This window comes from Lytechinus pictus, chromosome 2 (assembly GCF_037042905.1).
Source record: "Lytechinus pictus isolate F3 Inbred chromosome 2, Lp3.0, whole genome shotgun sequence".
Lineage (NCBI taxonomy): Eukaryota > Metazoa > Echinodermata > Echinoidea > Temnopleuroida > Toxopneustidae > Lytechinus > Lytechinus pictus.
Genome location: NC_087246.1, coordinates 39672999 through 39781778, shown reverse-complemented (window position 1 = coordinate 39781778; position 108780 = coordinate 39672999). Strand labels below are relative to the sequence as shown.

The following is a 108780-nucleotide window of genomic DNA, read 5'->3' as shown; positions in this document are numbered from 1 at the left end:
GATGTCGGTCAAGATGTTCTGAACCAACAGACAACGCCAGACATGATACCTCAACAGTTACGTTCCCGACGGAATCGAGTGAGGTAACAACGGCCCTGTCCTATCAGGGTTAGGGACGGAAACTGGCTAAGAGTGTCTAAGTCCTCGCTTGACGAAACAAGCGGAGGAGAAAGGCGACTTGAGGAAAATAACCACCAATATTTCACTCAGTCTGCGATGAGAACCAGTTGTTTACGAAAACAGCCACAAGGCCTGGTTTCTCTGGTGAACGCAAGGGCAAGCACCGCCGGCGCCGGTTGCAACAGCATGGAACAGTCCGATATCGGTAAGATAAGGAGTTCCGAGAAGCTGCGGGGGGCGGCAAAAATAACGCCCTAAGCAGCGGGGGATGAGAATCTAAGCTTCTAAAAAGAAGAACTCCAGTGAAGTAAATCACTTTCATGGAGGGACTCATCCACAGTCGGCCCGAGAGAAAGCGGGTCGTGGTGATCGTGGTTAGACAGGCATAAGTATGCATACACACACGTATACATTTTATACATAAATGTATATCCACCACGATTACATCATCCTCGGTCACGCAGTGAACATGGTCACATACATAGCATGGAAGGAGGATGAAAGCAGCCTGCGAGGCGACCCAAGTGTGCCGAGTGAAAAAGCTTCTAAAAAAGAAGACAACTCGACACACGGGCACGGTAAATGCATCGACCGTAACCCACTCCACACGAGGAAGCGGCGGAGACGCCCGCAAGCCTGACCCACATAGATGGCAGTCTATCAGATAGACTGTTTGAGCTCGACCGATGGCCTGGTGGCGGACAGTTTGGTGTGAACTCGCCGACCCGGCACGGTGGGTGCGCCCAGGAAGTAGGCATAAAAATGCAGACAGAAAAAACCTGGGGCTTGAAACAAGCCTGAACGCACGTACACAGCCGACAATCTAAAGAGATATATGGCTGTTTCTTTCCACCGAGATGATGCTTACCCAACCGGGAAAGACTCGGGGAACAAGTTGTGAATGTCAGCAGGAGGGGTATCTGGCATATAAATAGCCGATTCCCTCCGGGCGTTCGGTGCGGGTGCTGCCGGCGGGGTCCGGGGGGACGACCGATGATGGCAGCTCGGGCAGGGCTCGCACGAGCCACCCGAATACGAGACAAATAGGTTACAAAATAACCATAATGCACCGGGTGGTGAAGGCATAGCAATTATTAAGTATAGGAGAACTATTAATCGCCGTGACATTCAGATCCGATATATATGCTCATAAGCTCGGCAGAGCTACGAGATAGTGAGACATACCGCTGAGCGGTGATGGTGCTAATATCGGAGTCGCCCTCACTACAGCGGCGATCGCTGGAGGACGGGTGTCTGTACTAGCCCTGACTCTAACCTTACAAGGAAGAGAAGGAGTTAAAAGTAAAGACAGGGCACCCTTACTTTCGTATAGAAAGTGAGGTTCAGGCCAAAAGCTGACGGTCCCGTCGCCTGGGCGGATGGTCCGCGGGCGTGATAGGTTGCCCTCTCAAAAACAGCCAAACATTCTCATGAGAGAAGGAAGGCATGCGGTATGTTAGAAATTCTTACCTCCAATCTACAGGCCCGCCTAGGGGGTAGAATGGAGAGAGTTACCGCTGAAAAAGCCGTTGCCGTAAGCGATGCCCGGTCAAACTGTGAGGCTTGACGTAGAGGGCGAATTCGGGAGTACCTGCATATTAATGGGGGGTACCCATGCAGGTGAACTCGCCGACGGCTCCCCGGAGTGCGGGCTGGCGGGAGAAACTCAATCCGCTCAATGCCCGACACCGGCAATAAGACCGACAGAAAGCAGCCAAGCGGCTGCAGCGTCCAACCAGCGACATACGGGGGCTTGCCGACTTGCTGGGTGAGACCCATACGTCAGCAGCACCTGTGCATATCGTGAAAACACCCGTGCGGGTGAAAGGGCCGGCAATTTCAAAGAAAAGGGCCGGTGGCTGGTGCGAGGCTGTTGATAAGCCCAGCCGTCGCGTAGCGGCGGTCTATAATGACGGAGAACACGAGGGTAAGAACCCGTAATGCTCGGGACGTGTTGATGCAACCTGTAAGGATGCAACGTCCAGCCGTCGGTCACCGAGAGCTTGCCGACATGTTGGCTTGAAAACCGCATGTTGGAAGCAACAGCGTTTCAATAAAAGCCCGGCGTGAGAGGGCAGGTGACTGCTTGAACCGCACGGTGCTTAGCACGGCGGCTGAAGCTGACATGAAGCATGGGGGAATTTACCCGCACAGCTCGTGGGCGTGTGAAGCAACATGAGAGTTGCGACGCCTGTCCCACAATTATCGGGAGTCTGGTGACATAATGGGGGGCGATGCCCGTATGTCGATAACACCTGTGTGTTAGCGGGAATTTCCCTTGCAGGTGCGTGAGCCGGCAAATCATGAAATTACCGGTGACTCTCCGAGGTGTGAGATGGCGAATGTCTGCTTGACACGGCGGCTGAAGCTGACATGAAGCGTGGGGGAATTTACCCGCACTGCTCGTGGGCGTGTGAAGCAACATGAGAGTTGCGACGCCTGACCCACAAATTATCGGGAGTCTGAGCCGGCGAATCATGAAATTGCCGGTGACTCTCCGAGGTGTGAGATGGCGAATGTCTGCTTGACCTGCCCGGTGTTTGACACGGCGGTTTTAGCTGACAGAGAGCATGAGGATAAAATTCCGTGATGCTCGAGGGCGTTCTGTTGTAACAAGAAGTTACGACGCCTGGCCATCGGCACAAGAATTAGAAAGAAAGGGTCTGCCCGCAAAGCGGGGTTAGCAACCTAGAATTTCTTCTTCTTCCTCTTCTATGCGGCCCCCGCCGGGGGGCAGAAGAGGGCACAAGAGACAGGGGGGACGTGATATCTCGCATGAGAAAAGTCACCCAAATCTGATCAAGCCGTTTAGGCACATGAACGCTAATTCCACGGTTCCACCTTTAAGGGCACGTGGACGCGATTCCACGGTTCCACCCTGATCAGATAATCGTGAGATTGACGGAGTCGAGCTCACGTGTCTCTAGCGACTAGGGGCTGGTAGCCCTTTGCTAATGCTCCCTGAAGGAGACTGACAAAGCATCGAGCCTAGTCTGTGCCGGGAAAAGAGTCCCATGCTCTTAACCCGGACTTGTTGGACCCGATAGCCGGTGGGTATAGCAGCCCTGGAGGAGTGAAGTTTTCTATACTAGTACAACACTCCCCAAAATAGGTTCAGGTCCCGTCGAGGGAGCCTTGGCTATCACCTTTCAGGCACGTGGCCGCTGCGCCACGGTTCCACCCTAAAACGCTCGGGCATGTGGGCGCGGTTCCACCCTCTTGGGCACGTGGACGCAACTCCACGGTTCCACCCTCCTTTTTCCAAGGCACGTGGACGCAACTCCACGGTTCCACCCTTTATAGAGCCCATCGCAAAGGGTCTCACTCTCTTGCCCTCATAATCACCGCCGCTGATCACCGGAACAATAATACCATGTCTGGTTTTCTCCCAGCGGCAGGTTTGGAGTCAACAGGAGATGAGTCAAAAGAGCTCATCTACCTGGTAAGTTCTTAGCCTGAAAGAACAAAAGGAGGGTTGAAAACAGAGAGGGGGCGGAGGGGTGGGTGGACAAGAAAGTTGACAAAGCAAGATCCTTTTCAGAAATATTAATAATAAAATTAATAACTTCAGAAAGAACAGGACCGACTTCTTAAACATGAGATCAAACAAAGTTAAGAAGCTGAAGTGAGAAAAAAAAACTAAAGTTTTTTTTTTTTTTTTTTTTTTTTTTTAATCAATTACACGTATACATGACGTTAATTAATTACAAACAGAAACGTCTAAGTCCAAGGACGAAGAGCAGGATCAGCTAAGAAAAAAAAAACAATGTTTTTTTTTTGACAAGGGTAAAAAGAAATAAGTAAAGGAGCTGATCTGAAAGGAAGAAGTAAAAACTTACTTCCCTTAAACTGGAAGCCGAAAACTCATTAGCGAAAACTTTTTTAAAGGACGCTAATAGATAACAGGGGGGCTTCCCAAAAATTTTAAGAGAAATTTTTTTTAAGACAATAAGTCTAAAAAAAAATTTTCAATACAAAAATAATTATTTTAATTAATTAATAATTAAACAATTAACCAATTGGTTAATTAAACAATTAATTAATTCATTAATTAATCAATTAATCAAACAAGAACAAAAGATTGATTGAGACAATCAACCGACTCACAAAGGAACAAGTTGAAAACAAGTTTGAGAACAAACAAGGACGACGCTCCTACCTGTCCCATAGCCTAAGCTGTGGGGAGGAAATAAAATCAATTCAATTCAAGACGAGGCAAAGGTGCAAGTCAAGAATAAAAAAGAATTAAAAAGGATTATAAAGAAAGGGGGCGTCGTATCAATGCCTGCGGCACGCAGGAAGAGTCCGCGGAGCTACGGGTAAGGGAAGCGGAGGCAACCCGTCTGTGAGAAAACGAAACTGACGATTAGGAACTCACAAGTTTATTTAAAGAAAAACGTGAATAATAACACGAAGGCTCCATGCACTAGGATATAAATGAAATCAATCTAAAGCCGAAAGGCAAAGGATTGAAATAGGCTGTAAATACATAGATAAATATGTAAACAACGGACACTTTTAAGATGTAAAGTGGGAGTGTACTTAGCTAACGTCTGATCACGGCAGCAGGCGAAAGTAAAAGAGGAAATGGACGCCAAATTGCGCGATGATCTTGGGATAGTGCGTTCATAGGGAGATGCAGCGCGCGCGCAGGAAAATTGTGTACTGTATATTCGGCGTGCTGGTTCATCGTAATGAACAAGCAAATCAAATGAGTATATCCCAGTTATTGATAGTAAATTTTAAATTTTATCTGAGAGATAAAATGTCATCTCAGAATACCAATTTAATTTTAAGAGATAAAATGACCTCAGAATACCGCCCCTGGGCCTCATTACATAAAGTCTGTTCCTCTGAATGGTCAAAAGTGGGGTCATTTATTTGAGCATGCCCCAAAACAATAAACTCAGGTGGTTACCATTGGCAACAGGCGTTCACAAGATTTATGCCGTTGCCCCCTGACCCACCCCTTAACAACAGGCATAGTTAAATTTGGCTGAGATCCCCATTTGAATGCATGCAAAATGTTGCTTTTTGCGGTGATTGCGGATACCATAGATATGAGCATGATTTAATCAATAATTTTAGACAACTTGTGCATTTACGCGCTTATTACACACGTAACACATTTAGATGGAATGATACAGATTCTCAGCTTCTGCAAGTTCTATCCCCAACATTTGATTGAGTTTTCTTAAAAAGGGGACATTAATATGACTAAAGTTAGAGAAAATCTAAAGATCTAAAGATGTAAAGTTAGGCCTAACTTATTTTAGATCTAACATTATTTTGGAGAAGTTAAGAGTTATTATCAATATCAATTATCATAAAATATGTACCGTATGGACTGCTTTGATTTTCAAACCTAACTTAGGGCCTACATGTAGATCAGAGCTGCCAACAATGGGATGATAGAATCCAGTAGATTTTGCGGAGGTATGATTTTGTGAGGGAGCGGCGGAACGTTGTCCCACGGATGGGATTTTTGGGTAGCAAAACACATTAAGAAACAACATTTGATAGTAACTGACAGCTGTCTAAACCATCAAAACTTTTTGCAGATAGATTAAATGCACATTAGAAAGATTTCACGAATTGTCATTGACTAAAAATATACTTCAGGCAATACAGTAACCCAGGAGAAAAATAAATTATGCACTTACCTCGATTATTTGGATGAAGGTTTATCATGACACAGAATCCTGACATCAAGCACAAACTGGACCCTCAAAAAAGGAAAAGTTAGACCTCTTACATGTATGTCGCGTTCGTTCTCAGTATCGATCGACCATTTTGTTTTCAATTTTGAAAGAAGGAGAACGAACGAGACAGAACTTTTCCTTTTTTTGAGGGTCCAGTTTGTGCCTCGATGTCAGGATTCTGTGTCACCATAGACCTTCATCCATATAATCGAGGTAAGTGCATAATTTATGGCCTTATCCTGAAATAAGTCACCTCTCTTCTCGTGTGTGTGTGCGCTCGTTGTCTACAAAGTCAATGGGAGAGGAAAGAAGTCACCGCCGCTGACAAAATGAACAGCAGTGAATGGAGTGGTGACTTAAACCAGGATAGTGCCTAATTTATTTTTCCCCTTTTATTTGGGGTGCTATTGTGACCTTATTCTACCCCATTTTGGAAAGTATCCTCTACCAAATATTACACGGACGAGTCCTAGGCTCCATAAAGCGCACACAAGCTTACAAAAAATGCCTCGCAGTGCTCATGGACTTCCCTTCTCATAGCCTCCTGGTGCGGCCCGGCCGGCTGGAGACCAGGCAGGGCCGCGCCGGCGCGCATCGGTGGCATGTGCATGGAGTGCCGCTGAAGTGTTTCCATCACACACATTGCAGAACCAGGAAAAAAATGGCTTGTTAGACTAATTCACCAGTCATTAAGTAAAATTATCTTCATTTACATTGGAAATCAATGTACGATTATGCAAAACCTGGTAAAAGTTATTGGGTAAAATGAAAATGTGATAAGGAGGTTCCACATGGGTGTAAGGGAGTTGAACATGCTAGACTCGTAAAACAGTCATTTGTATGAATTTTATAATTTAACAGCTAAAAATCCTGATTATCCGGGAGATTTTGGCATGGGGTCGGGAGAACGGGAGATTGGATCGCAATCCAGTATTCTCCAGCAGGATCCGGGAGACTTGGAAGCTCTGCTAATTTAAAAACATTAGACAGTAGATCTGGATGTCGACTATTTTGAAGAAGTTAGACTTATCATAAATTTGGTTCATAAAAAAGATATGGATTGCTTTGATATTCGAGACATGGTTGTTTCTTTTGTTTCTTCTTTTTACCGCACCGGGCCAGACCATGGCCTCGGGCATAGTCCTGTCGCGGTCCCCTTGAGCCTCGAGAAACAACCATGCATCTACACTATTATGGTAACTATGCCATCCAATGGTTACTACCATGGTAACGCTGATAAACAACCTAATCAAAATCAAGGATTCCATGCTGTTACTATAACGGTAAGTTTTATGCAAAGGGGCTCTGGGGCCCCATACATGTATATCAAAGCTTACCAATGATCATAGAGTTTTTAATAAATATGAAGATTTATTACATTGACTATAATGTCCAATCATTCATGAAACTCAAGCGTGATAGGGCAGACTTTATCTGGGCCCTCTAATACATAGCTTCATAATATTTGCAGACATACTTGTATGATGAACTGCATTGGCCACAATGTAGGCCTACAATCATTCATAAAAATCATGCGTAATAGGGCTAAAGGCCACTGCACTCCTTACGATTGGTCTGCGACCCGATTTTGGAATAATATGTAGTTAAATTTGATGCTAATTTTGAGACATGGAATATTGTAATGTTCTAATTCATTACACGAATACCTATGCTCAAATGTGCGACTATGCTATCATCCTTATTAGAATACAAGCGGATTTGATATCTAGTCGTAATGACGTCATAGCAATTGTATGATTGGCTACTATTTAAAACTAATTTGGCCTTTACCTAAAAATAAAGGCTTCAATCATCCAAATTTGTTATGATAATATTCCTACAGTTAATTTGAACCTCAAATAAAAATACATTTTTAATTCACATTTTTAGAAGATGAGCAAAATGCGATTCGTTCCCAAATCTGATCGTGGACCAGCTGTAAGGTGTGTGGAAGACGATCAGAGCCATGTGACGCAATGCTTAAACAATGATAATATATTTCATGATCAATTGTGACCTACTACCCCAAAACCATCCATAAGTCGCCAGATAAGGTTCTCTGTAAATAGCCAAAATAGTCATTTAGTCTCTCCAAAAACCAAAAATAAAAAAATAGCTTATCTGAAAGAGCAATTCTTCTTCATACTGTAAAAATTTTAAGTCGTGAAGTTGAATAAAAGAAATAATAAAAGAGTTTCTGGGGCACTACTTATTCGGAGTGCTTGGAAGTTTAACTGAGATTTACACAGTATGCATTCTCATGCTTGAGTGTACCCCAAACTTCAAAGCTTGTTTTCTCCTAATTTTTTTAAACTCTTGCTGAATTTCCTCTGCATTCAATCAAGTACTTGTAATGGTTATTGTTGGTCAATTTAACATATCATATATCATTTCAAAGCTTAGGAAATGAATTTTCAAGCTCAATAAAAATCTCAATATTCATTTTGGTCGACATATTGTTGGTTTTGGGGTGGCAGGTCACAATTGTATTGACTACAATGCACAATCATTCATGAAAATGAAGTGTATTATGAATTATAAAGCTTTGAGACCCAGGATATGTAATAAAATGGAACGTGAACTTACTGATGTGATGAGTTCAGTTCCTCTTGACTTTAGGATAGTGTTGAGTACTACACAAGCACCACTGGAACAATGAGATTGAATATCAAGGAGTCCTTCTATTAGTAGAAATACAAAACCTTCTAGTTGCTCACTGGGTATTCTCCTGGCAAGGGCCTAGGTTGGGTAAATTTGAATGAGATAGGTGGTGAAAGATTAAAGGGAGAACAAAATGGGAGGGAGACCATTAAGCAATATCAATGATTTAGATTAAAAAAACTATCATTTCATAAATTTCATTTTTTTAAGTCATAAATTGCATTCTATGAACAATTTTTTTAATAATAATGCTTGCTTGTAGTTATGTAACCCTTAATACTTATTGCGTCAGAAGTCCCTAATAATGGAGTATCGTTACCCTCTCTTTCATCAAGGCAGCTGTTACGCTCTTTGCATTTCTGGGAACAATCACTTTTTTAATAATATAAATATTAGTTTTTAGCATCTAAATTACGAAATAACTTGTATTGTGTGTATGATGATCCTGCTAGATTAGATAACTGTTTGAAAATACCTTTGATAGATCACTTATGATACTAAATAGAGCCTGAGCATCAGTGGTTGTACTCCTACCCCGAAGGACGGAAAGGGCTTCTACCATCTTGTCTTCATAATCTCTTGCTCTCCCTTTTGAAGCAACAGGCAAATATGACAAAAAATCATTTAAATTCCTAATTTAAACTCATAGTACATGTATTTACTAAGAAATTCTCTTCTAATCAAATTTCTTTTTCCCACAATAAATCTTATGGCACAAAATGTACTTGAAATCAAGTGCTTAAAGCACACACACTCACTGATAAAATGAAAACAACATTATAGAATACACAAAAATAATTTCCTAAATCTACATAGAGCATAAAATGGTTAGAACAAACAAAATGACACAACACAAAGGGAAATAACATTTATAAGACAACTGATAACAATCCATTAAAAAAAAAACGGAGAGTAAAAACCCTGAGTCTTATAAAATCTTAAACCTGCATATATATCTACACAATGAATGTAGGGGAGAGTGGGGTAAATAAGGCCGCCTGTTAGTTTTTAGCTCACTGCTCAAGAATGGTAGGGTCAAATGGATTACTGTTTGTGTAGAACAATCGAATGATTCGATTGTTCGTCGAAATCATGTCTTTTAAGTCACAATAGTTGACCTACTTAGGACTCCTAATGCAGAAATTCTCCGGCAGTCCAAAGTACAATTACGTCTAAGTAAACAACTCATTCATGAAGTACATGTACGATATTCTTTGAGACAGACATGCAGGTGTGCCTTTCACTTCTTGAAAAATTTCATCTCGGGCCCACACCATGCCCCCACCCCCACTTGTGGCACTGTACTGCCCATGATGCTACACACTGTACATTGGTGTATCTAACAAATTATTTTGCAAAATATTTTTCATTTGAAATATATTTCAAAATTACAAATTTTTATCATTTGAACCTAGAAACTGGGTCTATTTTGGGAGACTAGTCGAGAGCTTGTGCTTAGGTGACTGTGCGTGTTGGAATGTTTAAGGGGCCGGGAAGCTTTGTTTTGAAACATGAAAGGAAAGTCTCGTGGCTCCAATCCCACCCCCTATCTCTCTCTCTCACACAAACACACACCGAGATGGGGAAGGGTCAATTGTTTCTGAAGTCATGACCTTTCCTGATAATGGGAACGCACGTGGCTTATTATTCTTTGTCTCCCCAAAAGTTTCATTGGCCGTCAAAGTTCCAATCACATATCACTCAGCTCAAGTGAGCTACTTGTGTGTGTACTTTCTGTTTTAAGCATGCAGACAACATACATTGTGTATCAAAGGCAAGGCCGGGTGGGATTAAATTTTCGGAGCTCTTTCAGGTTTGTGTTTAACTATGAATGTGATACAATCATTGACAAATTACCTCAATAACATCATTTTTACACCTGTATCAAGTATTTAAAAACAATTATTATCATTGCTATCTTGTCATTCTGTTACTACATGTATTACTTGAGTATTCGAGTGATCCCAAGTGTCTAATTGGGATCTTCCGAACATTCGAACAGTGTAAATTTTACTAATCGAATAGCGATAGGCGGCAAGCCATTCGAACCATTCAATCAGTCGATGTTTACTCCCAGGCCTACACATCTTATCATGATTTTTACTGCTTTATATTAAAAAGATATAATTGGAATTATAAAAAAGGTGGCCTTATTTACCCACTCTCCCCTACTTGTTACCAAATAAATAATACTAACAAAAATATTGAAAATAAATTGAATATCTAGCAATAATTAAGGTCTCTATTTGAAAGAAATTTCATTCTTGATGACTGCTAAAAAAATCTGTATCAAAATGTAAGATCTCACATATCAAACATATGTCAGAAAAACTGTTGCTTTTTCATTATCACATTTCAAATACCCTAGCCACACTAATTATGTACAAAGAGCTCATTAGCCTACTTTGAACATGTGTGCATTCCTGCTTGTTTACCAAAAGTTAAGTACATTTCATTGTTCATTAGACACCATGCAAATACCAACCTTGCATATTTCATGAGTATAAATTTCCTTCCTGTGTAATAGACATCCAGTACAATATCAATCATATTCCTGTCAAAGTCACTTTCAAGGGAAATACAGTGGTAGCAGTATTTTCAAGAGTATTTTTCCCTTTCCCAACCCAATTCTGTTCTCATATACTAATTTTCCTCACTAATGAAACAAAATTATGCAGATTGTATCTTCTTTCTTCCCAGCCCTTCAAAAGTGATATCAATGTGATTGCTGTTTATATTTATCCAGCCATTAAAAAAACTGATGTTGTACTCTGAATCCAAGTAAGGGCTAACTGGAGAAAAGCCTCAGGCCAATTTGAAATAGGCCAGACAGAAATTCTTGAAAATGGGTCAGGCAACTGATTTGAAAAAAGAGCACCTTCTCTTCCTCCTAAATTCATTTTTTCCCCTCTCATTTTTGGCCTTAGAAAATATTAATGCATGATGAGCAAAAACTAGAAAATGAAAAGACATTAAATCTTATGGATAATAAAAATAGAACATTTAACCTGACCTTCATATAGTAGAGCAATCTTAAGTGTGAGTTGAATGCCTTCTATAGCTTGACCACGGACGTCAGTGCATGGATCTGAACACCTTGGGACAAGGTAGGCTAAGATTTCACCCATACAGGTAAAGGCAGAGGGCCCCTACAGAGAAAAAGGAACAATGACAAGTTAGTATGATAATGGGTGGTAGTGGGTTTATCTCATCAAAACACTGCACCATCAAATCTCAGAGAAGTCCAGTTTATTGACACCGATGTCATAGAATTCTTGGTAATTTCTTGGGTTGAAATTAGTTCAATTATCAAATGAATTATCATAAACAACATCTTCATTGTCATAATCATCATCATCTTCATCATTATCATCATTGCCTTCAAAACCATCATATAATCATCAGCATCAACATTGATATTATCATCATTGCTACCATCATCATCATATCATCATAACCACCATCATCTTCACCATATTATCATAACCATCATCACCGTCGTCGACGTTATTGTCGTCGTGGCCACCGTCATCATCTTCATCATCATCATCATAACTTTCACCATTATCATCATAATCATTGCATATTCACATCTGTCCATTTAAGATCACACTCTCCATCCTTCCTTACCCCTGTGACATCTTCTACATGTTCCAGATAGAATGATAGAAGGACCATGGTAGTCTCTACTGCTCTCTGTCTCTCATGACCCTCACCAGATAACAACCATGGATATAAGTGCTATGTAAAAAAAAAAAAAATCATGGATTCCTCATTAAATGACAGCATACTGGAAAGGTCATCACTAATTAAACCCTGTTCCACTATGCCGATGTTGCTACGATTTGACAAACCTTCAGATTGGGCAGGATCGTGGAAAAATCAGCCAATTTACTGGGAGTCAGCGAAAAATAATTTGCAGTATTAAAAATTGTTGAAAGGAATAGGGGATTATTACCCCAATGGTTCGCTGTCAGTACGTCAGGAAAGACCTGATTATGCTCATCCCACGACTGCATGCCATGTCGTTTACACTTTTCCCACTTCCCACACGATTCAAACTGGGCGTTTTCTGATTGGGAAGATTGGCATGAAAGTTTGAATATGTTCAAAATTTTATCTGATCAAGCCGATCTGAATAAAAGGCCTGCTGTTACCCCATTGTCACAACATTGTTATTACGCTACTCCCGATTTCAACCAATTTCTGTCCCGACCTCCGCCAATCTAATGATCAGGATGGATCGGGTTTCAAATTGTGATAGTGGAATGGCCCCTGAAGATAATTTATGAGTTTAATGCATTCATTTTTAGAACTTTAGAAATATTGCATAGAACAGTAACAAAATGTTAACTATCTGTCTCTCCTGTTTATCCTTCTTTACTACACAGCTCTCCTGATTTTCAAATTTACAACATATTTAATACCGGTCTCTCCAGATATTTCTCTCTTGAGGAAAACTGGCTCTAATTATACTCTGAACATTCAACTATTCACCTGCAAATGGCACTCACAAAACAAGAAAAATAAAGCTGGTTATGATTCCCCCATAGCAAGGAAGATAATCTGCAAACCCACTTTGGAATCAATCTGATAAAAGTACAGTTATCTCGGTACATACTCAAAAAGGCAACTTGTCAAAAGACGGCATTACATTTTTTTTAACCAGGAATCCTGCTATGTGCCCTCTCACAACAGGTTTTCTGCATTCCTATTACATGTATATTGTCTATGATGTTATGTGAAGATTGGTAAAAATAAAATAGGGATTCCTGTAGGAAAGATATGGCTTGGACTTTGGACAAGGTGCCTAGGCTCTTATGAAAAAAATGCTAATATAGAAAAATCAGGTCTATTTTTCAATGTTGATCTAATTACAGCTAATAAGCTAAAGGCTAAGAAAAATGCAGGTGGCAAGGTAAGTATAAGCCCCACATGCTCAGCTTCAGGCTACAATTTGGAGAGTAGTTCATCTGTAGAGGTGATGATTACAAAATTTTAACCACGGCCAAAGATGTCTCTCAAAGCACAATGAGCAGTCATGAATTAGGATTACACTAAACATCAATTTCTTCCTATACTTATCGCTTTGAAAATTGGGAACTCAGAAATTTAATAAAAAACAAGTTTGCTATGTAGTAAGAGCTGAAGTAAAACTTCACTTTAAATATTCCCATTCATATCATATCAATAGATTATTTCAAGTGTCATTCCTTCTAAAATCATATACACAGATAATAACAACCAAGTTAATTCAAGAAGTGTAAATGGTAATAAATCCATTTGAATACCTTGAATATATTATGGAAGCCTATTGGTGTGATATCTTTCCTCAGAAGCTCTTTAAGCATCTCATGAAGACCATCCAATGATGATTCTATCAGCACATCATACTCTGCCATACAGGGATAGACAGAGAAATATTTCAATCATGAAATCTAAATTTCTTGAGATATAAATAATACTGATATTTAATGAGATACATAAAATGAGAATAGATAGAATGAGAAAACAAAAGAAAATGTGATGATATGCAAGGAGAAAAAAAAAGTTACAAATACAAATATTTCAGCACCAGAGTAACAAGCGTGAAATAAAAACACAAGAACACAATGGAATTCAAATTAAATTAGTTTAAGTGAGCTTCCATACACATTTACATATCACAATTACAGTTGAATAATAAGCGATCTTGTCATAATTTCAAATTTTGGGAATATTGTAAAGTAACTCATAATTATATTCATAATTGACTTTAAAAAGTAATTTTTTAGCAAAATATTGCCCACTTTATAGAAAAGATAAGTTTTGAATTCAATACATGTTTTTTTTAATTTCTCACTGTTCATTTATCAATGAATCATCACCTAACCTTTGATTTCATCTTCTCGAAGTTCTTCCTTTCCCTTAGAGGTCATGAGCGGGCAGTCAGGGAGCTTAAAGAGACAAGTCACACCAGTATTGATAAGTGTAAACGCATCAGCCTCAGTGAGAAGAGGATCAAGTTTACTGAATAACACCTTGTCAAGGAAAAAAAACACTTCATGGTACTATGAACGTGAAAAACATTTGGTAATTTGAACGAACTTCCTTCATGAGAGCCAAAATATTTCAAAATACAAAATATTTTGAATCTTACAAAACATTATAGCTTGTATACCCAGTTGTTGTGTGTCCGGACAGGTTGTGTGTCCGGACGATCAATTTTAGAAAGTCATTTGGAAAAATTTACAAGGAAAGTTTTATCAATTTTTAGTACAAAATGTCAGGAAATATTATAGAGAACAAAATAGAAGATGATTACAACTATTAATTTCGTATTTGTAGTGTAATCCAATGACAAAAAAGAAGGCTTCAAAAATATAATGTGTCCGGACACCCGATCCCCCATCCTACTGCTTATTTTTTCATACATTTATGCATATTATAAAAAATTGGCTTTTAATTACATTTAGTTTGAAGAATGTATAACAAATGTAACATACGATTCAACAGAATTCTATTGTGAAACATATTAAGTAATGGCATTTATACGAGACATCAAAACATCAATCAAAACACACAGATATATAATATATACACATGTAACAAGTTATAATACAATGTACAATAAGATATCATCTTGATCACTACTACTGGACAAGCTGTTATTTTCGCGAATTGCCGATCGGCCGCGAATTTAAAAAAGGCGCGAAGATATTGACACATTTATTAACCAGTACCAATGTCCCAAACAGCAAAGCTTTGCTATTGCAAACATGCTGTGTGGTGAAAGAGTTGAGATATGCACCTATATACGTACAAAAAAATAAGGTTGAAAGGTACAGTTAGTAATTCAAAAAGTTAGATAGAATTTCACTTGTTTATTCAGAGCTTCAATTATTTCCTAGCATATTTTTATCAATATCTATTCACTCACTGTAATATTACAATGTATTTTCTATGAAGTAATTTGATTTAATTGTCATCTGATTGACTCTATAACCAAGGTACATAGCAGCTATTTGCATATTCATTGTGACTGCCACAAAATCCAACGTAACATACGGTTAATGTAGATTTATTCCATCAGAGCGGTAAAAAACTCATTGAGTGGACAACATAACTTTAGGGAGTCAAAAAGTAGACAATTAATAATGAAAAAATTGACGGAGACCAAAGGAGTCTCCTTCTCAAAATCAAATCTATGCAAAAGTGACAAAAATCAAAATGAAATAGTAATTTTTTGTTGCTATGGTTGCAAGTAGCTCATGCAAGAATGCAATCAAAAGGGTGCGGCAAGGGGCGTGGCCAGGGGCGGACCCAGCCGAAACCATGCCAGGGGCAGCCACATTCATAAGTCGCATGACCAGAGGTTTTAGAGGTGTAAGATTCTGTTTTAAAAAATCTACATTTTTGCACTAAAACCAAGTTTTCAAAAAAATGAATCAAACAAAACACATCTTCCAAATATTGCTTCTACAGATCAAACTGACATGATGAATTTTCAGATCTAAACGTACAAAAGTGAAATTTAAGCCACTTTTTTCACACTTTCTAACTGTTCTTTACAGGTACATGCTTATGTACAAACTACACGTCAGCATGGGTGCTTTGAGGAGAATATTTTTGCACATGTTTTGCACTATTTTTGCTTCTCTTTGGTACATCTCTTGATCGCGAATTCAACAACCAGTTAAAAATGTCGGGACCCCCATGATTCATGAAAAGTTATGTATGCAAAAATAACAGCTTATACAGTATTCTAAATGAATGTAACTTGAAAAGATACACTAATGCTGCACATGCTTGAAGTGCTAAAGCTCTTGTATCTGTGGTAATCTCCTTGGTACTCTCTGCTTGCATGTATGACCTCATGTGAGCGAGTAAGTCAGTCTTCTTAGCAAACGAGTGCCTGGTTTTGAGATGGTCTGGATGCAAGGCCTTGCCAATCAGGTCTACAGCTCGGATTATGTTCTGTTTTACAGCAGCATCCTGAAGAAGGAGATGCCAAATATTGTTTTTCAAGTACATGCAGTCAATTATTCTTGATACTAATTTTACTTGATACCCAAGATTCATACTTCTCTTGTCACTGTCCCCTCTCCTCCTTTTCTCTTCCACTCCTTTCAGTCCTTTGCCCCGTTCTTCTTTTCCCCCTTCTCCTCCTCTTTGCTCCTATTCCTCCCTAATCCCCTCCACCTCCCTTTCCTCCCCTTCAGGGGCGGATCCAAGACGTTCAAAAAGGGAGTCACATTTTTCCGATGAAAATTTGAGAAGCAAAAAAAAAGGTTTTTACCTAAAATTCAAAGTAATTTCATCCACGGAAAATTTGAAAAGCAAAAAAAAAGTCCTCACTTTCAAAAGGGGAGCGGCACACTTTGGTAAAAGCGGTATATTAACATTACAAATTTTGATTACGGCTCTCAAAAGGGAGGGAGGCATGGGCCGGCTGTACCCTCCCCCCCTGGATCCACCAGTGCTCCCCTTCTTCCTTCACCTTCTCTTCCCGTCATCTTTTTTTCCTATTCCTTCCCTCTTTTCCTTCCTCACTCTCATCCTTCCTACCCTCCTCCTCATAACTCCATAACAATTGGAGTGCCTCTGGCAGTCCTGCCTGCATTACGCGATTCAATACAGCAGCAGTGCTGACTTTGAAAACGACTCCAGAATAATCATTCACAGAAACACTATTCATATGATAATAAAATACTACATTTTCATCGACCCTAAATGACATTTGACCTTGATCGTGTGACCGAAGACTTGTGCAAGACGATCAGTGATACCTGACTACCCTTATATCCACATTTCATAACTTTCAAAGTTATGATGGCAATTCAACAAATACCCCCAACACGGCCAAAGTTCATTGACCTTGGTCATGTGACCTAAAACTTACAAAGGATGTTCACTGATGCTTGATTACACTTATGTCCAATTTTCATTAACTAGATCTGTATACTTTTAAAGTTATGACATTTCAAATACTTAACCTTGGTTAAAAATTTGTTTTGAATCTCCCAACATGATATAAGTTCGTTGACCCTAAATGACATTTGAACAAGGTCATGTGACTTGAAACTCAGATGACGTTCCATGATACTTCATTACTCTTATTTCCAAGTTTCAAGCACCAGGGCCATGAAATTTCAAAGTTATGATGGAAATCAACAAATACCCCCAACATGACCAAAGTTCATTGACCCTAAATGACATCTGACCTTGGTCATGTATCCTAAAACTCAGGCAGGATGTTCAGTAATACTTGATTAACCTTATGTCCAAGCTTCATGAACTAGGTCCATATACTTTCTAATTTATGATGATATTTCAAAAACTTAACCTTAGGTTAAGATTTGATGTTGACGACGCCGCCGCCGTCAGAAAGGCGCCGCCTATAGTCTTGCTCTGCTATGCAGGCGAGAGAAAAATCCAATCACTATTTATCAATATTCTCACCATTAATATATTCAATAGTTTCAAACTGAGCAGTCAAAGTGAAATGAATCATAGATATCACATTGCTATTCATACCACTCTAAAGCTTTATGTTTGATATAACTTCTATCTTATCTCGAGTTTCAAAAATCTGTATCTCTAGTTTCAAATACATGTATCTATATTCATTTCCAACATACATGTAATACGAAAAATAACACATTAAAGGGGAATGAAACTTTGGAACAAGTGGGCTTGTGTGAAAATAGAAAAATCAAAGAATAAGATCGAAGAAAGTTTGAGAAAAATCAGACAAAATAATGAGAAAGTTATGAGCATTTGAATATTGCGATCACTAATGCTATGGAGATCCTCCCATTGGCAATGCGACAAAGATGTGTGATGCCACATGTGAACAACTTTCCCTTTGATGGACTATAAAATGCCCCCAAAATGTCTCTTTTTGCTCTTTCTTATGGTTATACAAGCTCTTTATCCACAATGTTTTCTTCGAAAATCTGTATTACATGCCTTCGTATAGAAAGAATACATGATCTACTGATAGATGTGGTAAAAGGGGCAGTTTAACTGCAATATATACTAAAGTAATGGCAAAGTTGTTCACATGTGACATCACACATCTCTGTCACATTGCCAATGAGAGGATCTACATTACAATACTGATCTAAACCTCAAATGCTCATAACTTTATTATTTATTTAATTTTTCTCCAACTTGCATTGATCTGCTTCTTTGATTTTTCTGTTTTTGCACAAGCTATCTTATTCCAAAAGTTTAATTTTCCTTTAAAAAAACAAAGACATGAACAAAATTTCCTTAATCTATTTTAGGAATAACGATTATTCAAAAAAACCGGTGTTCCACAGCTTTAATTTGATCGAACATCGAATTGATCGAATAAATTTTGAAAGTGGGAAAATCAAGTCAATTTTTTTGCTACGTCACGCATGCACTACTACCACTGCGCCAATATGCGCTGACAGGTAAGCGTTGCATAAACAGATGACAGAGCAAATATCGTTTGTATTTTCCATGATCACAAAACATGATCTAAAACAATGACATTTGCAGATGGCAACATATAAGTTTGAAAGAAAATAATGAGAAAGATTCGAACGATTCTCGGTCAACTCACATACACAATAGCCCCATACACTCACTCTCCCGAATCGACAGGCATGCTTGCTGACCAACAAGTGCTACACTAGCGGAGAGCACATAACTTGCCAAAGATGTAGTTGGATCCAAAATGAGATTCATATCCATGGGAATAAATACCATACATAATTTTCTCTGGATGGTCATTTGAACTGGTATTCTTTGCTTATATAACGATTGTGAGGAAAGTTTGTGGAATATGAATTAATGCGATGTTCGAGAATTAATAATGACATGATAATCCATTTTAGACATAAGTACAGAGCAGTCGATCAAGATAATATGTCTCAAATCGAGCACTAAATATATATGAATGATAATTGGATACAAATTAACGTACTACAATTTAATGAACTTCTATGGCAAAAGTAAAAATATTGGTAATGTCAGCAAAGTTGATATGGGAGTAATATTGTCTCTATTTTTCTTTTTATTCCATCTGTATCCGAGAACCAACTAAAGAAGCATGATGCGCATGCACAAATGATGACATATTTTCAATTCATGATTTCAGTGCTCTACATAAAACCCGACGGAGTTGGGCACAAAAGATGAGCTTCAAAATGATGGGAATAAATATCAAACATAATTTTCTCTGCTTGTCATGTAAAATGGCATTCTATGGTGATATTACAATTGTGAGAAGAGTTTCTGCAATAACAATGTTGGAGAATCAATCCTGACATGATATATATTTTTTTAGACAAGTGCAGCTCATCACCCGATCAAATTTGTGATGTCCGTCATTAAAAGTGAAAACATTATTGTTCATTTTGATGATTGTGTGTACCAAACAAAAAGGCCGTATTTTTTTTTTTCAATGCACCAATTTTGCAAAATCTGACATCGATAGAACACCGAATTTAAATTTGATTAGACTCAGGCTTAATCTAATTCATGGAATATTTTTTTGTACTCAGAAAAAAAGTGTTTGGAGCTATGTGGTCTGATGGTTTTGACTCTTGTCTGTAAAAACAAAAGGTTATGAGTTTGAATCTCAGACATTGCATAATTTGCTTTAGCAATAAATTGATCAACAATGTGCCACACTCAACCCAGGTGAGGTAAATGTATACCAGCAGGAAGTATTTCCTTAAAAAGCTGTGGGCACCGGAATTGGTAGCCTAGCTTAGCCATGGTAATATAGGATAATATACAAGCATCTTGAGCATCCAAAAAAGAGGATATGTGCCTAAAATAAATATCCTATATTTTTATTATCATTATTATCAAAAAAGTCTTACCTTGACATTTTTGAAGTGCGGATTGATATTCTTAAGGATATTTGTTTCAACCCTCGATGCGATGATGTCTGTAGGAGCATAGAGTGTTAGATATCCATAGCAAAGCATCACTGTACTCTTGATCTTACCAGTGTCATCATTTCCCTTATCCTATACAATACAAGAAATGAGAAAAAATCACTTTATTAAAAACAGTTTAGAGTTATTATTTTCCTTCTTTGTTTTTTGTATGACCCATGTCCCTCCATTCACATCTATATCACTAACCAAATACTTTAAATTAATCCTAGACAGTGCAATACTCTTCTCATCTCAATCTAAATCTCACCTGAAACTTCACATTGATGCCCACAATCATAAAAGTTGATTATTATGGCAAGCTGAATAAGGAAGGTCAGTAAAAAAGACACCTGTCCTGCAATGTCTCAATCCAAAGATCTAATATCATCTCCTTTTATCTTACTTTTTTTTTTCATTTGACTTTTTTTTTTTGTTGTTGATTTTTTGCCTGTTGCCACTAATTGCTAACTCTCGACACAAATGTGTCAAGAGTTGTCGCCATCACAGCATCCTCTCGGAGTCGGTTCCAGTCCTTTATGGTGCGTGGCAGATACGATGACTCCCTGTACTGTGTTCTGCAGTTGATGAGCTGGAGTTGCCTGCAGTGAAAATATCTTGAGCGAGATGGAAGTGGATTGAGTTTCGACTTTAAAGTGGGACAGTGAGCTAGGCTATTGTCGATCTTATACAGCATTGACAGACGTGATATTTTCCTTTGTTGCTTCAAGGACTGCCAACTTAAGTTGTTAATCATTTGGCTTACATTTGACGTGTGATAGTACTTGTTTAGCACAAAACAAGCAGCCCGTCTCTGTATGGACTCTATCTTATCAATATGCTATTGGGTAAAGGGATCCCAGACACAGGAGGCATATTTGAGTACAGGCAATGACAATTTTGGCACGCATTTCAATTTCGTACACTATTTGTGAACTATGCGCAACCAATTCGTACCACTGCGCGCCACTGTGTGGGGTCGAAATAGAAATTTTGTGGGGCAAAAAATAGTAGGCACACCCCCGGGGTAGTGGCACACTGTTCACGACTAGTTCACGACAGGGTCGCGCATAGGCTAAGCATACTTCACGCATAGTTCACGAATGATATGCGCAAAATTGTGAGTGCAGACCACGTGATCAGTGCAAGTAGTCCTAATCAAACACGTAGTGAACGTCAACACCATAACGTTGGAATATTTTAATTTGCGCTAGATACGTCACAGAATAGGGTCACTTTAGGGTGTCGAGAATATTTGCTGAAAGCACGTCGGGACAGTGCGTGAACACTGCACGAACTATGCGCAAGCAATGCGGAAACATGTCGCAAATTTGTCGTGAAGGTGTCGGGACAATGCGTGAACTGATCCAGAAAAGTTGTGCCATAAAGTGTCCCACAATGGCACGCATCAGTACAGGGCATTGCGGGCACCACCATGCGTGCAAGTGTCAACCGGGCATAATGCAAATATACCAGGACTGTTTAACAGACAGTTAGAATACATCAGGAAAGAATTATTGAAGGGAAAACATAGATCTTTTACATTTCTTACCTTCACAAATCCAAAGAAACCAGATGATTTCCTGGTCATTTCTCCCTTAGTTACCGTTTCAAGTTTGGTGAGTGCTAGATCCAGATGGGATGAAGCACAGAAACCAACTCCAATCGCACAACCCTGCATAATAAACCAAAGTCATATATTAAAAAAAGGCAGGAAGAGCTCCTCATTTCCAAGTAAAGTTCTTTCTTTTTATCACTTCTAATAAAAAATATATCATTGTTTTTTTTTCCTTCCAACTAGATTTTGGGCTGCTTCTCCCTTTTTCTCTCTGTCTCAATTCCTCTCTCTCTCTCTCTCTCCATATATCTATTGTTCTTTCTTTCTCTCTCTCCTTCTCTGCCTTTTTTTACACCATCAATATATTTTGCATATAATCACAGATCATTTTCTATCACAGGTATAATCTTTGTAGAAGTCAAGAATATTTAGTCTTCATCAGTTTGTGTATTATGTATGTATCCAATCAATGCATACTCCCTCATTTCTTCATGTTGATCCACAGGTAATTGTCTTATTTTTACCTCTCTTTCAGTCTGGTTATTATGTCTAACCACAGCAAACATGATATCAAGGTGCTTCTGGATAAACTGCTTGTTCGTCACTTTCCTCATCACCACTCCAAGACATTTATACAAGAAATTCTGAATGGGAAATCAAAGAATTTGAAATTATTAATAAATGGCTGGAAATGTGTATCATTCTCTCAACTCTAATCAGAAATGCAGCTTCAACATTATTTTATCTAATATGAATGAACCAACAACCTATTCAAACATTATTAACAACTCTCTCAATATTTTTACTAATCAAAATATATTTCATGTAATCATTCAATATATTCTACATTTACAATTCCACTATAACCTTAACTAGATTGCAACTCGTGTTCTACATTGCAAATTAGGAGCATGATTGTCTAATCATCATGTTTCAAATATCTGAACACTCATTATTCATTATCCAATATATGATAATTATTCATTCATACTTTACCTTTTCTTCTGGCATGTTTTGATACAAAGCAGTATGTTCTCCAAAACATGTTCCTAATGCAGCAACCCAGTCTTCATCCTGTGCATCATCTAATGTCTTGGACAATAACTAATGAATACAATAAAAATATTTTTTAACAATATAGAGTACCAAAGTGATAATGTAAAAAAAAAAAGGATCTTAGATATGACCTCATGAATACATAATTAGCCCCATTGAAGTCAATGTATTATTGACCTGGGGGGGCGTTTCATGAAAGGACTTGTCGGACATTTTATCCGACAAGTACCAGTTTATCCGACAGTTACCATAGGAACAATGCCTCTCAGCCAATCAGAATCAAGGAAAGATGTCAGATCTGACAACTTGTCGGATGAAAATATTGATGAAACACTCCCCAGGTTCCTAAAATATAAAACCAGGCCAATAATACCTGTACATTGATTTCAACGGGGCTAATCATGTATTCGTGATGTCATATCTAAGGCCTACCAAAATATGGTATCAAAAAAGTTGACATGCAAAAAGGAAAAATTGATGACGTCACACTTCGGTACTATATATTCCATTTAGATATGCTATATTCCAAGAGTAATCTTCATTTATTTATGCCAGTTTATACAGACAGATAAATAAATAAATGATTATTGAGTCGGAACAAAGTATACAAACTGTATGCATGATTTGTTTATGTCAATGTAAAAAAATCTCAGATTCAAGCAGAAATACTGTAGCACAACATAACGTAAATACCTCAGAATATCTTTAATGTTTAATTACAATTTATAAGCAAGTGTGAAATTCAGATTTACCAATTTATTGATTGTTGATAGTTGGCGACTTGTTGCGCATTACACAATTAAGTCACGAGCACCCTCTTTAGTATGAAAAGTTTTTATTGAAGGCAAACTTGAAAGATTTACAGCAGCATAAAATGAATAAAAACTTTTTTCTCGCAAAATCAAGTTCTGGAAGTAGGAATGTAGCAGATTTTGCAGAAATGAATTGAAAAGTACAAACTGAATCTCAGTTAACACAACGTATAGGCAGATTAGTTTTAATTGTATTTACTTTTATCTTTTCTGCACCTTTCGTCCTTTACTTTTTCTCATTTTTTTTACCTTTCCCTTTTTTGCACCCCTTATATATATATATATATGCCGATGGTAGAATAGGATCCATTTCCAAGGGGAAATTTCTTTTAAAACATAATGATTCATGAAAGGAATAAAAAGAGAAAGGTGTCAGAAGGCATCTCAGGAAATGTACCAAAATATGCTTTCAACAATCTAATGATGTAAATCATAAATAAAAAAAACAGTACAAAGAACAATTGAAACATTACAGGAATTATTTAACTGATAGGAGAGCATCAATGATTACCTTCAAGAGAAGATCCTCCCAAGCTTTCTGGGACCACTTGTCAGGATTATCAAGATTATCTAACAAGAAAAAAAAAGGATATCAATGTCTGTTTGGGATGGAAAGTACATACAAGATCAACTTGTCAAGCTCTCGTACTAAAAGTTCATAGTATGAGGTCACAGGAATCTTGGTACATTGGGTTAGGGTTAGGATTTACAAATAACAATCATTGGTGAGACAAATTTACATCAGAAGCACACTTTTCCTTTTTGAAACGTCACATCTACAATTTCACATCCCCCCTCCATACCTGAAGAAAAGTGAAATCCAAAGCATTTAGTCTTTTTCTATCTACCCATAAATGAAAAATGGGCTTAATATGGCATGTCTGCTATACAGTGCGTCCCACAAAAAACGAAACCGAGATTTATCATAACTTAATCGCAAATACAATAGACAAATGACCTACCATTTTAAAGCTTAGAAACTCCTCTTTCATCTGAAATTACTTAGATTATTTCTCATTCACGCATGAGTGAGCAAAAACAATTTGAAAAGGGGATACCAAAAAGTCACTTGGCGGGCCGTATCTGGGTTTTAAAAAGAAAACCACATTTTAAAAAAGTTCAATATCTGCTCTTTAATTTGATACCTCAATCACAGAAAATGGTCAAGAAATAACAAAGTTCTGGTTATTTGAAATAAGGCTTGAATTTCAATAATTTCTTAAAATGAAGAGGTTTTACAGGCTAGCGTTCAAACTCACTCGACACTCCGTTTTGTTGACGATCAGCCATGCATTAAGTCTTTTGTTACCGTGCGATAGCTTCAGTGGGAAACCAGGGAAAACACGTTTATTTAATGAAATTATGGAAATACAAGCATTGTTTTGAGGGATCATAACTTTTTTACTACTTTACCATTTTCTGTGATTTAGGTATCAAAGAAAAGAGAATATATTGAACTTTTTAGTCATGTGATTTTCTTTTTGAAATTCAGATACCCCCCGCCAAATGAGTTTTTGGCATCCTTTCTTCGAATTATTTTTGCTCCATCATGCGTGAATGAGGAATAATCTAAGTAATACCAGATGAAAGAGGAGATTCTAAGCTTTACATTGGTAGGTCATTTGTCTATTTTATTTATGATTAAGTTATGATAAATCATCGCTAAATCTCGGTTTCGTTTTTTCTGGGACGCACTGTACAGTGCATCCCAGAAAAAAAAAACCAAGATTGATCGCATGATTTGTAAATATGGCTTATTCTTCATCAAAATTCATAAATAACCCATCATTTTAAAGCTTAGAGTTTCTTCTTTCATTTGCAGAAATCGGCATGACCCATATTTAGTGCATGACTAAGTAAAAACAATTTTAAGAGAGGAAACCAAAAAGGTAGTTTGTCAGGTGGTATCTGAACTTCTCTTTATAGTCTACATCTTTCAAAAGTTCATTTCCTGCCCTTTCATATGACACTACAATCAATAACAAGGTGGTTCATGAACCAAAGGTCTCGTCTGATTTCGTGAAAATATGCAATATTATCTTTTGACCCTGTTACGATATTAAACAAATTGATATGCAACAGTCATGTCAGAATTTCTTTGTTCCAGAATCCCCCGGTGTTGCGGCGGTCGGAATCCGGTATCACGATAAATGAATTCACGAACGGGGAAGTGCAAATAAGTCACAGATTATAAACAATGTTGATCAAATCAATATTGTATAATCTGTGACTACTTTATACTTCCACGTTCATGAATAAACATTTATTAAGAAAAAACAAGAAAAATATGAGAAGACGGGGGAAAAAACTTGCCGATGTTTACGTGGCCATCTTGTTTTCTTTCGTTGGTAGCTAAGCTATGAGACGCATATAGAGTCTGCCGCCTTCTATATGCATCTTGTAGCTTAGCTACTAACAAAGAGAACAAGATGGCCACGTAAACATCGGCAAGTTTTTTCTCTGTCTTCTCATCATATTTTTCTCGGTGGTCACCTGAAATGTAACAAAGAAACCTGGGTTATGATTGGTAAGACTGAATAAAACATACTCGATAATTATGTTAAGATATTCAGGAGAAGAAAATGTTAAACTATTTGTTATGTATTACAATGTTATACCGGAATACCAGAACAGAAAAAACAAAACTGGAACCCGCACACATTGGATGGATTCCATTATTCCGTCCGCTCCGACCCAGGCCTAGTAATCATCCACACGCAAATCTTTTTTTTTTACCTTTGTCTCTTGCTAGGACATGCAACACTCAAAACAAATTTATTGAATTAAATTATTGATATAAAAGTACTATTTCACATGATCATAATTTTCTTATTTTTGAAGCATTTTTATTGGTTTCCATGTCATGTGAAAGGGCAGGAAATAAACTTTTGAAATATTTGGATTTAAAGATAATTTCAGATAATGCCCACCAAACAACTTTATGGTTTCCTCTCTTCAAATTGTTTTGCCCCATTCATGTGTGAAATATTGGTAATATTGATTTTATCAAATAAAAGAGGAGATTCTAAGCTTTAAAATGATGGGTCATTTATGAATTTTGATTATTAAAGAATAAGTTATAGTAAATCATCAATCAATCTCTGTTCCGTTTCAAATATAGTACCCTCCATGATGTATCCCCAAACCTCAACCTGGCCAAGCAGACTGCATTGTAATACTCACCCTCTAAATACTGTATGAGCTTGGGAATGACTGCATCCCACATGTCTGCTATTGATTCATTCAGGTTTGGAGATAACCCTAGCATCAACTTGAGAACATACACACCTCTCTGACGACCGTTATCTGGTCTACCGGCCATTACCTGAAAAAAAAAGAGGTGGTGGATTGTTATCATTTTAAACAGAGCTTTGTGGTTATCAAACAATGGATAAATATGGGGTATGAGTACAATGCAGGGGCCGGGGAACGGTTTTCAAAGTGGGGGGGCTGAGCCAAAAGTAGGGGGCTGACCATGCAAAAAATCACAATCCTATGGTCATTTTTACGTTTTTGTACACGGTTTTGGAAAAACCAGCCCCCCCCCTCGCTTCCACGGCCCCTGCAATGTTCCCCTGAGTTGATTAAAATCTTTAACAATGGCATTCAAGAAATTTCAGGCTAATAAACCTCTAAGTACATTTGATAGAAATCAGTATAGATCATGAATATGTCCCCCACCCCCCGACCAACAATGACCAAAGCAATGACTGATAAACATATTTCGTCCCTGTTATGTCAACATTTACACAGGCATACTGTTTCTTATTGTTGTTGCATACTACCTCCCTAAGTCTATTCTACAACTACATACACACATTTCATCCTCAACCTCAATGATGATAATATTCGGTATTTATACAGTGATAAATTTACTAAAGATGGTTCAATTATTTATAGATAAATCATGACCCCCAATCATAGGATTCGGGCACAATACCACCATAAAATAGAAGCACATTATACATTCCCTGAGGAAGATTTCTGAGATGCAGCTATTAGCGGTATCTTGACTCACCATGAGCCTGGCAATGATAGAGCATGGTCTGGGAACATTAACCAGCGTCTCAAAGTCTATCATATAATCCTCATCTTGGGCTTCTCGCTTCTTAGATGCTATGTAGGCCAGGTTACGACAAAATGGCATCATGGCGTCTGTGTACTGAGGTAAAGCTAGGAACTCCAACAGGAATGGCCATAAAACCTGAGAGAGGAGAATTACAAAACAAGTTAAGACCGTCACACCAATAACATCATCCCGGATAACTTTGGGGCTGCTTAATGATATCATTCTTCAAGGTTTCAAGGAGCTAGTTCATACAGTTTGACACACAATGACACAGACAAGGGCCTTTTGGTAACTTCATCATCCAATAGTAACTTCCATGGTAATACAACCAATTAGGCCTGGGAGTAAACATCGATTGATCGAATGGTTCAAATGGCTTGCCGCCGATCGCTAATCGATTAGCAAAATTTACACTGTTCGAATGTTCAGCAGATCCTGATTAGACACTTGGGATAACTCAAATACTCAAGTAATAGTAACAAAATGACAAGATAACAATGATAACAATTGTTTTTAAATACTTGATACAGGTTTAAAAAGGATGTTCCCGATGTAGTTTGTCAAAAATGAACAATGATTGTATCACATTCACAGTTAAACACCAACCTAAAAGAGGTCCGAAAATGTTAATCCCACCCGGCTTTGCCCTCGATACACCATGTATGTTGTATGCATAGGTGTACCCGGTATATAACTCTATGGTTGCATGTCTGTGTGCTTAAAACAGAAAGTACACACACACAACTAGCTGACTTGAGCCGATATGTGATTGGACATTCGATGGCAAATGAAACTTTTGGGAGACAAAATTATTAAAAAACTGTAATTTTGAGAGGTACTTCAAATGAAAAATATTTTGCAAAATATTTTTAACATCGTGGGCAGTGCCACAGGTGGGGGTTGGGGCATGGTGTGGGCACTGGATGAAATTTTTCAATAAGTAAAAGACACCACATGTGTCTCAAAGAATACTTCATGAATGAGTTGTTTACAGAGACGTAAATTGGACCCCAGAATGTAGGCAGATTCATTCATATGCAGGGGTGTTGCACTTGGAGGGATGCGTAATACAAGCCTTGATTTAGGAAAGATTTTTCATTGGAACAATAAAGAGAAAGTTTTAACCTCATTTCATATAGTTTCTTTTGAAATAGCAATCAAAGAGAAGGGGGGAAAAAAGGCTTACTTTCATTTATGAGGAAGAGACAATACTCTACCTAGATGTTCAATAATTGAAAACCCTATTTGGGAGGTCTTCGAAGTAGGTCAACTATTGGCTTAGAAGGCGTGATCCCCGACGCACAATCAAATGCTTCGATTATTTTCAGGATATAATCGAATGGTAAAATTGACATTCTTCCCAGGCCTACAGCCAATCAAAATCAAGGATTTCATGGGAGTTACAATCAAAAGGCAAATTTACCAAAATAGAAACTTTCATGCAGCAGCAGGCCTGAGAGTGGCCCTTTTAAAAAATATCTGTTTTTTGTGAACTAAGTGACCAGAGTCTCGCACCCAACGGCCGAGGGTCCAGGGGCAACGCCCCAGAGGGGGTCGAGGGGGCGAAGCCCCCCAAAGCTCATGGATTTGGGGGTTTTCAGAGGATTTAGAAGGCATCTCCTCAACACCATGAAGTGCCTGGTATTTGCTGTATAAAAGGGAAAGAATTGTGTTACTGAGGCACAAAGTGCTAAAATTCACCAGGAAATATACTTATTACACCACGTACAGTAAGCTTTACCTGGTTCCTCAATTTTCCGTATGCACTCACTTGCCACCCTTCCATCCACTGATTTTTCAACCCACTTCCAAGTCCATTTCTCACGAACTGAAGCGTCGATCCCTTTCACCCTCGCCTCTTCACCTCGATCAAGGAATTTCCGTTGAAAAGCCATAATTTTTCACAAACTTTTCTTGTTATTTCGCTCGCACGAAAGAACTCCCGTATTGACAAATCACCGTAATCACGCCTAGCGCTAACCCAGGGAGCTCCTGCCCGCTTCGCAGGCCGGAGTTCCCTGGGTTATCCTAGCGCCTGCATGCATGAATTGAATGCAGCCATCGTGCGCACCGAGTGCACGCTGTTTCCTCCACTGCAACGCGCGAACGGTCTGGTGTGTAATACAAAATGGCAGCGCCCATGATCAATACCGACCGTGTGCGATAAAATTAAAATAGCCGTCGAAGAATCAAGTTTTCGAATGCATGACGGCAATTTTAATAAAAAGTAACGACAGCAAGTTGCCAGAACTTATAACTTTGTGTGAATTTGGGCGCAATGTGCCCTTCATTTTCTAGCAATTTTTGCGAATAAGGCATTGAAAATAGACACCTATAACCCCCCTTAATTTTATACCCGATTTACATCGATCTCAGAGACCACCTATATTGATTAAAAAAATATCGGGAGACTATCAGGCCTGTGCAGCAGTGACCAGGTTCAGGCTAATGAGGGAGGTTTATAAAATGAGTCACAAAAAAAAAGAATACCAAATGGAGAATTGTTGAAAATCATAATATCATCGGCAGTGTTACAAATCACAGGCAAATCTGATAAAATAAAAAGTTTTACCTCTTCCATGCTACCTATAGTTGTAGTAATGAGATGAAGCACATTCTCACTCATAGATCTTAAAGCTTCATTGCTCACAAACTCTGGATCAGGATTCCTTTTACCAGTCTGAAACAAAACAGAAAAATAAATGCAGTTAATGAAATTAATGGCAATGTCTACTACACTGTTGTGATAACAGTAAGAATGATATGCATATATAGTTATCTATTGACATATTTCTGAGTACTAGATCATCACAGGTAAAGTAAATGGGAACCTGGCAAGAATTAATTCCTTGAAATGCAGAGCACATATCAACTGCTCTACTAAAGTTACAATAAATGCATTATTGTACTGTACTTTTAAAAACTCATGATAAAGTTAGTGATAAGCGCTTTTAATGCAATTATTACAGAGGTTTAGCATAGCTACAATGATAATAGCAATTTCAAATTATTTGACCAAATAGTAGAACAGGATTCTTGATCCACATAACTTTATACAGAATTCATAAAACATCTTCACAACAAAAACTGTATTTTCCGGAAAATAAACCACAGCCGTAAATAAACAGCATCCCCAATTTTTTAATCTTGAAAAAAAAATGAGGAAATTAATTTCAGCCAGAAATAATGAAATCTGTGTCATATTCTATGTATTTGAAGCAATATTTTCATGTTTTCTCTGAAACTGAAGCAATAAAAGTATAAGTCATTATTTTAGCGTTGCAAGTGTTTGACTATGATCTCGCTCATGCAACGCACAGCAATAATCATAAGGCCTGTGCTTGGTGCTGAACATACGGGCAGCTGTCCCGAGAAGCTCATCGCGTTCATGGTGATTATTCTTACATTTGGATGAATCTTTGGTATAGATTCACGACGATATCAATTCTATGAATTTTGTATAAATACAAGCAAAACAGACCTATTACCTGTTAATGACGAAGAGGAATTGTATTTAGATAACTTAACACCATTACATAGTCAAATAATTTGAGAACAGGCTCAGAGATAAAATTGGTTCGCTAATATTGTTAATAACGATCGTCACGTTAGCTGTCTGAGCGTGCAAAATAAAAGGGTATGCGCTATCGCTAGCGAGAGAGAGAGATTCTATAAGGGGGGGTCGAAGATCTAGCGTCGCATCCCGATATGAATTAAAGGAAAAGGGCATGAAACCAGAATGAATGAGAATGCTTGATATACAAAAGCTTTTTCATTTATCGAAGAGAGAAAATGAGAGGATAAAGTTTAGAAATAGAAAAAGTGAGAATGTTTGAAATACTAATTCTGGCTTCATATTTTTTTCTTCATCATTGCTGGTGGTTTGAGGGAAGAGACAAACAAGAGAAATGGAAATAATAAATAAATGCGGATGAAATTTTGTTGTACAATATCAAATAAAAGAAGAGAAAAAGGTGAATAGAATAAATGTGAATATTTGAAATAGAAAATTTTCTTGCACACTTAAAATTATTGCTTCCTTGACTACGACAATTTCTGTTTTGCTATGCTCCAAGCTGCAACTTATAAGACAATAGATGGCACTCCAAGCTTTTTAGCTAACAGCGTGTGTGGAAATTTGGCAGGGAACAAGATTTTATTTTTCTGTGATTTATTTTCAATTTTTGTTTTGGAATAGTGATAGCAGGCAACATCAAAAGGTAATGTCCTACTGGTCAATAACAGGTGTAATTTTAACTGCCAATTACACTAGCAGCTCAGTCAATCAAAAGACAGTAAAATCTTTGATGCTCCAGCCATGCCACCGGCCGCTGCGGAGGAGTGCTCAGCGAACATGGATTGGCTGTACCGTACTGCTACTCGTGTCACGCTTTGCTTGCGCTATCCGCTTTATAAATTATGCTGAAACATAGCCACGATAAATCATTAAATGATGACAACAGAAAGACAGAGCTGGTGTAAAAGTGAATTTTATTTCGTTATTTTGACAAATCCATGTTTCAAACAAGTCTCATTCATTATATACCCTAAATTCTGGTCAAATCAATCAAGTTTCTGAGGCCTGATTTCTCTGTGTGCGTGCATAAACCGCACCCACCATTTCAAGCCATTTCCCTGGGGTTTTTCCGGAAAATATGATAGTCAGAGGGTTACTGTATAGCTTTATGTGAGTTTTTATGCTCTAATATTCTGTTACTGCAAGAAGTGGAACACAAGCTAACATTGGTATGACTAGGTGCATTAAAAACAGCAACAAAACTTAAGAGTGATACTTTGCGATAAAAAAATAATCTAAAAAAATGTGTTTAATAATTCAACACAGTGATGACTTTTCTGTTGCAATAAATATGATAATTATACAACTTATATCCCACTCCTATCCTTTATGCAGACTGCTCAAGGACGGGGACTAATTGTCATGGAACAAAACCAAAATTAAATAGAGAAACTACTGATAAGTCAACCAATATATTTCTGAAAGTTCTGAAATGAAAAAATAATTCACCTGTACATCTGGAGTAAGGGTACACTGACGGACGATGAATTCAACCATGTGATGACCACCCTCTAGTAACAAGTAATCATGATCAGCCATAGCTATTACAACCTGGGCAAACATCTTCTTCACCTGTAATGCAAAAGAAAATAAAACATCAGGGGAATTCAAGTTTGGTGTTGCACCAATTTTCAAATCAGAACAGCAATGAAATTGAAAAGAATTTAATTTTGCTTCGAACTCCAACACCAGTAACAACAAAGACTTTGAAATCATAGATCTACTTAAAGGTCTACAATATATATTTCTCTACCACACTAGTCCAAATGATGGCTGGGGTAATGATATATCTGTTAAGTGCTTTAATAGAGATGTCATTCAGGGCCCCATTTCATAAAAAGTTGCTCTTATAGCAAGTATTGCTGGAATGTAAACTACTATGACAAAAGCGAAAATTCTTTTTGGTTGGCTCAAATGACAGGCGATATTCCAGGAGGAGTTGCAATCATATCAACTTTTCATTAAACTGGGCCCTCATGTATGAAGCACTATACAAAAGCAGAATATAATAATAGTCTCGACTGCACAGCAGAACGAGACTATAGGCGCCGCTTTTTCAACGGCAACAGCGGTGGTATCGTCAACATTGAAATCTTAACCAATGTTAAGTTTTAGAAATGTCATCATAACGTAAGAAGTATTAAGACCTACAATGTAGTTCATGAAACTTGGACACGGTAATCAAGTATCACTGATCATCTTAAAAGAGTTTCAGGTCACATGACCAAGGTCAAAGGTCATTTAGGATCATTGAACTTTGACCATGTTTTGGGCATCAACATTAAAATCTTAAACAGATACCGTAAGTATTTTCTAATGTCATCATACAAAGTATATGGTCCTAGTTAATGAAACATATGGGTATTAATCAAATATCACCGATTGTTTTGTATGAATTCTAGGCCACGTGATTAAGGTCAAAGGTCATTGAGGATCAATAAACTTTGACCATGTTGGGGTAATTTTCTGAAATTTCATACCTTTTAAATTATATCTAGTTCATGAAACTTGATGAAACTTGATCGTTTAGCATGAGTTTCAGGTCACATGATCAAGGTCTAAGGTCAATTAGGGTCAATCAACTTTTGATATGTTGTGGTATCAAGACTGAGATCTTTCCACATGTTCAAGTTTTGAAATAGCATCATACCTTAAAAAGTAAATAGATTTATTGCATGAAAATTTAACATAAGGGTAATCAAGTATCAGTGATCATTTTGACAAAGGCCCGTATTCTGAACTCGGGTTTACATTAAACCCTGGTTTAAAGTTGTGGTTTAACTATGGAGAGCCAATTGGAGTACAAATCCCTAACGGTACACATTCAATATAACTCATATGACACCTAAATTGTTCATAATTGTCTGGGAATGATAACTAAAGTATTTTCTTCATTATGAAGGCAAAAGGAAACATAATAGTAAACATAAGAAATATACAATATAAACAGAACTTTTTAACTTTTGGCTCCCCATAATTTTAGCACAGAGTTAGACCGTGGTCTAAGTTCGCTATCCAAGCCGGGGGGGGGGGGGGGGTCCTCGAGGCCCCCCCCCCCCCCTCAACGATTCATGCAATAATTTTGCCGAGCGAAATTTTTTTACCGCGCCGCTGGCTGACTTTTTACTTTCAAGTCTTGCGCAACTTTTGAGACCAGTTTTGCATTTATTTATTTATTTATTTCAAATATTTAAAAGAAGGGTAGCTCAATCAGCAACAAGCTGGTTTTCGTTGAGGCCCTTCGTGAACAAATACAAATATAAAACATGGTAACATATTCAAATATAAACAAAGAATAGAGCATAAATACTAATATTGAAAAAAAAATGAAATGAAATAAGCATAATTAACTATGGAAAATAACAGAACAAATAAAATATGATACTGTACAGATGTTACCTAAAACTAAACGAAAACATTATATACACATGAAAAGAGATAAAATATGTACAAAATGAGGAGAAAGAATAAAATAGATTCCACCATTAGTCCCTATGCATCACCCAGGTACGCAGTTCCGAAATTACACAATACTGTACAAGCTGTTAATTTCGTGTACATAATTTTTTGCGAATCGCGGGGTCCCGACAATTTCGCGGGTTGTTACATTCGCGATCGGAAAATATACGAAACACTTCCACAGCATTTCAAAGAAGCACAACTAGTGCAAATCATGTACAAAACTATGATCCTCAAAGTATCCATGCTGATGTGTCTTTTATACATAAATATGTCCCTGTTAAAACAGTTACAAAATGTGGAAAAAAGTGGCTTAAATTTCACTTTTTTGTACCTTTAGATCTGAAAATTCATCATGTTACAGTTTGATCTGTAAGAGTAATCTTTTGACGTTGTGTTTTATTAGATTCACTTTTTAAAAAGTTGGTTTCAGTGCAAAAATGTTGAATTTTGTGAACAGAATCTTACACCTCTAAAAGCTCTGGTCATGTGACTTATGAATATTAATGACTATATGCACATAGCTGCCAATACGTGTGTACAGTATGTAGTGAATCAGATGACAATAAAAATCAAATTATTTCATGGAAAATAAATTTTCATATTACAGTGAGTGAATAAATATCGATAGAATTATGTGAGAAAATAGTTCAAGCTCTGATTTTGTTTGAGAAATAAAAAAAGTGAAATTCTAGCTAACTTTTTTAATCACTAACTGTACATTCTAAACCTTGTTTTTTGTACATATAGAGGTGCATATCTCAAATTTTTCTATACACATGAAGTTTTCAATAGCAAAGCTCTGCTATTGGGGAAATTAGCACTGACTAATAAGTGTGTCAATATTTTCGTGTGTTGTTAAATTATTGGACGATCAGCAATTCGCGAAATCCGCGAAAATAACAGCTTACACAGTATTATGCGCGTGCATGTCAGACCAAAAATTGCTCAAAAACGTGATTTCATGTACAAAGTCAATGCAAATTGTGTTTTCAACCAAAAAAAAATGAATATGATTTTTAGTTTTGCTGGTCTAAATGTATTAATTTCATGCTGTTTATGATCTCTGAAGAGTCCCAAAAAAATTTATTGAAAAAATAATGAAAAACAAAAGGTAAAAAAACAAAGAAATACATAAGAAATTGCAAAAAACAATGTAATACATAAGATATTGATCTGATATTGCAATTGTTTTCATGTACACTTGCAAAGAACACCAAAAACATTTTCATACCAAAAATTAGATCATTTGGGATATAGAGGGAAAGTATGATTTTGCATACTAATTTTGCATAAATTAGCATAATCATTTAATAGCAATTTGCATGAAATGAATTACTATACAATTTCGTAGATTATGCATGCCAATTTTCGGCGCAATTGCTAGGTCAACGGCCGAGATCTCAAGGGGGGGGCCTGGGAGCCCCCCCCCCCCCCCCCCCCCGGCCATATGAACTCCCAAAATACCCCGGCCTAGATAGGGTTAAACCTGACTTCAGAATATGGGCCAAAGTTTCAGGACCCACGGTCGAGCCAACGGTCATTTACGGTCGATGAATTTAGTTTGAATGGTGTTTTTTGTGAATAACTATTCATCTTAGTTGTTTTCAAAGTCAGCACTACTGCTATATTGAATCGTGTAATGCCGGAAGACAATATCATTCTCTCATTATTGTTTACCTTGTTATTGTTCTCTTGTAGCACAGGCTTGAGACCAGATAAAATTAAAGGCTTCTTGTCTTCCATATGAGGGCCTAAATATGAATAAAAACACAAATAATAGAATACATTAGGTCATGCAGCATAGATTTGAAATTGATATCCATGTGCATATTCATATTGTGTCAGTGCTTTATTTGATAAAAATTCTGAGATTTCATTAGAAATTAGTTTACCAGCCTCCGTCTCATATCTCAAAATGCTTTTTAAATATATATATATATTTATTCTCTGTTCTATTTTGAATAAATCTCATATCTTAAAGTATGTATTTTTTGTCATTATAATATTGCTATGACTAATTGTTTTTCAATAACTAAATTCCATATCTCCATGATATTTTCAACACTTTGTTGGTAAGCTAAGTACATTTCTTTACAATGCAGAATCTTTAATTCCAATCTCAGGCTGGGTTTATCACATAAAATCTAAATACAAGTATTAGTGTCTCAATCAATCAACTGTTTTTCTTTCAAATGTACACATCTTAAATGTATACAAAATCTTTGAATGACAAATCAGATTTTTATTGCACAATTACTCTTCGGACTACAGCATTTTATTTTTTGTATATTTTTTTTACTTAATAAATTGAAATTGAATTGAATTGAATACATCATGACACAAAGTTTGTAAGACAGATCACAAAGAGATAAATGGAAAATGAAATAATTCTTATACAGAAAGACAAGTAGAACATGTAATTTGCACTTAATACAATGCAAAATATAAAAGGTGGAAGAGGGGAGATTTAAGAAAAAGAAGAGGAGGGGAAGAAATACTGAAAGAAGATGCATTCTAAATTACTTTTATTCAAAAATGAATAAGATCATCATCTCTCCTACATGCATATTTTGACCAAGTTTGAACTTGATGATATAATTATCACAAGTTAACAGGACAGATGGCAAACTGAAAACACAATGCCTCATAAAACTACCTATGGTGGGCAAAGGCATTAAAATTACTATGAAAAATTAATTATTAATAAATAATAATTCATATGAAATTTCTTCTCTTATCATCAAATAATTACCTGATGTAGCTCTTTACAAGCAACAGAATATGTTGTTTCTGATTGATGAGTCTTGATTTACTTCCCTTATATCATTTTAAAAACTTACGTTGTTTGATATGGTTTGTACCAAAGAATTGTATTATGCTTCTATGAGTCTCACCTGCAGAGTTAATGAGTTGTTTGAATACAGCCAGTGTACCAATGCGAATTCTCTCATTACTGTTGTCTAGTTTCAGGAGTAAAAAGGTGACTACACGATCAGGGAAAGACGTAGCTAGGACTGAGAAACACCGCCGGACCTCATTATGATTCTTGAGACCTGTTGGGTTGGTGTAGTCTACTGGTACACACACCTGAGTTTGGGAATGAAGATAGAAAATCAGCAAAAAGTGACAATTTGAGTCAAAATCTGCCTTCAGTGTAAATGAAATACATAAATACATGTGAAATTAATTCTTGCCCGTCATCCTACATTATTGTAAGTGAGCAAACAGATGCCTCCGCCATGATTAAGATACTTTCTAAAATATCAAGGTATAAACACGCAGAAAAAATAATTTTTCCCCCTTGTAAAATGACAGTTAATACACTAATTATAAGAAGATTGATGTGGAGCTCATTCGGCATCTCGCAAAGAAATTTAACACAATTTTTAATTTCAGCCCAGTTGACACTGTTAGTGAATTATATTGGTGACATAAATTGAGGAAACAGAATTGAAATTGATTTCTGGGATATATGAATAAATTTTGTATAAATAAGCATAAATCATTTTCTAGTCGAAAATTCTGTGTAGAACCCTTGGTGAACCTCTCAGATGGAACAAAAAAATTCAAAATCGGTCAACAAACAAATAAGCATTTTTTGTGAGTTTTGAAAAATATGCATAAATTAGCATATTAAATGAGTGTCAAAATTCTGTGTAGAAATTTTGTATCCCCACCTAGAGCTATCATATAAAGCAAAAAAAATTGAAATTGATCAACAAATGAAGGAGAAAAAGCATTTTTTGAGATGTATGAATAAATTTTGCATAAAAAAGCATAATTTTCTAGTCAAAATTTCAAAATTCTGTGTGGAAGTTTGGTGACCCTCATGTAGCTCTACCGGATGGATGAAAATAAAATCAAAATTGGCCAACAAATAAAGAAGAAGCATTTATTTGTGATTATGAATAAATTTTGCATAAATTAGCATACATAATTTTCTAGTCAAAATTTCAAAATTCTGTCTAGAAGTTTGGTGAACCTCGTGAAGCTACACCAGATGAAAGAAAAAAATCACAATCAGTCGACAAATAAAGAAGAAAAAGCATTTTATGTGAAATTTGAAAAATACGCATAAATTAGCATAAAAATTTTCTAGTCAAAATTTCAAAATTCTTTGTAGAATTTTGGTGAACCTCATGCAGCTCTACCAGATGGAAGAGAATAAATCAAAATCGGTCAACAAATAAAGAAGAAGAAGCATTTTACATGTATGTGAATTTTGAAAAATAGGGGTAACTTAATTTTGCATAAATTAGCATAAAAATTTTTCTAATCAAAATTTCAAAATTCTGTATAAAAGTTTGGTGAACCTCTACCAGATGGAAGAAAAAAAAATCAAAATCAGTCAACAAGTAAAGAAGAAGCATTTTATGTGAATTTTGAAAAATATGCATAAATTAGCATAAAAAATTTTCTAGTAACATTTTCTAAATTCTGTGTAGAAGTTTGGTGAACCTCATAAAGCTCTGACTACCAGATGGAAGCAAAAAATCAAAATCGGTCAACAAATAAAGAAGCATTTTTTGGGAATTTTGAAAAATGTGCATAAATTAGCATATTTAATGAGTTTCCAAATTCTGTGTAGAAGTTTTGAATCCCCCACCTAGCGCTATCATATAACGCAAACAGAATAGAAATCAGGCTTGAAATGACGAAGAAGAAGCATTCTGAAATTGTGGACGGATGACAGACGACGGGCAACGACACAACGCCACGGCATAAGCTCATCTGGCCCTTCAGGTCGGATGAGCTAAAATTACATTTCAATCTTGAATGTTTCTCTGACAAGCTCAGCCAGACAGAGTGCCAGAATTTTATCACTTACAATTACCATGAGTTGCCACTGATAACGGAACTTCCGTATACAAATTTACAGTGTCATATTAATTAATATTATATGTTATAGATCATTTCAAATAAAATCCTTACAACCATTTCAATATGGCAATACACTCTCATCATAAATACATGTACATCCTTTTTCAAAAGTAAAGAAGCAATTTCATACGACAGTTCATGCCAATAAAGAAACTGACCTGTGCATGCATTGTGTTCAGGATGGTATCTAGTTGTGGGTCAAGAATAGTACTACCCTCAGCAGCAGCCGCTTCTAGAATCATACACAATCCCTGCAAACATATCAAACAAAAAAGAGCATGAAGGTCATAAGCTCATAAATAGTTATACAGTGCATACCACAAAAACACACAAAAATTATCATTAATTTATCTTAATTCAGTTGCAAATACAACATACAAATGACCTGCCATTGTAAAGCAAAAAAATATTTTCTTTCTGCTGGTATAACTCAGAAGATTCCTCATTCATGTATGAGAGAGTAAGAATACTATGAAGAAAGGATAATAAAAAGGCTGTATCTGAATTTCAAAAAAAAAAATGTCTAAAAACTTCAATATCTTGTCCACTTTAATTTGATACCGGAATCACAGAAAACTGTCAAGAAATAACAAAAATCTACTGATCTATAATAATGCCTGAATCCCTGAATTTTAGAAATGAAGACGTTTTACAGGCAAGCTGCTTTGTTGATGATTAGCCATGCATAAAATCATTTGTTAATGTGCAATTGCTACAGTAGGAAATCAGTGAAAACACATTTGTTTAATGAAATTATGGAAATACAAGCATTATTTCAAAGAAACTGAAAATTGTTTTTTTACCATTTTTTGTGATTGAGGTATCAAATTGAAGAGCAGATTTTGACATTTTTAGACTCATGATTTTCTTTTTCAAATTAAAATACCATCCACAAAGAGATTTTTTGGTATCCTTTCTTCAAATTATTTTTAGCCACTCTTGCATGAATGAGGATTCTTTGGAGTAATACCAGACAAAAGAAAATATCCTAAGCATTGCAATGATAGGTAATTTTTCTATTATCATAGTGATTAAGTTATAATAAATCATTGATAATTCTCACGTTTCATTTTTTTCTGGGACGCACTGTATGAAATAATAATTTTAAGACATCATTAATGAATTGGAGAACAACGAAAAAACTTCTATATCAACCAACTGATTTAAACATCCAAAAAGAATGGTTTAAAGACATGCCAGATTTTTTGGTCGTCTGTCTTTACCATTACCTAAACAGATTAATACCAGTGAAAAGCTTCACAATAATCACAACCAAAATGTTCTTGTGGTAATATGTAAAAGTGTATTCAATGTATTTATAAAGTTATATTATCATGTAAAATAAATGGAGAGAGAAAATGATAAATTCAAAGGAAAATGATAATTTCAAAGGAAAATGGGCTAAGTTATACTTAAATGTCAAAAAATAAAAATACTTTTGACCACATACATTGCTTAACAAAAAAGTACAAATACAATAATTGCTAAGAAGTTACAATGTACCTGTGTAATGTAGAAAGCCTCTTGGTGCTTTTTGTAGAGTGCCAGGATACCAGGGACTAGTTTAGGAAGTTGTTCGTCTAACTTCTCTTTGGTCATAATGTGAGTCATTGGACCTAAGGCTTCAACTACTATCAGACGTAGCTATATTAAAAGATATTTATCATATGATTAGAATTATTAGGAATGTGGAAGAGGCAACTCAAGCTAAAGGCAAAGTAATAATAGTGAACTCTGTATCTTCTGGGAAAAAGTGGTATGTAAATCCAGCTATTATTACTATTATTATAATTATCATGATCATAAGAAATGCAAATATAAGGTGTCAGGTATTTGTAGAATTAAAAGGTAACCAGCTTTGCAAGTTTCTTAAATTATTATTTAGAAGAACCCAAGGAATATTGCTAAGTGAAGAACCATATCCAATTCTTTATGTGTTTTTGAGACATGAATATACCGAGTCATTATTTCAGCATCATGGATGTTAAAACAGTGCTGTTTTACAGTAATTTTCGGTCACATAGAAAAATGCATATTTAAAAATGTTTTGAAAGGATGATTTGATAATTAAGCCAATAAAGTTTGTCACAACCTTGAATTCAATTTTGACATCTTTTTTTGTATTTATTGCTTACAAAGATTTTTAAAAAGTGAATAATGTATGATTCGAATCGATTGAGATACGATTGTGACCTGAAGTAATAAGTTCTATTTTTGTTTGTTCTTTCCGTAGTTACTATTTCATAATATAAAATTCAAAAGATGAGCTTTCATACTTACAAGTCATGATTTTTCATTTTGGTATATGTAAGAAAGGTATGTTTGTTGAGAATATTAGGCCTTTTATTTTTTGTATGAAAAAAAGAATCAAAGTTATTCCCTAATGACTAAATATAAAATTCAGGTAATAAATTGTCTTGTATATGTGTTATGAAAATATTTCACTTTTATGAAAAGTACACGGTGCATTTTGTTTTATGCATGAAGAATTTTTTTTTAATATCTAATATTCACTTTATATTAATGTATGAAAAAGAATAGAAGTTATTAAAAGCAATGAACAATTACAAATAAATATACCTTATGACTGATTAATGGCAATTATTAAAAAAAGGACAGTGAAATATGAAGATAGGTGTAATGTTAATAAAATTCACACACAAAATATTTCATTTCTGTATAATCAATTACATTACAGGTCCACAATTAAAGGCGAAGTTCACCTGACAAAAGAAGAAAATCTATCAAAGATTTTAAAAGTTATCAGAATATTATTTTTTTTATGCTTTTTGACTATGTTCTGATTTCACTAATCAAAACTTAACCAATGCTAAGATTTTGATTTTTCAAGACAATTTAATAAGTCCCTTCTCTATAAAACTTTCATATAATGGACATCAAGTATCAGCAAATTGATAAATGAAATTCAGTTCTCCATGTGAAGTTCGGTGGTCAATTGGGGTAATAGGTTAGAATTTGAATCTTCAACAATTTTGAAATCATCATGATGAACCATTATATGCCACATGTAACTGGGAAATCAAATGTTATTTCAAGACACACTTAAATCTGTGTAAAACACCCTCCCCCCCCCCCCCCACCAAGTACACAATACAATACCTTAGCCTCCTTTGATGGTAGCCACAGTGAGAATAGTACATCAAAACCAGAGAAGATCTGATCAGCGTAAGTTTCTTTCTTTATTGTTGGATCTGGAGCAGTGTCAGAGTTGGCTACATAATGTAGGATGCTTTCGCTGTATCTTGCAAATGCTGGAAGAGAATAAGAAATTTGTTTTCACTTATAGAGGAATGTGCTCTACTGAAGTTGCTTGTCCCACAGCATAGCCGGGTGTGATCCCCTCTCTCTCTCTCTCCTTCTCCCTATTCTCTTTCGCTTTTTTTTCTTCTATCTCCCTCTCCCTTCCTTTTTCTTGCTTTTCTCTTTTTCTTCTACATCTCACATTCCATCTCTCAGCTCTATCTGTCTCTCTTTACAAACACACTCACTTAAACCCATATTCTTGTATCATTTTTTACAATCTAATATCAGGTTTAAATTGGCATACTTCTTAAAAATTACAAAATCTAAAATGATCATTGTAACACATTAGGTATATTTACATGTATTTTGCATATTTTCCTATTTGATCAGTGAGTATCGATTTAAATTTATATATGATATACTTTGTTACATATATGTCTATATTGAAATTTGTTTGTAGTACTATAAGTTATTTTTACCTTGTTATTGATGTTTGAAATGTAACCTTTTGCAATTCGGCTTTTGCCACAAAGAGAGTATTTCTAATAAACCATTTAGAATTGAATTGAACAATTTAAAATGAACTACATGCAATTGAAATTTTTCACTGATCTGAAATCCTGAGTAACCCATATTATAGGTGATTTAGGTCATATATGCAAATAAATGATAGCCCTTATCAATTTGTAAAAATTATGTTTTTATTTTACAATACACATAAAAACCAAATTTTGACCAGAATGCAATTGGGCTATTCCACAGTTACCCATGTTACATTTGGAGACACCTTGACTCATACTTGGAACTTTAACTCCATTATTATTGATAGGAACTAAACATCTCTTTATCACAACAAAGTACGCAGTCTGATTATCCTTTGTATAAAAACAAAACTTGCCAAATCTTATTATGCTCCTGGCAAATCTTTGAAATGTGTCAGTTACTCATGCTACATGATTTGGACATGAATAAAATGAAAAGTCGACATAAGTGAAAAGTGTCCTCATACAAGGCTTTTATGAAAGTTGATTACATCCATTTCAAAGAGGTATATTAGGGAGACAAACTTTGTATATAATTAAAAAAATAAAGAACACTTGGTTTTTACTAGGGTTGCAGATAAAGTGGTTACTCAAGTTAAGGTTACTCACGTTACATTTTGTCCATGTATGGTCAACAACATAAATGTCACTAAAAATTCAATAATGTGTGTAAGATTCATGTTTCTGTTTCTGTAATAATATGAGTAGGATTTCAGACACCAGTTTATGTTTAGAGGTAACATTCTGAATAAGTTTCCTCCTCTCTTTTACTTATTGGTCAGTATATTGGTAATGTATTCACTAAACTGTACGAGATCTGGCTTGGGATGTGTATATAAAAAATGTAAAACAAATGCATTCCATTTCTTGCCTCAAGCCCTCAACACCAATTAAAGAACCAGCAATAAGTATAAGTAAGGCAAAGACAATTAAAATGTACAGTTCAGATGGGCTATATATTGAATTTGAATTTTTAAGCTCATGTCCACCAACCTATTCAAATCAGAACAGTATAATAGATGATGAAAATAATAATTACAACAAAATTACAATAATATGTCTCTTACCTGCGGAGAAGACCCACTTCATGTTGTCGTGTTTGGCCATACCCAACATGGGTATCATAGTACTCAATACGGCACTCAGGTGAGGTACAAACCCAAATGCTGGAAAGGAATAGAGAAAAGTGGAGTATATTCCATGTATATGTGTAACAGATCTATAGATGTATAATATTAAATGTTAAAGGAGATGAAAAAAAATTGATAAATAAAAGTGGAACGCCTCTGGCAGTCTCACTTGCATCATACCTGCCAACCTTTGATAATAAAAAATCAGTATCAAAGTTACGAGGGCGCCGAGCGGGTGTAATATAAACATAATTTGTTCATATAGAAATTAATTTTTCTGTAGAAAAAATAAAGCAATGTGAAATTTTACATTTCCAACGACCATGTTAAACATTCACTTTCTTCATCACCTCTAATCTAATAACAATTCCATTTTGTAAAGCCAATTTGGTGAAATATTTTTTAATATCAATTTTTAATTACTCACGATTGACATTGGCCAGGTTAGCCATGGTTTGTACAACAAAGAAATGTGGAAGGAAACCAGGCTGGAATTTCTTGTAGAGATCTTCCATGACATCATTACATAACTTGTTACCAAGGGCAACTAGGACATTGCTAGCAGCAGTCTGCCATTCTGGTTCCACTTCCTGTTAAAATGATGAAGATTTTTTTTTCACAGAATGAATGGCTACACCAAAAGAAATGATTACTACATTACTGAATGTAAGTACCATACACATTGGTTGTGGGAAAATGTGATAAACATTTCTTCCATGAATCAGAAACTGATTTGAACTGGTAATGGCATATAATAACAATTCCTCACTTTTTGAGTAATGGTCAAACAGTCTGGCTTCTGAATTGGGATAAAGATGTGAACGATATTGTGCCTGCATCACAAATAAACTGTGGTACATGCTACTAGAAGTAAACTACTCCATCCTATTCTAATAACAAGCTACTTAAAAGACAGAAAGTTGCTGCTAAACTTTGTTTACCGTAATTGGGATCTTCACTGAAATTATGACATTTTTAAAGTTCTGCATTACTTTGGTGAAACAGTTCTATGCATGTCTCCACAAATATATATATGCAAAAGCAAGATGAAGTCATATCCCAACTTATTTTGTATTTTACTAGTAATGAAAAATATTTATTTAAATTTGTTCTCCACAAATTAAAACAATTGGGCTGACTGTCGTTGCTGCAATTAATTTTGTTACGGGAGACATACACACATGTATGAAAATATGAAATATTTACGATTTCATAAGAAAAAGGAAAGTGGGGACATGACATCATCAGCCCACCTACTGCATATTCATGGCAGCATGCACAGCAATGTTTTCACAAAATATTGCTAAATTTTACAATCAAATAATATTGTTATACGTTTCCAGATTTTGATGACATTTTCAGCATTTTGTTGGGTGAAGTTTATTCATCTAATCAGAAACAACTATTTTTTTAAGAATATCCCAAGAGATAGAATATTCTGGATCATGGGTTAGGTTGTGAAACTATCTAAAGCTCCATTTCATTAATTTGAGGAAGGAGGAGTGTAATACTGACAATGGAGAATGGTTTACCTTTGAAGTGGTCATTTCATCGGAGGCTAGTTTGATGAGATCCATAGAGAGTGCACCTGGTACATCATCTCCTTCCTTTAAGACTCGCTCCATCGTCTGGAGGATTACTGTCCTGTGATCTTTGGATAACTGAGTCAAAAGGAAATACATGTATTACTTGACTGAAACATCTGGTACATTACCAAAGCCAGAAGGCCAGTAAATGTTTTTTTTTAATTCATAATTAATTTAAATACCTACCAAACGAAAAATATACAAAGACAGTAAGGAGAGATTAATGGATGCATGGATATTGGATCGGAAAAATAAATCCACAGAATTACAGATTGCTTAAATATAGGGAAAACATTTGACAATCAGATTCTGAAGGCCCTGTCACATCGTTCCATGCAAGCCTCACATTAATTCTAAGTTCTCAGACGCTGCACAAGTTTTAATCACTAAAATTCCACTTTCATAAATTCATACCCACCCTTGAAGTTCTGTATTTGCGCAAGAAGCCACAGCGCTCACTCACAATTTTTTCTTATGAATAAATATGTTTTGGGCCGGCATGGGGCTAGCCAAAATTAAACAGATAATTTCTTTCTTTATTGTTTATAAATGACATCTTAAACCACTCTTGAGAAACTAAGTACTTTGGGAAGGCATTTCATTGATATGAAATGAGGATTTTTCTGACATTTTGGCAAATATAGGGAAGGACTTTTCTCACACTTTTTTTTCCAGATATAACTTCCGCCATTCCCTTATCGTTATTTTTCTCTTTCATTTTTTGGACAGTGGTTAAGCTGTGTCTACCCCTTCCTATTGACTTTGCCTGATTAAAGAATATGACAAAAAATGATAAGTAATACAAACTGAAGGATATAAATATACACTCGGCAAAAAAAGTTCTTGGACACTTATAAAAGTTAAAATATTCCATATAGACATTGCTATTGTTTAAAGTATATAACCACCCATGCATGACTGTTCACATGAAAATGTCATGTCATACTGGAAGAAGAATATTGTCTGGTCATGATGACATACAATAATTTACCTTTAATCAAATATCTATATGGAATATTTTAACTTTTATAAGTGTCCAAGAACTTTTTTTGCCGAGTGTAGAAATGCCCCATTCCCAAAAGGCAAGTGAAAATTATTAGCTTAGCTTTTAATTGTATTCCAGTCAGAATAGACTTTTGCCACAGCTGTTAAAATATTTGTAATTGCTTCTTTATTTTTCCCCTTTCTCTTCCCTTTTTCCCAATTTTTTTTCTTCATTTTTTTCTTATTTTTTTCCTGTTCTTTTTTCTTTTGTATTATATCACTTCTTTATTGTATTATATTTTTTGAAAATTATTTTTGTTTGTCTCCCACTTTTATGCATTGTTCTTATTTTGAACCATATTTTTCTATGATTTTCTCCTGCTATAATATGCTGCAAGGCAGAGAAAACAAAAATAAACTGGATTTGGTGCCTGCATACTCTAGGTTTTGGGATTCAATGAGGAAGAAAGGGAAAATTATTGTTTTTTCGAATCTGAGATTGTTATGCATAATTTATTTACTTTACCATTATGAGTGTGTGTCTATATTATGTGTAGATCGAAGAAAAAAGTCCACACATCCTGTGAACAAAACAATTTATTCTCTTTCAATCATTTCATATTTACAATGATAAAACAAATTATAGTTTACCACAAATCAATTTGCAAAATAAAATAACAGCAAACAAAGTTTACATACTACAAAAAGTGAAAGTACATGTAACTTAGTGGTCGTGGCTGCAGAATTAATGTTTTAGAAGTTTGTTTTATTAATTTTTAATGTTTTCTTTATATTTTTCGGGCCGCCAAACTTTAATATTGGGCCACCAAAAAATATTAAATGAAGGTTTTGGTGGCCTGAACGGGCCACCACCAAAAAAGTTAATGTGGAGCCTTGTGTACATAATAGATAATATGTTAGTTTTGGAATTGACAGTATATACAACTGCTGTTTTGGATGTCATCTTGGAGTTTCTGTTACCCTGAATGACTCATATAATCTCTCAATATGTCCACATTATGATTAAATATGTGTGCGACAGAAAGTTTGCCACTGATAAAGAATTTTAAAAGAATTACAGACATCAGGATTGTCCGTCTTCCTGTTGCGGGATAGTAACTTGTATCTTATGTCATTATTTAGTTGAAAACTAGGCTAAAAAAACAACCTTACTGCATGAAATCATGTATTTTTTCAGGTCACAAACATAGATAAAGTTGAAAACATTGTGATTGGCAGAGTCAATAAGATGGACCATGCAGAAAAATTAAAGAAAAAAGCGTACATACAATAGAGTCACTTGATGAAATATAAAAAACACAAAATTTCTACTCCAAAGGGGGCTGAAACATAGTCTATTTATGATATATTCGAACTTACTGACCGACTAATTATTTCTAAAACTTGTGATAGTGGAGGTAGGACCTATTGGTATGTACTAACAACAAGGATAGTTATTCTCCAACTCATTTATTTTGGGGGCTTGGGGCCTCTAAATGGAAAAAGTCAAATGTGGACCCTATCTGTGAACAGGACCATAAAGCAAACTGAATGAAAAATACATTAATGATTTAAGATATGTGTTACTGACCTTATTATGTTTTCTTAAATATGAGTGACATGAGCTGAGAACAAGCTTTGGTTTCTTCTTGCCAACATCCACCAATGAAGAGATAATGATGCTTCTTACATTAGCTTTCTTGTCATAAGCAGCATCTATCAGGGACATCACCATGCCTAGAAAAAGAACAAAATACTCAATATCAAAATGATCAAGATCATGTTATATACAGCCTTTCTATAAAGGGAACAAATTTTAACTTCACATTTTCTATTCAACAATGAAATATATCTTTTTAATCCTTTTATATAACTTTCAAAATGATTCCAGGTTTAACAAGGGTGTCGCTAGGGCGAGCACATAACAAGCCTGTCTGTAACACGGAAAATGGAGTTATTGGTAAAGCAAAAAAAAGTGGAAGGTGGTGATTTGACCTTTGACCTTTTGACCTAAATATCAATAGGCTTCCTGGGATCCATGCTAGAATCATACACACAAAATTATATGATCCTACATGTAGCTTAACTTAAACTGAAGTTATCACGTTTACAAAGACTTAAGAAGGATAAGATGAAAACATGTCACTGTGACCTTGAACTTTGACTTTTGACCTTAAAATCAATAGGCTTCCTGGGATCCATGCTAGAATCATACACACAAAATTATATGATCCTACATGTAGCTTAACTTAAACTGAGTTATCACGTTTACAAGGACTTCATGTTGGTAAGATGAAAGTATGTCACTGTGACCTTGACCTTTGACCTTTTGACCTTAAAATTAAAAAGCTTCCTGGGAGTCATGCTAGTATCATACACAACAAATTATAAGAGCCTAGGTAAAGTTAAACTAAATTTATCACGTTTACGAAGAAAAGTTAACGGACGGACAGACAGACAAACACCAAGCGTGATACCATAAAAGTTATGATGGTAATTTAACAAATACCCCCAACTTGGCCAAAGTTCATTGCCCCTTATATAACCTTTGACCTTGATCATGTGACCTGGAACTTGCACAGGATGTTCAGTGATACTTGATTACTCTTATGTCTAAGTTTCATAAATCAGATCCATAAACTTTCTAAGTTATGATGGTAATTCAACAGATACCCCCAACTTGGCCAAAGTTCATTGACCCTAAATGACCTTTGACCTTGGTCATGTGACCTGAAACTCAGGCAGGATGTTCAGTAATACTTGAATCACCTTGGGCCTGTTGCATAAAACTTTTTACCTGAGAAAAATCTGGTAACAAGTGGGACGCCTCTGGCAGTCTCGCCTGCATTACGCAATTTAATATAGCAGCAGTGCTAACTTTGAAAACTACTATAAAATAATCATTTACAAAAACATCATTCATATAATGACATAATACCACGTTCATTGACCATAAATGACATTTGAACGGAGACTTAAGACTGTCAACTACACCCATGTCCACATTTCATTCACTCTATCCATAAACTTTCAAAGTTATGATGGCACTTCAACAATTACCCCAACATGGCCTAAGTTTATTGACCTAAACTGACCTTTGACTTGGTTTTGTGACCTGAAACTCACAGGGGATGTTCAGTGATGCTTGATTACTCTTATATCCCAAGTTTTATGAACTAGATCCATAAACTTTCAGAGTTAGGATGGTAATTCAACAATTACCCCCAACACGGCCAAAGTTCATTGACCTTTAATGACCTTTGACCATGGTCATGTGACCTGAAACTCGTACAGGACGTTCAGTGATACTTGATTACTCTTATGTCCAAGTTTTATGAACTAGATCCATAAACTTTCAGAGTTAGGATGGTAATTTAACAAATACCCCCCAACACGGCCAAAGTTCATTTACCTTAAAGGAGAATGAAACTCTTGGAGCAAGTTAGCTTTTGTGAAAGCAGAAAAATCAAAGAATAAGATCAACAAAAGTTTGAGTAAAATAGGACTAGCAATAGAAGAGTTATTAGCATTTGAATGTCGAGATCACTGAATCTATGGAGATTCTCCCATTGGCAATGCGACCAAGATCTATGATGTCACAGATGAACAACTCTCCCCTTTTGGACACTGAAAATATACCCCAAAACATCTCTTTTTGCTCATTCTAATCATATGACAAACGATTCATCAATGATATAATGTTGTGAAACCTCTGTACTTGTCCTCTCATAAAGAGAACACCTCACCTTGTGATAGACTCTATAAAAGTGAGAATATAAGTGAAATAAGTACTAAAGTAATGAGGGAGTTGTACGTGTGTGACATCACAGATCTTGGTCGCATTGCCAATTGGAGGAACTACATGGCATTAGTGATCTCAATATTCAAATGCTCATAACTTTCTTATTATTCATTCAATCTTCCTCAAACTTTCAACAATATGTTTCTTTTATTTTTCTCTTTGATATGGATTCAGCTGGTTTCAAGGGTTTCATTCTCCTTTAAATGACCATTGACCATGGTCATGTGACCTGAAACTCGCACAGGATATTCAGTGGTACTTGATTAACCTTATGTCCAAGTTTCATGGACTAGATCCATATATTTTCAAAGTTATGATAGTAATTCAACAAATACCCCCAACTTGACCAAAGTTCATTGACCCTAAATGACCTTTGACCTTGGTCACGTGACCTGAAACTCGAGCAGGATGTTCACTAATACTTGATTAACCTTATGCCCAAGTTTCATGAACTAGGTCCATATAATTTCTAAGTTATGATGACATTTCAACAAATACCCCCAACATGGCCAAAGTTCATTGACCTTTAATGACCTTTGACCATGGTCATGTGACCTGAAACTCGTACAGGATGTTCAGTAATACTTGATTAACCTTATGTACAAGTTTCATGAACTAAGTCCATAAACTTTAAGAGTTAGGATGGTAATTTAACAAATACCCCCAACACGGCCAAAGTTCATTTACCTTAAATGACCATTGACCATGGTCATGTGACCTGAAACTCGCACAGGATATTCAGTGGTACTTGATTAACCTAATGTCCAAGTTTCATAAACTAGATCCATAAATTTTCAAAGTTATGATGGTAATTCAACAAATACCCCAAACTTGGCCAAAGTTCATTGACCCTAAATGACCTTTGACCTTGGCCATGTGACCTGAAACTCAAGCAGGATGTTCACTAATACTTGATTAACCTTATGTCCAAGTTTCATGGACTAGATCCATATATTTTCAAAGTTATGATAGTAATTCAACAAATACCCCCAACTTGACCAAAGTTCATTGACCCTAAATGACCTTTGACCTTGGTCACGTGACCTGAAACTCGTACAGGATGTTCAGTAATACTTGATTAACTTTATGTACAAGTTTCATGAACTAAGTCCATAAACTTTAAGAGTTAGGATGGTAATTCAACAAATACCCCCAACACGGCCAAAGTTCATTGACCTTTAATGACCTTTGACCATGGTCATGTGACCTGAAACTCGTACAGGATGTTCAGTGATACTTGATTACTCTTATGTCCAAGTTTTATGAACTAGATCCATAAACTTTCAGAGTTAGGATGGTAATTTAACAAATACCCCCAACACGGCCAAAGTTCATTTACCTTAAATGACCATTGACCATGGTCATGTGACCTGAAACTCGCACAGGATATTCAGTGGTACTTGATTAACCTAATGTCCAAGTTTCATAAACTAGATCCATAAATTTTCAAAGTTATGATGGTAATTCAACAAATACCCCAAACTTGGCCAAAGTTCATTGACCCTAAATGACCTTTGACCTTGGCCATGTGACCTGAAACTCAAGCAGGATGTTCACTAATACTTGATTAACCTTATGTCCAAGTTTCATGGACTAGATCCATATATTTTCAAAGTTATGATAGTAATTCAACAAATACCCCCAACTTGACCAAAGTTCATTGACCCTAAATGACCTTTGACCTTGGTCACGTGACCTGAAACTCGAGCAGGATGTTCACTAATACTTGATTAACCTTATGCCCAAGTTTCATGAACTAGGTCCATATAATTTCTAAGTTATGATGTTATTTCAAAAACTTAACCTTCGGTTAAGATTTTGAAAATAATTTTCCCAACATGGTCTAAGTTCATTGACCCTAAATGAACTTTGACCTTGGTCATGTGACCTGAAACTCAGGCAGGATGTTCAGTAATACTTGATTAACCTTATGTACAAGTTTCATGAACTAGGTCCATATACTTTTTAAGTTATGATGTCATTTCAAAAACTTAACCTTAGGTTAAGATTTGATGTTGACGCCGCCGCCGTCGCCGTCGGAAAAGCAGCGCCTATAGTCTCGCTCTGCTATGCAGGCGAGACAAAAACTGAAAACTAAGGTTAGTCTGATTTCTGCCATTGACTTTAACACAGGTCAAAAACTCCGGTATAAACAACCCAAGTTTTCTCTACCGTAAATGTCCCTCAAAGTACGCACCTACCTTCATGAAACTGACATTTTGAATGGTGTGACTTTGTCTTTGTTGTCATTTATTAGTCAACGCGGCAAAGTTCAGACGATAATCGACAATCGACCGAACAGCACGGTGCGGCTAGCCGAATAAGACACGCATATAATGTTTATCGCAACGTCAACGTAAGCTGGCGCTTTACCTTTCCGTGGCTGTTATAATGTTTGACAAATTATTGGTATTATTTAACAATTTTGTGCCATGAGGAGGAAGGTAAACGGAAGAAAGTTTCATGAAATTCATGTCATAATTTCAATTTGACTCATTTATTGATTACCTGTATTATTATTTTGATGTTTTCTGTCACGCATTAAGCAAATTTTGGAACAGAAAAAGAAGGCCTAATGGCGTTATGAACGAACATTTTTTTTCTTTGTCATTCCTCATATTAAAATCAATCTATAATTTTCCTCTTTATTCTTTCGTTCATTTCCTTATTTTTCATTTTTTTTCTTAATATGCAAGAAAGAAAGAAAAATTATTTATCTCGAACTCCTATCTCAATCTTGCTCTTAAATTTCTTCTCTTTCTCATAGTTAAAAGAAATAGAGGGAAGCTCCGAGACAATAAAAAGTGTAAAAAAAATCAGAAAAGACTTTGAAACACTCTGAACACGAGTATAATATATAAAAAAATTGGGAATAAGCGAGGACAAGTAGGTGAGGGACCCCCCCCCCCCCTCTCTCTCTCTAGTTATTTACTCAAACTCGCATATACAAGAGAAGAAATTCTTACTAATCAAAATATTGTGAGCAAAAAGCATGAGCTGACATTTTTTTTAATATTCAAAACTGATAGAGAGACACATTTTGAACGATTCATGAAACATAATAATCATTCATTATAGTTACCAATCGGATTGCGACAAGATCTGAGAATTAGAAATTCATTAAAAGCATAAAATTGTATAACATTGAAATAAGACGGGCGCAACGCATGAGCTAAAGCTTTATATACCAATTAAAAATTTTGACATTTTTAGCGCTTTCGGTAGTCATGAAAAAGATTCATATTTCATGAAAGCTCAAATCCCGAGGAGGAATATTTTTTATTAATTGACTTAAAAAAGGCTGTTCTAATTAAGCCCCATTTAATATTTGATTACAAGTCTCGTTAAACAGTAAAAGAGGAAAAAATAAAGCATATTGTGTTCCTCAATTCTCTTTCTCTTTAACCCTTTTTTTTTTTTTATTTTTTTTTTTTTTGGGGGGGGAGGTATTTTGGTTTAAAAAAAAGAGAAAAAAAACGATAATTGCTGGCTAGTGGGTGTATAGTGGTAGGGACACCCCGCCCCCACCCCCCCCCCCCCCGTAGTTACGCAAACATGGGACCAAATGATCCTACTTGTTCCAAGGCGAAACTTGTGCAATCAATTAAATGTTATTTTTGAGAAAATTAAAGCTTGCGCTGTTTAAATTCAATCTCTTTCACCTAAATTTGCGATGAATGCTAGTATTATGAAATATATAATTATCAACGTCTGGCGAAAAGAATAACCAACCGATCAGCTGACGAGAACGCGTATCACGTGATCTGCATATCAGCTTCGATCGCGAGTCAGAAGTGAAGAGCAACTGGCAATAAAATCTGGAAAAAGTCGTCAAAATGTAAGTTCCCCTTCATTTCTTTCAATTTTTTTTTATTGCTAACAATGCTTTAACTTTCTTAAACAAAAATTTAATGAATAGACAGTACGATAGCTCGTACTTGTGTTATAATACACAAATAATCATCTTCACAAAGATTTCTGACACAAAATACTACAGATGTCGCCTATGAGGTCCATACATGTAATGTTTGGACCTCATTGGTACTAGGACTCAGGAGTGATTAATAAAAGCAAGCCAACGAATTTAATTTTTTATCATAAATTTCAGAAACAACCCCCCCCCCCCCCACTTACAGCGCATTATAAAAGATGGGCGACACGAAAGACGGTCCTTGAAAAAAAAACCTGGCTTAAGTTTCTTGCAATCGGCCCCAAGGGCCAAGGCCAAGTCAGACTTGAGAAACGGGCCCCTGCTCATTCACAACCAACTCAAAATTGAATGTGTGGGGACATACACATTTCACTTAAACTTGAAGCTTTGCCTTTGTCGAGCTTATCTTACCATCAATCTGTCCACCAGTACCGAGTACTGGTTCCTCTCCCGGATTCGGCATGATCATGCAGCTCTCAGTATCCTGATTGCACTAAATCTACTGATAAAAGGTATTCAGAAAGACTTTTTTGTCGACTCTGTCTTGACTCTTTTCATCTTCGTGTCTGAAAGTCTCGTGACGTTGGGCCAAGGCATCTCGATGGCCAAGGCCGGGGTATAACACCGAGCTGAAGCGAGCGGACAGACTCAGCGGACACTTTGATATCGCGATATCCCAAATAGTCAATTTTCCGCCGATGTGAACACACGGCGATTTTCCCGTCATAATAACGTGTAGTCTCTCTTTCACAGACCTTTCTCTCTATTTTCAATTGAAGTTGTCTCTTAACCCTTACTTATATGTCTTGTTTTCGTCGTTCAGAAGTGTTATGTTACTTGGTACCTGTTAAAATATCAATATTGATAGCTGCTATCTTTTTTTTCTTCTTCATGGTGTTCCTTAGCAGGGCCGCTCTTTAATGCACGCCTGTCAATTAACCCATTCTTTAAAAAAATTTGTCTCCCTGTATCACTTGCGATTCATTATTTCGAACAAGGTATCCCATCAATTTCAGCTTCTTTAAAAATAGATGGAACTTATTGGCGGCACTTTGAAAATGGTAGAAAACACTCGTTTGGGTTACGCATGCATCATGTTTAGCATGGCTCTTTAATGCATTAAATTTTTTTGTCTCCCCTGTATCGCTTGCGATTCATTCGAACAAGGTTTCCCATCGATTTCAGCTTCTTTAAAATAGATGGAACTTATTGGTGGCACTTTGAAAATGGTAGAAAACACTCGTTTAGGTCACATTTCTATGCATGCATCTTTGCCTAGCATATGGCTCTTTAATCATGGCTAAGAAACACCATGCATGCATAGAAATGCGATTAATTGACAGGCGTACATTAAAGAGCCCTGCTAAGGAACACCATGCATGCATAGAAATGTGACATAAACGAGTGTTTTCTACGATTTTCAAAGTGCCGCCAATAAGTTCCATTAGTTGTGTGCTTCCTAACTATTATGAGGAGCGTATAGACGGCGGTATTCTACAATAGAGCTACTACGGAATTCACAATACCAGGAGCATATTACCACAATCGTGTAAAAAACTCAGAAAAGGGTTTTGAATTCAAACGTGATATATAAAACCATTATAATAATGGTAGCATGAAAATAGTGCGATTACGGGACAATTAAAGTTATGAGGTCACGTTACTTTATTATTAAGTTTTATTGCTATTATAATCACAATTTTATCATGTCTTTTGTAAAATATTAATGGAATGTAATCAGGTAGCAAAAATGGATTAGAAGGGGGTGGTAATTGGGCCTTCCATTATTCATATCAGTGGCGTAACTACGGAGGAGGGGGGCATGAGGGCGCACGTGCCCCCCCCCCCCCCAAAAAAAATCGGCTGGCCAAAAAATATATATATAAAAACGGGGAAAAGGAGAAAAAGAGGGAGAAAGGAATTAAGAGAAACGTATTATATTATATTATATTATAATTATGTTATGTTATATTTTACATAAGAAACAATTTTTCATAACTTTATGAAACATAATTTGCTCAGGGCTTATGTCTTCACTGTTCCTGGTGCTTGCATTGTCTGAATAACGAGATATACAATCCTGTTGTACTAAATTAAAACCTCCCGTTTTCAAGTCAATATACACCAAATATATTTCCTCGCACTTCGAGTTATTATTGTTTTTGTAGTGACATATGCTTCTTTTTCATGACTACTAAAAGTGATTGCCCCATTTTAAGGTCTTATTTTATGGTCTTAGTGCATTCCTACAAACAAGCCTTAGAATGCTCTCTTCAGTCTGAATTTCCTAAATTTTCAGCTCGCGCTTCGCACTCGCAATATTTGATCAGTGCGATGCATATGATAATCATGATTACAATGACTACAAAAAGTGCTTCATGTGTTTAGATGTAATTCTAAAAAAAATCAGCAAGCGCTTGGCGCTCGCATCAGATGACTATATATGGTGAGAAATGTATACTCTTATAATGGATTCCTAAAATATAGTCCTTAAAATGTCCCTGTTTGGGGTCAATATATACAAAAATTTCAGCACGCGCTTCGCGCTCGCATTGTTTGTTTAGCGAGACAGGTACGTATCACACTGTTAGAAAATTTATCCTTAAAATAAAAGAAGTTCCTGCTGCAGAGTCTCGAGAACACCTGTAATCTTACCAGATTGCGTAATCTTACAGGAAATTGGTATTTGGTGTATGGAACCTTACAAATTTCCTTTAATAAAACACACTTTTCCCCTTTTAAAACAGACATGTTCTGTTAAATTCCTGTTTTATGAATTTACAGAATGATTCTGTTATTGTTTTCTGCAAAATCTTCTTTTTTTTCTGTAAAATCAGGGTTTTTAACAATGCATGATTATACAAATTTGCTTATAATGTCCCTTTTTAGGTCTGAATATAAAAAATGTTCAGCTCGCATTTCGCGCTCGCAATATTTGATCAGTGAGATACATATTCGTGTAATGACACTGTCCTTGAAACTGTTCTATCAGGTCAGTATACCTGGCAACAGCGCGCTTCGCGCGCTCACTAAGTGACTCAAAACTTTTGCTGGTGCCCCCCCCCCCCCATGCCGTGACCCACGGTACGCCACTAATTCATATCATTTTCCCGGGTCACATTACTTCGTATTACATAAACATTTCAATAGCACAGTATACCTATACATTTTTTTCTTCTCAACTTCTCACATCTATCTAATAACAGTAAAAAAATAATAATGCTTATCCGTATTTACATATTTATATCAGTATTATAAGGGTTGAACTGAGTCACGATCGAGGAATAGAGATTTCAACACATTTCCCAATTGAAGCCATAATTTAAATTTTTTAACACTATAGCAGCCTCAGTTTTACACTAAAATTAATACATCTGATGATTTCATCTAATTATGCAAAGATAAAACTACTTTTTTATGAATTTTATAAACAAATCAATTGTAAATCATTAAGAGTTCCCAAGAGCTAGGCATCCACTCATTGCTTCTTCTTTCACGGCAACTTAATGTTTCTTCTTCCTGACGGTATTTCGCCAACCAGCCGTGTTCGGTCGTTCGGATGGATGTTTGAATCTGTAATAGAAGAACAAAAAAGATAGCAACTATCAATATTGATATTTCAACAGGTACCAAATAACATAACAATTCTGAACGACGAAAACAAGACATCTAAATAAGGGTTAAGAGATAACTTCAATTGAAAATAGAAAGAAGGGTCTGTGAAAGAGAGACTACACGTTATTATGACGGGAAATCGCCGTGTGTTCACATCGGCGGAAAATTGACTATTTGGGATATCGCGATATCAAAGTGTCCCTGAGTCTGTTCGCTCGCTTCAGCTTGGTGTACCGTACCCGCTTAGCTTACGAAACAACATGTCAGCGCCCATGAATTCATATCTCGACGACCCTCGACAGGATCGAATGCATGACTGAGTGTTACTGACGTTATTTGCTGCTGTTTCTATGGTTTAGTTCTGTTAACCTGTAGTGAATTAGTCAAAATGTATTCTCTTCATCAAGGAATATCCAGGAGTTCATTGAGAAAAACGATTTCGGGAATGAATTACATTTATCGGAGGACGAACCGCTCATCGGCATTAGCGACTAGGCCAACGCAAAGGCAAAGCGACTCTACCCCGGCCACGACGGACTCGGCGGAATGTGATGCTAAATTCTGGCAACGACCTCGCCTGCTGCAAAGTTTACTTGATCATGCGACGCCAACCATGCCAACATTTTCACAGACACAAGTCTCCCATTCATGTTCTCAGGTTTAAAGGAACTGCGATTTTATACTTTATTATTGAGTTTAAATTTTAGATCTATTTATATTTTCACTTAGCACCTCAGACTCAGTACAATTTGAAAACGTTGATTGTTCGTTTAGTAATCTGGGGCCTGTTGCATGACGAGATGAGCGATACGTAGGAACGTCCTACTCCTAGGACCATTCTTCCGAGATAGGAAGATTGGCGACAAATCAGCGCTTTCCGTTTCACGAAGGCAATTTTGTCTTCCAAGTCCGCGACATCGTTTGATATCGATAGTATCGGAAAAATATTTAGTCTTCATCGTCACCTGAACCTTTTATTTCTGAATGACGACTTTACATAAAATCCGATATTTCAATAAAAGGAGATCAAATAATGTTTTATTTATTACTGATAGTAGAATTGATGTATGGAGCTTACTTTATGAGGTAAAAACTAAAAAGAGAAAAAACTTTAAAGATTCACAAACATAACTAAATAAAATAGAAATTTTCATTATTTCCCTTATTCAGAACACGGTGTCTTTTTAGAGACACCTTTTATTGATATTTCAACGAAAGAGACCCTTGTCCGACATAAAAATTGATTTAACTAAGTAATTTCGACATTTATTAGTTCAATATTCTGTATTTTTATAGAATACTTGTATATAATGATAATTTTGCAAATTATGCGTTAATATGTTATTTGTTGAGGTAAATATAGGGTTTGAATGGAGTAAACAAAGTCAACAGTGTCTGATTGTATGAGACTAAAAAGGAAAATATGAGAGGCTGCGTGTGAAAAATCTAATTTATTTATTTTATTTGTCAGATATAACGCAAGAAATACAAATGAGTGTTTAGAGTATAAACATACCTCAGTTGCATGATGAGTAACAGAAGAAAATGAAAATATGAAAATTGCTGCAAACATGTCCAAGTGGATAAAGTAGTACTTTGCAATAATAATTAAAACATAGAAAAAGGTGTGAATCAATCCGCAATTGAAAAAATACCTTTACAGAAATAATGCTAAATATGACAACGATCATAAACGCTGGTCATATTTAAAGATGATCACTTAATTTATGGAAGTTTATATAAGAATATAAGGTTTAAGAAATAACATAAAAAATATATATGTTCAACATTTCAAAGTTAAGGAGTATAGAGACTATATGCTATGACATAGGCCTAAGGGCCGAAAGGGGCCTACCCTAAGATTTAAAATGCGCCTCTTCGTATGGACTTTCCATAATCTTTTCTTTAATGAACTTATCTTCATATGTAATGATTGTGATGGATTCGTAAGCTATAGGCTTAATCTGTATATTAAATTCAATATTAGCTGCAGGTTTTTTGTTTTGTTTCACTGTTTCAAATCCAACAATTATTTTCATTGATTAAAATAAATCTCAGCAAAAGAATAATTATAATGAAAATAAAATTAAAATAAATAAATGATTTAGCATGTTTAACATCTTATTTTTCTTTGTCTTTTTTTTTTTTGCTGAATGTTATTGAACACGTTTTTTACCTTACATAATTTTTTTTAAAGAAATTTGTTGTTTATCTATAAAGAGAAAGCATGAAGGGTCGGCTAAAGAGATATAGTGCCGCCCATTTCAAGTATTTCAAGTTCATTTTTTTTAATAGAAAAGGGATGGGGATAAGACGGAGGGAGCATAGAAGAAAACATATTTACAAAAATATTTGGCCCTATACATTTTATTTACCCCCGGGAATAATACATGTACCCCGGAGAAGTTAAAATGACATCCGTTTTTGGTCGTCCTGCCGTGCAAAAAGACGACCTGAAATTGATAACAACTAGCCCCCATATAAAAAATAACTTGGCGCCATCCCAGATAAAATGCATCAGAGTGCAACCAAAAAAATGTTTAGAGGTGATATGTCAGTGTGGCTTGCCGTAAATGCATTTTCTCTCAATGCCGACGGTGGCGGGCGGTGTGCAAAGAAGATCATGCCTACGTAGGACATGTCTGGAGGTGTCTTTCCAAGGACCATTCTTCGTATCACCCAAATCGGCTTTGTGAAACAGTTGAGCGATATCTCGTTCTTACGTAGAATGGTTCTACGAAAGACCCTTTCATGCAACAGGCCCCAGGGGCCCGCTTCTCAACACCGTCTAGACCAAAGCTTCAATCTCTGTTATGTTGGTTGTTCAGCTGAACTCCGTTGGCTTCACTCACCAAATACAGAGGAGAAATTTAAAAAATAAAAAAATGTTAAAAAACTCCTCGAAACAGACGGCTGCCAGCTGTCTAAACACCGTCATACTTTAGTTCTAGACTAAATCGGAGATAGTCATGATAGTGAGCTTCTTTTCTGCTTTTCCGCTAACCGTTTCACGAAGCCCTCTCTACCAAGATCAGGGACAACAACCTCACTAAATATTTATGACACCTCTTAACCTGTCATAACTTATTTCTTAGTGACGTAGTGGCATCACGTGGGTAGAATATGAGTATGACATGCAAAAGTGCCTAAAAATTTGAAAATTATAATCTTACGTTATCAATCATAGAAGTTGAAATTACATTGCAAAACAGGTGTGACTAGATCATTCAATAATAATTGTAATGCATAGAAACTATAATTTATAAAAATCTGTTGGTAAAACGCAACAAAACCATTCATTTTGAAATAGTAAAATAATTGAATTGATAAAGATTCTACCACGTCGGGTCATCCATAACTGTACTCGTATTCGTTGTTTTCAGACCCTTCTAGTTCTATTTTCTATTATATTATTCTATCTCTAATTTATGCAAAAATATTTGTCAAATCATGTGTTTCGGTATCTAAAGATTTTTGAAAATTATGTTCTACTATATTTTGATGATGTTTGGAACCATAAATAAACGTATAATTATCATTACTTTACATAGAAAACATTTGTGGTTTACTTCCCTAAACTATCAAAATTTACTATCCCGGGGGTACCCATCTCAACGTCCACATGTAATTTTTTAGTCATGAAATGAATAATTCATAATTTCATTTTATCAGCAATTCAATGTTCCAGTCTTCATAGTTTAACCCTAATTCTCCCCTCGACAATTTTTGCGATATATCTGCTGCGCAAAATTTTTTGAACTCGCCGCTCACTGACTTTTTACTTTCAAGTTTCGCACAAATTTTGAGACCAAATTTGTGATGCCCGGGTACGCGGTTACATTACGCAACATTATGTAAGTGCATGTCAGACCCAAAATTGCTCATAAACGTGATTTCATGTACAAATCCAATGCAAATTGTGTATTTGGCCAAAATTCATAAATGTATCATTATTTCTACTTTTAATGATCAAACTTAATTAATTTTGCCTTGTTTATGATTAGAATTAAGTCTGGAACGATTTCCATTGAAAAAACAATAAAAAACAAAAAGTAAAAAAAACAAAAAAATACATAAGAAATTAAAAAAACAATAAAATACATAAGAAATCGGTCTTGGTACCAGAATTTTTTTCATTCACAATTGTTAGGAATGCTATAAAGAATATTTTCACCAAAAATAGCATTCTAGGAGCTTTATTTAGTGAATCAGAGCAAAAAGTATGATTTCATGAATAAATTAGCATAATTAATTCATATAAAATAAAAATATATGAATTCAGTGAAATTTACCAATGCAACTGCGTAGATTACGTCATTCTCTACCATCATGCAAATTTTCGTTGTGATCGCGCAATCCACGGCTGAGATCTTAAGGGGGGGCCATAATGCCCCCCCCCCCCGGAATGACAAGAATCAGAATACCCCGGGAGATTGAGGGTTAAGTATGCATGGTACATATTTTGCCTCTGCTATTAATTTGATTATGTATCTCCAAATTCATCACAATAATTGCAGTTTTATCATATTTTTGCTTTTTAAGAATTATGCTATTTTGTGACTAAGGCTACGTCTCGTCTGCTCTTTCTACCGATAGTATCGATATCAAGGGATTCTAGTTAGGAAACATTTCGTGAAACGGGTTTAGTAAGATTGGAACTAACTCCGTGGATGGTGGATAAAGATATGACTAACTTGTCCAGGTGTTGAGAAACGGGCCCCTGAGATATATACGATCTCTATTCTTTTTTATTTTCCTTTCCGCTGTATGAATAATGTGTCATTTATATTTCTTTTTTGGAGTACGGGAGTTCACAACGTGAGGTATATGAAATACATTTTTACTTGTTAGCACCTCAAAACAATTTTAAAATGTTCCTGATCGTCCGTTTAGTAATCTTCACGACTTCTATTCTGATTCTATTCTGAATAGACCTTTCTTGTGATTGGTCGAACTGCGCAACAAAAGCGGGAAATTTAAAGACGATCGACAAATAATGAGCTTTATATTTTAAAGACTGAACAGTGCACCACTGATCATGTTTGTGTTCTGTGTTTTGCAATTTGAGTTTCAATCATGATTCATGTTGCTGTTAAAATTTGAAAATCAACATTGAACACACCCTAGGTCTGCTTGTCTGTTGCCATAAAATTTGTTTGCAAACTTTCAGGTTTTTTCCATATGCAGGAAAATGCAAGCTGTTGCACAGGATTGAAAGCCAAGTATGTACATGTACATGCAGTTTAGTTCAGATATGCCGTTGCAATGGAGAGTGGTTGGCAGTTCTTGCCATTGTCCTGGATCTGATAATTAATTTTATTTAAATCATTATATCAGACAGAAAGATCTTTTGGTGATAACTTTGAATTTTCAGCATTTCTATTGTTCTTTGTCTACAGAATGCTTGCTCAGTGAAGAAATACCATAACCTTTTGAAGGAAATCTGTGCTTTTGACTGTGTTTTGAAGAGGTCTGGATATAATGACAGGAAATCATTATCTAGTCTACTTGTATCCATGGGTAAGTTTTTGGGGCTGAAATTAGATATTAAAGTAGAATAGTGGCATCCAATAATTTTGTTTTCTTTCAAAAGAATTACATCCGTATTTCAAATTCTTCACAAATTTGTTTGTTTTTTTTCTTCAATTTTATGACTTTGTTACAGATAACATGAGGAGTTTTAGCACAACAAGTGCAATGCAACAACAGAGAGAGAATCATGACCAGAAGGATGATGATGGTGAGCTTTCCATGAATAGTGTCCACAACTCATATTGTTATAATATTGCTGTGTTCTCTTCAATAATCATTTTACAGTACTTAGTTTGTATCTTTGACTGAAAGCTGATCATAGAAATAAATTAATAATTGAATTGGATGAAGATATCTGATAAATGAAACAAGCATGCTAGTAGTTGGAGACCTGTTTGCTGAGATAGCATTGGGAGGAAGAGGTGAGGGGGTGGGGTTTGCTTACTGGATAAGGATTGTATCAAAAATCTTCCAATTTTGTACACAGGATTATGTTTTAATGCAGGGACTAACTTCCAAGGAGGATACTTGTGCAGCAGGGATTTTCTTAAAGACATCTGTATTATAGCTTACTATTATTCTTAATTACAATATGGTGAACAATTGAAAACTTATTCTGAAGATGGGTATAGTGCATTGCCTGGGCGGCGGAACATATTTTTGTTTGGGGGAGGGTAAAGCCCCAAAAAGACTTATATGTAAAAAAAAAGCATTTTTGTGCAAACGGACATTTTCACCATGAGATTATCGTCTTCTTGAAGTACATTTAGTAGTGTGTTTTGTAGTAATTAAGTTGTGGGAAGCCTTTTTGAAGTGACTTCTGATAATTTATATATTTAGGATTTATTTTTTTCTGCGAGGAGGGTAGCGAGTGAGCTGTTTGGAAAAATTTTAAAATCTGAAGTTGTAAAACTCACTTTTTGGTCAATTATGGCGCTAAAAATTTACTGTTAAAAAGGGCATCCTTGAGAGATGTTGCAAGCTCAAAATTTTTGACATTTCATGTCATAAGATATGAAAATTAAACATTCCGAGCAGTTTTTGTAATCTTGAAAAAGATGTGTATTTAACTAAAGAATTAACACAAGTGCATAGTGCGAGAATAAATTTATGATATACTGACCAGAAAAGGCACCTGTTAATGACTGCATTTAGTAACTCGTGAATAGGATACACATCTCACCAATCGAATAATGCGAGCGCAAAGCATAAGCTGAAAACTTGTGATATTCCAACCTGAAAACTGGACATTTTTTTGTAACCAGGAACACATTTGAGTACCTTACTAAACAATAATTAATGTAAGTGCAAAATGCGAGCCCAAAAATTGTGATATTCCAAACGGAAAACTGGACATTCTAAGCATTTTCATAACCTTGAATGGAATGAATTGATGCGGGTGCGCTCCAATAAATTTTTGAATTTCTAACCTAAAATTTATTACGTTTTACTTTTTAAAAAAGGGTATTTCATTTTGAAAAAGGGCACATTTCATTTATAAAAAAGAGCATTTTCCATTAAAAAAAAACCAATCCATCATAGAATTTTTTTGGGGGGCAACTGCCCCCCCCCCCCACTGGTTCATCCACCCCTGGTGTATTGTGATTGTAATTAACATGAAATATTTGTTTGAATGTTGGAGAGATTTGAGGCAGGCAGAGATCATGTTTTTATTTTGTTTTTATTTAATTTTGGCAACATACTTGTTGAATGTGATATAATATTGCATTTGTATTTCGGGTAAGGAACTAGAGCATATTCGATATAAGTTTCAGCACTCTAGATGATGCGATTTAATATCAATGCACACTTTGACTTTTACTGATAGTGGGGGAATACCGGTGTTATAATTTTAACAATTTCATTTTTTGTTTGTAGATCCAAGTAGGAAGGCTGGTGATGGTGAGAATATCCGTATGTTGATTGTTTTGATGCTGATCTTAACTCTTCTAAATCTTCTTTCAAGAGGTGATGAGGCTCAGAATATCTCATGGCAAACATTTGTTAATGAGATGCTTGCTAAAGGAGAGGTAAAGTGATAGTCATTCAATTTTTATAAACCCATATAAATGAATTGGTTCCTATGTTCAAATTGATATTGAAATGCACTCCATTGACCCTATCCTCAGAAAACATGGGAATGTATTGACCATTATTTGCTTCACATTACATTATCATTAATTTTACTCGTAGTTATGTAAAATCATAATGATCCAATTTTGCTCAGTCTATTACAAGAATCTGGGTATGGCTATTTTACTTATTGCAAAGGTTATCATTCGCTGCATCATGAGAGTATGGTTATAATAAGTCCATTTGTTAATTGCATGATACCAATGACTTTTTTATATTTGGTTATAACTTTCGACCAATCAAAACATCCTTTTGATACACTGGCGTGAATGTGGGGAAAGGGGGGTGTCATAGTCATATCCTCAAATCTTTATGGAAGTGGGGGATAATTTGTGCAAAAATTATAAGCATACCCTGTATTTCAAGACCACAGGCGTAAATTCCGGGGGGGGGGGGAATATATTTCCATGTTGGTTTTTTTTTCTAAGTTTATATTGTGGCATGTGATGGCCTCTAATCATTTCATTAAGCACCCTTATGGCTGATAATTATGATCTATTGTTTTTTTATTCTTATCTCACCTTTACCACTGAGCAAATGAGTTTTCATTGAACAAAGTCTGAACCCTTTAACCCTATCTAGGCCGGGGGGGGGGCCTCGGAGGCCCCCCCTCAACGAATCGCGCCATATTTTCGCTGCGCCAAATTTTTTGACCGCGCCGCTCGCTGACTTTTTACTTTCAAGTCTTGCGCAACTTTTGAGACCAATTTTGGGTCACCCGGGTACATGGTTCCGAAATTGCGCAACATTATGTAAGTGCATGTCAGACCAAAAATTGCTCAAAAACGTGGTTTTGTGTACAAAGTCAATGCAAATTGTGTTTTCAACCAAAATTCATAAATGTATGATTATTTTTAGTTTTGCTGGTCTAAATGTATTTATTTTATGCTTTTTATGATCTCAGAAGAGTCCCCAACAAATTCCATTGGAAAAAACAATGGAAAACAAAAGGAAAAAAAACAAAGAAATACATAAGAAATTGCAAAAAAAAATATAATACATAAGAAAATGATTTGATATCGCAATTTTGTTCATGTACACTTGCTAAGAACACCACCAAGAGTTTCTATACCAAAAATTAGAACATAAAGGAGCTTTATTTAGGGAGTTAGAGGTAAAAGTATGATTTTGCATACTAATTACGCATAAATTAGCATAATCACTTAAGAGCAATTCGCATGAAATAAATTACTATACAATTTAGTAGATTATGGCCCAGACAACCCGCGTGCCAATTTTTGGTGCGGTCGACGGCCGAGATCTCAAGGGGGGGCCCCCCCCCCCAGCCATATGAACTCCCAAAATACCCTGGCCTAGATAGGGTTAACTGAAAGATGGTATTATGTACTCATTTACACTACAATATACATTGGCCATGATGTGATAATTAGACACCACTTGAAAGAGGTTTTTGGATACCATTCCTGTCTTCTAATTATTGAAAATTTGCTCGCTTCTCTCGCTCGTATATTGATATTGTATGTAATTCATTACTTTACATCACAATAAATCCATTTCTATATACATTTATATACCCACCGAAAAAAAATGTTATAGACCCTTAACTGAAAGATGGTATATGTACACAGTTATATACCCTCTTATACATAGCCCATGATTTTCGGTTGTCCCCAAACTTTTGAATTTTCAAGTCAATGTATTTCTATCATCCCCTTCCCCACAGCTCAGACCAGCTTTACGCCAGTGTGTAAAATCATCAAAGTAAAAATAAGCATTAAATTGAAAATCACATTTGGTCTATTATTACTACACTATTTAAGGTATTTGACAGGCAATTTTGCTCTCATGACAGCCAAAACCTCTGCTAAAATTTACATAATGGAATGCTTTGGGGCAACCATCTTTTCCAAGTTGCTTCAAAATCTGCCACAAACAACAATCAAGAGCATTTGGGAAATCAATATCCTAGATGCAGTAGAATAATGAGGCATACTATGTTGCAGCATTGCTCTTTGACCCCCCAAAAACCCTGTGAAATGAAAGTAACGGCCCCGAAATTTAGCAGTCACCCCAATGTGGCCCCAAAATAGCATGTAAAAAAATAAATTTTATGCCCTGTCCTGACACTATTTCTATGTCTATTTTATGTATTTCATCATGTTTACCTTTATATTGGATCATGAATCGTGCATATGTTCTCATTATTATTTGGGGGGATGAATTTTTTTTTTCTTTGTTCGAACTTTAGTTAGAATAGTTGTTAGTTATAATAGCTGTGTACATGTAAATGCAATCTTTGTCATGCTAGCTTTTGTTTGTATATTTTTGTCCTTTACATATTTTAAATTCCATGATCTTTCACCTTGATGATTTTTGGGTGGCCACCCAGCATGCTGAAAGTCACACTTAGTGTTTGCTTGGACGGGTGTATGGATGGATGAAAAGATGAACCTGACCATGTAGTTACTCATGATGACAGAGTATGTGCATGTAAATGACCTCATTTGCATATTTCTTCTGATTGGCAAAGGACAAAGTTGAACTTCAATCCCATTCCATAGTCTGATTTCAATGCCGGGGTGCGGGCGACAGGTTTATATTCTCTGATTACAGCAAGCGTGAAACCTATGAATTGCAAAACTCTAATTAGTGTGTTGTTGTTTTCTTGAAAAGAAAAATCTGGTAACAGTCAAATTGAATGGAATCATCTCTTTATATTGGAACATCAAATATTTTATTTCATTATAAGGTAAAGAGTCTGTCAGTAACATATTATGATTCTGATGGGAGTGGAGAGAGTAAGAATCCTGAATCTGATGTGGTCCATGTTTTCCTTCATGACGGTGCTATTGTCTTTGGTAGAGAGGTAATATGTAATGCCATTTTATTGAAAATAGAATTGATAGGAACTTTGCAATAATAATTCATGGTATTTTTCAAGTTATACTCAACAAAAAAAAACTAAGTCCCCCCTTAAACAAACATCTTTAATTTCCATACCAAAGTTTTCAAAAATGTTTACATTAGTGTATCGATAATTTTATAAGCTACCCTCTGGGTTAATATTCCGAACATATTTTATATTTTAAGGCAAAATTGACGCTTTTTAGAAGCCACAAGCCTAATGACTTTGATTGCATTTTATCTGAACGAATTCCACATTCTCATCATGAAAAATGTTAAGAAGGCTTGTAAAAGGTACTTTGTAAAAGATGATTGAACAATTTTGCTAAATTTCACGGTTGAATAAGAACGACTCAAAATTTGCTAGAATTGGATTTTCTACACATTTCTAAAATTATCTAATATGGTGGCATTTATTTTTGGGAAGAGTATCTTCAACAATATTCATCATCTCATGGGTCAGCGAATATTGAATGAAAACAAAAAATGCGATTTTCAAATTTGCTAGGCAAGTATTGTTAAATTTTTAGCACTAAAATTATTTCATCAACTTTTTTTTGTTGTGTTCATGACCAATTAAAATGTTTCTATGATTCTAAGGCGTTTGATTAAACATTCTCACTTGAACATGTGGAATGTGAAAAGCTCTTTTTTACATTTTTGGAATAAAATGCAATTGCTTGCTATGGATACCTGTCACTTACTTCTTGCATAGTTCATTTGATTCGATTGTAATGAAAATCTTGATGTTGTATGCATCAGTGAGCACACAATATTTGAAAATTATGCAAATGAGAAGAAAGTTCAAGGCCTTGGCCCCATTTTGTTCCATGTTGAATGATTATTTTGGTGTGCGCTTCTATTGAATAGTGTCTCTCTGAAGCCAGCATGTACGAAGTTTCATGAAAAAAAATCTATTCTGAAGTAACAAAAATTGTCCATGAAACAAACCCTCATTTTGCTTTAAATTTATTAAAATTTTGATTTCCTGTCTCATAGATTTTGTGTACAACATGGGTGCATATGTTTAAGAATAAGTAACCCCATTTTCAATATGGTGGAACTTTTTTCAAAAATGTCTTTAGTAATATCATTTGGCAGTAATGTTTATTAACCTATGGGTGGAATTCTGAGCAAAAATTAAATTGATTTATTTCTTAATGGATGAGTGAGCACCAATCAAAGTGAAAAAAAGGCATTTCAAATACACAGACTCATTTTCAAGGGTTGTAATATTGATGTTGGGGCAAAGTCTGTGTCAACTGTGACTTAATTGCTGTTGCCTTTTATTATCCATTATTTTATCACCACACACACTTCTCCAAACTTTTTACACTTTCATGGTTGAGCGAGCACACTTAAAAACTTATGAATAAATATTCTTTATATTGCAAAAATGCTTTCTTTCATAACAATTTCTCAGGATCAGTTGAATGTATGGACAAACCAAGGGTGGCCCAGAATTTGAAAATAGGGAGGGGGGACCGAGAAATTGGGGAGGGGAGCCACTAATGTTTTCCAATTTTAACATTTTTTTTTTAAGTTATAGACGGCACTACCATAAATCCCATATGATGATACGTCACAAAAAATTGTGCTCACTGAACCATGAACATATGTTATCAAAATTTTCTGGGGAGTGGTGGTGGATCCAGAATTTGAAAATGGGGAGGGGGACCCTGAAATTGGGGGGAGCCACTTACATTTTCTAATTTAAAAAAAAAAAAATCAAGTCATAGAGGGCACTAATAAAAACCCCTATTTTGATACATCACAAAAAAGTGCGCTCACTGTACCATGAACATACATTTTCAAAATGTTGTGTGCAGTTGTTAAACGATAGATAGTAAAACAGCATATACACCATAAATTCAGCAAAAACAAACTTTGCCCAACTCTGTACGTACACATTCCGAGAAATGACCTTAGTGACTTTCAAAAATTGTCATTTTTACTTTAATCTTTGATTACTCATGCATGACTCTACTGATCAATCTCATTTTTTACAAGAGTTAGCAATGAGTTTAGAAAACCACCTGCGAAGTATTATATCTCAAATTTATTGTGTTCAAAAGCTACAGCATTTTGATTAAGGGGGGACTTACGTTTTTTGTTGAGTATACTAGTACATTGGGGCTGTATTTACCATTTTGACTGATGCTTCATGCAATGCTTGAAAAAAACGTGTGGAAATCGTTTTCAATGTATTGTATTTATAAAGTAATGTGTTTCCTCTAAGTTGTACTGATCTCTCTGAATCTTTTCTTTCTATTTTTGACTATTTTCTCTTGTTAAAGATTTATAGCAATTAAGTAGGGCTTGCTAACTGCAACAGGCCATTTTCACTGGCAGCATATGGGGGAGGGTCCTTGAACAAATGCATTTGAAGAAATAAAATGTTTACTTTTTGTTTAGTGCTGTTTGACTTTATAGCTATTGTATTTATTGATATGTCTTGTTACAATTATGACATTTGTTTTGACCAAATTGAATGAATCTAATGTTTTCATTTGAAATCCTAGGTCGGAAGAGGTCAGCCCAATCATTTTAGGATGCGTGTAGGCAACATTCAGAAATTTGAGCAAAAACTGAGAGAGGTGGAAGAACAGCTTGGGATTACACACAATGATAGAGTAAGCTAATTTTTGTATGAGTTTTTTTTTTTCATATAAGCCTTCATTTATAATGAATTATTTGTATTATACACATTGAAAATCAAACAAAAGTCAAGAATATATGAGGAATTTAATAGTGTTTCCATTTTGTGTTCCAAGATTCAGATCCGCTACCAGCATTCTAGCTCCGATGGAATGATGAGTATCCTTGGGACTGTTCTTGTTCTAGGTTTTCTTCTTTATGTTATCCGCTCAGCGATGAGAGGAGGGGGAATGAATGCTTTTACTCAGATGAGTAAGTCCCATTCTTTATTCTCAAGGAGTACCAGTTTACATGTATCTTAGAAATAAAACAAATGTATGTAGCCACCAGAGGAGGTGGTTGGATCTGTGATTCCCAAAGTGATACAAATGCGACTGTTTCCTGAGGGGCGCAGTCTCAAAAGAAAAGAGTAGCATTTGTGTCACTGAGGGGACCAATGTCTCAACAAACCTCTGAAGGGAAAGGCAGTATACATTTGTTTTCTATCCATCAGTATTAAAAACAACAAAAGAAATGTGATTTAATGAATAACAATAAGGAATCTGAGTCTGAGTGATATAAAAGTATAAATTATTAACAAAACCTGATAAAGGTGATCAATCACTTTTGATAAAACAATGTTATTTGCCTGTTGTAAAGAGATAGCCTTATTAAAGTCAAACTCAATTCCAATTGTATGAATTCATAATATCATATTTTGATAATTAAGTTGATACAATTTAAGATTTAATATCTTCTATTCAACTTTTTTATTTTTATTTATTTCATACATACATATTCCACAAACCATCCAAGTAAATAAAGTAAGGGTAAATATGATTAAAATAATTAGCAAAATTCTATAAATTTATATTAAAATTATTAAAACTCTAACACAAATGTATTTACACAATATATACATATAGATATTGACTTTAAAATAATCAATCAATGTTACCACGGATATATAACAAAGTTTAAAAGATATATCAGTAAGAATTACAAAGAAATTTTGTGATGAGTACTTTAAATTGGTTCAGATTAGGTGCCTCTTTTATTACTCTGTCCAGAGAATTCCAGGATATGGGTCCTGTGAAAAATAGTTTTGCTAGAAAATACCATTCTGCTTTTAGGAAGTGATAGTCATTTGACTGTCTAGTATAATATGCATGTAAAGAATTATTTCTTACAAATTTATTTTGTAGGACATTAGGTATATTATTTCTATTGAGCTGATACATATATTGAAATAGTTGTAAGCAGTACAGGTCACTGAATTTATGGATACGTTTCTGACGAAATAATTCATCCGTATGAGCTCTAAAGCACATATTACATATTATTCTCAGTACTTTTTTTCTGAAGTAGAGAGATTTATGTTGAGTTTCGTTTGAGAGGCATTTCCCCAGGCCAGAATCCCATAATTAAAATAAGGTAGAATTATTGCACAATACAACATGGATAGTGCCTGTACTGGAAGAAAGGTTTTAAGCTTGTTGATTAGTCCAATATTTCTTGCCACAGTTTTGCAAATATTGTTGATATGAGCATTCCATGTGAGTTTGTTATAAATAGTAAAACCTAAGATCTTTGTTTTTTGCATTTCTTTAAATCCAGTATTGTCTAAAAGTATTTGATGTTGCAGATGTTTTCAACACATGACTATTAAATAAGCATGTAGTTTGCTTTTTGGAGATTCAATGATGTTTATTGGCTTTAATCCAATTTGTTTATTGATCTAGTTCATGAAACTTGGACATAAAAGCAGCAATGTATCCCTGAATACGCTGTGCGCGTTTCAGGAACATGGCCAAGATTAAAGGTCATTTACAGATCAATGAACTCTTTCCATGTTGGGAGTATGAGTTGAATTGGCATTATAACTAGAAAGTTTATGGATCTTTCTCATGAAACAATGACATAAGGGTAATCAAGTATGAATGATTGTTTTGTACATGTCTTAGGTCACATGATCATGGTCTAAGGTAATTTTAGGTCAATGGACATAATGTTTTATTATCATATTAGTGTTTTCTTCTGTGAATAATTATTTATTAGCTGTTTTCAAAGGCAGCACTGCTGCTGTATTGAATTACATAATGCAGGCGAGACTGCCAGAGGCATTCCACTTGTTTTTATTCATCAACACCTGAACAAAATTTGTTTCAACCTTTAAAAGAATGGTTCAGTTTGACTGTGCGAGACTCTCTAATCTTATTCTAACCTTGCTCTTATCAAGCCAAGGCTCGATTCACAGTTGTAGAGGAAGGTGCTTCTAAAGGAGTCTCCTTCAAGGATGTAGCTGGCCTCAGGGAAGCCAAACAAGAAGTCATGGAGTTTGTTGACTATCTGAAAAGACCAGAAAAGTTCCAAGAACTTGGTGCAAAGGTAAATGGCTACTCCATACTGGTATTTTTTTGTTAAAGTAGCATCATCATGTTTACAAGATACTGCGCAATATAAGGTTTTTTGAATGATGATGCATTCTATTTCGCATTCGTTAAAGTTATTACCACTTTATGAGGTCCATTTGTAATAATCATAGTTTAACTGACAGCAAACATTGTCACACCTTTCCCAGTAATGGTTATTTTCTAGTTGGGGTATCTGTTTTTCTTCAGATGAAAGTTCACTCCTTACGTCGTGAATTTTCTTTTGTCAAAGTCAAGCTAATTCTAATTGCTTATTTTTGCCCTATTTTAGTGGATATTCCTATAAAATATATTCCTATGAATCACAGAGATAAACTCAATGGAGTTTTAAAAGAACTTTGTCATGATATCTTATCCTAGGTACCCAAGGGTGCCCTTCTCTTGGGGCCTCCTGGTTGTGGGAAGACTCTCCTTGCCAAGGCAGTAGCTACTGAAGCCAATGTACCCTTCCTAGCCATGGCTGGATCAGAGTTTGTAGAGATGATTGGAGGCTTAGGGGCTGCTAGGGTTAGGAGCCTCTTCAAGGAGGCACGTAATAGAGCCCCTTGCATCGTCTACATTGATGAGTTAGATGCTATCGGCAGGAAACGATCAGAATCGTAAGTGAGATTTCTATCAGTAAACGGTCACAGATCATCTGAGAGTATGGAGAGTGTTAGTGTGTGATTTTATGTTTAATGTTGGTGTTACAATCTCCAATCCTTCAAGGTCAAGTCCACCCCAGAAAAAAGTTTATTTGAATAAAAAGAAAAAAATCAAATAAGCATAACACTGAAAATTTCATCAAAATCAGATGTAAAATAAGAAAGTTATGACATTTTCAAGTTTCGCTAATTTTTCAAAAAACAGTTATATGCACAACTTATATGCAAATGAGTGAGTCGATGATGTCCCTCACTCACTATTTCTTTTGTTTTTTATAGTTTGAATTATACAATATTTCATTTTTTACAGATTTGACAATAAGAACCTACTTGTTTTAACAAAAAAAATGTTAAACCAATGTTATATACACATGTTCAGGAAGGAAAACAACTTTTGTTTCACATGACAATTAGGGGAAAATTCGAATATTTAATATTCTTTGTAATGAAATACAAAAGAAATAGTGAGTGTATGATGTCATCAGTCTCCTCATTTGCATTTTGAAAATGTCATAACTTTCTTATTTTACATCCGATGTCGATGAAATTTTTAGTGTTGTTTACTTGATTTTTCTTTTTTTGTTTGGGTGGACTTGTCCTTTAATAAGAAATTTTAACATGGAACCAAACATATGTCAGTCACAGCAGTGGTCTCATTTCAACTTAAGTCTTGTGTTAAGAGACTGAATCAGGCTGCTTATTCTAGCTTTTTAGGTTCGGTGTTGGTGTTCAGAGCATGAATGATGCTGTCATCCCAAGCACCAACAGCTAATGTGGGTTTATAAACATAATATTAACAATGATAATAATAGTAATAATAAATATGATGATGATGATGGTGATGTTGATGATGATAATGTTTTATTTAACTAGGGTAGCTACTTCAGTTATAAAGCTGCTCTACAAGCAGGTCCTGCATGACATAATGGCCCGAACTCACAAAGGTGGTTTTGAAAACCCACGGTTGAATCCATGGTTTATGCAGATTTCCTGTATAAATTACGCTTAATTTAGCGCATATCGGGCGCGTGTATAAAACATGTCCAATGCTGATGCGCGCTTTTGTCACAGTGTGCCAAATTGACACCTGTTGCCGTAGTTATCCACGTTATTGTAATCATGAGTCCACTGTTTATATTCATGAGTCCACTCTTCAAACAGTGGACTCATGAATAAAATAGCCCGTCTGAAGCGTTGAAACTATATTTGTAATATGGCAGTTAAGAGAAAAGTATCACCTGGGGTGGTTCCACTCTGCATCTATTTAATCCAATCAAATGTGCTTTTAAAGAAAAGATCGCGCATTATTTTCAGGGGGGAAAAATGAGTGCGTGCACAATGACACGAAGCCTGCATTGTGACATCATGTTGTAAGCGCATAGAGCTAAATAAAATCTAGAGCTAGACATATGTGGGTGGGGTGATTGTGGCAATTAAGAATGGAGGCCTCGATTGATTGTGGAGGGGGCAGGGGGTGATCATTCCATGAAAATAATTTTGAAAGCTTAAAAATTATGCAATGCAAAATTTAAAAAGCATGAAAAGCACTTTAGAGAAACATCAAACCTGGCATAGAAATATTATCAAACATGCAAATTTTTTTTTTTTTTGCAACGCTCCTCGTGTAAGATTCTTTATTATAATTTGGTGAGCATAACTATCAGCCAAAAAATATTGATATTTTTTTTCACTTTTGCCCCCATACAAAGCATATATATTAACCTCCCTGGCGGGGAGATGGATTAAGAAAAACCTACAAGCATTGAGAGTTGAAATTCTCATCATTGGAACTATAACCATTGAAAAGGGTAAAATTTTGTGAATATTATAGAAGAGTTCCCCACTCCCATGTTCTTAACAAATCCATTCTTATTGATTGCTATTTGTGTTGGTTTTTTTTTTACGTTTTTAGTTTTCTTCCTCTCCTTTTTGTCCTTTTTTTTTGGATATGGCAAAAAGTAATCAAATAAATAATTCATGAGCATATTAAGAATGATTTTTGAATACCCAAATTAAAGATGCATTTGGTGAGTATTTTCACAGAGTTCCAAAGAAATTGTTTAATCATTGTTCATAGAGAGAAAAAGGTGAAAAAATTAAAGAAAATTACAGGAAGATCTTCCAGATGATAGCTATATGCCAGTGTGTGTTGTTATTGATGTTTTCATCTGCTATAAAAAGTGCAGCCATCGTCTCCCTCAACTTAACCTCTCCTTAGCACAGTGTTAAATGTTCGTGTAATCGTTGAACAAAATTTTTGCTAACACCATTTTTAGAATACCAAGTTTCGTTGTTTCTTCCACCCTAACACCGCATATGGGGTTGCGCACTGCATATTTTATGACCGCCTGTGGTGTTACCACTTGAGCCACATATTTTTCATCCGAACACGATTTTCAGAATACCAATCGTGTTAGCTAACACGGTTTTCGGAATACCGCCCCTGGTGTTAGTCTTTATTATCAAAGCTTCTACCATTGATTTAGAATAGAGACTCAAAATTAGTGATCATGTGTAATATGTACTTGGTCCCAATTTGTTTCTATATTTAGAGCTAATATCAATTCATCTGGTGAGGAGGAACAGACGTTGAATCAGCTTTTAGTTGAAATGGATGGAATGGGAACTCAGAAAGATGTTATTATGCTTGCTTCTACTAACCGGGCTGATATATTAGATAAGGTGAGAAATAGGATAAGACAGAAATAACATAATTCTTGCATAATTTTCATTGTAACGTTAAAATAGATATTCATAAAATGATATATAGTGGTGCTAGAAAATTAGTGAACCCCGCCACGAAATGCACTCATTCATGCTGAGTGTTCAATGTAGACAACAACACTACCATGTCTGGTGAGCCCAGAGAAACAAACTTTATCGAATGTAGTATTTTATCACCTGACTTCACAATTAAATATCTATAACATGGCAGAACTTGAACACTTATAAATATGTTCATTTTCTGGTGAGGTTCACTAACTTTTTAGCACCACTGTAAATAAGTTACTGAATATGCTTTATTTTTCAATCACAATATCTAATGCTAGTTGCATAAAATTTCAAGCTGCCAAATTTAATAGACCTTATACATATGATGTCACTATCTCAAAGCGCCCTCCCTCAGATGATATAGGAATACATGTAAATGGTGTGGTTAGAGACGTATCAGCTGCAGATCACCAAAGCATGCAAGTCATTGCCTTCAGCCTCTAACAGGGTTGGCTTTTTTTTAATTTCAATCAGATTATTATTTCATTTTTTATCTCGCCCACCAGAGGTGAAGGCGAGACTTAGGGATCCAAATGTCGTCTGTCCGTCACAAACCTTATGACACATAACTCCACAACCGTAAGTCACTTTTCAACCAAACTTGGATGGTAGATGGACTTGGGGGACCTACATGTTATGATGCAGTCAGAGGTCACATGGTAAGGTCAAAGGTCATTTTCAGGTCAATGTTAAAGTTTACATGCTAGACTCTCTTATGACATCAAACTCCGCAACTGTAAGTCACTTTTCAACCAAACTTGGATGGAAGATGGACTTGGGGGACCTGCATGTTATGCTGCAGTCGGAGGTCACATGGTAAGGTCACGGGTCATTTTCAGGCCAACGTTAAAGTTTACATGCAAGACTCTCTTATGAGACCTAACTCCGCAACTGTAAGTCACTTTTCAACCAAACTTGTATGGTAGATGGACTTGGGGAACCTGCATGTTATGCTGCAGTCGGAGGTCACATGGTAAGGTCAAAGGTCATCTTTAAAGTTTACATGCAAGACTCTTATGACACCTAACTCCGCAACCGTATGTCACTTTTCAACCAAACTTGGATGGTAGATGGACTTTGGGAACAGTCAGATGGCAGGTCAAAAGAAAGTGGCTTCTTTCATCCAAGTGATATTCATGACTTGAGATGTTTTGCATATTTAATGAGCATGATGCGGACCAAAACACCTCTTTTCATTCGGTCATTACTGCTCTAATTGTGCATCGAATTTCATGCTTTTGGTATCATTGTAAAGAAGAAGAATCATTTTTTCAGGTCATATGTTTGAAACCATTAAAAGATTTGTAATATAGGTTAAAATTTTGATCTAAAATATGCTAAAACATGATTATTTTCACCTGACAAAAGCTGCTATTTTCACACTTTATTTTTGTTTGAGCCCAAATGATTTTTAGATCATGATAAAGCTGAATATGTATGCTTTAAAATGGTATAGGTTTCAAAATAAGAATTGGTTTAATCGGGTCAAGATCACACTTTCATTGGCCAAGTACATAAAGCAGCTTGAAAACAAGAATTCTGCACTCTGATTGGTCAAAGAGACCACACACTGGCAAATTCCAACGGTTTCAGTGCCTGGGTTCATTGGAAGGTCACACTTCCCATGTGGTAATCTCCTCAAATTACCCGCGTCTGTTGTTCTGTGAACCTTATCCAGCCAATCAGAACTCTGGATTTCATGCAAGTACAAAATTTCAGAAATCTCGTCTTGTACCTTGGTGGGAAAAATGTGATCTTGACGCGATTAAAAGGTGCCGCATATCAAGAGTGGCATTGTGAGAAAGTACAGAAGTTCAGCTATATGGTGATATATATATCTTTGAGGCTCAAAATAAAAAGTTTTGCACAATTTGCAAAAGAAAACAGAGGAAGAAAATTCAGTTTTGAGGCACATTTTCAGGCCAGAAATTTACTTATTTAACAAAATATTGTATACAAAATAAATGACCAATATGAAAGAATAACATTTACTCTATCTGATGGTGCAATGATATTTCATTTAACTTGAAGTTAAAATAGGCAAATTCTTAGAGAAAGAAAATCTCACGAATCACGAGATTTGGAAGGAGGAGGATTCAGCCACGTGATGATTTGGATGAATCTGGCCTTTTTGCTCATTAGCATAGGGACCTGTGGTCTGACTGGGGAACCGGCATGTTATGCTGCAGTCAGAGGTCACATGGTAAGGTCAAAGGTCATTTTCAGGTCAACGTTAAAGTTTTCATGCAAGACTCTCTTATGACACATAATTCTGCAACCGCAAGTCACTTCTCACCAATACTGCAACTGTAAGTCACTTTTCAACCAAACTTGGATGGTAGATGTACTTAGGCAACCTGCATGCTATTGTGTTGGGAGGTCACATGGTATGGTCAAAGTTCATTTTGAGGTCAACATTAAAGTTTACATGCAAGACTCTTATGACAAGTGTTATTCCATCCCAGTCATTTCACAATGAAGTTTTGATACAATTCTGTTGCGTGCCCTCGCAAATCACGATATTTCTGGTTATTTTCATAAGTGGGCGAGACACAAAATCGCTTTTCCCTTGTTTTTAATAGGGTATGTCACGCGAGTCACATATCACAAAACAAGCAATGTTTTGGGGAAAAGGATAATGATTGGGACTTATTGGCAGATGTCAATTCTTTAGGCCTGAATGATTACTTTTATTCAGAAAAACGTTAAATGCTACTAATATCACATATGGGACTACAATATGTAGTCGCACATGTAAACTTTCATGTAAGAAGATGTATCAGAGCTTGAATTTAATTCTTTTGTTATAAAGATAAATGGGAACGCAAATGACCATAAATGTTCTGTTTGAATGAAATTTAGCCCATTTTACTGTATAAAATCTTGATAATTTATTCAAATTATAGTCGAAAATGATAATTGTCATTGGAGTCACACTCCTATGTCACACGAGTCACATTTTCAAATGGCAATCGACTCAAAGTAAAAAAATCAGGCGTTTTTAACATGATATTTCCTGATGTTTCAAAATACTCTCCAGAAAGTTTTATCAAAATCTGGTGAATATCTTCTGAGGAAATTACAGACAAATACAGTAAGGTCAGGTAATCTTCAATATTATCACGTCACCCGAGTCTGAACAAACATTAACAAATCAAAATATCTCCTACAAAATTTACAAAAACGGCTGTAAATTCAAAATTTTTGTTGGACAATGTGTATCATCAATACTTTGATTGAAATATAGGAAAAACAAGTCTGCAATATTCAATTTTCAAGTAATGAATCTTAAAAAGTTGAAATTTTGTGTAAATGTCATGCAAGTCACGATGAAATGGCGGTGCTGTATAATACTTTAATCCAATTAAATGTATATCTTATGCCATGTAGTGATATGTGCTTGTCTGTTTTGAAATGTAAAAATAACATTGTTCATTTAAAGGACAAGTCCACCCCAACTTAAACTTGGTTTGAATAAAAAGAGAAAAATCAAACAAGCATAATACCGGTACTGAAAATTTCATCAAAATTGGATGTAAAATAAGAAAGTTATGACATTATAAGGTTTTGCTCAATTTTACGAATAGTTATATTCACATCCTGGTCAGTATGCAAATCAGGAGACTGATGACATCATCAACTCACTATTTCTTTTGTATTTCATTACATGAAATATGAAATATTCGAATTTTGTCCTCATTGTCATATAAAACTTAGTTTTATTCCTCCATTACCATGTGTAATTATCATTGTTTTAACATTTTGTAGTTTAAACAAGAGAGTCCTTATTGTCAAATCTGTAAAAAAAGAAATATTGTATAAATCAAATAATATTTAAAAAAAAAAGAAATGGTGAGTGGGGGACATCATCGACTCTCATGTGTTTATCAATGAGTTGTGCATAACTGTTGTGTGAAAAATACACAAAACTTTAAAATGTCATAGTTTTCTTGTTTTACACCCGATTTTGATGAAATTTTCAGTGTTATGCTTGTTTAATTTTTCTCTTTTTATTCAAATCACCTTTTTGTGTGGGTGGACTTGACCTTTCATTTATGCTGTGTATTAATCATTCAGGCACTACTGCGTCCTGGTCGGTTTGATCGTCATATCTTGATTGACACACCCACCATGCTAGAGAGAAAAGAGATCTTTGAAGTTCATCTTAAGAAATTAGTCCTAGAGAAGAAACCACAACAATATTCTATTAGGTTAGCTCAGCTTACTCCAGGAATGAGCGGTAAGCATTCGTTTGCTGGAATACTCTCTAGGAAGTGGAGAATGTATGTGAACTAGCCAGAATCCAATGATAGGGGTAACGATAATGATATATCTTATCTGTAAAAAAAACTTTCATTGTTGTGATGTGTAAAGCGTTATATAAAAGTGGAATAATAATTAATATTATTGTTAGTTAGATCTCTACTTAGCAATAATAATAAATACAAAAGCTATCAACATAGATTTAATGATTTAACCCTTTGTACATTGACCTATAAATCCACTGGGTTTGGCAGCTCGCAGTGAACCCTTCTTCGTGGTATGATACTTTATGCTATAACTTTTATCCGAACATATTGAAAGGAAAATGTTGTGTAGCAAAGTTGAGTGTTATGTAGGCATTCTTGTCATTTATACATTTATTGGATTACTAATTTCAAAATTCTTTCTAACATTTCCAAAAAATTAAGCCCTTTTTTTTTTTTCTTGTGTCAGCAACATTATTTTTTTATTCATACCAAAATCATTATAATTTCTGTTTCACCTGCATAGCAGAGCGAGACTATAGGCCAGTGGCATACCTAGGATTTTGGGGGGGGGGTGTCAAATTTTTATAGAGCTGCCAAACCCACAGGGGGGGCAAATTCGTCCGCCAAAAAATTTGACAAGCCAAAAAAGAAAAAAAAGGTCTTCAACCACAAATAAAGGATTTCGTACCAGATAAAAATTCGACAAGAAAAAAAAAAAAAGGGTCTTCAAGACTCGTCAGGGGGGGCAGGTATATGTCCCTTGCATGGGTTGTGACTCATCAGGGGGGGCAGTCTGCCCCCCCTGTAGGTACGCTTGTGTTATAGGCACCGCTTTTCTGACGACGGCGGCAGCATCATCAACATTGAAATCTTAACCAAGGTTAAGTTTTTGAAATGTTATAGAAAGTATATGGACCTAGTTCATGAAACTTGGACATACGAGTAATCAAGTATTACTGAACATCCTGCCTGAGTTTCAGGTCACATGACCAAGGTCAAAGGTCATTTAGGGTCAATGAATTTAACCATGTTGGGGAATCAATATCCAAATTTTAACCAAGGTTAAGTTTTTGAAATGTCGTCATAACTTAGAAAGTATATGGACCTAGTTCATGAAACTTAGACATAAGGGTAATACTGTAAAAGCTGTTGTTTTCGCAAATTGCCGATTGGCCGCGAATATAACAAATATTGACACATTTATTCATCAGTGGCAATATCCTCAACAGCAAAGCTTTGCTATTGAAAACACCATGTGAAATGAAAGAATTAGGAAATGGCAAGTTCTATATGTACAAAAAATAAGGTTTAGAAAGTACAGTTAGTAATTCAAAGAGTTAGCTATAATTTCACTTTTTTTTATTTCTCATACAAAATTAGAGCCTAAACTATTTTCTAACGTAATTTTATCAATATTCATTTACTCATTATGATATTACAATTTATTTTCCATGAAATAATTTGATTTTATTGTCATCTGATTGACTCTTTACATACGTACTGGCAGCTATTTGCATACTCATTAATATTCATAAGTCACATGACCAGAGCTTTTAGAGGTGGAGATTCTGTTCACAAAATTCAACATTTTTGCACTTTTACCAATTTTTTGAGAAATGAATCGAACAAAACACAAATTCCAAAAATTGCTAAACCCTATGGATTACTGATCAAACTGTGACAGAATGAATTTTCAGATCGAAAGGTAAATAAAAATTAAATTTAAGCCACCTTTTTCCTTTGTAACTGTTTTTACAGGGACATATTTACGTACAAAAGACACATCAGCATGGGGATTCTGATGAGCATAGATTTGCACTAGTTTTGCTTCTTTGAAATGCTGTGGAAGTGGTTCGTACATCTTCCGATCGCGAATTTAACAACCCGCGAAAATGTCAGGATTCATGAAAATAACAGCTTGTACAGTAGTGTATCACTGAAGATCCTGCAGAGTTTCAGGTCACATGACCAAGGTCAATGAACAATGAACCAGATCACTTAGGGTCAACGAACTGTGACCATGTTGCAGGTATTTGTGGAATTGTCATCATAACTTTGAAATTTTATGGATTTCGTTCATGAAACTTAGATATAAGAGCAATTAAGTATCCCTGAATATCCTGTGCAAGTTTCATGTCACATGACCAAGGTCATTTAGGGTCAATGAACTATGATAATGTTGGGGGTATTTGTGGAATTGTCATCATAACTTTAAAAGTTTATGGATCTAGTTCATGAAACTTAAACATAAAAGTAACCATGTATTTCTGAATATCCTGTGCGCATTTCAGGTCACATGACCAAGATCAAAGGTCATTTAAGGTCAATGATCTTAAGCTGTATTGGGGGTATTTGTTGAATTGGCATCATAACTTATAACATGTACATGTAGTTCATGAAACATAGACCTAGGGGTAATCAAGTATGTTTTGCACACGTCTTAGGTCACATGGTCAAATGTCATGCTGGGTCAATGGACATAGCATTTTATTATCATGAGTGTTTTCTTTTGTGAATAATTATTATAGCTGTTTTCTAAATCAGCACTGCTGCTATAATGAATCATGTGATGCAGGTGAGACTGCCAGAGGCGTTCCACTTGTAAATTGCCCATACTATAGTGAAAAAGTAAAGGGGGTAAATCTTTGACTGGTCAAAGTATTTCTGGCGAAAGCATCTCTTTCACATAGGTGCCATGAGTCATAACTCCCAACAATGAACCCGGCCATGGTATTGTTTGCGAGGAGGGATTTATTGATTTTCTCCTCTCTTTTTTTTCAATTAATTTCCTGGGTTTGCTGGAGAATGTTTTTTTTTTATGTATCAAAATACAATAACTCTCCCACTTAATAGTTTTGACGACAGCAAATGTATCCAAAACAAAGCTACAAAAATTACAAAACTATGGGACAAAGGGGCATCAATAGGGAAGTAAGTGTTTGTGCAATCTTGTGAAAGAAACATGTCTAAAGGTGTAATTGATGCAAATGAAACACATGAAGAGTTAATGATAACAATGTGATTGAAAATTATAGAGAGCATACTTTGTCTTAGCACTCTTTTGGCTTTGACAAGGTATCAGTTTTCTCTATTGTAATTTGTTATGATAAATGATTCGAAGCTTTAAGTAATTTTCAAAACAAATTATTTACTCTGAACATCTGTTCATCTTAATCTTTGTTCATACAGCTATAGCAGGATCCTAGTTCAAACTAATTGTCTCCTGTAAAGAAACAATATAAACTTTTACAATCTGCACCCTCCTTTGGGGGTCACCCAAATTGATTCTCATTTACACTGTACAAAAACTTCACCATTTCTCATTTACCTCCCCATAATATATCAGGAGCTGACATAGCCAACATCTGCAATGAAGCTGCCCTTCATGCTGCCAGGGAGAACTACAAGGCTGTTCACACTGATAACTTTGAATACGCTGTTGAACGTATTGTAGCAGGTGCAGCAAAGTCTGAAAATGTCATGTCAAAGGAAGAACGTAAAGTAGTGGCTTTTCATGAGTCTGGACACGCCCTCGTAGGATGGTTGTTGGAACATACCGATGCATTGATGAAGGTGTCCATTGTACCAAGGGCAAGTGCTGCCTTGGGGTTTGCTCAGTATCTCCCCTCAGATCAGAAACTCTACTCAAAAGAACAGGTGGGAATACAATGGAAGTTGAAGTTCATTTCCAGAGGTCTTATTTGACAGAAGGGTCGACAAAATGGTCTTGAAAATTTTGATATATACTTTATGGGTACAGATATGAAAATTGATGTGTATAGAATCTTTATTATTGTAACAAAGTAGAAGTTTCTAGTTAATTTAACTATGTTCATTACCCTTTGATTGATAATGATATTTTTGCACAAACAGTATTTTCATTGAGAGCTTTTAGAGTGATATATGATGTAAAAGAACATTGTTTTGGCTGTAAATATTTTTGTAGTCTGATCCTTGAAAAATATGTACTTTTTCCTTGAATGATGAGACACTTTCAGCTTTGTAAATCATTTTACATTCCTTGCTCGAGGATTCCATATTCATTTACCTGTGTCAAATGGAGTTTATATCTTAATTGTTAAGATATAAACTCCATTTGACAATATCATGCAATTTTTAAGTCATGATAGTTAACCTTCATTTGAGATTAGTGCAATTTAAATATAAGTAGTATGAAGTAATAAGTATTAATTTCACATACTCTTGAATGTAAAATATCTGATATAAGGACCAGGATCTGACATAGTTTGTTTTGTTTCAGTTGTTTGACAGGATGTGTATGGCTTTGGGAGGTCGAGTAGCGGAGGCTATTATCTTCAACAAAGTTACTACAGGTAACATAAACTCTGTCGATGTTTTTGAGGTAGACAAAGAGATTAGAAAAATCTCTTTATTTTGTAGGAGAGGCTACCATGGCTTGAGGATTTTGACTACCAGTAATGAAGTATAAAATATATTCGTAATAATGCTATTCTGCTTTTACATAGTGCTTAACCTTAATCCAGCCGACGTTTTCCTCGACCATTTCTCTGCGCGAATTGTTTTTACAACGCCACTCACTGACTTTTTATTTTGAAGTCTTGCACAACTTTTGAGACCAAATTTACGATGTCTGGATATGCGGTTCGATAATTATGCAACATTTCGTAAGTGCATGTCAGACCCGAAATTGCTCCAAGATGTGATTTTGTGTACAAAGTCAATTTTAATTTAGCTTTCTCACCTTATTCATAAAGATATGATTATTTTTACTTTCATCAGCTAAAATTAATTAATTTTAGCATAATACTTTAAAAAGGTTCTGCTATAAATTTGGCAAAATAAACAAACAAACAAAATGGTCGAAAAACAATTAATGCATGAGAAATTCATAAAACAATGAAATACATAAGAAATTCATTATCAAACCAGGATTTTTGTAATTTGTAATTGTTAGCAATGGTAAAAAGAATATTCACACCAAAAATTATAATTCTATAACCTTTTTATCGTGAATTAGAGCAAAAAGTATGATTTATGCATAAATTTGAATAATTCATATAAAATAAAATTTCATGATTTCGGAAAAATTAACCATGCAGCCTTGTAGATTACATTCCACACTATTATCATGCCAATTTTCATGGCGTTGGTGTGATCGGCGGACAAGATCTCAAGGGGGGTTGATTTAACCCCCTCCCCGGTCATAGAACACAAAAAAAGCCCGGTCTGGTTAGGGTTAATATATCAAAACCAGGTGTCTAAGAGCATTACAAAAATATGAACTTGGCTCGCCTGCACACAATATATGTACTTTCTACACTTCCTTGGGAGCATTCCAACGAGAGTTTCCGAACTCAATCGCCAGATACCCATTTAACACCTAGGTGAGAGTGGCAAAGTGTGGATTGACACCTTGCCAGTGGAAGCTATAATTGTTGCCAATTCTATTTGACAAAGACAAATTTATTTTTTCCTACTCAGTGATACTCACTGAAAATAGATTAATGTCTTCCTTCACTAAAATACTTATTGTTAATCTTGTTGACACCTGATCCCTTCTATTTCCTTTTGTTGTTTATAATTCTTCATTGCTTCTTCCCCCAACAATTCAAGGCCAAGTCCACCCCAGAAAAAAAATTCATTGAATAAATTGAGAAAAATCAAACTAGCATAACGCTGAAAATTCATCAAAATCGGATGTAAAATAAGAAAGTTATGACATTTTAAAGTTTCGCTTATTTTTCACAAAACAGTGATGTGCACAACTTAGTGGCATGCAAATGAGACAGTCGATGATGTCCCTCACTCACTATTTCTTGTTTTTTATTGTTTGAATTATACATTATTTCATTTTTTACAGATTTGACAACAAGGGCCAATGTAACTGAACCATATAGTATTAAACAATTCTAATTCCACATGTTCAGGGAGGAATTAATCATTGTTTCACTTGAAAATGAGGAGAAAATTTGATAATATCATATTTCATATGATAAAATACAAAAGATATAGTGAGTGGATGATGTCATCAGTCTCCTTATTTGTATACTGACCTGAATGTGCATATAACTATTTTATTAAATTTAACTGAACTTTAAAATATAACTTTCTTATTTTACATCCGATTTTGATGAAATTTTCAGTGTTATGCTCGTTAGATTTTGCTCTTTTTAATCAAATCAACTTTTTGTTGGAGTGGGCTTGTCCTTTAAGAATTTCTTGCTTGGTTTGTCTAGGAGCTCAGGATGACCTGAACAGAGTCACCAAGATGGCCTATTCTCAGATCAGATCTCTTGGAATGAATGATGAAGTTGGTCACCTATCCTTTCCTGAGGGGAGTTCCAGTGAGCTGGGCAAGAGACCTTACAGTCATCAGCTACAGAATATTATAGACGAGGTAAATGCCATAAATACCATGGGATAATAAGAGTAAAAAGATCAATTTATTTCCAAAGCCAAAGTGATGCAAGCTCTCCTGATATTTAAAAAAAAATGAGCTTGACAAGAGACCTTTAAATACATTCATCGTCTACAGAATGTTGTATATGAGACCATCTGATATTTGATTGATTTAGGGACTGTAGATTCTGCTGATTTGATTTCCAAAGCCAAAATGTCAGAGGGGTTTTTAAAAAGAATTAATTTTCACTTCAAATTATGTTAAAGTGCCAATGGGCATAGGTTATGAAACATACAATCTTATTGGTAGACTAACCAGTAGTCCATGTTCCCTGATCATCTTAATCTGATCAATATGGTGGTTATTTTTTATGAACTTAACTTGGAATTTTATTGCCTCTTGAATTTTTTCTTAACCCTTTGAGGACAACTGATTCAGAAAATATTGATTGCCAAACCCATAGTTATGAGAGCTTTTTATTTACTAGAGATCAATATTTGGGGGGCTGCTATTACTCAAGCATTTATTTTGCTTATATAGTTTGCTACTGCATTTGTTTTTCACTACTTTGTCTTATCCTTAAATTGTATTCATGTCTAAATTTTACTGTTATGAATTTGTCACATTGCAATGTACTTTAATGTCATACTACGATTATGTTTATGTATTGTAAATTTATTTTGACTTTACAATAAATGCAGAAACTCTTGCAAAAAAATAATTTTTTTTTTTCACATCTCAGGAAGCAAGGAAGTTGGTTGCTACAGCATACAGAGCTACAGAAACTCTACTTAACCAGCATGTAGATACACTGAAATTGGTAAGTCATTAATCTTTTCATTTTATCGTCAGCTCTATCAATTTTGAAGAAGATTTGGTACCCAGAGAAATATATTACAGCAACAAACCCAAAACACTGGAAGATTTTCAACAATACCTAACATTAAAAAGAAGATGCTTTGGAGCATGGGTGCAATTCTTCAAAATAAAATTTAGAATTGTTACTTTTAATTTCATCAAATTTCCTTTTTTGTGTGTACCAAAGTGTCCAGTTTAGATGATATTCCTATGTTAACATTGACTCTGACAGGTATTCCTGAAGAAAAAAAATATTAAAATGAAAGAACTGTTTTTTATATATATTTTTTTTTAGTTGGCCAGTAATCTCTTTGAAAAAGAAGTTTTGAACTACAAGGATGTGGAAGCTCTAATTGGACCGCCACCATTTGGACAAAAGAAGCAGCTTTCTATCGATGACTTTGACATTATGAACTATGGAGATGATGAAATGGATGCAGAAAACTTAGAGAGAAAGAAACAACAAGAAAGGAGACTTAATGATCAACAAGAGGAGGAAAGGTGATTGATGTGACTAAAGGAACTGATATAGGTTCAAGATGCTCAGAGGACATTATGTTGCTCTGTCATTTACCAAGATATGAAGAATTGTTTTATACTGTGAAACCTGTTTAATTTGTCATTGTTCAATAAAAACTGCAAGTGTGGATTACCCTGCTTGAGCAAGGCTTATAGTATGCTGAAAATATTTGCTACATACAGTAAGTATGCAGTACAGCACTATATGTGTTCAAAACAGTATTATGGTTATGTCCTAGCTTTTCCAAGATGCTATGAGATTTCAGGGATTCAAATCTCATCTTGTACCCATTCCTTACACCTGGGTAGAGAGCAATAAATGTTGATCAATCCCTTACAAAAGAACATGAGTGTCACAAAAGAATCAGGACTACCGTCAATCAGACCATGGCCAGAGACACACAAGATCAATGTTGCAATTACGTGGAACTGTATGTTTATGGTAAACCACTCTAAAAAGGTAATGATTGATTTTGAATATCAATTGTATTTCTTTTTTGTAACCTGACCCATTATAAATGCTATTACATCTCGCCCATTAAACCTCTTTAGAGTTCTGAAGTGAATGGGGGGGGGGGTGAAGGGGCAGCAGAGGACCATTTCATGAAAGTTGTCAGAACTAGCTAGTTGTCATCTGACAATTAATCAAAGTAATAGTCAGGCATCCATGCTTCTCAGAAGGCTTGGATGCCTGACTATTACCTTTGATTAATTGTCAGATGACAACTAGCTAGTTATGACAACTGGACCTTTCATGAAATGGTCCAGTTAGATGCTTTCCCCTTTCCCTTCCCCATGTCACCTTTTTTTTTTCTTTACATTCATGTAGTTAGACCTTTAAAACTTTGATTACAAGCAAAAAAGTGTTACTGTTATCTTAATTTCTTTCAAATCTGTAACGTTAGAAAACCGGATGAATGAGTGAAGTAATTTATCACTTTACCTGGGTCTAAAGAGAAAACAGGGTCTTTTTGAAATGGTCAGGAAGAGTCAGAGAGATTGACTTGCCTTTAATAATTTGTCAGTGATTTCTTATCAAATTCAATACATATAGGTTTTGGATGAAAACATTCTTTTATGTGTTGGCTTATTGCATTTACATGGTTACACCAGATTACTTAAATTAAACATGGGAAGATTTGAAGAATCTGTGGATCAAACTATTTCTTCATTTTTTTATGGTTAGAGAAATCAGCACATGCATGTGAATTAAGATGGAGGCATGCAAGACATGTTTGAACTATTCAATATTGGAAAATAATGTTGCCATTGTGATAGCATACATTATTGCAATGAATTACAGAGAAATTTTGCACTGAACATGCACCACTTCCTGGAGTTTTAAGCAATTCTCATACAGTACAGCATGCACAATATATAGTCTTTGGAGGATAAAGGGAATCTTTGAAATTGCTTCACTCTAGTACCAACTTACCACTGCAATAAATATAGCAATAAATTATTGCAGGCTAAGCCTTACTTTCATTTCTGTGAGCAATGCTCATGAAATATGGTACATGGATGCGGAGTATCATTCTTTATCAGTGACATTCTGTATTTGATAGTATGAGAAACTTAATAAATTTATTGATAATGGTGATTTGTTGAGATCATAATGGAATAGTCATGGAATTTGTGGCAGCTAATGGGAAGATCAGGGAGAGAGGGAAAGGGGGAAGGGGTAAGAGGAATAAAGGAAAAATTAAATACAGAAAGATAAAATATGAAATAAGGGGAGAAATAAACGAAAATTAACAGAGACAGTAAAAGGAGAAAAGAAATGTAAGTGTCAGAAAAAAAGGAATATGTCAGCAAGAGAGATAAAAATGTGATAAATTCTCAAAAGATGCATGCTTAATCACAATTTGTAGGTAATTCCCCAGAACATAGAATATGTGAAAAGTTAGATCATATGAACTTTCCTATTTGAGTATTACCTTTGCTGTTCATTTGAATTCCTTTAACTTATGTTTACAATTTGCAATATATGTGTCTGTATATAAATATATTAAATATGAATGTATATTATATATCTGTAAATTGTCAGACTGTCATTCATTCTTTTTCCATTATTATTGTGCATGTATAACTATTTCTTCCTTTTTATACGCTCGTCCTACAGGATGTATTATGGTATCACGCTGTCTGTCCGTCCATCCGTTAACTTTTCCTTGTAAACACGATAACTTCAGTAACATAACCTAGGCTCATATAATTTGATGTGTATGATACTAGCATAGATCCCAGGAAGCCTATTGATTTTGAGATCAAAGGTCAAGGTTACAGTGACATGTTTTCATCTTACCCTTCTGCAGTCCTTGTTAACGCAATAATTTCAGTTTAACTTAATCTAGGCTCATGTAATTTGGTGTGTATGATATTAGCATGGATCCCGGGAATTCTATCGATTTTGAGGTCAGAAGGTCAAAGGTAAAGTCGCCACCTTCCACTTTTCTTGCTTGACCAATAACTCCATTTTCTATGTTACAGGCGGGTGTATTATGTGCTCGCCTAAGCGACACTCTTGTTAGGTATACATATTTTCCTTTCATTTCAACATTACCAAAGTTCAGACTAAGATAAATAAATATGATTCTTAAACAGTGGCTTTTTGTCTCACCTGCATAACAGAGCGAGACGATAGGCGCCACTTTTCCGACATCGGCGTCATTGAAAATTTAATCAAGATTAAGTTTTTGAAAGGTCATCTTTACTTAGAAAGTATATGGACCTAGTTCATGAAACTTAAAAATTAGGGTAATGGTAAATCACTGAAGATCCTGTGTGAGTTTCAGGTCACATGACCAGGGTCAAAGGTCACTTAGGGTCAACAAACTTTGGCCATATTGGGAATATTTGTTGAATTGTCATTAAAAATATTTTATGGATTTCGTTCATGAAACTTAGATATAAGAGCAATTAAGTATCCCTGAATATCCTGTGCAAGTTTCATGTCACATGACCAAGGTCATTTAGGGTAAAAAAAACTTTGGTAATTTTAAGGGTATTTGTGGAATTGTTATCATATTTTTAAAAGTTTATTTAGTTCAAGAAACTTAGACATGCGAGCAACCATGTATCCCTGAATATCCTTTGCGCACTTCATGTCACATGACGAAGATCAAAGGTCATTTAAGGTCAATGAACTTTGGGGGTATTTGTGAAATTGGCATCATAACTTAAAAAGGTTATGGATCTAGTTCATAAAACAGACATAATTCCAATGCTACTACAAATTTTCTTGTACTAAATGGTATGACGAAACCATTGATGAATTGTGTTATCTTATCATTAAAGGACAAGTGCACCCCAACAAAAATTTGCCTTGAATAAAAGGATAAAAATCCAAGCATAACACTGAAAATTTTTATCAAAATTAGATGTAAAATAAGAAAATTGTGACATTTTAAAAATTCGCTTAATTTCACAAAACAGTTTACACATCCTGGTCTGTATGCAAATACGGGGACTGATGACATCACCCACTCACTATTTCTTTTGTATTTCATTGTATGAAATACTGCAATTTCTTCCTCATTGTCATGTGAAGAAAATATTTATTCCTCCCTGAACATGTGGATTACAATTGTCTTAACATAGTGTGGTTAAGCCAAGTTGGTCATTATTGCCAAATATGAAATATTGTATATAAATTCAAACAATAAAAAAACAAAAGATATAGTGAATGAAGGACATCATCGACTATCATTTGCATATCAGTGAGTTGTGCATAGAACTGTTTTTGTGAAAAATAACCGAAACTTTGAAGTGTCATAACTTTCTTATTTTACATTTGATTTTGATGAAATTTTCTGTGTTGTGCTTGTTTGATTTTTCTCTATTTATTCAAATAAACATTTTTCTGAGGTGGACTTGACCTTAAAAAAATATATATTATTATGATAAACTTATATGGTTTTTAGATTCAAACAAAGTCAGTCACATAATTATGAACAAGAAACCACATAATAGTACAAATCAGTGGGTGTAATTTGGGACCAGTTTGGCTGAGGAGAGAGAGTGGGGGGATTCGGGGATCAAGAAAGAGAGAGGGAGGGAGGGAGCAAGAAAGAGGGGGAAGAGAGAGGGAGGGAGCATTAGAGGGAGTAAGAAAGAGAGAGGGAGGGAGCAAGAAAGAGAGGGGCTGAGGGGAGGAAGGGAGGGGATAGGTGCTGGTACTTTGTATTGTATGTGTGTGGGGGTGATAAATAGTAATGAAAAGTCCACCCTAAAAAAGCTGATTGACATAAAATAGAAAAAATCAAACAAGCATAACACTAGAAATTCAATGAAATTGGATGTAAAATACGAAAGTTAAGTTTCACTTGATTTCGCATATTAAACAGTTATTTAATTGCTCATCCTGGTCAGTATGCAAATGAAAGGGCTGATAACATCAACCAGATACTGTTTCTTTTTTTGTTTTATATGAAATACTTCAATTTACCCCTCATTGTTGTGAAACAAAGTTTTATTCCTCCCTGAAACACGTGGAAATACCTTTTTTTTTTTACATTTTGTGATTCAATCAAGAGGGCCCCTATTGTAAAAAGTGAAATATTATCTTACATTCTTACTCAAACAAAAGAAATAGTAACATCATTGACTCTCATTAGCATATCATTGAATTGTGCATGTTATGTAAAAAATAAGCAAAACTTAAAAATCTCGTAACTTTCTTATATTGCATCAAAATTTGAAATTTTAAGCGTTTGTTTGATTTTTCTCTCATTGATTAAAGTCAACCTTTTCCTGGGATAGACTTGACCTTTAATGAAAAATACAAATGTGAAAGTGAATAGTGAAATAAATATCATGCGCTTTATCAACAAGATAACAGACAACTCAAAAGCAAAACAAAAAATATATCAACAACAAAATTCAGGATATAGCTTAACACCGGCTTGGATCCAGGAACTGGCGTAAATCCGGTCCGAGCATAGTCTAGTTCTAGACGATTTTAAACGAATTTATTTGCACCACGATATATACGTTCTATTCCGTGCGTACGCCCAGCCGAGTGTGCGCGCAAAACCGAGAACCTGGGGCCTGTTGCATGAGAGGGTCTTTCGTAGAACCATTCTACGTAAGAACGAGATATCGCTCAACTGTTTCACAAAGCCGATTTGGGCGATACGAAGAATGGTCCTTGGAAAGACACCTCCAGACATGTCCTACGTATAGGCATGATCTTCTTTGCACACCGCCCGCCACCGTCGGCATTGAGAGAAAATGCGTTTACGGCAAGCCACACTGACATATCAACTTTAAACAAATTTTGGGGTTGCACACTGATGCATTTTATCTGGGATGGCGCCAAGTTATTTTTTGTATGGGGGCTAGTTGTCATCAATTTCAGGTCGTCTTTTTGCACGGCAAGACGACCAAAAACAGATGTCATTTTAACTTCTCCGGGCATTATATCCGGGGGTAGGCCTAATGTAGGCCCAAATATTTTTTTATGTGTTTTATTTTATTCTCCGTCCTATCCCCACACCATTTCCATTAATTTTTTTTTGAAATATCGAAATGGGCGGCACTATCTCTCTGACCCCTCATGCTTTCTCATTAGGCCTATACATTATAGATAATTAAACAACATGAAAACAAATTTCTTTAAAAGAAATTATGTAAGGTAAAAAACGTGTTTATAACGTTCAGCCAAAACAAAAACACGATACAAAACTAAAATGTTAGACATGGTAAATCATTCATTTATTTTCATTTCATTTTCATTATAATTATTTTTTTTGCTGAGATTAATTTTAATCAATGAAAATTAATTGTCGGATTTGGGCTAACTTGAGAGGTGAAACAGTGAAACAAAACAAAACTGAAATCTGCAGTAACAAAATAGCTATAATTTAAGATACAGATTAGGCCTATAGCTTACGAATCCATCACAATAATTACAAATGAAGATAAGCTAGTTCATTAAAGAAAAAATAATGGAAAGTCCATACGGAGAGGCGCATTTTAAATCGTAGGGTAGGCCCCTTTCGGCCCCTATGTAATGTTAAAGCAATAATGTAGTCTCTACTCCTCAACTTTGAAATATTGAACATATACATTTTTTTATATTCTTAAACCTTATATTCTTATATAAGCTTCCATAAATTAAGTGATCAACTTTAAAGATGACCAACGTTTATGATCATTGTAATATATTTAGCATTATTTCTGTAAATAGTATTTTTTCCATGGCGAATTGCACACCTTTTTATATGTTTTAATTTTTATTGCAAAGCACTACTTTATCCACTTGGACATGCTTGCAGCAATTTTCATATTTTCCTTTTATTCGGTTACTCATCATGCAACTGAGGCATGTTTATACTCTAAACACTCACATTTGTATTTCTTGCGTTATATCTGACAAATAAAATAAATAAATTAGATTTTTCACAGGCAGCCTCTCATATTTTCCTTTTTAGTCTCATACGATCAGACACTGTTGATTTTGTTTACTCCATTCAAACCCTATTTTTACCTCAACATATAACATATTAACGCATAATTTGCAAAATCATCATTACATATATGTATTCTATAAAAAAAAAAATCAGTATATAGAACTAACAAAATGTCGAAATTACTTAGTTAAATCAATTTTTATGTCGGACAAGGGTCTCTTTCGTTGAAATATCAATGAAAGGTGTCTCTGAAAGGACACCGTGTTCTACATAAGGGAAATAATGAAAATTTCGATTTTATCCAGTTATGTTTGTGAATCTTGAAAGTTTTTTTCTCTTTTTACCTCATAAAGTACACTCCATACATCAATTCTACAATCAGTAATAAATAAAACATTATTTGATCCCCTTTTATTGAAATATATGATTTTATGAAAAGTCGTCATTCCGAAATAAAAAGTTCAGGTGACGATGAAGATACTATCGATATCAAACGATGTCGTGGACTTGAAAGACAAAATTGCCTTCGTGAAACGGAAAGCGCTGATTTGTCGCCAATCTTCCTATCTCGGAAGAATGGTCCTAGGACGTTCCTACGTATCGCTCATCTCGTCATGCCAACAGGCCCCGGTACTCCGAGGAAATATACAGGTTCTCGGTTTTGCGCGCACACTCGGCTGGGCGTTCGCACGGAATAGAACGTATATATCGTGGTGCAAATAGATTCGTTTAAAATCGTCTAGAACTTAACTAGACCAGTCCGAGCAGTGAGGGACGACAGTAATGATTGAAATGGTCAGATGCATATGCTTAAATTTTGCTGGATTCCGTATGCATAAAGATGAGCGAGCAAATGCTTTTGCTAGGCTGCGTTTATGCGACCTCAAGCCAGAATCATGATTTGAATCATGATTCAAAACACAAACATGAATCACAATATCACAGAATCAGCGTTTAGACGACCTTCATTCCAATGCTGTTTCTCCTCAAATTCGGGCCAATCCAGTGCGCATCACTATAGTGCGCAGTTTGACAGAGGAAGTTTTTCGCACGTGTTTCGGCTCTCAAAAAATATTTTGCTTCCAGAATTCAGTTTATACCTCACTTTGTTTACTTCTATCATATAGGGTACATATGCTTCTATTCATCTTGTTAGTTTATCCAAAATGGTGTTCGGAAGTGAATTTCAGCGTAGATCCAATTTAATATTGATACTGTATACTCAACAACAACTGAGATCATTGTCTGTCCAGTTAATTCATTTACTAGAACTTGAAGTTGAAGACGTGACCAAAAAATGAAAAGTAGTGGACGATGCGATGACCAACGCAGAACTTGAACATGACAAGAAATGCATGCGTAGTACATAATCATGTACATACAATGAGCATATAGAGCGCCTTGAGCTTGGCAATAGTCAAACCGAAAGTAGCCCGACACAACAGTGAGGTCATAGAATCATGATTGTAATCACGATATCGTTTATTCGAACATTTTCGTACGTGATTCTGCAGAAACGTCTTATATTTCCAAACGCCCCTTTTTTCGTGTTTCATGTTTGTGATTCTAATCATGATTATATTCAATTTCGACTAAACGCAATCGTGATTCTGCAGAATCATGATTTGAATCATGATTCAGATCATGATTCTAGGGTAAAAAAGTGGCGGATAAACGCACCCCTAGTAGCTTAAGCATTTGCTAACTGTCTGCTAGAATTTGCTTGACCGTTAAGCTATTGCTAAAAGCGTATACACCGGGCGTATGCATAAAGCGGACATTTTGCTTGTGCTTCTATGGGTGCGTTTATCCGCCACTTTTTTACCCTATAGAATCATGATCTGAATCATGATTCAAATCATGATTCTGCAGAATCACGATTGCGTTTAGTCGAAATTGAATATAATCATGATTAGAATCACAAACATGAAATACGAAAAAGGGGGCGTTTGGAAAGACGTTTCTGCAGAATCACGTACGAAAATGTTCGAATAAACGATATCGTGATTACAATCATGATTCTATGACCTCACTGTTGTGTCGGGCTACTTTCGGTTCGACTCTGGCCAAGCTCAAGGCGCTCTATATGCTCATTGTATGTACATGATTATGTACTACGCATGCATTGTCATGTTAAAGTTCTGTGTTGGTCGCATCGTCCACTACTTTTCATTTTTTGGTCACGTCGATCTTCAAGTTCTAGTATAAAACTAAATGAATTAACTGGAATGATCTCAGTTGTTGTTGAGTATATAGTATCAATATATGGGATCAATATTAAATTGGATCTACGCTGAAATTCACTTCCGAACACCATTTTGGATAAACTATAGAAGCATATGGACCCTATATGATAGAAGTAAACAAAATGAGGTATAGACTGAATTCTGGAAGCAAAAGATTTTTCGAGAGCCGAAACACGTGCGATAAACTTCCTCTGTCAAACTGCGCACTAGTGATGCGCACTGGATTGGCCCGAATCTGAGGAGAAACAGCATTGGAATGAAGGTCGTCTAAACGCTGATTCTGTGATATTGTGATTCATGTTTGTGTTTTGAATCATGATTCAAATCATGATTCAAATCATGATTCTGGCTTGAGGTCGCATAAACGCAGCCTAAGCATTTCCTTTGGTGTGTGTTTTTTTTTCAGCCTCCGCGCGTCAGTGCAGCTTGAGCGTTTGCTTGATCAGGGCGTTAGCGTTTGTAATCATGTTTATGCACCTGAGAGAGAACCCCAAGATGTATAGCCTACGTTCATCTTTTCTTCATAGTAAGTGCAAACGGAGTTAGATAATTAGATAATTATAGATGATCGAGTTAAATAAATAGTTTAACACGCGTCTAAGGAAAAGATGTTCCACGATATATAGACGCGGTATTCTGAATTGCCACTTTAGTCACGCCTTTAATTCTGTGAGTCGTGTTCGCACCAGCGCGCTGGTGCGAACACGACTTGACGTTGCTATACTGTATTGTTCAATCCTCTAGCAATTGCTTTCTGAAGGCAAGAAAAGGGTTTAAGCACAAGCAAAGGGTTGTGCATAGGAAATAAAGCAATTGCTCAGGCAAGATCTTTTGCTTGGCTAGCAACTGCTTGTGCTTGAAGCATTGTTGAATTGCTACTTTTTATGTATCTGACCCAGAGACTTGAAAATTCAAACTTTTAGGGGACCACTGGCCACACCAAGGGCTGTGAAGAAAGTATACAACCGTGTACAAATTACTGCCATCTTTCACATAATATGGCCTATAAAGATTTTGTCGAGCGAATTCTCAGTAGTTGGAAGACAGAATGGTGTCCAAAAACGTCAAGCGGTGTGCAATTTTCACATCACAATGTATCTGTAAATGTGTACAAAATACTACAATTTTTCAGTTACAGGCCTATCACGATTTTTTCGATGGCTATATTGTAATGGATTTGTTTGGATATAAAGTAATTTATTACAGATAATATCAAGATCCGAGCAAGCGATGCGTGTAAACAAATTTTTAATAGTTGCAAAACAGCTGAGAATGACGACCATAATCGTCTTTCAAGGGGTTTCGTCGATCGTCTTTCATTGGGAAAATGCGGAAAGTGGGCGTAGTTAGGAACGCTCTGAAAATAGTTGCTCCATTCGTTTGAAATGATATGCATATATTAATGAGGATGATAAGAGTAATCTATAGAAGAAAAAGAGATACAAAGAGTATATAAGGATTAAGCAGCTTTTGCTCAGTGGTTAAAGGTGAGATGAGAAAGAATGAAGAAAAAATGGGATCATGATTATCGGCAATAAGGGTGCTTTATGAAATGATTACAGGTCATGAAGCAAATCAAAATGACGAAAACTGCAGAGAGGAAATATTTTTAATGATATTTAAGACTTTATTGGGAGATGATGAAACATTCAACATTTTTAGCAACTTCGTTAGGTTAATTACTGTGACTTAAAGTCTCCTATAAACAGATGTAATTATAAATTATGTGGGAAATATTTCTTTCCCAACTTACCTCTGCATGTGTTTCATTGACGGCATTGTGTTGGTCAGTGTCATTAGTATAAACTTAACTTGAAATATAGAGTAGGCCTATGCCTTATTATCTCTCGCTTCCATAAAGATTTCAGGAGAGAGGGCCTTACACCCCCCCCCCTTCCCTACATTCACGCCAGTGTATTAAAAAAGTATTTTGATTGATGTATAATCAAAGTTGTAACCATATTTAAAAATCATTGGTATCATACAATTCACAAATGGACTTATTATAACCATACTCTCATGATGCAGCGTATAATAATCTTCGCAATAAGCTAAACGTAGAGATTTGTCATTGTCAACTTCTTGTAAAATCAGATTGAGCGCGGGAGTGGAGCGAGCGCGCGCGAGAAATTTGAATTTTTAGAATGCAAAATTGGGTCAATTTTAGCACTTTGACTGGATTCATTAACAGTATAGTATTAATCATTTGATGATTAAGAAAAACATCGTTTCTGCATGCCATCCCCTCTCTCCGAAAGGGGGTTATCCCCCCCCCCGGAATTTACGCCCGTGCCTGTATGCAAATGTTATTTTCTCCAAAAAGACTTTTATTGCATTTCGACAACGCTCCTAGCTCACCGCGCACAAAATGGGAAAAAAAAATCGAAAACACGGGAGTTGCCTTAGCGGTGCACCGCTGAAGCCGGCGTTGTTTTAGCGTTGGTTTGACGGTAGCGAGCGTTGGCAAGCGTTGGCAAGCGTTGGTTTAGCGGTGACGCCAGAACAAAGTTCATCACCGCAATGGATCGCTGATATCCGGCTGTCAACTCTGAGCCTTCTGCATAATCTAACATTACAAAAGACTCACTGCTTGGGTCACTAATGATTTAATAGACTGTCACGGTGTGAAATTATGTCAGGTTCAATTATACACCGATGATACAGTTCTTTATTTTTATCACCCATGATCCAAATTCCTAAACATTGAGTCAGCTCTTAAAGGGATGCTCCAGGCTGAAGATATTAATATATCTCATTAAATAGAGTAAAATTCACAAAGCAAAATGCTGAAAATTTGATCAAAATCGGATAACAAATAGCGAAGTTGTTGAATTTTCAAGATTTGCATTATTCCGGTAAAACAGTTCTAGGCATGTCTCATGAATATTCATTAGGTGGACTGATTATGTCATAATCCCCACTTTTTCTTTTGTATTTTATTATATGAAATTAGGTTTATTCAAACATTTTCTACCAAGAACTAAAACAATGGGATTGACAACTGAAGTGCATTAATTATACTTTGCTGCAACTGATTTCATAATAATGGAGACACACATCATTTACACATTTATGAAAAAAATGAAACAATTATGATTTCGTGTAATAACATAAGAAAAAGGAAAATGGGTATGTGACATCATGAGACCACCTAATAAATATTCATGAAGACATGCCTCAAATTTAAAATGCAATAACTTCGTTATTTTGTTGTCGGATTTAGATGAAATTTCAGCATTTCGCTCGAGGAATTTTACTCTATGTAATTTGATTGAGTAATTTTTAGCCTGGATCGAGTACCCCTTTAAAAGCTAAGGTTTCTGCATGGATTTTAGCGTGCATTGGAGATTGTCTTTCTACTTGAAGGAATACATGTTTATGACAAAGGGTTATTTCGGGGAGAAACTTATTCTTAAGTCATGAATTAATTTTTTATAAACATTATACTGGCCATAATTATCACCACCCACATGACCCATATCGCACTGCCATGTGATCTGTAAGAACTCACATTCTTAACTTATATTACCTGCACAAAAATATCGATCCTTAGATAATCGCAGTTGTTAAACTCATATAGACCTAGAGTATCAATGTCAATGGCTATATAGCGGCGTTTAAGTGAACATACTAGTTAAATTTATTTAATTAATTTAATTAATATAACTTATCACATCAATATGGCCTACTTTAATTACACATGGTCTCCCAACGTCCGGCCTATAAAGTGTCAAAGAGATGGAATACAAGTCATGTGACATATGCCTGGTAAATAATATATAGAGAAAAATCTTGAACTTGCACTTCATTATGAACATGATTATCAATAAGAAATGCGTCTAACTGTGACGGTCTTCGTCAGAAGACGTGACGCTAGATGACTTAGCTGTCGTAGTAATAACGTTCATCTCACATCTATTATTTCCTCTGAATCCTCCATTCTCGCCGCGATCGTCTGCTCCAGTAAATTCCAGATATTGACACTTTCCCCTACCTTTAAAATCAGCCAAAGACAATCCTCCATCTACAAGTAAGACCGGATACAGTTCGCATACAATGTTTCCCGCCTCATCTGACATGGCGCTAACACTGAAAGAGGAACATTGAGTATCATGAAGACACGCTGATGCACATCTGACTTTGGATTTGACATGGAGTTTGTTAATTCTCTTGTTGTGGTGGGGGCAAAGATGAGTGGTAGTCGCAGGTTGATGGAAATGCCCGAAATTATTTTGGTAGGTTGCCATGACTGAAATAATAACATAAAGAAATAACAGAAAGAACGAAAAATAAAACAGAAATAGTGGGTGGGTGACGTCATCAGTCCTTTCATTTGCACATCGGCCAGCGGCGTAACAGGGGTCGGTGGCCAGGGGGGGGGGGGGACAAGAGCAAAAAATTTCCCGGTCATATCATGGTATGAACAAGCGTAATGGTGTAATGAGGCGACGATTTTGAGAGGGCCAGATATTGCGTATCGGGCAGAAATTGTCTTTTAAAAAAAGATGGAGCGAGCAAAGCGAGCGAGCAAAAATTTTGACATTTTTAATACAATAATCCAATTTTTGTGATAGATTTTGACATGATATCCAGAGAATAATATATTTCATTCTTCTCTCTTTCCATTCCCTTTTTTGTGGTCTGTACCCCACTACAGGATTCTTTGCGGCAGTAGCGTGAAGAGTACAAAAAAATGAGGGGCACAGTATGGCGCATGTGCTAAAAAGCTGCTTGATATAAGTCCCGAGCGAGCGAGAAAAAATCACCTTTTCATGAGAATCTAACTTTGAGATATTTTTTGACATTATATTCAGTAAATAAAATCATATCCTTCACTTTTCCTTTGCTTTCCTTTCCTCCTTATTTTTTTTTTTTTTTGCTCTTGGTTGTAGAACTTTTGGGGCCATGGCCCAACCCTTCCATACTATACGGCAGTGCAATGCGGTTGGGGTCTTGATATCAAAGCCATTTAAACCTCGCAGATTGCCGCTATTTTTAATCAAATCGCGGGTATATATACAGAATATAGCTATTACACAACACATTTATTCAACCCAGTTGCGTAATGAACCAAATATTTTGAGGGGGGCAAAACAAAGCAATGTGGGAAAATTTGTAACAAGTCGCCAGCGAGCAAAGCGAGCTGCAAAACAAGTGCCTATTGAAATTAAATTCTAATTATGTGATAGATTTTTCCATTATATTCAGCAAATAACACATTTCATTGTTTCCATCAATTTCATTATACGTTGTCTCCTATAATTATTTCCTCTTGCGCCTATATGCCAGTGATTGAACGTAAAGCTTAATGTAGGAAGGGTCCCTACAAGGGGGGGTTATAGAGCCATTTGAATATATAAATGAAGAGCCCCTACTGCGTGGGGTCTGGGGCAAAGCCCCGGTAGCTTATTTGCATAAAATTTAGCAAGCTTATAGCACAATGTTGTATATCTTTCTTCCCGCTCTTTACTTTCAATCCTCGACAGCCCGGTCGTGTTAAGGTTTTTTTTCTTTTCCTATTTCTTTGTTTTCCAATTTAGCTTTTGACTAATTCCATTCTACCTTCGTTTCCCGCTATTGTTTGCCACTTTGTCATCTTTTGATTTATTTCCCATCATGCTATTGCATTACATAGGCCTATTTCGGAATGATTTGTTCTTTCTCAAATGTTCTTCTTTCGTTCCTTTTTTTTTCTTTCTCCCTCCCTTTTCTCTTTTCCCCGTTTTTTTTTATTTTCCCGGTGAAATCCACCAGGGGGGCAGCTTGCCCCCCCCCCGCCTGTTACGCCACTGACACCGGCCAGAATGTGCATATAACTGTTTTGTGAAATTGAGCGAAATTTTGAAATGTCATAACTTTCTTATTTTACACCCGATTTGAATGAAATTTTCAGTATTACGCTTGTTGGACTTTTCTCTTTTTATTCAAATCAACTTATTGTTGGGGTGGTCTTGTCCTTTAATGAGGCAGACAGTATAGAATTCTCAGTATTTTGAAAAGTACAATGTCAGTAGACAAGAGTGATCGTTGGCAAGGGACAAGGATAGTTATTTTGTTGATTACACTAGTGTTGATCACACGTTGGATCATAAGCCTCGTTCACACGTGGGTTCCTAGTCGGTGTAAAACTTTTATTATGCATGGAAGAACATTTCAAAGATATTCATTTTATCACGACCCAGACGTAGGCTGTTTTGGTCGGAGTAGTGACCCGGAGTAGTGCCCGTCTGGACTCCGACCTTCCGCCGACCATCTGGACAGAGATTCTCATACCTTCCTCTGACCAAGATACTCCTGGAAACCAGAAGGATGATAATGATAACGATGATGATGATGATGATGATGATGATGATGATGATAATAATAATGATGATGAATGACCATCATCATCGTCAGCAGCAGCATCATAAACATCGTCGTCATCACCATAATTCATCATCATCATAATCATCATCTTCATCACCACCATCATAATATCATCAACATCATCAGTATTCGTCCTGTCTTGTCCAAGTGATTGTCTGTTCACACACTCCTGAACTCAGGGTTTTTTTTTTTATACAGCAGGAGTATGATATAATATTTTTTTGTTAATTGTAACATAGTGAGTAGGCATAAAAAGCTTGACCCCACTAGTATTCTTTTTCATTGTACAAACCTTTTTAATTTACGAATTGAATCTCATTGATCAAAGATATACTTTAATTAACTATTTATTGCAGGGAACCCATACTAACAAGCTTTGCTTTCCAGTGGGTTCCCTTTTTTCATTTCTGTATATCATATTTTTGTGTTTTGCTTTACATTGTAACTTTTGTTCAATTTTGGAATGAAAAAGAATAAATGCAATCAATCAATCAATCACCATCATTCTCGCCATCATCATCATAATAATAATGGTGGCTACTTAAATTCCGCACAGGTCCACCTTTCCGTGCTCATGGCGCTTCAAGAAAAATAAACACACACCCAAACAATAAGAGAAAACGAATAGAATTTTTTAATTCTCCTGAATAAACACACTATTAAACTGTTAATGGGAGATCAAATAAGTTTTCAGTTGGGACTTGTTTCTGTTGATGAAATTTGGCGTAATTGGATAGGCAATTGATTCCATAGCTTTCCATAGATTTGGTCCTATAAAAATAACAGAGAGTATGCCCCCATTTGTTTTTGTGCTGGGTGTCTGGAGTAATAGAGCATCAGATCATCACTACGTGAAGGCTGATCTTTTGAGATAGAGCTTCGGAGATATGTGGGAAAGAGAGAATAAATTAGTAAAAGAATTTTGAAGGTGAAGGCAAGATGAAGTCATACTTTTTAGTGTAGGTTTGATTTGATTTGATTTGATTTATTTTATTTCCACATTTCTAAACAAAAAACAAAGAATATACAAGTATAACATTTTTTTTCAATATTACATAATAAGCAAATATTTTTTTTAACATAATGAATAATGCACATAAATCATTATAAAATATCAACTGTACTGTGAAATTATATATCTATATACATTTTCTTTAATTACTGAACATATATATAGAAATGTGGGAGACTTCCATCTTAAGCTTGGAGCTTGAAAGCGATGGAGGCCTCGAAAGGAAAGGGGATAGAAAACCAGACTGTATAGTGCAATAAAAGAGACTATCTTTTATTGCACAAAATAATAGGAATATATCAAAAGTGGATAGAGAAGAGAAATTTGATTGAGATAAGATTAATAACGTTGATAAAAGTGAAAGTGCAAGTGCAGGTGTGCGAGTGTGCATGTGCAAGGGGGGATTATCAGTTGTTTGGGTACACAGAAAGATTTTAAAAATTATAGCTTGACAGCGTATTTTTTTTCAGAACAGCTTTGAATGAATAAAGTGATGTGCATAGCTTAATGTCATGTGATAAATCATTCCACAAATCCGCACCGTAATGTCTAATTGATTTGTGTGTTATTATTAGTTTTGGATTTGTTAAATGAAAGTTTGTGGAGTTTCGTGTTGGATAAGAATGGATGGTGTTGTTCAGGGTGAACATATTTTGAAAGGAAGGGGGAAGTAATCCCTTTTTGTATTTGAACATGAATATAGCAGCATGAAATGTATTTATATCTGAAATTTTTAATGTTTTTAATTTAAAAAATAAAGGATTGGATCTAGCAAGATATTGTGATCCTGTGCAAATACGGACTGCTCTTTTTTGTAATAAGAAAATCGGATTAAGTTTCGTTTTACCACAATTACCCCAAACTATATTACAATATGATATGTGAGGAAGCACCAAAACATTATAAAGTAAAAAGAGAGTTTTTTCAGGTAATATGTATTTTAATTTGGAAATTATTCCAACACCTTTGGACACGGAAGTTGTGACTTGGCTTAAATGATTATTCCAGGATAAATTTTCATCAATAGTTACCCCTAGAAACTTTGAATGTTGTTTTTGCTGTAGAGATACGTTATCAATATTTATCGTTATTGTATTGTTAACAGCATGTGTATTGTAATGCTTAAAGTGCATAAAATGTGTTTTGTTTATATTTAAGGATAATTTGTTGCATTTGAACCAAGTAGATACTTTACATAATTCAACATTTAAAGTAGATATTACAGTTTCTAGTTCTGTGTGAGCATAAAAAATATTAGTATCATCTGCAAAGAGGATAAACGATAATAAGGCCGAAGTATTTGATATATCATTGACATATAATAGGAAGAGGAGCGGCCCCAAAATTGACCCCTGAGGCACACCGCATTCGATAGTTTTAAAGGTTGAATCTATTCCATTAAATGTAACATATTGTTGTCTGTTTGATAAATAATTTTCTAACCATCTGTGTGCATTTCCACGTATTCCGTACAAATGTAGTTTGTGAAGTAATATTTTGTGATTAAGTGTATCAAAAGCTTTGCTTAGGTCCAAAAATATTCCAATAACATGTTCTTTATCAGCCATCGCTTTAGTAATTTTGTCGTAAATATTTACTAGCGCTAAATCTGTAGAGTGATTTTTCCTAAAACCATATTGATTTTTATTCAATAAATTATGCAAGTTTAAAGCTAAATGATAGTAGTTGCAGTAAACACTGATTTCGTGAGAAAGTCTGTAAAACCAAGTTTAAATATTACTTTATCATCGTGGATCTAGATCTGGTACAGTTACATAAACTGAACTCTGAGAAATCATAAAATCTAAGCTGAAAAACGATCACACTGAAGATCGCCAACACAGATAGGCACACGTGGGACAGTATATTATTATTGCTGGAATAAAGACCCGACGGAAGTGCCCGAATCCGCGCTTATTTTGCTTATTTCTCAGCAATTACACAATTTCTTCCAGAATCCTTTGGCACATATTTTTTATTCATACAAACAGACACTTGGGTGGTCATTATTATAATTGGATTCTGTAAAAAGTCATTCTGAGATCGTTACCAAAACTGGAATTTACCTTTAAAAAATTGTACAATCGTGTGTATATTATTTTTTCTAAGATTTTGGATATACTACAAAGTATAGAAATTGGGCGGTAATTACTTATTTCATGAGGATCATCTTTTTTGTAGATCGGGGTAACTTTTGCAATTTTGAGTAGGTTCGGACAAACACCTGATGATATAGATTGATTAAAAATATAAGTTAAAGGATCAACAATAGCATGAATAATTTCTTTAAGCATAGATGTACTTATCCTATCATGTCCTTGTGACTTACTAGAGTTTAAGGATTTCGTAATGTTAATGAGTTCAGTGGGGTTGGTAGGATTGAGAAAAATAGAATTTTCGAATGGCGTTGAAATAAAATCAGTAAAATGTGCATTGTTGCAACTACCTATCTTATTTGCTAGTTGGGGGCCGATGTTACTAAAAAAAGAATTGAATTGTGAAGCATAAGTGGAATTATCTGCGATTTTATCACCGTTTAAAGTTAGTCCATCTTTAGGTAATCTCATTTATATCCCGCCATGTCGCCTTTGAATTAGCGCTAACTTTAGTTAATTTGTCTGAGTAATACATCTTGCGAGATAATCTTATTAAATTTGTAAGTTTGTTCCGATATTTCCTATATTTTTGCACGTTTATGGGTGATGGTTTCTTTAAATGTAATTTGTAAAGACTGTTTCGAGTATGTATTGATTTTAGAATCCCTTTTGTGATCCACGGGTTTTTGGCCTCCCGGGAATTTTGACGCTTCCTCACAAGTGGAAAATTTTTATCGTAATAAAATTGTAATTTATTATTAAATTTCTCATAAGCAATATGCACATTATTTTCATTGTAAATATCACTCCAATTTTCTTCAAAAAGGTCCCGTTTGAAAGATTCAATTTTTCTGGGAGTTTCTAATCTATAGCGGGGAGGTATTGTTGATTTATTTTTAGATGAATTGGTTTCGGATATCGTGAATATTGGCAAATGGTCTGATACTTCTGAATAAAGTAAACCGCCGATG

The 108780-nt window shown here is 35.5% G+C and overlaps 2 protein-coding genes across 2 annotated transcripts; one reads left to right on the top strand and one right to left on the bottom strand.

Moving 5' to 3' along the window:
* Positions 1-2510: 2510 nt before the first annotated feature.
* LOC129254237 (maestro heat-like repeat-containing protein family member 1) lies at positions 2511-55632 on the bottom strand. The gene is made up of 27 exons (XM_064095636.1): positions 55449-55632; positions 48896-49041; positions 46267-46395; positions 45162-45324; positions 44672-44770; positions 42919-43070; positions 41302-41442; positions 39957-40049; positions 37812-38004; positions 36595-36668; positions 32905-33027; positions 30451-30558; positions 27828-28013; positions 26993-27134; positions 24321-24379; positions 22938-23045; positions 22466-22585; positions 21936-22058; positions 20327-20476; positions 16255-16457; positions 14356-14492; positions 13775-13878; positions 12114-12224; positions 11497-11632; positions 8959-9071; positions 8409-8561; positions 2511-2678 (listed from the first exon to the last, which is right to left on the bottom strand). The coding sequence occupies exons 1-27, from the start codon at positions 55504-55506 to the stop codon at positions 2511-2513; spliced, it is 3492 nt and encodes a 1163-aa protein (XP_063951706.1). The 5' UTR covers positions 55507-55632.
* Positions 55633-58857: 3225 nt separating this feature from the next.
* Positions 58858-91706, top strand: LOC129254238 (paraplegin-like). The gene is made up of 16 exons (XM_054892691.2): positions 58858-59310; positions 64052-64172; positions 64318-64392; positions 66063-66214; positions 69028-69144; positions 71705-71815; positions 71957-72092; positions 74059-74207; positions 74612-74850; positions 77448-77577; positions 81745-81907; positions 85264-85574; positions 86179-86251; positions 88136-88296; positions 89042-89119; positions 89453-91706. Exons 1-16 carry the CDS (start codon positions 59041-59043, stop codon positions 89660-89662), a joined length of 2496 nt encoding a protein of 831 aa, XP_054748666.2. The 5' UTR covers positions 58858-59040; the 3' UTR covers positions 89663-91706.
* The last annotated feature ends 17074 nt before the right edge of the window (positions 91707-108780 follow it).

Bases quoted from the DNA above. Each gene is read 5' to 3' on its own strand.
- LOC129254238 (XM_054892691.2), top strand. From the start codon at position 59,041: ATGTATTCTCTTCATCAAGGAATATCCAGGAGTTCATTGAGAAAAACG. The intron at 64,393-66,062 runs GTGAGCTTTCCA...TTTTGTTTGTAG, and splicing joins TGACCAGAAGGATGATGATG to ATCCAAGTAGGAAGGCTGGT. The intron at 74,208-74,611 runs GTAAATGGCTAC...ATCTTATCCTAG, and splicing joins TCCAAGAACTTGGTGCAAAG to GTACCCAAGGGTGCCCTTCT.
- LOC129254237 (XM_064095636.1), bottom strand. From the start codon at position 55,506: ATGATCATGCCGAATCCGGGAGAGGAACCAGTACTCGGTACTGGTGGA. The intron at 46,396-48,895 runs GTCAGTAACACA...CTTTTGACTCAG, and splicing joins ATTTAAGAAAACATAATAAG to TTATCCAAAGATCACAGGAC. The intron at 30,559-32,904 runs GTGAATTATTTT...GTTTTGTTTCAG, and splicing joins CCCTTACTCCAGATGTACAG to ACTGGTAAAAGGAATCCTGA.